The sequence below is a fragment of the Haliotis cracherodii genome, unplaced genomic scaffold (assembly GCF_022045235.1).
Source record: "Haliotis cracherodii isolate W230 unplaced genomic scaffold, xgHalCrac1.p SCAF_3, whole genome shotgun sequence".
Classification (NCBI taxonomy): Eukaryota; Metazoa; Mollusca; class Gastropoda; order Lepetellida; family Haliotidae; genus Haliotis; species Haliotis cracherodii.
This window is the reverse complement of record NW_027266286.1, coordinates 13,372,377-13,494,272: the sequence shown is the minus strand read 5'-3', so window position 1 is coordinate 13,494,272 and position 121,896 is coordinate 13,372,377. Positions and strand designations below refer to the sequence as shown.

At 39.2% G+C, this 121,896-nt stretch overlaps 4 protein-coding genes and 2 pseudogenes across 5 annotated transcripts; all 6 read left to right on the top strand.

Annotated features, from left to right (window-relative positions):
* Positions 1-14,785: 14,785 nt before the first annotated feature.
* On the top strand, positions 14,786-23,679 carry LOC139474250 (uncharacterized; annotated as a pseudogene).
* A 5,132-nt stretch (positions 23,680-28,811) lies between these two features.
* On the top strand, positions 28,812-30,302 carry LOC139474656 (IgGFc-binding protein-like; annotated as a pseudogene).
* Positions 30,303-30,998: 696 nt separating this feature from the next.
* LOC139474657 (CUB and zona pellucida-like domain-containing protein 1) lies at positions 30,999-42,553 on the top strand. Its single transcript, XM_071257753.1, has 3 exons — positions 30,999-31,148; positions 39,578-39,975; positions 41,689-42,553. The coding sequence occupies exons 1-3, from the start codon at positions 31,023-31,025 to the stop codon at positions 41,891-41,893; spliced, it is 729 nt and encodes a 242-aa protein (XP_071113854.1). The 5' UTR covers positions 30,999-31,022; the 3' UTR covers positions 41,894-42,553.
* A 2,482-nt stretch (positions 42,554-45,035) lies between these two features.
* Positions 45,036-54,371, top strand: LOC139475065 (cell adhesion molecule 2-like). Of its 2 annotated transcripts, none has more exons than XM_071258293.1 (4): positions 45,036-45,142; positions 52,188-52,291; positions 52,800-53,004; positions 54,223-54,371. In XM_071258293.1, exons 1-4 carry the CDS (start codon positions 45,061-45,063, stop codon positions 54,231-54,233), a joined length of 402 nt encoding a protein of 133 aa, XP_071114394.1. In that variant the 5' UTR covers positions 45,036-45,060; the 3' UTR covers positions 54,234-54,371. The 2 variants fall into 2 exon arrangements, with proteins under 2 accessions (XP_071114394.1, XP_071114395.1); XM_071258294.1 differs by lacking the exon at positions 45,036-45,142 and adding an exon at positions 50,470-50,533.
* A 30,634-nt stretch (positions 54,372-85,005) lies between these two features.
* Positions 85,006-89,296, top strand: LOC139475900 (complement C1q-like protein 2). The gene is made up of 3 exons (XM_071259117.1): positions 85,006-85,078; positions 88,131-88,295; positions 89,029-89,296. Exons 1-3 carry the CDS (start codon positions 85,006-85,008, stop codon positions 89,277-89,279), a joined length of 489 nt encoding a protein of 162 aa, XP_071115218.1. The 3' UTR covers positions 89,280-89,296.
* A 17,525-nt stretch (positions 89,297-106,821) lies between these two features.
* On the top strand, positions 106,822-111,990 carry LOC139474956 (complement C1q-like protein 2). Its single transcript, XM_071258159.1, has 3 exons — positions 106,822-106,917; positions 110,796-110,957; positions 111,711-111,990. Exons 1-3 carry the CDS (start codon positions 106,845-106,847, stop codon positions 111,959-111,961), a joined length of 486 nt encoding a protein of 161 aa, XP_071114260.1. The 5' UTR covers positions 106,822-106,844; the 3' UTR covers positions 111,962-111,990.
* Positions 111,991-121,896: the final 9,906 nt, after the last annotated feature.

Genomic DNA, 121,896 nt, shown 5'->3' with positions numbered 1-121,896 from the left:
TTAAGAAGTCGACACGTAACAAGTAACAAATGCGCGTTTTTATGAAGAAAGTAGTTTTATCTTAACCTGAAGTCTTTTTAAAGTCGATTGATTTCATGTTTCGGCACCAAAATTTGAGAGAACGGTTCTAAAAAAACATTGCCTCCATTAAAGAATTCAACCACATTAACAGTCGCTCGTTGAAAAGAGGATCGCTGGGCTTATGTAAACAGTTGCCGGATGAAAACATATTTTTTGTATGGTTTTTTTTTATTTTTCAGTAGAAAAAGCCTCCTGGGTAATCCTAGATAATGAAGAAATCAAGGGACCAACGGCACCATAGAAGCGTATTCAACTACAAACTTCCTGCTTGTATTAGCACAATGACAGACATATCCCTGATCTGAAAGTTCACATATTGTGTTTGTGGCAAGTCGTATGTATCAAGGTGTTGTGTTTGTGGCAAGTCGTATGTATCAAGGTGTTGTGTTTGTGGCAAGTCGTATGTATCAAGGTGTTGCGTTTGCGGCAAGTCGTATGTATCAAGGTGTTGCGTTTGTGGCAAGTCGTGTGTATCAAGGTGTTGCGTTTGTGGCAAGTCGTATGTATCAAGGTGTTGTGTTTGTGGCAAGTCGTGTGTATCAAGGTGTTGTGTTTGTGGCAAGTCGTATGTATCAAGGTGTTGTGTTTGTGGCAAGTCGTGTGTATCAAGGTGTTGTGTTTGTGGCAAGTCGTATGTATCAAGGTGTTGTGTTTGTGGCAAGTCGTGTGTATCAAGGTGTTGTGTTTGTGGCAAGTCGTATGTATCAAGGTGTTGTGTTTGTGGCAAGTCGTGTGTATCAAGGTGAACACATGAGATATGTCCTGTAAATAAAGACTCTTCGCCAAGCTATGTCTAAACGAGTGAATGAGCTTGGTGTTTAATACGGCTTTGAACAGTGGTTCAGTTATATCACAACAAGTCAGCTTTATGTGGTAGGAAAGTCCAAAGAGATGCTGATCTTAGATATTTACCACTGTAGGTAGAGTTCTGATAAACCTACAGAGACAATCAGCGCAACCCGGGATTCAAACCCACGATCATAGGTTACCAATGCGCCCCTGTCTTACTATTAGCACTGCCTTGAGTATCTTCGGGCCTTATATGGTAGGTAATAAAAGAAAGTTGCAAAAACATGCGTGGTTTTCGATTATCTCTTAAAGGGCAAGGAAAGTTATTATTGCAACATTATAGATTTTTATACGTTACAGGACATACTTAATCACAAATACTTGACCAAAATAATCTCCCATTCAAAACATTCAGCCACTGAGGGGATTCCCTTACTGGGGTTAAAACGAGTTCCCGGTGTTTTACGTGCTGCGCAATTTCAACGATCACGCCAATCGGGTCGACGCCCAGTCTGCCTGTTTCTGCCTCGGATTCTTTAATTAAGAATTGGCTTTCACTTTGTGTGAGTTCTTTGGAGTATGAACCTTCATAGAGTGATGGTCAAACTGTATGAACGCCGGAGCTTGCGACGCAATTTATACAATGTTTTGGAAACCATAGATAGAACTAAGGAGAAAAGGTCCCATATGCATTCTGGTCATTTTTCCGTTTTTCAGGATAACTAGATCAGCTTCATCTGAAAATGCTTCAACGACATTTTCCCACAATTCATTATGACTGTTGAAATCACCACACATGAAGTATGGGCCAGACATAATTCTCAACAATTTTCATATAATCATTCATACTTGATTGATTTTATGATTTTCCTTTTATCACTATAATATATTTCTACCGCATCAACTTGAAAGCTGTTTTTGGTAATGTGTATTCCTTGAAATATATACTGAACCGCAAAAGAAACGTCACCATGGTTAGATATATGAGAAAACTTATTTGTCCAATCACTGTAAACATACTCTGAGACATATTAAAAAGATGAAACTTGGCAAAACTGATCATCAAGGTTGAAATTAAAGTGTCAAATGTTGTTAAAGTGAAACACAACACTAGTCTCTGAGAAAATGGCACCACAAGTCAGTATCTCGTGTGTCCGCCATGTGCATTGATGACTGCCGTGCAACGTGGATACATGGAATGGATGAGGCGGTTGATGAGGCCATAGGCACTTCAGCCCACATTCTGAGGAACGCCTGACGCAATTCAACAGCAGTTGTCGGCCTTGGTCGGACGTCATTCAGCCGTCTTTGAATCTCGCCCCACAGGTCCTCAATGGGATTTAAATCGGGACAGAGGGCAGGCCACTGCATGGTTCTGATGCCATTCTGCTGGAGGAAGTATCTTGTTGCTCTCGCAGTGTGGGCACGGGCGTTATCATGCTGGAACTCGTGGTTGCGGCGACGTGCCAAATGAGGTATGGCGCGTGGTCTCAAGACTTGATCAATGTACCGAGCTGCTGTGACACCATTGCCTCTCCCTCGACCGATGTTCAGGAAGACCACAGGGCCGACCCTCTGTGCATGACCAATTCCACCCCACACCATGATGCTCGGATCACCACACGAGTCTCTCTCAACAACACATGCATCTGAATAACGTTCCCCACGGAGTCGCCATACTCTCTCTCTCTCTCTCTCTCTCTCTCTCTCTCTCTCTCTCTCGCTCTCTCTCTCTCTCTCTGCCATCCGCTGTTGAGATACAGTAACGGCTCTCGTCTGAGAGGAGGACTCTTTTCCACTGCTGGTGGCGCCGATGCTGGTGCTGTGTTGCCCACTGAAGACGGTCCGGGCGATGACGTGGTGTCAGAATGAGTCCTGTGTGGCCTGTGACAGTGGAGGTGTCTGCTCCTCAATCATCGACGCACGGTGTCCGCACTAATGTGTCGCTGGTGTGTCCCCATGGTCTGTCGAGCAGTTTCCAAACAAAGTGATCTTGAAGATGCTATCGCACAATCTGACGATCCTGACGTCGGGTAGTGACCCTTGGTCTTCCACTACGTGTTCGGTCATCTGTAGTGTTGGTGGTCTGGTACCGTTGCTGGAGCCTGTATATGGTCCTTACGTGGACCTCAAATGCATTGGCTGCTTGCAGGGCGGTTTGTCCAGCTTGCAATCGTCCAAGGGCTTGGTGTCGCTGATTTCTTGTCAATCTTTGCATGTGGTAGCAATTCAATAACGAATGAATGTTATCCGATCTGGGTGGATTTTTATAGGGCAAGAAATGGGGGAACGCGTGTGCATTTCAATTTGCACGGAACTCATCGGGTTACCATGGCCGTTGCCCTGATGCGTTTGAGAGATCGGTTTTATTGTCATCTGCTTTATTTTTTTATCATCAAATTTCATTTTTCCGGACAAGGCAATGTTATATTTTAGAGACAAAAATTACCCAGATATATAAATGACAACTTTCTATGCAATGCTACTTGGGGTGACGTTTCTTTTGCGGTTCAGAATACATCAGATTATATAAATATAGCGCAACCTCCTCCACGGGTATCTTTTACATTAGGATTACCAGTTATTCTTCTGTCCCGACGCAAACTTGGTATATTAATGTTGAAATTACTTTCAGGCCACAAAGACATTTCCTGGACGCAAATAATATCTGGCAGTTATGAAATACTTGATAAATAGTTTACGGTTATCTCCATGGGCAACAAGAAAAAATGAAGATATCTCATGACACACCAAGAAATACATGAGTTTTTGCAGCGGATGTCATTCGATCTATTTCAAGTGATACAAGTTCCCCAATAACTGATGAATAGATCTGCAATGAATCACCATGGCACATTTTCACTTATTTTACGTCTCTAATAGTTTTCTGAATGTTACGAGCCAAATGAAGTGGGTTCATGTTTTGAGCTCAAGTCTTGGGTCAACTGGTGAACTCCAGGTTTCACTGGCACATCTGAGTCAATCGTTCAGAGACACGTCTTGGTGTTTACGCTTTTTGAATACCACTGTAATTCAATTTTCCACAGATTCTGCATCGGCAGATGTTTACTCAAATGTGTTTCAGGTATCATTATCCCCATGTCCATCAATATCACTGTCCATATTGAAGACCAACGAAGAGATCGCCAATACAGAACCAGCGAACACCGAGATTTGTATACTCCCCAGGGAGCTGAGAATGAAAATCGAGTGCATTCTGATCCATTGACCGGGGTGATAATAGTGTAGCGCTATGAACATCCACTTGGTGAATGGAATCTGGTGCATTATAAATGCACTTCTTCTTCTTCTTCTTCTTCTTCTTATTATTATTATTATTAGTAGTAGTAGTAGTAGTAGTAGTAGTAGTAGTAGTAGTAGTAGTAGTAGATTTGTCACGTGGGGCGAGAAGTCGGCGCAAAAACACTTTACCAAACAGAGAAAACTATGGAAAAAAAGCCAATACTTTAAGCTGACCGTATTCTAAACTCACCTTGGTGATATTAAAAGTCTGTTTAATTCCTAAAGATGAAGATGTAACGATATTTTGCCCCACATGTGCCAAACAGCGAGTATTAAACACTTTCATCTAATGTAGTTTTTGTCTAAACCTTGTGAGGTACCGAAAACAATAAAACCATACAACTGATTCTAAATAGTTGAAAGAGTATGTTTAAATGCAGAGGCAAGTGAAATAATTGTTTAGGAAAACAAATATACAAACAAGATTTATCACATCTTCTCATATGTGATTTACAAGGATTCGCTTCAGTTATACTAAATAAATTAGTGACGATAAAATGTTTTGCATTACTAAAAATATGGTGGGATTGGGGGAGGCCGCACTCGGGCCACGAACAACAGAGTGAGTGAGTGAGTGAGTTGGGTTTAGCGCCGCTTTTTAACAGTATTTCAGTTATATCGCGGCGTGTCAGCTTAATGTGGGAGGAAAGCCCCCAAGTGATGCAGGTCCCAGACGTTTACCACTTCGGAGAAACCCACGAGCACGGGTATGGTGCTGACAAACCTAGAAACATAACCAGGATTCGAACCCACAATCATAGGTTTCTGGCGTGCCCAAGGGGCGCAACTCTACACAGCGAATCGCGCCAACTTAGACGACTAGGCCACCCGTGCCTCCAACGAACAGAATACGAAGAGACCAAACCAAACCTGAAAAGATATTTATTTTGAGTCTAGGTTCATTATTTAAAGCTCACAATCAGAAATGTTTCAGAAACCTACGTGTTTTACTATTTGTAATATGGACGATTATATGATACTATTGTGACCACAGTGAGATTTAGAAACACACCCTTGATTTCAGAATTTCCCAAACTGCATTGGATTACATTTCGTATACATGTACATCTAATTAGAAAATATATATATGAAAAAGAATATCTTACAGACACAGTGACATTTGCGCATGACTTGACACATGCAAGGGCGCGTAAATATTTGACAAGTACAAAATTTATAACAAACACTCAAGATGTTTCCAATTTATTATGAAGAATAGAATGTGGGTTATTTATTCGGAATGGAACATGGAAATATATAAATGATCATAAGAGGGATAAACACCATGGAGAATGATGTGGCGCATGTAACTATGTATTGAATCGACCAACAGTTAAAAAGGGCCAAATCACCTCCACTTCTTGTGTTTAAAAAAAAAAAAATCCGTTTTGCAAAGCACGCCAATGGCAGTGCTGCTGACTCGATGTCCACCATCGTAGATGAATATAGCAGCGTTTAAAAAGGGGTAATGTCTAACTAAAACAGAATACAATGATAGTAGGGATTGAGGCTGAACAATTCTCTTCGTACTGGTTAAACAATCCTAAACAAACAATCCATTCAAGTTATTGTTTTAATTATCGAAAATCCAATTTATGCATTCACAAACATGACAATGTATCTTTAACCATGATAAGGAATTATATATGTTTGTTTGTCGTCAAGTTTTTTTCAACGATAAAATGTATCATATTTTCTGTTTAATATATTTTTGCTTCACAGTCGATACCTGATGAAATTTTTTAAAATGATACTTTGTCATTATTGCTGCATGTTCTGAAGTCTCCGAGCATATAAACAAACATGGAAATGCAGACAGAACGGTAAACGTCACCGTTATAGAGATAATCCGGCAGCCAATGCAGATGGCGGTCTAAGGGAGATAACCGCGTCACAGAGATCCGTGCATTCATGCAATGTTGTTTCAAATAAACGCCTGAATTAATTTGCACGTTTGAACATTCTTCCTCCTCTATATGATTCTTTTTTCTTCTTAAAATGGATTAAGCCTAGACATGGATTTGCTGATGACCTCGTAGAACAACTATGGTCAAAGGGAGGTAATCGTGTTTGTACAGGAGTTAGCTGCCTTGCCTTAAACTCAACCACGCTCCTTCCAAGCGCGTGTCACCAAGCTCCTTCGCAGCGCGTGATACCTTCGTTACACTCTCGGTAACATCGCTGCCACCAGTGTCGGCGTGGCCATTACAAGAATCTTGAAATTTGCCCTCTAACCCCAAATGTAGTAACGTTTATACTTTTGTTTATGTCTTTGGGAATGAATGCCAGCACTTTACATTTAGAAAAGGTTTACGACTGACCATGTTTTCCAGATGAATGTACTTTGTTATTTTGATAATCAGATTGGTTCGAGATTTGGTTGCAAGTTCAACTCCAAGCATGGTTGGGGACAGTTGGGAGTTTTGACTGGTGGCAGGGATAGAATAGACAGCTGCGCGAACTGGCTATCGCTGTGAGGAGATTTAAACTCAACCCAAGCTCCTCACAGCGATATCCCGTTTGCGGAGCTCTACAAGCGTCACACTCCGACACTGGCTAATTTGCATATCACGTAACCGGACTTTTCTCTTGTTTATAAACAAACGCGCTTTTTCAAAAATCAGAATAGAACAGACTAATGCAAGTATTTATGGGCGCTTAACATATTGTTTTGCATAATTATATAGATATGATACTACAACTGCGACAGTGAATTTCATGACATAATATATTTATACCTTTTGTACATCAAAGTGACCGTATCGCTAGCTCACCGTTGGACTTCGATGACAGCACGTGCAACCAATGTAAACAAAGGATAACTACGCAAAAACAGGTAGATTTAGGATACTTTCGAATGAACCGTAACCATTCTTTGACATTTGTTTATGAATTTTATGTGTAGACTTGTCAAACATGAAACGGATGAAAAGCATATTCAACACGGTGTCTTGTTTAAAACTTCACACACGGCGTGTGCCCTCCGTCAAAAGGAGCTTACCCCGTACAACAAATCAAGAGTTACGTCCCATATCCCAAAGGGGGGTTAGTCCATTTTGCAAATGTTAAACAGTGCTGGCAGTTACTTCCCTTTGAAGTAACACTAGCCCACGGCGCAGCGGTGACTTAGCATAACACCACTGTCAAAGGCTAATTTGCATATCACGTGACCGGACTTTTTTCTTATTTGTAAACAAGTATAAGTATATGGTGGCGCTTTTGCATAATTATAAAAAAAATATGCTACAACATCTGCGAGTCTGCGACAGTGAGTTGCATCACAAAACATATTTACACATCAAAGTGACCGTATCGCTAGCTCTCGGTAGGGCTTCGATGACGGCTTGTGGAGCCGAACAACCAATGTAAACATAGGATAACTACGCAAATGGACAAAGTAGACACAATTTATGGATAACAACTTCTTTAATACTGTAAAGGCGACGTTTCTGTACAGATCCTTATACCGTTGTCTTGCTTGACAATTTCTAAGTAATGCCCATCAAACAATTCACATGCAAATGGAAATTGTTTTTCACGATTTAGGATATTTTCTCAATGAAAGTTTACCATTCTATGACACATGTTCACTAGATAAGTAGACTTGTCAAAAATGAAACAGATGACAAACATTAACAATTTCTTGAATGGACTGTGTAAGATGTGACGAATCATCACATGGCGCTGGCCTGTGGCAGAGGTACAGTGCTGGTCGCATGGAACTCTGGGTAAGGGAGTGCGCATGTCACTCAGCATATATTCTGCTAACAAATCTACCAAACACTGAGATGAGTGCACGTAACAGTTGGTTGTGTTTTCTTCCTTTTGGATCTATGAAGATAAGTGTACTTTCCTCTTCCCTGAAAATGGATTTGATAAAGAGAAAAAATAAGATCGCAAAGGACCATGCGTTATGGTCAAAGGGAGGTAATCGTGTTTGTACATGAGTTAACTCCTTTACCTGGACTCTGCACAGTTGGTTGGTTTGTTGTTTAACGCCGCACTCAGCAATATTCCAGCTATATGACGGCGGTCTGTAAATAATCGAGTCTGGACCAGACACTCCAGTGATTAATATCATGAGCATCGATCCACGCAATTGGGATCGATGACATGCTTCAACCAAGTCAGCGAGTCTGACTACCCCATCCCGTTAGTCGCCTTTTAAGACAAGCATAGTCGCCTTTTACGGCAAGCATGGGTTGCTGAAGACCTATTCTACCCCGGATCTTCACGGGTCGACTCCGCACAGTGTCTCTCTTGATACTTCACACACGGCACATGGCCTAAATCTACCGGCGCTACGGGGCAGCGGTGGGTGACAAATGTTTTCATTGGCTGATATGTGGACTTGGTTGCCCATGCTATCTACTATTTAATCTTTTTGTGATGTCCTGCAGCTAAACAGATACCGCAGGAAGCGGTCAATCAAGAGAAATCTAAATGTGTTACTATTTCTGTTCATCAACAAAATAATGTGTGATATTTGTTCGTTATATAGTGTACATGTAGTGCAAACACATCATCCAGCGTAGATACAAGATAGAAAAGTTTCTTCTTTGACACCACAGTACAGAGAAAGATTCCATTCTCAACAAGAGGTCATAACTCTGAAAGCTGTCCTTCCGTAAACATCGAAACAGACTTGCACAGTTACAATCAATCAATCAATGCACTAGAGAAATTGTATGCATCAAAACAAAAGTATCTTCATCGTATATTCATTGACATGCCTTTGCATGTGTTTGTGACGAGTGTTATCGTGGGACAGGATACGCTCCCCTCTTTGCGAAAATCGTTTATGTCTCAAATACAAATGAACACTACATGTATTTTAAATAAAGTATATATATATATATATATATATATATATATATATATATATATATATATATATATATATATATATATATATATATATTAATAATAATAATTAAATAGTAATAATTAAATAAGTGGAGTAAGATTGAACACAGTTTTAATAGGCTAGCGCTTTCAACTCGTACCACGTACGAGTCTTGCCTTTAAATTTAATGCATGACAAATACCGTTTTCTATCAAAGTAAGTACTCTAGTAAAAACACGTAATTTTACATTCTATTCTGTTTGAAAATGGTCTGAAGGGACTGATGGCAACGATGTTAGTTTGGTACGAGTGAATGAATGACTTTATTTCGTAAGGGGGCCACCGGCCCATTATACATTGATCATTAATCGGTATCCATTGTAACGATGGAGCGCCAGATGAAAACAGAGTATATAAAACTAACAATGGTAAAAAAATAGAGCAGATCATACTAAAAAGATCATTTCTTGTCCACAGAGGTTTGTCCCAACCGATTACTTTATATGAAATTGTTTACAGTGCATAAATAAACAATGAAGCTTTGGAAAATATCAGTACTTATTTACAAAAGAGTTTATCACAGTAGATAAGTTCATAAATTCTGTTTACAGTGTATTATATGAGCAATAAAGTTTGAAGATTTGACAACCACTTTTGTTGATCAATATCGATACATCTTTGTTTAAATGAAGCCAAACACTGATGTACATTTCCAATATTCTGAGCCAATATTCCAAAACCATAGTTGTATAGCAGCATTTTCACATCTAGGGCCCATGATTTGATATTTTTATTTGCCAAAGATAATTGGTAATTATACACATGTTTTAGAATACCGTTTTCTTCTTGGTACAACAACCGTATCCAAAACTTAATGATTTTAACAAAACGGTTTACTTGAAGAGAGTATCGACCAAGCTCTCCACGATCAACAATGTTAGGTGTAAATCTGCTAAGATTCAAAATAGTTTTACAAAATACGTCATGAAATCTTTCAACATCGGGTGAAGTGTGGAATCCCCACACTTCACTTCCGTAGTTTAGAACTGGGGAAATTTTAACATCGAAGATGTGTACTAGTAATACTTTCAATGGCAATTTAGTGAAGTCCGCAATTTTAGATTTTAAACACTGGAGGGTTTTATTAGCTTGCAAAGCTAAAGTTTGTTTGTGTTGTGCCAAGATCCTGAACTTGACAAATGAAGACCCAAGTACTTATAGGTAGGGACAATCTCCAAAGCGTCATCCTTTAGAAAAAACTTTTCAAAAGACTTCAATCTACCCCGTTTCCTGAAGACTACGATTCTACTTTTGCTGTATATTAACTTTAAGCTGTCACTTATCACAATATTGAGCAAGTTTATCAAGTCTTTTCTGAAGAACTTTTACAGTACCATCTAGTATGGCAATATCATCCGCGAAAAGCAAGATGAATAATTGAATCATACCTAAATTAATAGCATATTGGTTCCCTTGATCAAGAAATTCCACCAAATCGTTTATAAAAAATGAAAACAAAAAGGGAGACAACTGGCATCCTTGTCTTACGCCAAAGCTGCAGTCAAAAAAATATGTAACCCGTTTTGCAGTAGTACACACGATTTTACACATTCATACATATTTTTAATAACATTGAAGAAACGACCTTTAATATTGCCTATCCAGAGTTTATATAACAAGGCAGGATGTGAGACCGAGTCAAAAGCAGATTTTAAATCTATGAACGCACCATATAGTCTCCCTTTGTGTAAAGACAAATATTTACTGATGACTGCATTTAGAATAAAAATATTATCCACAGTTTGAAAACCCTTTCTGAACCAAGCTGTTCCAGGACTAAGGTATTACATTCACTTGTCCATTCAGTTAGCCGACTACAGATAATTTTTGCGAATATTTTCCCAGCAACTTCTAACAAGGTAACTGGACGATAATTGCCAGGGTCGTTAGAGTTACCTTTTTTATAAATAGGGACAATAACGCCAAATGTTCATTGTTGTGGATAAATCTCCTAATCTACAATATTTGATTAAAAAAAAGCTGGAGCATATCGATACATTCGGTAGGTGCATACTTAAAGAACTCTAACGGTATACCACTAAAACCAGGGGATTTGCCAGTGTTCATTTCATCAATAGCTTTGTGGATTTCGACTTGTGTGATGACGGAGTTTAAGCCCTCATTATCAACAGTTAACTCTACTCGGTCTGGGGAGATAGACTTTACAAAACGTTTTACAAAGTCATAAAACTCTTCCTCTTCTATGGAATAATTTGTTCCTTGAAAATATTTATTGAAATGGTCCAACCAAGTTCTTGGCGAAATATTGTTTTGGAACAATTGACGAGGTTTTAGATAGGACCAAAATACTTCGCTGTTTCTGTACAAAAGTGCATTGCTAATCTTCTCAACAAATATGTTGAAACTATGTGATGATTTAAATTTACATAGGTTCTTGTAATATGTCCACGCTTCAATGTATCCGATTCTGTCTGCTTCCTTTTTAGAGTCGTGAAATGAGCGAAGGCAAGATCTAGCAAATGGACGTGCATCTCTACATTCTGTGTCATACCAATTATCTCCCTTTGGAGAACAATTGTCAAAATGTCTAGTTAGCTTTTTGTAATTATCGGCACACCATTTCACAAGTTCATAGAGATGAGTACAGGCATTAAATACTTGTCCCTGACCAACTGCTGAGTAGAAGTTCTGTTTTAGTGAAGCTGGTGGATTCTCCCATCTTTGCTGAGAGTCGCCGGCCGACTCGCTACCCCAGACATATCTCGGCTGGCGCGGCTGATCACGGCTTGGCAGGTCAACATGACCCCTTGTTAATTTCAGGGAGTAGGACACTGGCAAATGGGAACTTTCAACCTGGTCCTCAATTACACAGAAATCAGTGATTAAGTCAAATGTTCTTTCAAAACATAGTAAGTAGTCATCAACACTATTCCCATTGTTAGCAAAACAAGTGAAACGGCCAATATTAGCATCTTTACCTAATCGGCCATTGCATATTCTTAGAGCAGTTTTTTTACAGAATTCTAGAAGCATATGCCCACGTTTATTAACCAATTTATCCTGTGATTTGCGGGGGAGGGGGATATCTTCTAGTAGTTGATGCCTTCGTCGAGACGTAGGAAGTGGCTATCGTCGTTCTCAATGTAGTCGCACTGATTTCCATCTCCCGTTCGAGCATTGACATCTCCTTGAATAATGACGTCGCATCTCGGATATCTGGTTGTATATTCTTCAATGTCTGCTATCAAAATGTCGATCAGAGGTTCGGAAGAGTAATCACTGGAACCCTCCGGTGAGAAATAAACAACACAGTACAGCAGCACTGATCAGCCTGGAGGACAGAACCTCAGCCACAACACATTGCACGAAGTACTTGACAGTTCAGAAACATCGGCTGCTATACTGTCTTTAACCAGCATTAATATTCCACCGGAGTTCCTGATGGCTGTCTTTCTTAATTCGTGTTCGAGAATATTGAACATAATTCGGTAAAGCTGGGACGTTTTCACTACACCAGGTTTCTAGAAATGCAACACACTCACATTTGTTAATGAAATTTAAAAAGTCTGATTTATCAAGTTTTCTTCTTAGTCCTTCTATGTTCCAAAAAAGGCTCTTCCAAAAACATTCATATATTTGAAGGTCACGGCCTTGACCATACCCCTACAGTCCCGACCTTGTCTCCCCTGCCGGAAATAATTTAATCAGAGTTAGATCGTTATTGACCTCATTTAACTTATACAGTTTATTGTCAATGAGAAGTTTATCATACCTTAAGGCTGAAAAACTACCGTTCTGTCGTGCTTGGTCCATGAAAACCTTCAGTTTTCTTCTGATTTCTCTAGTTTTTTCCGTGAAATCCTGAGAAACACTGATGTTCAAGCCTTTCAGCATTCTAGTTGATTTTAGGACCGCTAGTTTTGATTTCCAGTTCTTGAAAGTTACGAGAATGGGCCTTGTCCCCCGGGATTTTGTCGATAGGCGCTTGACACTTTCAATGTCGGATGCGTACCTTTAATTTCGGGCCATTTTGACGATTTTGAGCGGAGCCTTTCACACACACGTCCTTTCTCGTCGCCGCTAGGTAGTTTGGTACGAGTGACGACAACTCACTTTGGAGGAGCTTGCGCATTTGTGCGTTCCTTTTGGGGAAAGCAAGATAGAATTTCTTGGCCTTGGTAAAACATCCGGAAAATGAAAAGAAAAAAACGGACGTAGCTTTTGTAAAGGACGCGGGCATGGACCAGAACCACGCTAACTTTGATTGACCTAAACGTATATTGTTACAGAAATTGCAGATACGTAAGATTAATAAATGTTTTCTGAGTTGTTATGTTAGAGTGTAGATATTGATCAACCATGGTTCCATTGCAGTTGTCCCTCTGCTTACTGCATGACACCAATGACAAGATGAATACCAACATCTGACAAATGTTAAATATATAATGAATATAATTAAAAACGCGCGTAATATAAATTCCGCTTGTCTTTTAATCAGATAATAATCCGATCTTTATGCCAGATTGTATTCAAAGTCAGATCCCCAACAACTGCCTTCGCTCCAGCATCTCCGCACATCATATTGTTACTTAATGTACACACACCTATTAAAATACAAGGATTCAAAGGACCTGGTATACACAGCAATATTTAACTATTAAATCCAAACATGTATTCTGTTTGTAAGTACAAGATTGAGACCAATTTCAAATTCAACACATCAAATCACATTTCACCTAATACTGATGCAAATACCACGGAAAAACACTGACATATTTACAACCAAAGGCAATGTTTAATTTAATTTAGTTTGTATTCATAAGATTTAGAGCAAGTTCACATTCAACTATCAAATTCATTCAATTGATATTAAAGAGCAAAAGTGAAAATTTACTTGCTTCCTTACGTGAACGCGTCGCATCGCCGCATTTACATAAATTGCTGCTCATTTGGAAACGTTTTACAAAACGTAACAACGCGACATAACCGAACAGGACTTGGTTGAAGCATGTCATCGATTCCAATTGCGTGGATCAATGTTCATGATGTCAATCACTGGATTGTCTGGACCTGACTCGATTATTTACAGACCGCCTTCGGGGCGGTCGGGTAGCCTAGAGGTTAAAGCGTTCGCTCGTCACGCCGAAGACCCGGGTTCGATTCCCGACATGGGTACAATGTGTGAATCCCATTTCTGGTGTTCCCCGCCGTGATATTGCTGGAATATTGCTAAAAGAAGCGTAAAACCAAACTCACTCACTCACTACAGACCGCCTTCATATAGCTGGAATATTGCTGAGTGCGGCGTTTAACGACAAAACAAACAAACAAACTTTTCCTGGATTCTGAACTGCATCCGGCCACGCTGAGTTTTAACAACACGCGTTTGCTTATTTCACGAGTGGAAAGAACGACTCTTGATAAATATGTGTCCGATTTGTTGGTATAATTTACCTTTGATAACCGAGGCTAATATAAGGGCTGTCAGTTGGATTTGTGAGTATAAATTGATCAGATTACATTAGTTTTTAGATGCTTTGTAATGTTATAGATTAGAAACATTTAACCACTGACAATTCGTTGTAATCATGGCTGACACTGTGTGGAAATGCGGCGACCTATAACAAAGAAATAGGTAAGGGTGTGCACATGAGCTCATTTTGGTTATATACAGCCGAGATAAAAGTGGATTGTTATCTTTATTTAAAGCATATGCCCTTTCACAGTGTATGACGAGGTCCACACCTTACATTCAGTTATGGCATTGTTGCACGTGGCAAGTCTGTTGCTCTGCTATGGCGGTCTCCAATATGCAAACGCAGGTAGGAAGCATAACATTTCCCTGTTTCTAAAGTTTATCACTGTTTTAGCAGGATAAGTAATATGGACGAACAACTTCTTATTTTAGGAGCAATAAGTATAGATAAGATAAATAGATAGACGCTTCTTATTGTTAATTTGTATCTTATCTTTACTTTGAAGTCCAACTCCTAAATGCCTCTCAAAGAAACCCTAAAATGATGCTGTGAAAACTTGGACGTATTTAAGAAAACAGGATGAAGCAATTATCTTGGATACATTCATGAAATAGTGGTAAAAGCAGTGTAAGTAGCCTGAGTCCTACAATAGTACAGGATTTGACTGGAGATTAACACATTAGTGCATGCACATGTTTCTATCATATTTTTCAGTTGGAGATACACATATTGCAGGCACCAGTGGAAAAGAGTTTTTCTTTGCATTTTTTGCAAACTTTTACAAACTCTGGAAAACGACATCTACATATCTTCTACATCAGACTCTCTCTGTACCATAGAGTATGACGACGGAATGAGGAATCTAATGTCTATCAACATAACTGCCTACTCTGTGACGAGAAAACGACTTAGTGGTACAACCCACCTCCGTGCAAAGAGCGGCATTGAAAATAAAGGAATACGTTTACAGTGTACCAATCCTGTATCCATATATGGACATAACACATGTGGATATTCTGATACAAGTGATGCCTTTACCGCACTCCCTCTTGCAGCTCTATCGAAAGAATATATCATCCCTGGGGTCAACAACAATCCCTACATTGGAGTCGTGGCCACACAAAACAACACCTTAGTCAAGATAGATCTCATCTCATCCTGTTCAATATCGTTTAATGGAAGCCTGTACAAAACTGGCGACATACTTGCAGTTTCCTTAAACATAAATGACGCTTTGCAGATAATACATAAAGAATCATATGCAACATCACTGGATTGTGATTTTGGTGGTACATACATTAAGTCAACTGCACCAGTGGCTGTATTCTCAGGATCTGTTTTCTATAATCCAAACAATGCATTAAACACATATCTCGCACTCCAAGTTCCCCCTATCAGTGCCTACAGTACAACCGTCATAGTTCCAAGGGTTCCGTCACCAGCTAATCACACGGTAGTTCGTCTAGTGGGCAGTCAGAATGATACGTCTGTGTCCATAACGTCTGTCAGTCATACTGATGTCAAGGTGATCCAGCACTCACTAAACCGTAGGGAGTTTAAGGACATTGATTTCAGCCCTGACGCTGATTTGCTTATCACGAGTGATAAACTGATCATGGTCGTACAAAATACGTACTTTGTTCCCTATGGTGGATTTTCAATTTTTGTTCCGGGTCAAAGGTCGTACGAAAAGGAGTTTGTCGTTGAAAGCATGGACGCTGCTCAAGGTACAGATCCAGTTTGTACAATTGTTTGTAAGACATCATCTATTCAAAAAGTATCTGTTGTGGGAGCAGCATCCATGGATGTAAATGTACGCTGGGATAATATCACATCAACACTCTACTCAGTTGGAAGTCTAGTTCTTCAGAAGAACACCTCATATCACATCAATAGTGGATACCCTATTTATGTTAGAGTACACGAGTACGCAAGATTTTCAACCTACAGTTACAACGCAGGATTTCAATTTCCAACTGAAGATCAATGTGAGTCAGAAATGGAGTTATTATTCAATCTGATGAAGTATCCCCTGAATATATCATGTTAATTTTTACCTACCCATTTACATATTTGTTGACTATACATTTTATATGAGTTATTATCCAGTATTTTACCCCCATGATTATCCCTTATTTTATGTTTACCAACACACTTCCGTCTTTAAAACCTTTGCTCTCTTTAATTTTTGTTTGTCTTGAATGGAATATTTTACATATTTTATTAGACCATTTATGTGTGTTTCAAAATCAGTGTCTATAATTGTCACAAGTTGAACTAAATCCATGTCAAGTTTCTGCTGATGTCTTTGACCTTGTCTTGGGACAAATATACCAAAATGATCACCCGTAATGTCTCGTTTGTTTCACAGTGAAAAATGCTGTACGTGTTCAATGTCTACCAAGTAACTGGTTGGTGACTTTGGACCTGAGTAAACTGCGCCGTCTACCCAGTGACGTCTCCCACATCTACATGGCCACACACGCATGTTCAGGGACGCTGCAAGGGCATCTGCTTGTATTCAACGTTTCTTACAACCTCTGTCACACTAAAATACAGGTGAGTTCCAATCTTAGTAGGATAAATATGTATTACGCTACTGTTTTTTGTTTTGGCCTAAAATGAGTCGACGACAGAGCATTTTTGGTTTGACATTAACGATTTTTTCAATGCTGAAGCAAAAACTTAGTCTCTGGTATTAAAATGCCTTTTTGGCACCTGCCGAAGTTCATCCGAGCATTGTCTGAAACAGCCCTAAAGGCTAAATACTCCCTCCCCTCCCCCACTCCCCCCCAAAAAACAAAAAACAACCAGCACACACACACACACACACACACACACACGCACGCACGCACGCACGCACGCACGCACGCACACGTACGTGGGATGAATCAAGCGTCTTGAGTCGAATCAGAATTTAGGGGATCATGGACAACAGCTTTTAAACAAAAACTAACCCAGCATTGCAAAGATTTGATTTGCACGACACTATTATGACTGACAGCCGCCTAGTACAGTGTGATTGGTACCAGTTATATTTTAGAGACCTTCGCGAACGAGTTATCACTGTAAGGGGCTTGCGCGGGTCAGGTTTGTCAGACCACTGCCAGCAGTGCCAATTTACCCTTCAAAACGAACAGTTCTTCATGCGCCACAGAAGACATAGATTTATTAATAAAACATTTAGTTGGCATCCATGTCATATGTATAGTGACATGTAATGTATATTGTATGTTGTTTCTACTACCGACAACATGCAGAATGTTGTAGAAATAAAGACGAAAATAGTGCACGTAGCTCTAACCAAACATCAAACTGGATGCCGAGCTCACCTTGTGGAAAGAGCGTGGTGAGATAATTTCTTTTGCGTGGGATTAGGACATCCCTGAACTTTAATGAAATTTCCTCTCTTGCGTAAAATTTGAGATTTAATTTTAAGACAGTCAGTCGGTTAAGGGTAAATAAAGAGAAAAAAAATGCTTGTAATTTTGTTCCGAATGTGAATTTTTCCAGAGACATTGAGTAAATTCCCTAGAGAAAAAAATCCTACCATTCGTAGAAAGTATTTAAATGTCCAAGTGAAAGTGATAAAATCACATGCTCCGTAATTTGAGTGCCCAACAAATCTATTTGGGGGCATGGTCTAAATATACTGGTGCACCTGAGCAGCGGTGCTTGACAAATGATTGCATTGGCTGATATGTAGACTTGGTTGCCGCTGCTATCTATTATATACTCTTTTTGTGATGTTTCGCAGCTGAACAGACACCGGTCAGGAAGCGGTCAGTCAAGAGAAATCTAAAAGTGTTGATATTTCTGTTCATCCTACATACACATACATTGTTATGTGTGTGAAACGACCTCTGATTTTGACATTGTGAACTGTCAGTAACTACCTTTTTAGGACCAAACACCTGTTTGGGTACCTTAAAAACCCCTGCTGCTGTCCGCGGTATTATTCCACTCAAGGAATGCCTGTCAGAGGTTAATCCACTGAGTAGACAACTGAAGGCGTCTTCAATGTTACTAATAAAGCATATAAAATGACGCAAGCTGCAAAAACGGTAATCAAACGAATGCGCGGACAGAAAATGCCTCCTAAAGCGATTCTAACAGGCAGAGTGGGCACCGCCCAGTCGTTGCAATTGTGCAGCGCGTGAGCCGTTTTAACCCCAGTAACGGAAAATCCGTTTGGGGAACGATTTTCAAATCCATTTTTGTCAAATCTAATTTTGGTCAAGCATTTGTGATAAAGCATGCCCTAAAGTATTAACATCTCAAGTTGCTATGTTGAGTTAATTTTCCCTTTAAACTTTGGAACCAAATGTGTTTTTTGTTTATTTAACGCCCTAATAAGTTATCCTTGTAATCATACCGTGATATATTTATTTGATAATTTTTTTGTTTGAATACATTGAGCGAACACACTTCAAAAAAGAAACGCACAGGTAGATTTTTGTTAAATTTATTGTTCCTCATAAACTCAATATATTAAGTTAAATACAGAAATACGTTTTCTGACGTTGACGTACACGTCGATGAGTTCATACTAGATGTGTTGGATTGGGTTGAGATCTGGAGATCTCGACGGCTAGAGCAAGACGTTGATGTTGGTATTATGGACGTAGTGCACCATGACACGAGCTGTGTGCGGTCAATGATTGGAAGAACGTGTGGTTGAAGAATTTGATTCATGTAGCGATTTGCTGTTAAATTTCCCTGAACCACAACCAAGTCAGATCTTGTAGTGTAGGAGGTGGACCCCTATGACACTACCGCCACCGAATTTGTCGAATTCACGTGGACAATGTGGGGTAAAACGATAAACACGTTGTCTCCCATCTCGCTTGTGAAGAAGAAATCGTGATTCATCGCTAAACCACACTCGTCTCTGGTTTCTCAAATTCCAAGGCTGTAAGGTATGACACCAACGCAAGCGTCGCTGTCGATGGATCTTTTGCAAAACAGGGATGATAATTGGTCTTCTGCAGGGTCGGATTCCAGCTTTGCGAAGATGGTCCTTGACAGTCTGGTCCGATATGCTCCTCAAACCAGAGATGCGTCCTGCAGTCTGCGTAGCTGTGGCATTGGTGGAACAGTCGAATGTAGCGATCCTGTGCAGGGGTGGTAACTCTTGGTCGGCCGGTTCTCGGACTGTCTGCAGTGGAATTGAACTGTGTGTATTGGTCCCAAAGGCGGCAGATGGTACTGTGGTGGACGTTGAAGTGGCGTGCAACAGCAGACTGCGATTACCCTCTTTGGATACGTCCTATGGCGAAGTTCCGATCGGCAGCGCTGAGTTTCGGCATTTTCGAACTTGAAAAATGTTCAGGATTGAATGACAGATTATTGGCTTATGCTTGCTTTATTATACCCACTACGACGAGTTACGAATGCCATAACTTGCACGTGCATTTTGCTTTACTGTTTTTCTCCATTTTTGAACAAGTGTGAAAACAATGCTGTTTAAGACATTGCAAATCGACAACGCTGCATTTTGACGCACCATTTGTCGAATATCAGGCCACTAACATTTTCCAATAACATACATGCAATTTATATACCGGATTTTTTGTGTAGTCAGGTTCAGTGAACTACATACTACCTATGCGTTTCTTTTTTTGAAGAGTGTAATGTGTGATATTTGTTCGTTATATAGTGTACATGTAGTGCAAACATATCACCCAGCGTAGATACTAGATTGAAAAGTTTATCCAAAAATTGCCTTTCTCAACAAAAGAGGTCATAGCTCTAAAAATACATATTTTTTCGACATTGTGACTCTTATGTAGAGCTGAGCATTAGATGTTGATGGTAGTATTATGCTTTTTAGGAACTTCATTCACACGTCACACAAGCTGTCCTTACGCAATCATCGAAAAAAGACTTGCACAGTTACATTTTATGCTGTAAACTATCTATAAGGTGGGCATTTTCGGTTGTGGATGGATCATTGAGGGATATTTGAGTCCCGACATTGAGAATGTGGAATACCATTTTGCAGCTAAAAACATAACCGAACAGGCGCCTATTTTCTAAACCGCCACGCCTCATGAGTTCCTAAAACGATACATTTCACATCTTTTGACTTTGAAATTGTCTTCCCAACATCTCACCCAAGCCCCTCATCCATGCATCTGTCAATGCAGTAGAGAACTGTATGCATCAAAACAATAAAATCGTAATGGTATATTCATTGACATGCCTTTGCATGTGTTTGTGACGAGTGTCATCGTGGGCAGGATACGCTTCCCTTTTCGCAAAAACTGCATATATATTAAATAATTTATAAATATAAGTTAATGCATGACAAATCACGTTTTTGTATCAACGCAAATTCTCTGCAAAGAGAACTACGGAATGTTATATTCTGTTCTGTTTGTAAATGGTCGTAAAATCTTTTGTCCTATATTTTTTTCTATATTTGCAATATATGTGCTTATGTTGGTGGACGCTGCAGGCTCCTATATACTCCCGTTTGTGTTTCTTGTTTGACGGATAAAACGACCAATATCCTAAAGTTATTGCTATTTAGATCCCGTGACGTCAACTACAACTTCAACTTATTGGAATGTATTTCCGGGAATGACAGCCAGGGGTGTTAGTTTGGCACGTGTAACGACAGCTCGATTTGGAAGAGCTTGCGTGTTGATGCTTTGCTTTTGGGGAAAGCGAGTTAGAATTTCCTGCCCTTGGTAAAACATCCGGAAAATGAGAAAAAAATAACCTGACGCAGCTTTTGAAAAAGACGCGGGCATGGACCAGAACCATACTAATTTTGTAACAGAAATGCACTGACGTAGAATTAATGAGTGTTTTTTGGTATGTTATGTCAGAGTGTAGATTGCTCCATTGCAATTGTCCTTCTGCCTCCTGCCTGACACCAATGACAAGGTTAATACCAACAGCTGACATTAATACATAATACATTATAGACAAAATATAAAAATATAAAATGAATATAATTTAAAACGCGCGTATTATCTATTTCATTATAAATTCCACTAAGTACTTACCGCTTGGTTTGTAATAAAAAAATGATCCAATTTGGAGCCAGTTTTTATTCAAAGCCAGATCCCTAACAACTGAGTTCGCAACTGTACCGAGGAATTGTATTCGTGTTAGGCATCATGCGAATCAAGTCAGGACATTTGCACTTGGAAAACTACTACAGTTTTGTACAACTATTTCGATATTTTCACAGTTGTACTTTTAACTATCACAGAACTATTAGAATATCCACGAAAACGATAATAACCATTGTGAACTATTGTCTTAATTGCAGGTGGCACAAGACAAAGTCATATTCAGTAACGACATCTTGTACACATTGCCATCCCCTGACAATGTTACTAGGGATGTCGTGTGGAGAGTCGATGTGGAGTGTTCTCACCTGCTGCATGAAATCGACTCAGTTCACATCTACCCCCAACACAACTCAACCAATCACATAACAGTATCAGGGCAGGTCCAGGGATCTTCAGTACACATCAGTCTCTTCAAGGATCCAGCCTACCAGGTTCCCTTTGTGGAAACTGTACACAAGGCACAGCTCGGACAGCCGATATTTGTCCAAGTGTCAAGTCCACAGTCTGAAAACACAATCATGATTATCAACATGTCATGCCCACCTGACGAATGATTCAAGAAGCCCCGTCTCTCACATCTTGATAGAAAATGGGTAAAATATTTGTTCTCTGTTTTAGAGAATTTGTTTCTGAAATTTCTGCTTGTATAGCAATTTATTTAATATACGTGGTGCATTATTATAACATTATAACACATTGTACCTAGAAAGTTATTTTTTCACATCAATATGCGTTACTCGAATATTTTGAGAGTAAAGCAGGTAAGCCTTGTGAGGGTCAGTTGTACACTGCGCGTCACTATTTTGACGTCACACTGCTCGTTGTGACGCAGAAAATATGACGTCACAGTCGGCTATAGAAAGGCCATTTTTAAAGCTCTCTGTTACTGTAAATACTTGAAAAGCACTCTCTCAGTCGATTACTATCGTGTTTGCTGCACAAAATGTATTGTCACACACTCTGAATGTTGACGTTACCCCAAACCTGCATTTTCTCTGTCACTATTATCATCCGCGGTTATGTGGTCGTCAAATAAGCTGTTTCTGCCACAGCTGGTAATTGTGTTTGAATACTCCTGATTGACCAATCCACTTTATGTATCAGTACAACTAATCAAAGTATTACAGATTAATAAAATAACGGTACTGAAAATGAATTGATTTATTTCCAGCTGTCCAGTGGACAAGAGAACAAAGATGTTGATGTCAAGGGACCATTTGAAACGATTCACCTTTGACATGTTTGATCTGCCAAATGGGGATGAGGAAAAGGGTCTCTACGTCACATGTGACGTCACGTTCTGTGATCAGATGGACTTTTCATCCAACTGCCAACAAGGATGTCAAACCCACCCTGATGTTGGTATTATTGGCTAGCGATACACTAAATCAACCGAATGATTGCACACAGCAAACTTACTTCCAACACTTAACTTGTCGTGCAGGATTGATTGCCCTACCTGCCAGAATCATTTGGTGGTTGGTTTGGGTTCCAGATCGGGACGCCATATGATGATCCTTGTGCTTGATTTATCCATACATGTTCTCACTTTATCAAAGTGATAATGGCTCATGACTTTGGGCTTTCGTCTCACGCTACACTGCAATGCCTTTATAAAACTAGAGTGTTATTCAATGGTGTGCGAAAATTCAAATTCAAATGCTCACTGCGATATATTTTTCAATTTGATTTTAATTACCCACTTTGAGCGGGACGGCTACAATATATGATGGGAGTCGAATGCTAATGTAGTCTAATGCAATATTTCACTAATATGTCTTCTCTTGTCTTATATAATTACTTAAAAAATGATTGATGCTGAGAAAGCTTTGTGTATGAATAATAGCGTTATTCCTAGGGTTTTGGATAATTGATGTAAAGATATCTTGTCAATAATACGATTACTCCAAGTTACCGAACATGACTACGCATCTCATAACAAGATACAGTGAAGGGGAACTATTTTAATAAAGGAGGCAACCAAATTCCGTTTATCCTGTGGAACATTGAAGAGTTTACAAACGCATTTATACCTATATTGTGTGTCAACTACAGTAAATCTATTTAAATAGAATGTCAACATTGTTCGCTTTTCTTTGGAAGACATCCATTTTAGCGGAGTCATTTCCTTCAATGATTTCAATTGAATAGTCGAAACAGATTGATTGGAAGTGAGGGGGGAATATTACATTTTGTCAGTTGTTGCTGAAATAAGCACTGGTTGTGATCCAAAGTGAAATTGAAATTTAGGGAAAGGTGAAATTGAAATTTAGGGAAAGGTGAAATTGAAATTTACGGAAAGGTGAAATTGAAATTTAGGGAAAGGTGAAATTGAAATTTAGGGAAAGGTGAAATTGAAATTTACGGAAAGGTGAAATTGAAATTTAGGGAAAGGTTGATACAACCGAAAAGAAGCCATGTGTCTTAAGTGTCACCGAAGATCATTGATGACTTTAACTAACCACGTGAACTGTGTCTCTCGTGTCGCACAGATCAAACATGGCGGTATTTTCAGTGTGGTTCCGTTGTTAATATTTGTGCGAGTAGGCACTTTTCCATCAGGAAAGTATCAGGTTAATAATGAACATAATTGCAGTTCGCGCTTGGCCTCTGGGTTTAGGCAATGTGTAAATAGCACTATCATCTTGAATATCTAGGTTGAATAACTATTTTGGCAGTCATGGACAGTGAAAAGTAAATACAAAAGAGTTCAGCCAGGTTCGGATGTGGAGATATATTCATTCTGAATACGTTATACTTTTGGGGAGTACAAGTTTGAAAATAATTATAATGATATTATATATTAAAGTTTGTTGAGAAATAAATTTGATCCGTATCCTTTGTCACTACTTCTACAACCTGACACCCACACAATGGACGTTTTCATGTTAATTTACAAGAAATGACTTAGTGTGAGTCTAATATATGCAACAGGTTGGGAAAAATTAAATATATATCAATGGAGGATTATTTCCAAGTTAAAACAAGAGGTATCTAATCTACTACCTCAAATGTTAAAACAGCAGGTTTATCTCTGAATGGTATCACTGAGGATACATGAATCAAACCCCGGCTCATATAATGTCTATCAACTTATGTTGGAGATTATTCGTGTAGATTTCACCCACCCATTGAAGATTATAGTATATGGTAATGTCAAGCCTGTAAGCAGTCGAATTTGAATATTAATTATGTTGTGGATTCAAGGAGGATAATAATGAATAAAAGCGACAAAACCCTTTCCAGAATCATAAGAAATTTCTGCTAAAAACAGAATTAATTTACAATTACGACTGTATCATAAGTATGTGTTTATGCATTATTAAGAAATAGTCACGATACAAGAGTTTCGCGAAATGGCGAGCGAATCCTGCAATGCAAAGATTTCCGATAGATAGAGGTTATCACGCGAGTGTGTTTGAGGATGGTGAATATCCTGCATTAGGAATAAACATTGTATGAAGCGAGCCTTGGCGAGCTAAATACATAGTGTTTATTTCTAATACAGAATATTTGCTATCCCCAAACACACAAGCGTGATAACCTCTTTATCATATTATGTCATTGTTTAATTCTTTAATTTACAAACATTACTGAGTTTCCCTGGAATTCGCGCATTAATATTTATTACGTCACAGGGTAAGTGATGTGACAGCTGGACAGTGACAGTAGCCGATATAGCTCCAACTAAAATCTGTTTTTTTATACAGTGGCGAAACAACATGTACGCAAAAACAACAATTGTTTTTACTTGCCTTTCGCTGCAATCCATCGGTCTGTCGAATAGAGTAACTGTCCTTTGTCAAAAGGGAAGCTACTCTAACCCTAGTCTATGAGACGTCACGGCCACGTTCAGACGTTGCTGACAGTCGGTCTGTCCAGTCATAACGTTAAGTGCAGTCAGATGTACACACAGTGACAAAACGAAACAAGGTAACAATTCAAACATATTTCGGCCAAATCCAACTATTTTAATTTTTGGAAAAGGTTGCAAGCCACAGAGGTCGACAAGCACACATATATGGCTACTGATCCCGCTTGGCTAGGCATAGTGCCCTTGCAAAATTGTGTCGAAATTTATAACTCCAAAGTTGCCAAATGTTATAAAATGCCTCAGCTACATCACAGTTAGACACTGATGTTCAGTATATTAGACTGCTCTTTTGATAATGATATCAATTATCTCTTTAGTTTATCCAGATTCCCGATGGTTGATTCTGACTCGATCGCCGAGTGACAAGGGCGACGCCATGTTTGTTTGTAAACACTGAAAGTAGTCCCTACATGACCTTTGCTATTTGCATCTCTATCCGCATATGACCCAAACGGATATCGTTTTTATCCGTTGGCTTTATCATGCCGAGAAACCTACCCATAGTATGTTCATACTAATTTAGTGATACATTAAAATTGATAAGTATGACAATATGAACTATATGGCCTAGACCTTGATCAATTTTCGAAATGTGTACACAACAAACCACTGTCAAGACAAACCATTCTTGATGTCGTTTTCCGGTCAAACAGAGCAGTTGTTCGCCTCATTGTTACAAAAAAACATAATCTTAAATTTCCCTTTTAGCTGTAATGCCCATAAAACAGTTCTGTAATTTTTGTCAACAATTTTCCTGCATGGAAAAGCAAGTACATCGTTACTTATTTCTGACTGTAACTCTAACATGTTGACATGCGTAGCCATTATATATCGAATAGTTAAAAATGACACTGACTTTGAATCACGGCGACCTGAATATCACCGAGAGTGGATGAGGCTGGCTTGTGACTGATGTCATGAACTACGTCTAATGTCTTCGGGGTGCAATGCCACACACAACCAAGCCACTGAACCTGACCCGTTATATATAGTCTTCCCAAGGTGTCTAGGAAGTGACTTACTCTAGGAGATTAATTACACGTATGTTTTACTCAAGGCCCCCAGTGACACAGGTAGCCAAATGGTGATCTATCTTTTGTGAACCCAAAACACTTCAATTCCAGTGCGTCGCAACATTATGTTATACCGAATAATGTTATACCTTATTGCAGATTAAGACACATTGTAGCTCCAAAAAGCCACAAGAAATCTCTACTACTAGCAGAGTTGACTGTGTCATGAGCTCATGTTTATGAATCACCAGAAAATAGTGATGATATCAGGTGTTCGCGAAAAGGTGAATGTATCCTGCCCCACCGATGGCATCCGACACAAACACATGCAAAAGTAAGTTATTTCTAATTGAAGAAGGTAAATCAATTGAATAGAATTTGCTATTGGATGTTATTGAATGATATCGGATACCTGATATGATGCCTGAAGTTAAAGTTCAACTTCCTGGCTAAATCATCTTGTTTTGACTTTGCTAGTCCGGACATATAACCGGTACATGAAGCGTGGCACCATCTCTCAGCTTCAGTATGGGTACCAACAGCATGACATTAGTAAATACAAACTGTTAACTCCAGAGGATAATCAGTCTCGATCATCTGCCGAAAAAGATGCGCCGGCAGAGTAATGATGTGGGCTGTTGTCTGCCACACTCGTAAAAAACACCTCGAGCAAGAGCAAGGCACTGTAACAGGCCAACACTATTAAAATTACATGTTACAGCCTCACGTTCTTCCCATTGGCAAACGTCGTAAAGCCATCTTTCACCACGTCAGTGATACACCACATGCATCATATACGTATATAACAACAGCATTCCTACGGAACCACAATGTACATGTTCTCCGATGGACGTCATCCTTAAACACAAACACTGCAACCGTTTGCACATGCAGTAAAGGCGAACGTGTGATCAATACTAAATTCAGTCAATGGGCAGGCGATGCCATGCAATAGTGGTGGAAACACGAGATAAAGAGTTGTCATTTCCCGTGTATTGTCTTCACATCAGACACATGAGCAGTGATGTCCTGTTTGCACTATGTCATCACTTTTTCTCGTTTTGCGTTTCGTTTTGAAGGAGTATATATCAGTCTGATTTGTTTAGAAAATGACCTTCTCCTTGCTACATTTAACATTAGTCTTGACGTTTGACACACAGTACTTGTATAGATATCAGTGTTTGTGGGGCCCGTCTCACAACATTTTTTATGTTAGAAGTGTCGGGTGACAAATAACAGTTACTAAAGCTTGACAAGAGACCAATATGAATTTGAGACTGCGCCAAGGAGCATGTGCAGTATGTTGTGTGAAAGTAAAAATGCCACTTGAGGCAGTAACATAATAACTAAACTAGCCCCTGATGTCCCAATACGAGAATATTCATAGCATCTCCGCTCTTCATATTAACACTAAATATACATACAAACACTTACAGAGGTCATATTAAAATACAAGTATTCAAATGATCTGATGAACACAGCGATATTACATTATTAAATCCAAACATGTATTCAGTTGTAAGTACACGATTGAGAGCAATTTCAAAATCAACACATCAAATCACAATTGACCTGATACTTATGCAAATACCACGGAAAAGCACTGACATGTTTACATACAAACAAAGGCCAAGTTTAATTTAATTCAGTTTGTATTCATAAGATTCAACTATCAAATAGATTAACACTCAACTAATCAAAAAAATTCGTTCATTTGATATTTGAAATTAAACTTGCTTCATTTTGTGAAAGCGTCGCATTGTCGCATTTATTTAAATTACTGCTCATTTGGGAACGTTTTACAAATTGAAACAACGCGATATTTCCTCACCATGCTTCAGTTAATTATGAGACTTTTCGCTTGTTTTTATAGGCGACGATTCCCCTTCCTGGGTTCTGAACTGCTTCCGGCCACACTGATTTTTAACAACTTGCGTTTGCTTATTTCACTCGTAGAAAGAACAACTCTAACTAAATATATTTTCGCTTTGTTGGCAATAAGACCATGACCCGTGGTCATTAAGAGGCTGCCAGTCAGATCTGAGAAAATAATATGATCAGATTTCATTTGTGTTATGAACATTTGTTAAAAACATTTAACCACTGACAATTCGTTGTTATCATGGCTTGAGAAGCTCCATGGGTCGTATCAGGTGACACTGTGTGGAAATGCGGCAACCTATAACAAACAAATAGGTTAGGATGTGCACATAAACTCATTTTAGTTTTATACAGCCGAGATAAAAGTGGATTGTTATCTTTATCAAAAGCATATGTCCTTTCACAGTGCATGACGAGGCCCACACCTTACATTCAGTTATGGCATTGTTGCACGTGGCAAGTCTGTTGCTCTGCTATGGCGGTCTCCAATATGCAAACGCAGGTAGGAAGTATAACATTTCCAAAGTCCTGTTCTTCAGGTAGGTTTGAGTCTATAACAACACTAAAATGAAGAAAGGATAAGGAATATGGACGAACAACTTATTTTAGGAGCAATAAGTATAGATAAAATAAATAGATAGACGCTCCTTATTGTTAAATTGTTCATCCATATAAATGTATCTTATCTTTACTTTGAAGTCCAACTCCTAAATGCCTCTCGAAGAAACCCTAAAATGATGCTGTGAAAACTTGGACGTATTTAAGAAAACAGGACGAAGCAATTATCTTGGATACATTCATGAAATAGTGGTAAAAGCAGTGTAAGTAGCCTGAGTCCTACATTAGTACAGGATTTGACTGGAGATTAACTCATTAGTGCATGCACATGTTTCTATAATATATTTCAGTTGGAGATACACATATTGCAGGCACCAGTGGAAAAGAGTTTTTCATTGCATTTTTTGCAAACATTTACGCTGACCCACATTCATATCTGGAAAACGACATCTACATATCTTCTACATCAGACTCACTCTGTACCATAGATTATGACGACGGAATGAGGAATCTAATATCTATCAACATAACTGCCTACTCTGTGACGAGGAAAACACTTAGTGGTACAACCCATCTCCGTGCAAAGAGCGGCATTGAAAATAAAGGAATACGTATACAGTGTACCAATCCTGTATCCATATATGGATATAACAGATTTGGAGATTATGTTTCAAGCCTTTACTGCACTCGCTCTTGCAGCTCTATCGAAAGAATATATCATCCCTGGGGTCAACAACAATCCCTACATTGGAGTCGTGGGCACACAAAACAACACCTTAGTCAAGATAGATCTCATCTCATCCTGTTCAATATCGTATAATGGAAGCCTGTACAAAACTGGCGACATACTTGCAGTTTTCTTAAACATAAATGACGCTTTGCAGATAATACATAAAGAATCATTAGAATCATCACTGGATTGTGATTTTGGTGGTACATACATTAAGTCAACTGCACCAGTGGCTGTATTCTCAGGATCTGTTTACTATTATCCAAACTTTGCGATTCGCACATATCTTGCACTCCAAGTTCCCCCTATCAGTGCCTACAGTACAACCGTCATAGTTCCCAGGGTTCCATCACCAGCTAATCACACGGTAGTTCGTCTAGTGGGGAGTCAGAATGAGACGTCTGTGTCCATAACGTCTGTCAATCATACTGATGTCAAGGTGATCCAGCACTCACTAAACTCGAGGGAGTTTAAGGACATTGATTTCAGCCCTGACGCTGATTTGCTTATCACGTGTGATAAACCGATAATGGTCGTACAAAATACGTACTTTCTTCACTTTGGTGGATTTTCAATTTTTGTTCCGGGTCAAAGGTCGTACGAAAAGGAGTTTGTCATTGAAAACATGGACAGTGCTCTAGCTACAGATCCAGTTTGTACAATTGTGTGTGAGACATCATCTATTTCAATGGTATCTGTTGTGGGAGCAGCATCCGTAGATGTAAATGTACGCTGGGATAATATCACATCAACATTCTACTCAGTTGGAAGTCTAGTTCTTCAGAAGAACACCTCATATCACATCAATAGTGTATTCCCTATTTATGTTAGAGTACACGAGTACGCAGGATTTGCAACCTACAGTTACAACGCAGGATTTCAACTTTCATCTGAAGAACAATGTGAGTCAGAAATGGAGTTATTATTCAATCTGATGAAATTTCCCCTGAAGATATCATGTTATTTTTTACCTACCCATTTACATATTTGTTGACTATACTTTTTATATGAGTTATTATCCAGTCTTTTACCCCCATGATTATCACTTCTTTTATGATTACCTACACACTTCCGTCTTTACAATCTTTGCTCTCTTTAATTTGTGTTTGATCACATGTAAACAATCTTGAATGGAATATTTTACATATTTTATCAGACCTTTTATGTGTGTTTCAAAATCAGTGTCTATAATTGTCACTGTTAAACTAAATCCATGTCAAGTTTCTGTAGATGTGGTTAAATTTGTCTTTGGACAAAGATACCAAAATGATCACCAGTAATTTCTCGTTTGTTTCACAGTGAAGGATGTTGTACGTATTCAATGTCTTCCGAGTAACTGGTTGGTGATTTTGGACCTGAGTATGCTGCGCCGTCCACCCAGTGACGTCTCCCACATCTACATGGCCACTCACGCATGTACAGGGACGCTGCAAGGGCATCTGCTTGTATTCAACGTTTCTTACAACCTCTGTCACACTAAAATACAGGTGAGTTCCAATCTTAGTAGGACAAATATGTATTACGCTACTGGTTTTTATTGGGCCTAAAATGACTCGACGACAGAGCATTTTTGGTATGACATTAACGATTTTTTCAATGCTGAAGCAAAAATTAAGTCTCTGGTATTGAAATGCCTTTTGGCAACTGTTCATCCAAGCATTGTCACAGACTCCCCTCCCCCACTTCCCCCCCAAACAACAACCAAAACACACACACACACACCTGAAGCAAAGGTTTCGTTTTGCACGTCACTATTATGACTGATTGGTACCAGTGATAGTTTAGAGAACTTCGCGAACGAGTTATCACTGTAAGGGGCTTGCGCGGGTCAGGTTTGTCAGACCACTGCCACCAGTACCAATTTACCCTTCAAAACGAACAGTTCTTCATGCGCCACAGAAGACATAGATTTATTGATAAAAATAACTGCATGAACATTTTATTTGGCATACATGTCATATGTATAGTGACATGTAATGTATATTGTATGTTGTTTCTACTACCGACAACATGCAGAATGTTGAAGAAATAAAGATGAAAATAGTGCACGTAGCTCTAACCAAACATCAAACTGGATGCCGAGCTCATCTTGTGGAAAGAGCGTGGTGAGATAATTTCTTTTGCGTGGGATAAGAACATCCCTGAACTTTTATGAAATTTCCTCTCTTGCTTAAAATTTGAGATTTAATTTTAAGACAGTCAGTCATTTAAGGGTAAATAAAGAGAAAAAAAATGCTTGTTATTTTGTTGCGAATGAGAATTTTTCCAGAGACATTGAGTAAATTCCCGAGAGAAAAAAATCCTACCATTCGTAGAAAGTATTTAAATGTCCAAGTGAAAGTGTTAAAATCACACTCTCCGTAATCTGATTCCCCAACAAATCTATTTGGGGGCATGGTCTAAATCTACTGGTGCACCTGAGCAGCGGTGCCTGAAAATGATTTCATTGGCTGATATGTAGACTTGGTTGCCGCTGCTTATATTATATACTCTTTTTGTGATGTTTCGCAACTGAACAGACACCGGTCAGGAAGTGGTCAATCAAGAGAAATCTAAAAGTGTTGATATTTCTGTTCATCCTACATATACATTCATTGTTATGTGTGTGAAACGACCTCTGATTTTGACATTGTGAATTGTCAGTAACTACCTTTTTAGGACCAAACACCTGTTTGGGTACCTTAAAAACCCCTGCTGCTGTCCGCGGTATTATTCCACTCAAGGAATGCCTGTCAGAGGTTAATCCACTGTGTAGACAACTGAAGGCGTCTTCAATGTTACTAATAAAGCATATAAGATGACGTAAGCTGCAGAAACGGTAATCAAACAAATGTGCAGACAGAAAAGGCCTCCTAAAGCGATTCTAACAGGCAGAGTGGGCGCCGCCCAGTCGCTGCAATTGTGCATCGCGTCAAACACCGCGAGCCGTTTTAACCCCAGTAACGGAAAATCCGTTTGGGGAACGATTTTCAAATCCATTTTTCAAATCTAATTTTGGTCAAGCATTTGTGATAAAGCATGCCCTAAAGTAATAAAATCTCAAGTTGCTATGTTGAGTTAATTTTCCCTTTAAACTTTGGTATCAAATGTGTTTTTTGTTAATTTAACGCCCTAATAAGTTATCCTTATACCGTGCTATATTTATTTGATAATAATTTGGTTTGAATACATTGAGCAAACACTCTTCAAAAAAAGAAACGCACAGGTAGATTTTTGTTAAATTTATTGTTCCTAAAAAACTCTAAAACTCTATTAAATTTAATATCATAGATACAAAGCTGAAATGTTGGAGCTCGATATTGACATGTTGTTGTACAAAGGCATTGAAAACATTTCATTGTCATGTCACATAAGGCCAAAAGGCTGCGCTGAACTCAGTATCTCGTTTGAACGCTCCGGGCAGGAATCACGGCTCTGCATCACCTCGGCACTGATAAGTGTACGAATTCTGTCCTGCGGAATTCTGCGCCATTCTGCTTGTTACGCGTTGGCATGTTGTGGGAGTGTCTGCGGCGTTTTCAGACGTTGACGTACACGTCGATGAGTTCATACCAGATGTGTTCGATTGGGTTGAGATCTGGAGATCTCGACGGCCAGAGCAAGGCGTTGATGTTGGTATTGAGAACGTGCTGTCTCACGGTAATTTTCACTTAAAATAGAATGAAAGAATTGAGAATAAATGATGACATCAGAGCTGCTAGCGTTCCAATATTTATTCAGGTGCAGTGTGCAGGAATGACATCTTGAAGGGGAAGTTTTAGCAGTGTTGCTAAGATATTTGAGCAGGGAAGGTTTGGGATCGGAGAACTTGTTCTTGATCGGAGAGGTTCTTGTTCTTTCTTCAATCTTTTTACAGGCCGTTTTTTCGTTCTTGGTGATTGGCCTTCAGGAAGGTAGTATATCTCTTCAATAAGAGACTGTCACTTCCTACAGTATTGTGAACCATATACCTTGCTGCAAAGAGGTACAGGAAAGGACAGACTAAGAAGTCTGTCATCCCCGATAGCTCCACCAAATTAACAACGGGTGTGGGTCCGGCGTTGATTAATGAACAATTTGCATACTCGTATATCCAAGGGACCGACGTATGGTTCTCTGTAGGAAGTGACAACTTGGAGACGATGGCTTGCGGTATATACAGTTTTACTTTATACATGAAGATAAAAACATACAGAAGACACTATGTGCCAGGTCAGCACATGGTGGTAGTGGTTGGTGTCTAGGTGCCCCGGAGCACCCAGCCTAACCCTAGCTAGGCTAAGGGTAAGACCTTTCTTTTTTCTCCTTGTCAATCTCTCTGGACCAAGGCTTATATAGCCAAGGTCACCTGACATTTAGTAAGTAATAAATATAAATGTAAACAGTAAATCATCAGTGACATACTTGCACATCCTGTTCAGGATGGCAGACGGTCGATGTAAACAAAAATGGGGATTAACAAATAGGATTAGCATCTTATAAATAAAAGCAATTAAATGTTTCAAGGCATATAGATGTCATGGCTCCAGGGTAATGAGCCTTTGCAATCAAATGTTCTTCAGACAAGGGGTGTCGTAAATCAGTCACCATGACAGTATTATGGAGGTAGTGTACCATGACACGAGCTGTGTGCGGTCAATGATTGGAAGAAGGTGTGTTTGAAGAATTTGATTGATGTAGTGAACCAAAACCAAGTCAGATCTCGTGGTGTAAGACATGGACCCCCATGACATTACCATCGCCGAATTTGTCGAATTCACGTAGACAATGTGGAACAAAAATCTCATTTCGACGACGATAAACACATTGTCTTCCATCTCGCTGGTGAAGAAGAAATCGTGATTCATCGCTAAACCATACTCGTCTCCAGTTTTTCAAATTCCAAGGCTGTAAAGTATGGCACCAACGCAAGCGTCGCTGTCGATGGATCTTTTGCAAAACAGGGACTATAATTGGTCTTCTGGGTCGGATTCCAGCCTCGCTAAGATGGTTCCTGACAGTCTGGTCCGATATGCTCCTCAAACCAGGGATGCATCCTGCAGTCTCCTCAGCTGTGGCATTGCGATGACGTTGTTGGAATAGTCGAATGTAGCGATCCTGTGCAGGGGTGGTAACTCTTGGTCGACCGGTTCTCCGACGGTCTGCAGTGGAATTGACCTGTGTGTATCGGTACCAAAGGCGGCAAATGGTACTGTGGTGGACGTTGAAGTGAGACTGCGATTCCCCTCTTTGGATACGTCCTATGGCGGTGTTCCGATCGGCAGCGATGAGTTTAGGCATTTTCAAACTTGAAAAATATTGACAATTGAATGACAAATTATTGTCTTATGCTTGCCTTTTTATACCCACTACCACGGGCTACGAATGCCATACTTTGCATTTGCATTTTGTTTTACTGTTTTTCTCCATGACATTTTTGAACAAGTGTGAAAACAATGCTGTTTTAAGACATTGCAAATCGACAACGCCACCAATTTGAAGCACCTTTTGTCGAATATCAGGCCACTAACATTTTCCAATAACATAGATCCAATTTATATACCGGATTTTTTGTGTAGTCAGATTCAGTGAACTACATACTACCTATGCGTTTCTTTTTTTGAAGAGTGTAATGTGTGATATTTGTTCGTTATATAGCGTACATGTAGTGCAAACACATTTATGTCACCTGAAATGTACACGTGCTCTCAATATGAAAAAGAAGTACTTCAGGAGAGCCTTCTTAATAGGGACAACAAACTATTCTGGTCAATTCTAAAGGGAAAACGACAATTCACTAACCCAGTTATTACACCTGCTGAGTGGATAAGACATTTTGAAAGCCACTTTAATAGTATAAGCACTTCATCCGATGAACAATCCTTTATTGAAAGCATAATGGACTTTATTGACTCAATCACCGATGATTTGATAGATACAACTGTAAATACGAATGATTTAGATAGAGACATTAGTTATGATGAAATTACTGCTGCTATTTCAGGTATGAAAAAGGGCAAAGCTCCAGGATATAGTAGTATACCAATCGACTTTTTCAAAAATGCTCCATTTGCTTGCGTTAACCTATTACTGACTTTATACAATGCAGTATTGAGAACTGTCATCTATCCAAAACAGTGGTCACTTGGTGCAATACTTCCAATTCATAAAAAAGGAAATGTTAACAATCCTAAAAATTATCGCCCCATAACTTTATTGGAAGTTTCTGGTAAAATATTTGCTAAAATTATATATGAAAGACTGACCAAATTTGTTGAAACTAATGATATTCTTATCCCTGAACAAGCTGGTTTTAGACATGGATTTCAAACACTGAACAACATCTTTGTTTTAGATACATTGATCGCTAAATACTCTGCTTTGTATAAAAGTCGATTTTATTGTTGTTTTATTGACCTTAAAGCTGCATTTGATTCAATTAATAGAAAAAGTATGTTATATAAGATTTGGTTGTACAACATAAAAGGAAGTGTTTTTCGCCTTATTATGTATTCCAATGTTCAGTCATGTATTTCACTGCAGGGTGGTTTTACTGATTTTTTCAACTGCTTAAACGGTGTGAAACAGGGATGCCAACTATCTCCATTACTTTTTTCATTGTATATTAATGATATTATAGATTTTTTGAATGTAGATGAGGACAGATGTATAGAACTGGGTATTTGTAATATTTTTATGTTAGTGTTTGCAGATGACATGGCACTCTTCGATAGTACAGTAAAGGGTCTACAAAAAAGACTTGACAAACTATCTGTTTATTGAAAAAAATGGAGCCTCTGTGTTAATGTTGAGAAAACAAAAGTAGTTGTTTTTAGAATAGGTGGTAGACTTAGGAAATATGAAAAGTTCTATCTTGACAATAGAACATTAGAAATAGTTCCTTCCAATAAATATTTAGGCGTTCAGTTCTCTAGCAGTGGTTCCTGGTATAAAACACAGAAAACTCTGTCTTTTCAAATGTCCAAGGTTTTGAATACAATGCGCTCCCAATGTAATAATTTTAGAAATTTATTATTGCCAGTATTGCTGTATATTTTTGATGTTAAATTGTTTCCAGTGTTGACATATGGATCTGAAATTTGGGGTTTTCATCCATCGCCAGACGCAACCCGTGTTTATGATACTTACTTTAAGCAATTACTGTGTCTTGGTAGAAACACACCAAATGTTGTTGCTAGAGGTGAAGTTGGATATTGTTCATTAAAAGCTAAGATGTACATCAAAATAATTCAGTATTGGCTGAGATTAATTTATCAACAAGATAATGTGATTTTACAGCAGGCATATTCTTTTCAATATAGGTTAGCTGAATTAGATAAGAGTTGTTGGGCATGTTAAAATGCTTTTTTTTAAGTACGGTTTTGGATTTGTTTGGAAAAACCAAAATGTTAATTGTATCACTTCCTTTTTGTCAGAGTTTGAAGAGCGTTGTAAAGAGGTTGATTACCAAATGTGGTTTGAGGATTTGTCAAAATATTCTAAATTGAAAATGTACCAGTCTGTTAAGACTGTCTTTAAATTCGAAGAATACCTATCACTTGTCATTGTACATCCTTATAGAAATGCTCTGATTGAATTTAGATGTTCAAACCATACACTTATGATTGAATACGGACGTACACTTGGTATAAGTGCGAATGAAAGATTCTGTCCATTGTGTATCGTACCTTGTGTCGAAACTGAATACCATTTTTGTATGATATGCCCATTCTATAATGATATAAGAAGTCTATTACCGAAATACTATGTACAAAACCCAACTCTTCTTAAATTCCAACAACTACTGTCATCACCAAATGCCTACACTGTAAATGTCTTAGCGAAATATATTTTCCTGTCAATGAAAAAAAGATGTAAACAACTCAATATTAATTAATTGTCACTTTCATTGACCAATGTATAATATTGTATGGCGCTCAACTGAATTGAAAAAAAATCAATGAAATACGTATTGTATAATGGGCCGGTGGCCCCTTTAATGCAATAAACTCTCTCTCTCTCTGTAGTGCAAACATATCACCCAGCGTAAATACTAGATAGAAAAGTTTATTCAAAAAGTTATCTTTGACATCACAGTACCGAGAAAGCTTCCATTCTCAACAAAAGAGGTCATAACTCTAAAAATACATATTTTTTCGACATTGTGACTCTTATGTAGAGCTGACCATTAGAGGTGAGGTGAAATGGGGTTTAACGTCGCGTCCAAGATTATTGCACTTATATAGCGACGTGTATGCACGTGTGTGTGTGTGTGGCTGCTTGTACTAGTCAGGACTAAAACCGATTTATAGCTCACTGAGATACCATGCCGCAGTTTAACATGAGTACCCCACTCAGACACAGTATACTGACTCCGAGCCGACAAGTCCTTGTTTTAGCCCCTTAATGCCGAGCGCCAGACAGGGTCACAACAAGTACCATCTTTTAACGTCTTTTGGTATGACGCGATCGAAACCCCGGACCTTCGGCTCTCCGGGCGGACGCTCTACCACTAGACCACGGAGGCGGTCCTGCTGAGCATTAGATGTTGATGGTAGTATTATGCCTTTAGGAACTTACTTACACAGTTACATTTTATGCTGTAAAACTATCTATAAGGTGGGCATTTTCGGTTGTGGATGGATCATTGAGGGATATTTGAGTCCCGACATTGAGAATGTGGAATACCATTTTGCAGCTAAAAACATAACCGAACAGGCGCCTATTTTCTAAACCGCCACGCCTCATGAGTTCCTAAAACGATACATTTCACGTCTTTTGACTTTGAAATTGCTTGCCAACATCTCACCCAAGCCCCTCATCCATGCATCTGTCAATGCAGTAGAGAACTGTATGCATCAAAACAATAAAATCGTCATTGTATATTCATTGACATGCCTTTGCATGTGTTTGTGACGAGTGTCATCGTGGGCAAGATACGCGTCCCTTTTCACAAAAAAACTGCATATATATTAAATAATTTATAAATATAAGTTAATGCATGACAAATAATCTGCAAAGAGAACTACGGAATGTTACATTCTGTTCTGTTTGTAAATGGTCGTAAAATATTTTGTCCTATATATTTTTTCCATATTTGCAATATATGTGCTTATGTTGGTGGAAGCTACAGGCACCTATTTACTCCAGTTTGTGTTTCTTGTTTGACGGATAAAACGACCAATATCCCAAAGTTATTGCTATTTAGATCCCGTGGCGTCAGCTACAACTTCAACTTATTTGAATGTATTTCCGGGGACTGGCGGCAGGGGTGTTAGTTTGGCACGTGTAACGTCAGCTCGATTTGGAAGAGCTTGCGTGTTGATGCTTTGCTTTTGGGGAAAGTGAGTTAGAATTTCCCGCCCTTGGTAAAACATTCGGAAAATGAGAACCAAATAACCTGTCGCAGCTTTTGAAAAAGACGCGGGCATAGACCAGAACCATACTAATTTTGTAACAGAAATGCACTGACGTAGAATTTATGAGTGTTTTTGGGTATGTTATGTCAGAGTGTAGATTGCTCCATTGCAATTGTCCTTCTGCCTCCTGCCTGACACCAATGACAAGGTTAATACCAACAGCTGACATTAATACATAATACATTATAGACAAAATATAAAAATATAGAATGAATATAATTAAAAACGCGCGTATTATCTATTTCATTATAAATTCCACTAAGTACTTACCGCTTGGTTTGTAATAAAAAAATGATCCAATTTGGAGCCAGGTTTTATTCAAAGCCAGATCCCTAACAACTGAGTTCGCAACTGTACCGAGGAATTGTATTCGTGTTAGGCATCATGCGAATCAAGTCAGGACATTTGTACTTGGAAAACAACTACAGTTTTGTACAACTATTTCGATATTTTCACAGTTGTACTTTTAACCATCACAGAACTATTAGAATATCCACGAAAACGATAATAACCATTGTGAACTATTGTCTTAATTGCAGGTGGCACAAGACAAAGTCATATTCAGTAACGACATCTTGTACACATTGCCATCCCCTGACAATGTTACAAGGGATGTCGTGTGGAGAGTCGATGTGGAGTGTTCTCACCTGCTGCATGAAATCGACACAGTTCACATCTACCCCCAACACAACTCAACCAATCACATAACAGTATCCGGGCAGATCCAGGGATCTTCAGTACACATCAGTCTCTTCAAGGATCCAGCCTACCAGGTTCCCTTTGTGGAAACTCTGCACAAGGCACAGCTCGGACAGCCGATATTTGTCCAAGTGTCAAGTCCACAGTCTGAAAACACAATCATGATTATCAACACATGTCATGCCCACCTGACGAATGATTCAAGAAGCCCCGTCTCTCACATCTTGATAGAAAATGGGTAAACATTTTGCTGATTATCTTTTTTAAAATTTGAATTGCTTTTATGCAGTTGGTGCCGATTAATTAATATAATTCCTGCAAAAACACTACCTCTATTAAATCACTGCCCTTAATACTGTATTTTGGCTGTCATCACAGTATAAAATCTTCAGATTTTAAACAGAAGTCATCTTTACTGTCATCTATCCATTACGGGAAACCTCACTATTTTCCTCTGTGTGCTGGAGTCAACATCTGAAAATTTAGTTATTGTCGGGCACACTTTGGTAGTCACATTGTAGTCAAAATAAATCTTCAGTTTACGTCACTAAATACTCAGGGTATAGATATCCAGCACATGGATTGGTGTTAAAGGAAATTCCAGTGTCATGCTACAATCATATATATTTAGTAAGCTCCACTCCTACTTCAGTAACATCATATTTCCATTTTTATTTCAAGTAGGGGACGGTAGGGTAGCTGAGTGTTGAAAGCGTTCACTCGGCACAAAGGACCGGGTTCGATTCCCCACTTGGGTACAATGTGTGAAGCCCATTTCTGATGTCCCCCGCCGTGATTGCCCTGGACTATTGCCAAAAAGCGTCATAAACCATACTTACTAACTCATTTCAATTACAACATCACAGATTAGTACAGAGAAATAAGTAATGAAAAAACGTACAGAAACATTATGAATATTTCTTGTAGCATAGAAGCTTAGCCTAGGATATTACTTCCTCAGGGACGAACTGGCCGAGGCCAAACCTTCTATAAAATATAAATTTAAATACCTAGGCCAAACAGACTGTTCCTCAGATCCTGGAATGTGCTGGATGTTACGGCCCATCGTCTTCGGCTAAGACGCCAAACTCTCCCATGGCCAAGTTATGTGAAGCAAGTGATAATTCAGATCACAGGTTAACCCATGGAAATTAGAATTGCCCATCGTAAGAGGCTGGCTGTCTTGGTTGATACATGTCATCAAATCTCAAAATCGTAGACCGATGCTCATAATGTCAATCACCGGATGTGGGATCAGAATTCAAATATAGTTCATTTGAAGTTTATCATGTTTATCAAGTAATTCAGGATTATCCGCAATTATCTGCATCTAGGGTGCTGTTTTGTTGAAGTTTCACGCCATGCGCCATGAGCATCCACCAATGTTGCATGTGCAACTGTTAATGGATATTTGACCGTGAAGAGGACTTCTGTATAAAATAGAAAGATTTTATTGTATGATGACAGCGAAAGGTGAGGTGAGGTGAGTTGAATTTGGGCTTAACGTCGCGTCCAAGATTATTGCACTTATATAGCGACGTGCATGCACGTGTGTGTGTGGCTGCCTGTACTAGTCCGGACTGATGCCGATTTATAGAGCTAGCTCACTGAGATACTATGCTGCAGTTTACCATGAATACCTCATTCAGACACAGTATACTGACTCCGAGCCGACCAGTCCTTGTTTTAGCCCCTTAATGCCGAGCGCCAGACAGGGTAACAACAAGTACCATCTTTTAACGTCTTTTGGTATGACGCGGCCGGGGATCGAACCCCGGACCTTCCGCTCTCCGGCACTCTCCCACAAGACCACGGAAGCGGTCGAGTATTCTGAGAATTATTGACAGTGTATAATCATTGTTTGATTTCTTATAACTTGTCTCTGTAATAATGGTTACCTCGCAGGTTGCGGAATTATATGGTTATTACTAAGGGATCCATGTATTTCCAGTTGTCCAGTGGACGAGAGAACAAAGATGTTGGTATCAAGGTACCAGATGATAAGATTCACCTTTGACATGTTTGACCTGCCGAATGAGGACGAGGACAAGGGTCTCTACGTCACATGTAACGTCACGTTCTGCGATCAGATGGACTTTTCACCCAACTGCCAACAAGTATGTCAAACTCACCCTCATGTTGGTTTTATTGGCTAGGGATAAACCGAATGACTGCACACAACAAACTTACTTCTAACCCATAACTTGATGTGAAGCTTCGATCTCCATACCCGCTAGAAACATTTAGTCCTTGGTTCGAATCCCCAAATCGTTACAAGAATGAGCCTTGGTTTGTCGTAATTGTTATATCTTTTCCTTTGTTCACATTATCAAAGTGATAGTCGTTTACAGGCCACGTCACTTTGAGTTTTCCTCTCATGCTGAGCTGCACAGCCTTTACATAAATAACCCAAGTACTATTTATCGTTGTGTGAAACTTCCATTGCATTACTAACTCCGATACAAAAGTATCCTTAACTTTGAATGACTCACTCTTGGTTGAACATATAATTGATGAAAAAGGAAATATTAATGCAATTAGTCATTTCTTTCTAGATAACGTAATTGATTTATATGCTGATTGGTGCGGGGAACGCATTATGTGTGAGTAACGTTTAACATATGGTGTAGGATAATTGTATTTGGCTCAACGGATGTGGTGCTTTTAACAATGTTAAACATGGTGAGCAGATCATTTGCCCTTCATTCTAATTGTTGTTTTGAAATGTGCAACACTTATAATTAACTCAACATTTCTACAACGTCTTTGTTAATGTAGTAATTATACAATGAATTTATTTTATTATTGAATGTGTTTAATGAGCACAATAATCGTAAGAATAGATTCATGTGAATTAAAAACTCAAGATTGATTGTACGCTTTTTCATTATAACACATAGTTGTGTTAGACCGTCAACAGGTCACTGCCTAAATGGTTTGAAGATGTTGCGATGGCGTTTGTCTTCAGTGGGATGTAGAACGTATTACCTGTTAACTGTTAATTGTGCTCGGTATGCAACCGAAGCATTACTGACTGAACGAACCCGACTTACTTGATTGACGTACACCGGAGAGAGAGAGAGAGAGAGAGAGAGAGAGAGAGAGAGAGAGAGAGAGAGAGAGAGAGAGAGAGAGAGAGAGAGAGAGAGAGAGAGAGAGAGAGAGAGAGAGAGAGAGAGAGAGAGAGGGGATAAATGCTGCTTAACGCCGAAGTCATTGAACGTGTTTCATGGCTCCAACATTTTTCAAGAGTCAACTCTCCCTTCATGTCGAGCAATATTCCAGCAGGTGCAGCCTTCAGTGTTTACGTTTCACAACATTTGAGATACAATCGAGCATGCTCTTTCTACCACGATTTCAAAGACAGTCATACAACTCTTGCTCAGAAGTTGTTTGATCAAGGTTACACGGACTCAGTAAAGCTTTCAAAACTTATGGTCGACATGTAAAGTACATTTCCAAATATGACGCATAAGTGACAAAAAATTCTTTACTTTGACTTGTACCATATGCCCCCGTTTTTTTTCAGGTGAACATTTGACTTGCCTTTGCATGCGTTTGTGACGGGTTCCACCGGTGGGGCAGGATACGCTCACCTTTTCGCGAACACCTGATATAATGATATAGTCGGAATCGTACAAATGACTTTATGTTGAGGTTTCTAATGGATGTGGAATCAGTTTTGTCGCTTTATATATCTCTTGTGTGATGAGTGATGTGTCATTCAAGAATATATATAGAACGTATATTCAGTCGTTTACGATATAGTATACATGTATTTATAATTTACGTTTACGAATATATATACACACACACACACACACACACACATATATATATATATATATATATATATATATATATATATATATATATATATATATATATATATATTCAAGTACAGTCTTGTCTGTAAAAATCACAACGCGTTTCATCAAGTTTGTCTGGACGAAAATGTCATTTCCAGAAAACCTATAACTGCAAGAAAAACTGTCTCTGTACAGATAAGGATCAAGGACATGCTACACCTAGTACATGAGTAATCCCTCTTTCCCGAGGGCCTCTTCAAAAATCAACAGAGATCAAGGCTATTTCATCCCATCCGCCTACTATGAACTCATCAACCAATAATATCAATCAACAGAGATCAAGGCTATTTCATCCCATCCGCCTACTATGAACTCATCAACCAATAATATCAATCAACAGAGATCAAGGCTATTTCATCCCATCCGCCTACTATGAACTCATCAACCAATAATCACCTGTTTATTGGCTTCATGCCCCCTATTGGCTTCTAGCTATGTGTTTTCTGTCCATCGTGTTGTGATAGCATAATCCCTTTGTTGTCACACCTACCTATGTTATCCCACTCATGTATGCCCTTGTTGTTACTATTAATCCTCTATTGTTATCATCCACTTGCTATATATATTCTGCACTAGGTCCCTCATTCAGTCTTGCTTGACAACGGTATAAGGATCTATACCGAAACGTCGCCTGTTACAGTATTAAAGAAGTTGTTATCCATAAAAAGTTGTGTCTATCTTCAAAAGTCTTGTCTTGATTCAGAGTAGCGTAGCTTGGTAGCCCCCGTAGTCTAGAGGATAGAGCAGCTGTGGTCGGTGGTCGGTGGTCCCTGGTCGGTGATGGTTGGTCGGTGGTTCCACTCAAAGCCTTGTCATCCCAAAAGCCGTGTAAAGATACTTGTTGTTACCCTGCACGGCACTCGGCATTAGACGGACGAAACAAGGACATGCCGGTTCGGAGTCAATGTGACTGAGTGGGGTCATGGATACTGCGACTGCAGGATGGTATATCAGTGCTTTAGCACTATAAACCGGACAAGCACAAGCTGTCGACCAACCCCCCACCAACTCCCCCTCCCACCCCCAGAAACATAATTACCTCTGCGCCGACCGCCTCAAAAATTGTTTTAGAACCCTAGTTATTTGTTTGAGAGTTCTGATTTTTAAGCTGGATTAAACATTTGAGCCGAGAAAGTGAGATCTGCACGCGATCAAGTCGTGCCAGCATCCGAAGATCCCAAGGTCGCCCCAGATTTTGATTGTTACCGGTGCCCGTGCACATGGGTTTCATCAAAGTTGGTCAGCATCCTTTTTGGACTTCCCCCCACATGCTGTATTATTACGTTAAATATCTTCAAAGCAGGCCTAAACCTAACCAACTCACATTCCGCTATCGTGGACGAAATTGGATAAATACGCCAGTGACATTTGGGAAGAGCGATTATACTTATTTCCATGTCCTGACCCACAACTCGACTGCATGCCGCATGACGACATACTAACTCCCTCTGTATATGTACTCATCCCTCTGTAGATGCGGGAGGATGGCGGCATTCTGTGTATTCGTGTTCTCGATTTGGTTGACCTTTTGTTGTGGTAAGTGTTTTTTCAAAATATATTGAAATATGTATATCCTAATGCTGTCTTGATATATTAAAAGTAAATCTCTAATCATCGTCCCTTTCCACAAATGGCTTCAAAATTTATTTTAAAGTATTCAGCAAATATATGTTTGTGTCTCTGTGACTATTTAATCACTATTTGAGATTCCTTTAGGCCATAAAATAATTTGAGATATTTTAGAACAATACACGCATTTCTCGAGCACTATTTGCAAATACCACATATTCATTTTGTTGGTTGTTCAGTAACGTTATATTACACATAACACAAAATATGAAGTTAAAGCAGCCCTTGAGAAATTAATTTCTCCTCTTATATTGTTATCTTAAACTAAAGATGAAGAGAACCCATTCCAAAGTTCTAATGACATATGCATGTGTATTCAGAAACCGGAAGTGACCTAATCCAAACAAGAAGCACTTTTTGTTATAAACTGAGATCGATCCATGTAACTTAAAGGTTTATAATTCATAAGACAGCGTTTTCCAAAACGACATTTTAAACGTGGAAGTAGTATTGAGTGTGTTCTAAACGGAGTCAGACCTATGGGACTTCGTGGTTGAAGCATTCTTATAAGGTAAACATTTGTTTTTAAACCGGGTGTGTTTATTTTGTTAAAAACAAACTGATTTATAGTTCCTGGTTCGAAGTTCACTGGCAGAAGGTATCCGTTGAAATATTTGTAATATGTGTAAGTGATCTAAAACGATGAAGACCATTGGTTCATTCTTGTTGTATTCTTATTAACTTAAGGTGCCACAATGGGAAGGAACATTTGTGTGTAATAAACTGATCATGATAAGGTAGTTAGGAGTGTCCCAGTAGTCATGCATTACTGCTATATATCAATTTGGCTTTATTTGAGTCAAATAGATATTATCTTGGTCAAATATTATTGTTTACTGAGGTTGTTCAAGACCGAAACGGTGCACATTCAAGGACTGGAGATTTCGTAACATATTATTCCCATGCTTACGGCATGTTTATTAAAGTTTTAACGCTATTAGGAATATGAATACATATTTTGAGTAGAACTACATACAGCCAGTTGCTCGACCGAAAATGCAAATCCAGTGGGATTTAAATCTGTTGACACGCTACAATCTGGACATGGGTGCAGTGCTGCTTATGAGACGTTCAGTTGAATACATTCACTCATTTCACAATCACATTTGGAAAAACTAACGCGGTCCAATGTTCGACTCTCAAATGGTAACAGTTTTGACTACTACTACTACTCTACTACTACTACTACTACTACTACTACTACTGCTTAATGTGCATAGGACCTGTGATGATCCAACCCATGCCTGCCGTAAAAGGCGACTATGCTTGTCGTTAGAGGCGGCTAACGGGATCGGTTGGTCAGGCTCGCTAACTTGGTTGATGCATGTCATCGTACCCAAATAGCGTGGATCGATGCTCATTATGTCAATCACTGGATTTGTTGGTCCAGACTCGATTATTTACAGACCGCCGTCATATAGCTGGAATATTGCTGAGTGCGGCGTTAGACAATATGAAACAAACACAAAATGTATATAGCGCCGGCATGGAGAGAATGACATTGAATAGGCGCTTCAGGTAATGGCAGATAATGTCGTCCTATTGGGCAAGAAAGAGAATATTGAATTCAATCTGTTGTTTAAGAGGTAGTCAGTGAAGGGTTTTGAGGAGTTGTGAAATGAAATCTGAGCTGCTTGCTGCTGCCTTGTGAATTCGTTACAGTTTTAATAGTAAGCGTGATGAATTTGCAGTATTCTAGATACTCTTAATCATTACAGAAGAAGCTTGGTTAAACAACGAACAGGATAGCTAAAACATCCTCAGCATAATTACTTGACAGGCTATGTGTCATCGCGCCACATCGATTGCTCTGCTTGACCAAGGTTCGACGTTTTCACTTAGAGACTACTGTCATATGATTGATTATTCATCGCTTATTACGGCTAGAAGTACATGCACTCGCTCGGTCCTTCACATTTAAAATTAAAAAAAGTCACAACTCATTCAGTAGTGAAGCTTCTATGTCTGTAAGAATAATTCACCTTTTCTTGCAGCATTTCGACGGCCCGAGATCTTGTCATCCACTTTGACCGTCAGTGCAGGGGGGCGACACTGCCATACTACCTTGTACTATCAGGGATAAGGGAAATTACCAGCTAAACCAAAATAACAAAACAGTGAACATGAACGGATTCTGATGCCGAACATCACAACAATCAACATCATTGGGAAAATCAGCAATGGGGTAATGGGACCGACCAGTTTAGGGTTTTGGATGATTATTAGAGACCGGAGACCAAACATTTAACTGCAGTCAAAGTGAGTGGGTGAGTGAGTCAGTTTGGTGTGGTCGTAAAGCCCGAAGTGATGCGAGCACTTCATCAGAATATCGAATGAAAGATTCATTGTAAATTTAGTTGTATAGTTGTTTCAAGTGACGAATAATTTCAAACGGCAAATAAAATGAGTGAGTGAGGATGTTTAACGCTGGTTTTACAATAGGTGCAGACAAAATCTGATGAATTTACCACACAAAACGCACTCAAAAAGGTCTTCTGCCAAAAGTGTGTGCGTGGGTGTGTGCGTGCGTGTGTGCGTGTGTGCGTGTGTGCGTGTGTGTTTCACTGTCACATATTTGAATGAAAGCCCCTCCTCTTATGAACACTCACAATATTAATTTCACAAGACCAAGTTGGATGGAGGTCCAGGCACACATTAAACAAGCATCTGACTGCTGAGCAGTGTGCTTCAAATTGTTTTGAGTAAAAAAAAACTATCTAAAAAAAAACAAGAATTTAGTTCCTGGCCTGTATGCTGACCTTTTCGCCTTGCAAGATTGAGCGAGGCGGTCAGGTAGCCTAGTGGTTAAAGCGTTCGCTCGTCAAGCCGAAGATCCGAGTTCGATTCCCATTTCCGGTGTCCCCCGACGTGATATTGCTGGAATATTGCTAAAAGCGGCGTAAAACAATACTCACTCACTCACTCCAAGATTGAGCCTTCTTAAAACACAGAAAAAAGACCACAAAAAGTTTGATCAAGTTTGTCTCCCGGAAAATGTCCTTTCACCATAGCCTAAAATTGCAAGAATAGTGTCACTCTTGTTCTATTACATCAAAATGCCTAATCATGTCAGTCTGAAAGACAAGCGCACTCTCACCAAACAAATTACGAAGATGAAAAGTGTTTTTGTGGTTTCAGGATGTTCTGAGCTGTCTATGTTCACCATGGAAGGGTTTTATGTCACCAGCATGCTTGTGAACTGTCCGAAAGTTTATATCTAACATTTTGGAATTGAAGACAGTGATAAAGTCTTATATCAATATGTGGACTCATAAATATTGGTTTTATGTTTTAACGGAGATATGATATTTTCTTATGAAATATCGCGTAATAGTGTAATTTGCATGCTTTACCATTCATTGTACCATTCTAAACCATGTGAATATTGTATGTCAGTCAATCGGGTGAGAAAACAGCCCAATCCTCGTTCTATAAAGGACTGTGTCAATCAGTTTGCAAGTTGAAATGACCCCTGATACTTTATGAATACTTTATGACAGTTTATGGAGTAAAAGCAATGCTGATTAGTCAAACCGCTATGTTGGGCTTACCACGCGGTTCAAGATAATCGAGCACTGTTCGACTTGTTTTTAGCCGAGCGGTCCTAACAGCGCCAATCGAAATACTACACCATAAATGAACTGTTTCGATTTGCAGTTGGAAATACTACACCATAAATGAACTGTTTCGATTTGCGCGGTTTCACCAACTGCTAGTCCCTAGCGGTTTGCAATTGGTGAAACCGCGCCAAACCGCGCACAATGGAAACTAAGTCGTCGAACTTTTAAGCATAGTTTTTGTATATAGCATTTCACCCGCCTGCCTAAACGTGCCCCAAACCGCGTGGCAAACCGCACACATGGAAACTAAGTCGCCTAACTTTTAAGCATAGTTTTTGTATGTAGCATTTCACCCGCCTTCCTAAACGTGCCCCAAACCGCGTGGCAAACCGCGCACATGGAAACTCAGCCTAAAGGGCGGCGGCTTTTACATAAGCCAGTAAAGCTTGTTTGTCAATCCCCATTCATATATTTAAAAATCTGTTGAAACAAAATACATTGAAAAGCCTGGTTTGTTTGCATTAAAATCAAAACAACGGAATCTGTAATTAAAATGTGTAAGGTGTAAAAAGCTTTTACATAAAAGAGCAAAATACATGGGGGAGAGTAAATACATAATTCTGTATAATTTTCTTGAATGGAGCACATTTGTATAGCCTGTATTAAGGAATATATTTTAGATCTTAAATCAGAGTATAACGGGCAGCCTGAGCAGGAGGCGTGCATGGATATGTTGACAGTTTTTAAGTAGTTAGTGTTAAAACCGAAATTGCGAGGATTAATAAGATTTCTGAATTCAGTTACAACAGTAACCGTACATGTATTTGTTACATTAAGTCATTTCATTCAAATTTGTTTGGTATGATATATATCTTATAACTATTTTAGGATGGAAGGTACAGTTACAAAATAAAATATACTGAAATATCAATTCATTATGACCATATTTCATAATCTTTTTTTTTAAAGCAACCCTCCTTACATTAAATATATCTATTTAAAGAATATAGTACTTAAAGACATTGCAACAAACCGAATAATCAGGGGGGAGATTTTATACTGAGGGGGGCGCGAAATATATCCGCCCGGGGGAGATTTTATTTCAGAACAGATTCTCCGGGGGAGAATCTGTACCGGTATAAACTCTCCGGGGGGAGAATTTGTACGGGGGAGAGTTTATACCGGGACACCGGATCCGATAATCCAAGTCTCGCCCTTGGTAAATATTCTTGGTAGCTGTGCTATACAAAGCTACGGGCTGTTCTGTTGTATTTCCCAATTTTTAACACACCGCACTTACAACCCTATGGAAAAGCCCGTAGGACTGTACAGCTGTAAGTCAATATCAAAATCGTTTGTAGTGAGCAGCACTGAGAGACGGCTACCGAAGTTGGCAGTACCCGTGCATTTGGCATTGACCTGAGCTGTAAGCATCAATTATGGACTTTCCTCCCACATTAAGATGACAAGCTCTGTTAACTGAAATATTTTCCCAAACAGTATTAAACCCAACCCATGCACATTTGGATAATTTGGCGAAATTGGATAAATACATAGGTGACATTTCAGCGGAGCAGAGCAGGTTAATACTTATTTCCATTGCCTGACCCACATCTTGATTCTCAGCTACCATATCGAACAACGACATACTAACTCCCTCTGTATGCATAGGCGTCCCTCTGTAGGATGGCGGCATTCTGTGCATTAGTGTTTTTGATTGGGATGGCATTGTGTCATGGTAAGTGTTATTTAAAATATGTTGAAATATGCATATACTTATGTAAATGTCGAACTAATCATAGTCCACTTCCTCTTATGGGTTCAAGATTGATCGCAAAATATCCAGCAAATATCTGCTTATGGCACCATTACTTTTGAAGTTGTATTTGAGAGATTCCTTCAGGCCATGAAATGGTATTTTAGATAATTTTTTAACTCCTCGGTGATTTCCCGAGCGCCTTATGTCCAAAACCACGTATTGATATTGATGGTTTTTTATCAACGTTATATTGCATATAACACAATAGATGTAGTTAAAACAGTCCTTGAAAACTAGTTTCTCCTATATAGTTATATAAAACTAAACATTATGTGAACCCACTCGTAACTTCATTCAGTTGAGGTTGGACACAAAAGGAGATATGAATACATGTCATGTATTAAAATTCAACAGGCACCATTACACATGTAACTACTTGGTTATCTATACTAGAATCCGGTGGATTTGGTGTTGAATTGACCGCCAGTAACCAATGCCTATCATAGGAGTCATCAAATGTGAATCGGGTGGTCAAGCTCTGTGAGTTGGCTGATTGCGTTTTTCATCGTTCCCCGATGGCGTGGTACATGCTTGAAGTCTGGTTTGTCTGGTACAGGCTTAATTATTTACTCTTGTCCCCTGCTGTTTAACTTGGTGCATACTGTGTGAAATGGGGACAAGTTTTCACAAAAACTGCTGAAGTTACTTGAATGAAAGTTTGCATGCTTATCTAAGACTGAGTTCGAAAATTGGTCCTGTAAATTAATTTTTACGGCCCTTGATCCACGTTATTGTGATTAGTGCATAGTGTCTGCAATAGGGACAGGATTTTCTCAGATATTACTGAAGTTAGCTTATCTTAGAGATACTTATCAAGACTGAGTTATTTATTCAAGAAAATGTGCCTTTTGTCCGTATTAAATTCATTTTTATGATTTTACTGATGACAAAAAGCCTGTCTCTGCTGAAGGCTGCACAGGGCTCTTTTGCAAAGTTATTATTCACTACTTCTACTTTATGTACATATAAAATTCTAATGTGCCCTATGGTGGGAGAGAGTGATGACGCTGTCTTTCTGTTTTATGCTAATCAGTAAGAAGACAGAATTGGGCAAGTAATCTTCAGCTGAGATCTTGGCCATACTTGATTTTGGATGAAAATTCGTCTTTATAACCTCTATCACGCCAGACAGAAAGATATGTAGAGCCAAAAATCGACTAATGCATTATCATACAGTACTAAATATAAATGCTATACACTTTGTATGCCAGGCCTAGAAGCAGAAACATATTTAATAGATTCGACCTTGTGTACATTTGCTTTTGATTTTGCTCCTGCTGGAACAAGGTTTAGTATTGATACCTTCAGACACAAAATTCCAAAATGTGAAAGATTATGTAAATATTGTAGCCTAAAGAATATTGCAGATCTTTATGTGTCCATTCTTAAATGACATTCGAAAGCAATGCACGCCAAATAAATGTGTAATAGATGAATTGTGCGCACTATTTGACTTTTGTACAGTCACAATTCTTCACATTAAAATAAGCCATTACTTATTCATTAATTCGCTGCATGTAAACTGCTTGAGGGAAGCCTCTATGTGTGTGAGAACAATTCATCCTTCTTGCAGCCACTCGACAGCCCGAGTTCTTGTCATCCACTAAGACCGTGACTGCGAGGAAGGGCGACACTGTCACACTACCTTGTTCTATCAACTCTTTGGGACGTCACCAGGTAAGCCAAAATAGCAAAACATTGACCATGAAAAGATCAAACTGACGAACATTATGACAACCAGCATCGTTGGGAAAAACACAAGCATGGTGTTTATCACGGACACTGTTTCAAGACAAACATTATTTTCTCCGCTTTATTTACAAAGACTTTTTTCAGGAGAACCAGATATTTGGGTACTGATATTCATGTCCAGTATGCATATTTCCTGGAAATAATTATTTTTTTCTGAAAAACATTTCATCTCTTACATATCCAATGATCGCCCCCAAGTAGTAAGCATACGTGATCAAGGTTATTGCCAGTACTATAGTAAACAATGGATTGTTAGGAGTAGAAGTGAAACAATATGCATGCCACAATCCTTGCCCTCACACAAACACACACGTGTGTCACACACGCACATAATACACGCCCACACGTACGTATGTATGCACACTGCACCAATGCATAAATGTTCATAGTGATTTAATTTATTCTCTATATCTTTTCATGTGGTTCCTTTCAGGTTATTTGGACCGATGGACAATCTGTTTTGTTGACGTATCAGGATAGACGCATATATCATGACGAGCGACTAAGCCTGATTAGACCTTCAGTTGGCGAATGGAATCTCAAAATAAGGGCCTTGACCATGTCTGACCAGGGCCAATACCACTGTATCATTAACACCATACCATTAAGACAGATATCCGTCAACCTGATTGTAACAGGTAAGTTGAAGCGAAAAATTGTACAATAAAGACTATATATAGGGCATGTGTTTATGAAATATTTTCAAATAAATAAGCCAGCTATATACGATAAGATAATCCTTCAAATTAAAACTAAGCCGTAAGTCATCCGAAACGAACTGTGTAAACTGTTTGCAGGAAGCATGTCTGTTTGTAAGAACAATTCTTCTTTTCTTTCAGCCAATCGATAGCCCGAGTTCTTGGGGGGCCAAACAGCCTTTCTTGTTTGTACTATCTCTATATGATTTCAAAGAAAAATATACCAAGTTGAATCTAACTAATGTTATATTTGGGATAACACTTTCTTAGTAAAGTACAGATTCTAGTACTTTTTTGGGTCGAGTCCCGTCCGGGATTCGAACCCACACCTGCCAGGGTGAGGCACCTAATCGCCAGCACACAAAATCAGTGATCTAACCCACTCAGCCACCGAGGCTTCCACAAAAATGAAAGTCCGACAACTGGTAGTCTAGATCACGTACTTTGAGTACCCCCCTGACAAGTGTAAATTGGCACGGCTCCCATGGCCGAAAGCTATGAATACACAATGCCATTTATCTAGTCGTTGAAAATGCAAAATTAACCACTGGGTATGTTCGATTATATTTTTATTTCAATACATTGGTAGACTGTTACATATTTGTGCATGTGAATGGACATTCTTGACAAAGCAAACTTAACATAGAACAGAAACAGAACATGAATACTCTGAAGAAGTGTTTGACACATTTACACTCCGGGTGTGCGTTAACCAAACCTTTGTAAAGGCTAATCTTAACTAATACTGTCACCCCCTTTTGTTGCTTTGCTTTTTCACTGTCAACGAAAATGTTTGACGGCGTCAAAATATATAATCTAGTAATTAAACCATCCACGGGGTCAGGGTACGATGACACGCATTCAACCAGGTCACCAAGCCTGACCATCCAAGCATTTATTTCGCCTATGGTTGCTAGGGACCAGTTCAAACCCGGAACTCCTATAAGGCTTTTAGCTTTTGAGATAATTGTGTGACTTTTCACCTTTCATCTGCTTTGCATCTCGATGCTAGATTAGAGCCAATGGTACTCTCCAAGTTTACCTTTTTCATTCGCCACATTCATGTGAATGTTTCCAACATGTTAGCCATCTATACCAGGAAGGTGACACTGGAGTATAAATAACACTATATAAATACTGATAATTTATCTTTTGTAGAACGAAACTGACTGGGGATGGTCTTGCCCAAAGGATTTGCTTCACTGAGTTGATGTGAGGAAGCAAGCGGGGAGAGGAAGAGGAGACATATCGGCCCTTGCCCTTGCCGAACTGTTGCATGTATTTTGTGTCCTGTGAGGAATAAAGAGACTCTGAAAGGACAATTTGCTCTTTCTTTCATATAACACGTTTAACTGATCAGACAATATCAATATTCCATGAGTGGCGCAGCCGTGAGTCAGGATGTCAAGTTTTTCAGTTCACATGATTAGATTATTATGTATTTTCTCACTGATCCTACAAGTCAGAAAAGCGCAATTCGAGGCACGCAGGCTGAACGTAGTTACGGCATTACATGTTACATGTATTTCATGTTACTGGCCTGATCTATCGATTACTATTTTCATATTAATAAGATAAGCTACGGGCTATTTGGAATTACGGAGTATCTCTTCATGGTGAATTGGGTTTTTAAGTTGCAAGTCTTGGTTATTGTTGAAACAACATGACATAATAGTTTGTGACGTCATAAAGAATGCACAACCTCATTTTGAATTATTTGTGACAATGACCTCATGTTACTGTGGACCTCTGGTACAAAGTAGTCTTTCAGCATTAATTACTTTCACATATATCCGTGCCTCTGTTGGTAATATAAATATAGTTTTTCATCACTCAAAACTTGTTTATATCCTTATGGTTCGAAATACGCCAGTTAATGCAATACTCAGTGAGCACACGTTTTAAAAAGGTTAAATATGTATGTCGAGTCCATAATCTCAATTGTCAATTGTATGATTTCGACTACATCACAAAGATGTGTTTATGAATCAGTATCAAATAGTGACGATACCAGGTGTTCGCGAAGTGAGCATGTTCTGCCAAGCCGGTGACGTCGGTTGCAAACACTCGAAAAGGCAAGTCAATTGTTCACCTGAAAGAAACGAGGTAATATATTGTACCAATCGAAATAGGCAACTGTTTGGGGCATAGCTTTTGTTACTTGGAAATGTCCTCTACATATCTATCAATAAGCTTTTTTGAAAGTTTTATTTCGGCCTTGACGGAAGGCAAATTGTATGATGCATTATGATAAACATAAGCATATGTATAACTCTATAAGTATTATAACTCTCACTTATTTTGCTATTCCAGAAGCATATTGTTCAACAAAGCGAAAGAAAACTCCATTTGGTACACTTAGCATGTGATTAGTGACTGAGTGCGTGAGGTTGGAACACTGTCATTTATCTCACGAAATGACACGACGACGGTGTATTTTGTAGGACCTACGAGTGTGGCTATGTATCGACAGCACAAACATGTATAATGAGAACGGTTCTGGTATTCGAACCGACGACCAGCGGCACGCTTGTGTGGCAAACGTATTCGAGGCCAGTCAGAAGGAACATTCGGGTGCACTTGGCTTTTGTCTCTACAAAATACCTGCAATGAAGAATAGGTAATTCGATCTTTCATATAGTTGGTTGAAAATAACATTAATAGTGGATTCCTATTATTGTCGAGTGGATCAGCACTTAAACCACTGTTACAACGCACAATTTCAAATTTCATCTCAATATCAATATGAGTCTGATATGGAGTAATTCAGTCTTATAAAATTACCCCTCAGAATATCATATTTATGTTTTAAATCACATACACATTTCCGTTTCTAGGCTAAAGGTAACATTTGATTTGACTTAACATTTGATTTGCTCCTATATCTACATACTTGTATATTTTATAAAATAAAAGTCTTTAATGCAGAATGGGAAAAAGGAATATATTACATATTCATCAAAACATACGTTTCATTTTTATACATGTAAATAGTTTTCTTGTCTTGTGACAAAGATACCAATACAAGTGGATACCCGTAGCGTTCTTTTAGAAAATGGTCTTGTAAAAGTGCAGAAAAAGGTTTAACACCAACCGTCATCTATGAAGATTGAGTACATTATCAATATTAAACGTCAGTGCCAATGGATAACTAGCCTCGGTTACCGGAGGTACAAAAGGCAAAGTAGCGGTGAAAATGAATAGATATGAATATATTTAGAATAAACGAATTATGCCATTAATGCACGTTCCTCCATTTTTTCCATTTTCATAAAAGTCACAGGGCCCTGTTTATCTTACTGACTTGTCACAGCGAAGCAGTTTTATCAAATGAATACAGATTTTGTGAATATATCTCTATGACGTCATGTAATGTCCACAACAATGTCATCAGAACACAATTGCTCTCATCCTAGTTGCAAATCCTATTTTATACCTGAATTACTATTCAATGCTGTGTGAAAACTCCATTGAATTACTCACCCCGATCAAAAACTATCCTTCATTTGGTATGAAAAACAACTGATAAGAAAGGAATACACCGTGGTGCATTTCTTTCTACTTTACACAACTGATTTGTTAACTGATTGGTAAGGGAAAAGCTTTGTGTATTCGTAATTTAATAATGTATACCATATGATGTTGGAACAGTAGATTTGGCTCAATGGATGATGTGCTCATATCACTGTTATAAAAAAAGAAAGCAGATAATTAAAAATGTGTACATTTATCTATTTGGTGTGCAAAATAGTTATAGCGATATGCGGGACAAAATATAGTTCATGATTGATTTTTCGTTATAACACACAGATGTTGACTTTTGTGATTCCAACGGCCAGTCATTAACTCACCGAGTAAGTGGGTTTTGAATATGTTGTTTTACCTGTTCACGGTATGCATCTGAGGCTTTAATGCCTGAACGGGGATTGACATGATTGACGTACAGTTGAATGATGGCAAGACAAAATAAACAAGTCTTCCTCACACCACCCTTCCTAGCGTTCCGAGCAAATGGGTGATTGTTTTATAACGCCACAGTCAGTAATATCCGAGGTGTATCTAAGGTGGCTGCTCTAAACCTCACCACGTTAAAGCCCCATCTTAAGTATCATATCTACGAATTTCATCCTACTACATTGAACAGTGGTCAGTGCATGACCCCGAGAGTGAATTTAACGTGCATTATCAGTTGCAATTCAACATTTAAACCAGATGTCCCCAGATTGAATTCAACGTGGCAACGAAAATATATAACCTACCTATATTTGACCTACCAGTGTATCATAACAATGTCATCACTTGTGATCACTCGTGATACACAAGTATACATATATACTCTTCAGAAAAAGAAACGCAATACCGATATTTTTGGCCATAAAAGCAAAATTAGCGGACCAAGTGGTGCGAAATGAAGAGGTTTAATGTGTTATAGTGTCCGGAAAAAAATCTCGGATTAAAATGATCACAACAAGGACATGCAAACCATTTGTTGGACCACGATTCGGAAAAACGCACCCAGTGCATTAGCAAAAGGGCTTTGGAGCTGCACGTAATGTTGATTGCCTGGCATCTGCGTCAATCGAAAAGGGTCAGTTCAATAACGTGCCAAGATTAACAGAAGTACAAAGAAACAACGTCACAGGCCGCTTGCAGGCAGGGGAATCCCAATCAGCTGTATCCAGGGTTTGCAATGAGCGCCCAGCACCATCACAAGGCTATGGGATCGGTTTCAACAGCAGGGGACAACACGTGATCGACCAAGAGTACCCCCCCCCCCCCCCCCAAGATCTTTATAACTGACTGCGCCACCTTCGTGAAAATACCCAGACTGCGCAGAATCTCCGACCAGACCTACGAAACCGTTTAAGAGCAGCAGGTTTACACTATTCGAGATTCCTTCAGGCCATATCGAATACTTTACTTCGATATGGTGATTTCTCGAGCGCTATTGGCAAATACCGCATATTCATTGGTTGGTTCTCCAGCAAAGTTATATTCCATAAAATACAAACGATGTAGTTCAGGCAGACCTTGACAAATTAGTTTCTCCTCTTTTAATACCATACAGTAGTGTAGGTGGGACGTCAAGCACTGCGGATATTGGCTGATTGTGTGGCATCGTGTCACCATCTCACCAGGCTCATCATAAGCTCAGGGCCCCTGCCCCCTCTACACGCAGCCCAGACAGCGAATGGACTTCTACCAGGAAGTGCTTTGGGAAACTTGTCTTTGCAAGTGTCTTTGCAAGTGTTTGTGATGGGAAGAACCGGTGGGGCAGGATATGCCTATCTTTTCGCGAACACATGGTATCATCACTATTTGATAGTGACTCATAGGCACATGCTCATGTTAAAGTCGGAATCGAAGATGCTTTAAGCAAATATTTCTTATGAAAATGGAAAGCGTTTTTTCGCGTTTATTCCAAGTTCATTTTAAGTCCTTTAAGGGTACGTTTCTTCCAAGAGCTTACCTTTGAAACTATCCAGTGAAACGCATCCAAACTTACCATATTTTCTATATTTGAGCGTCAGACTAGGTCTGACAGAGCACTAATATTTTCGAACATAGAAGAAATAGCAATGGCCTCTACAGAACTCTTTCTTCTGCTTGACAACTTAACGGGTACATGCCCCCGCTGCTTCTGTGGGGTCGTTCACTGATCCGTTCTAGTGTCAAAACGAGTTGTATGTCTCTAATAGACGGTTTAAGGGAGGAATCACATTATTTGTTTGTAAACCTGGTCAAGGGAAGGTAATTACTCCGGAGGCGTTTTAGTGTAGCCTACAATGAGGGTAGATCTGACTGGACTAGCATTTCTATTTTGGGTATGCTCCAAGGGGCACTGTCATTTATATATGTGTCGTAGGTGGCATCATGTTCATAACCACCATGTTTGCAGTTTGAAAGGCCACTGAATGAGCTTGAATTAGTTTTATTGTAAATAGGTTTTCTAATGGCTGAGAAACATTCTTGATATTGTTCATATCAGCCTTGTCGCCAGCAACAGTGAAAATTCTGGAAAATAAGGGAATTGTCACACAAAAAGCTACTTGGGACATTGTCAGAAACTGACGTGCTTGAAGTTATCCATAGGACAATGAAATGTCCTTATTCAAACTGTAAAGTCGTTCAAATTGGACATAGGTGAACCTGAAAAGTCACAAAAGTCTATCCAAGGTTTGACTATCAAGGACTTGGCAAAGACGGTGAACTGATGAGCCTTGTTGGCTGATGTGCATATAAACCGATTACTTAGAAGAGCTTGAAACCATGTTGGCAAATAGGGAAAATGAAAAGAAGGGAAAACGCAGCTCTGCACTGTAAATCGAGGCTTAGATAACTGAGCCACTTGTAATTATTATCAGTATTATCAGATAAATAAAAGTGACAGCACCCTTTCCATACTCAAAAGAAAGCTGTACTTATAGCAGAGTCCGATTACGACTACACCATAAACAAGAACAGTTTAGACAAAATATTTTGTTTCACAGTGTTCCAGAACTCCTTGATAAGTCAATAGGCTATGCATTTACATGTATTGGCACAAGTATTGAATATATTGCAGAGGTTGTTTGTCGGCCTGCATCCGATATGAAATGAAAATTTGGCAAAATGAGAAAAGATGTAACAAACTGTGTTTGACGATGAATGTGAAAGGTTAAAATAGGAATGATGCGGGTCTTTAAATAAATTTCGAAACTGTCAAGCTAAAAATTCATTAGAACAATGCAAAATCATTAGAAACAAATATAATGCCACTTGTAACCCAAAACGCATTGACTGTTTTAAACAAAAAACAAAAACACTATAAAGAATAGCACTAATGACTCCAAAACGTTCGGATATGAGCTTAGACGCTTAAACACAATATATGTGGCACGAAATAATATTCAAATTAACGTGTGGTCCAACCATTATAAGAACTTATTCTCATTTGACGATACCATTAGCGATTTAAATTCTACAAAAATATATATAATAACTCAATATATGTCAACCCAATTCGGGAACTCTCGGACAAGATTCTGGATTCACCAATTACCAGGGAGGAAATCTTAGACAGCATTCAGAACCTTACACATAATAATTCTCCCGGAATAGATAATACCATACCTGCATTTTTCAAACGTCTATGCATTTTTTGTAGACTATGCAAAAGCGTTTGACTCTGTACAAAGAAATAAGTTATGGACTATTTAAACACCAACGGAATAAGCTATAAAATGGTAATATATTAAGTTACATCTATATATAGATACTATATCTATATATACTTTGACATACAACTCGGAGTAAGACGGGGCTGTATACTGAGTCCCTTTTTGTTATATTTCCTTATAAATGAATTAGCAACTCAAATTGGAAATAATTGCACAAATGGTGTACCATTACACCCGGATATAGTTAATTTCTTTCTTTTATGATTTGCAGATGATATTGTGTTAATTTCAAGTAGTATTTGACTACAGAAACAAATTAAGAAACAGGAAGATTTTTGTGAACAGTGAATATGGGTGAGTGTGAGTGAGTTGGGTTTAACGCCGCTTTTAACAGTATTCCAGTTATATCACGACGTGTAAGCTTAATGCGGGAGGAAAGCCCGAAGTGGTGCAGGTCTAGACCGTTACCACTTCGGTGAAACCCACGAGCAGTGGTATAGTGCTGACAAACCTTGAAACATAATCGGGGCGAACCGGGATTCGAACCCACAATCATAGGTTTCTGGCGTGCCCAAGGGACGCAACTCTGCACAGCGAATCGCGACGCCTTAGACGACTAGACCACCCGTGCCCCCACACAAACCTGAAGTGAATATTAAGGAATTTAGCAAAAGCTTAGCACATTTTCGATGACTTATTAACTGAAAAAGGAAGATATACGATAAATATTAAAAGAGAACTGAGACTTTGGCAACTGTTAATTCAGATGCAGTTGAAGATGAGTACCACTTCCTCCTTGTATGTCTAGCTTTAAGAATGTTAGGCAATAGATACATCAAATAAAGTAACTAGTCTTGTGTTCATCCAAACAAATACATTTTCATTTTCGCTGAGCAGTACAAACCATGATACACTTCAGAATCTGTCCGTGTTTATTTAGTATACAATGTTACAAATTATTATACTTTAGTAATGTTTGTAATGTATTGTAGGCCTGTGGTCTCATGAGTACCGAAATAAATGAAGATGAAATATCAATATGAAGAATGAGTTTATGAATCACAATTAAATATTGAGGATATTGGGTGTTCGCGAAAAGGTGAGCTATGATCCTGCCCCACTGGTGTCACCCGTCGACTGCAAAGACAAGTCACCTGTTCAAGTGGAAAAAAACCAACAGGGAACATATGGAACCATACCAGTAAAATTAGGGAAAGGTATCGGACATTATTCTTGTTACTGATGCGTCAAATTTGGAAATATGCTCCTTATTTCTACCATAAAACCTTGTCAAGGACTGATCACAAAAGTATTCACATTTTCCTACAAAACCACATATCAAAAGAAGACATCAGCAAGTACCTTGCTTAACATGTTTTAACATTTTTCGTCAGAAAATCCCAAATGACTCTCCTTGTTACCAGCTACAATTTCAGCTTAACATGGTTCACGTTTAGTCAAAAGTTTGTTCCCTTCGAAATGCGTGTGACACCGTGTTACACGCGTGGCGGACTGGTTCCACACGAGTGACCAGCCCGGTGCACACAGTTTGCGCCACGCGTTTAAGCACGTGTTTAAGGGGAATGATCTTGGCAGTAGTGTGTGTTGTAACCTTGATCAACAACTTTTGAGCAAGAGTCATATCCTCATAGTAAGAGCTTGTACCTCAAAAGTTGAGAAATGCAGACACCAAAGGCTGGAACTGCTCTGAGCCATGAATTTACTTTACCTTTCCTAAGTTAACTTTACTTTTCCATTTCAATATGGAAAAGAAGTATTGCTGAACATCTTTGTATTGTGTAATAATCAATGATCTTCGCCAACGCACTCGCACACAAGCTCTGTAATATTTCAGGGCATATATAAGTTCAGCATCACGTTATAATATTTTGACTTGATTAGGATGTGTTTAATGAATGCTTTATATTTTTATATATGGGCCGATTGGGCAATATTTTGCTAAAAGCAATTGCTCCACATGCTGAAGACATTGGTTCGTGTTTCCATCGGTACAATGCCTAAATGCCATTCGTGGTGTCTCCCACCTGATATTGACCATGGCCATGTTAAACCACACTAACTCACTGACAACTCACTCACAAATGCACATTCGGATATCGTTTCAGCTCCTTTGGTGTACTTTAAGGCAACTCTGACAAAGAGTTCGAACACTGTGGCAGCTTTTCACTTTGGGGTTAACAGAACAACCCCATTTAGCAGCGTTGAGGCAAACATTGGTCATGGGTATAACCCTACATCTGGGGTATTCGTTGACCCTGAATCAGGTAAGAATGGGATGTTTTATACCCAGAATTGTTGCTCATAATTTTCCCGTGAGATATCGTGTATATATTGATATGATGAGGCAAAGTGGTCGGATACATTTCTTTCATCAAATATCCATGTTGATGTCATTATAAAAGTATATTTGTCGGTGTTGTGGTAACACTGAGAACACTGTTTTGGCTTTGGACCCTACAACATCACATCAACCCAACTTTACCTCACATCTCAATACATTGTGTCGCTTAAACTGCTGAAAGAAAACTCCATTATGCGTGTTCAAATTATAACAGGGTATATTGAAATTTAGATACAGGGAACAATATGATATTCTTTATATTTTCAGGTTACTATCAGTTCAGGACAATTTTACAAGCAGCTCGTGAAGGAAACTCCGATTTCGCTCTGGTTGCACAGGGTTCTCGGAAAGCAGTTGTAACCATTCCCAACCACTGGTCCAGCACCAGCATGAGCGCTATCTTTCATGTCAACAGAGGTGACCACGTTTTCGTCAAGAAGATCTACGACAACCGTAACGCCCCATTAAGACAAGGACTGTGGTCGCAGTTTTCTGGATACCTGCTTAGAATAGACTGATTCGGCATCTGTCTACAAATAAAGTACCATAAATTGGCTTCTGTTTTTGTCTCCTTCGAACTGTGAACTGTATCAATCATGTACACATGTGACATGTTGCAAATGGCTTCAGCATTATAAATAGTACATTACCTGTATTGATTTACCGTTATGTCTGGTATACTGCCCGAAATTAGTCATCTAAAGACATACTATAGTAAATCCCCGGTTGTATGTTTGAAAATGACTTCGTCTATCTTAGATCACTGGACTCGAACAAAATATACACGTAACTAAACTAAATTAGCACACTACACTCTAATTGAATCAGATCAAATTATTGATCGAGAATAGTCTTGACATTCTTATATAGGCAAATAACCATCTGTTCTGTAAATGTATGTGCATACACCATTTTGCCAAATGAAACCAAGTTAGAGTGTGTAGCCTGGTAAGGACTTATTTTTAATGAAGAGCCTGAACAATGAGTGTGAAGTGTTTTCCATTACATTTTACATTGAATGGAACGAAACATGCCATCTGTACATTCGAAACTTCAACGTGGTGAAAGAGTAAAATATCAGAGGTGTCTTTATGGATGAAATGTATATGCCGCATTTGAAGTCTCTGTCAAGTGACTGATGTCGTTTGAATAACATATTAGAATCGGTAAAATTTATAAGAGGCTCTGATAAATTGACAGAACAGAACTTTAGTACGCCCAAGGCTACAAAAAGTAGCATGTTGAGGTTTAACAGGAGATGTGGCGTATAATAGTGATGGCAGCTTTAATAGTTATTTAAATGTAGCCATTACTATTTTACAGTATTTTGATAATTTTTTCAAGAAGATATTATTTTGACCTGTATTGACCAAATAGAAGATTAGCTCTATTATCACAATTTTGGGCGGGGGTAACATATATGTTAAGTGGAATGCAGAATTTATACAACGTATGACACCATGTATACTCAAAGTGTTTTAACATCAGTATATCCAACTTCTATGTGTGACAGGCATTGTTCGTGTGTAGTACAGCTACTTTTAGATAAACACGAATAGGTTATCGCTGAGGAAAATGAAGCAAGACTTGTAACGTTGTGTTGGCGTTAATTCCTGTTGTCTCAAATACGTTTGGTGAATACGAAGACATTCCTTGATTGATTTGGTGCTACAGCAACATATCTCTTTGTACGGATTTGTATGATAAAGTACTGTAGGAAATGCTAGAAAACTGCTTTTCTGGCTTCATTTAATAAATACGAGTCATAGGACTATAAAAAGAGCATATATCAAAATACTCATATTTACCTAATCTAGCCTGTCCTAACTGACATTGTGATTACCCTTAAAATGTACTTTTACAAGTAAAATGATGATACACTTTACTGGTTTCTTATTCAGCCGAATTTACTCCATGGGTTGAACTTTTGTTTCATATTGTCTGAAGTCGACAATGTCATATATTCCTGTATGGCCGCCTTCAGACTACTCATGGTTTGGGAAACAGTATCTGATTCCCGGACGTTATATAAACTGGCGTTATCCATGACAATGACACTGACGTTGTTTAAAATGGGCAATAGCTGAAGTTCCAACCAGCCTATAATTTCCTAACGAAATTTCTTTTTCGCCTGGAAAACTAGCACACATCCATCAATAAGCCCCATATCATGGGTTGCAGCGTGCAAAACAATGACACGATTACCTTTACCTGATGGTCTATGGGTGTTTTTTGTCCATCTGCCGATAGCCACATATAGTCAGTGGAATGATTCATCAAGGTAAATTATCTGGACGCCCTGACTGTGATAGTTATGAATGGTTCGGAGATAATGTGACCTCATAGACAGGATGGAATATTCCCCCCTGATAAGTGCACGGTCATCGCCACGCGCAGTGTATCGAAATCCCATCTTTCGGACAGCATAAGTTAGTGCAGTCCGGGAAACATTAATTGTATCTTTCATTACTCCCAAATTGCACTACAAGTCAGGGTTACCTTCTGCTCATAACGCTCGTACACTATACGCCTGAGAACCCTGTATCAAAGCTGTCTAATATCCTTTTACGTCCCAGTTTTGGTTTTTAGACCACCCTTATACCTGTTTTGTTTTCTTATCATACTCTCATAGCGACTGATTTGGGACAACCATTGTCAGAAGAACATTTGATTTGTCTCCATAACTTAATTGCCATTATTTATAAGACGCTAATCCCCGTTGTTAATCCTCCCCAACATTTCATTGTATATGGACTGTCAGCCAACCTTGGCTACCATATCACTTTCCGTTAATTACTGTTATTTATAGTATGACATGTATTGCCTTAATTGATCATCCCCTGAGCCGTGTTGCTCATCACGCCCATATGTCCCTTGTCCAGAGCCACGTCATTGTCTGTCTATTGTTTTTCATTACTATATATGTTTTATCACTAGTAAACGTTAGTCACCTATAAAAACCTATAAAAACAAACAAACTCCTTTTAGTCCCCCCTCGGTAATTCACCCTATCTAAATTAATAAATGGTTTCCCTCTATCTAAAGTGTAAAGAACTTGTATACATTTCCAAGTACAGAGTCCATATCGTGTACCATGGTTATGGCTATGCAAGTGTAATCTAACATGCATCATGGGAGCATTATTAACAAATCAAACACAGCGTCATTTTGTCATTTTAGAAGATGCACATCTAAAATTTTCTCAAAATGATTTTTGTGTGTGGATTAGATGGTTTATGAAGACAACATTATTATCATTATAACGGAGTCACGTGCGCATATTTCTATAGTTCGTTTCAGACTGCCATCATTGGACTTAATAAATGTGTACTTCCTGCTTTCGTTCGAATTTGTCTTGATATTTCAATAACAACAGTCTGCGAAAACAATATCCTTTTTTAACAGGCAAAAATCAGTTTTCTAGCATTTCCGACAGTACTTTAGTTTGAAATCCATTACAAATGGGAAACTGGCTACAGCTTTTAGACTCAATCCAAAGGTTGATGGTACTGATGCGTAGTTTGGCAGATTTCTTCCTCAGTTAACATACTTGTCATTTATTCCAGTTTCTTTGATCAAACGATTTTTGCCGTGATGCTTACAAAGATTATTCTACTGAGGCCTTGTCAGTAGGAACAACTAAAACTTTACAGCCAGACTGTGGAAAACAAACGCATGACCACGCTGTTCCACTGGTTATGGAAATTCTCTGAAGATTCGGTGATTACTTCAAATGCGCCTAATTCCTTGTGCAGAGCCTTGACCCTGACAGGATGTGATCGTGGATTCGAATCCCAGAATCTCACTAATACTTTCTTTTTTGGGGACACAGGTCCGACTCTGTGTAATAAAGAGATCCTTTTCGTCTGACATTTCAACATTAACTAGCAGCCCGGAAAAGGCAGAATTCAGCGCGAAAAGCAAAATAATATATATCCACGGGTATGGACGATACGATTACAGCCAGAGGAAAGTAAAGAGCACATCAACACCTTCAAAACTATATTTCTTAAAATTAAACATTCTCCCAATATATTCAGCAATAATAAACAAAACACTTTGTCACACTAATATCATTAGTCAACGAGTCTTCATGTAATCATTGTAATAATCTGTCCACTACTCACCTGATTGTATCACCTTATGATAATAGTTTATCCCAAGTAATGGAGAGTTGTTGTTTAAGTGCAAGTGTTACATGTTGTGTACATGTTAAGCGGGTACGGTTGTTGTGAGTCACTTAACGAGGGACCGCTGGTAACCGATTGTTATTTTAAAATGTATACGTTTTCGCAATAGTTTTGAAGTAATGTCATCACATTCGGGCATTAGGGTGTAGGAAATGTATCAAGACGCGTTATACCAAATCACATAAAATATAATTTAAGTAGGGGAATTCCCCTCTACGTTTGGGGATTATATTACTTTTAAGGATTTGTTGGTTTTGTTGGGTTGAGGTCCAGTACTTTATTGTTAGATGTTCAGAAGTCCAGAGGTATTCGCCTGTTAGTGCCTGTAGCGATATGCGCGGCGCGCCATGCCGAGTGCGTGTAATTATCTTTAGTGCTTGGTATTGAATTGAGTTTAGTTTATCGCTTAATGAGGAGTTGAAGGTGTTGTATATTTCGCATCCATAGTCTATTTCTGATCTAATTATTGATATGTAAAGTGATAGAAGGGTCTCCTTGGAGGCCCCACCCCATACCCCAACTCTCACCCCCAGATGGAACCTGTCAGGCAGCGTAGTGTGTTTAGGTCTTTAGTGCATCTATTTGTTAGGTTTTTAATGTGAGCTCCCCAGGTGTGGTGTTCATCCAAAATTAGTCCAAGAAATTTGGTTTCTTTTTGGAATTGTAATGTTTTTTTGTTTAGTTGTAGTTTGGGGTATTTGCACGTATATTTCTGTGTTTTTACGTATCACTGTGGTTATTTTTGGCATTGAGTGTGAAATCCAATTTATTGCCCATATTTGAATTTTATTTAATGCATTCTGCAGTAATTTTGTAGCCATATTTATGCTTCTGGTGCGGATCGAGAGGGGTACATGATCCGCATATTTGGAAATTTGAATTTTATTGGGTATTTGTGTCGACTACGGATGTAAATGTTTATATGCGTGATAGCTGTCGGAGTTCGTGGACAGTGGGATCGGATATTATGGATATTCCCGATCATCCTTCCTACAGGTTTTTAAAAAATCGTTTAGAGACCTACTACACACTTCCTATTCAAATTAAACAGACTCCTCTCGAGCTGGCCAGGTGCGGGTTATTCTACACTGGAATGAACGATTGCGTTCAGTGCTATATGTGCGGTATTAAACTGTACAAATGGAAATATAAAGACAAAATCTTACGAGAACATAGCATACATTCCCCCAACTGCGTCTACCCGAAGACCGTATCTGGCTCACCATCCACGACGATCTAAGACGTCGTCAACATCCACGTGTACAGCGTTCGCACAGGTTCCTTATTGATTCACCAAAACTCACAAAAGAAAACTTTAAACATTTTGCTGAGACGCTTTCAATAAAGATATCCTTTCTATATTTCTATTTCAGCTGGAGAATTTCACTTTGTAATTTTAGAACTTCTTTTTATTGTTATTATTGTATGCACTAAGTCTAGAATAGCATTCACTAGGTTTAATTGTTTTGCGGGCAGAAATCAGCCAATCACAGGACAGGGTAAAATATACGTCATCTTTACTCCGAGGATGGGGGAGTGGGACCCTGCGGCAGAAATCAGCCAATGAGAGGACAGCAATTCAAAAACGGGCAAAAGTGCACTATATACCACTAACGTATGGTTAATCATCGTTTAGTTTGGTACTTGGAAACCAACAATCTCATTACTAACATTCAATGTGGTTTCCGCAAAAATCGTAGTACCATCGATCATTTAGTACGTTTAGAATCTTTTATAAAAATGTCCATGATTAATAAACAACATGCTGGATCTATCTTTTTCGATCTCGTAAAGGCATATGATACCACATGGAAGTATGGCATTTTAGAATATCTTCATGATTTTGGTTTCAGGGGCCGTTTGCCTCTTAGATTTTAAAAGATAGACAATTTCAAATTCGTTTGGGTTCAACCCTGTCTGACCATTATAATCAGGATCAGGGTGTTCCACAAGGCAGTATCTTGTCTATCACATTGTTCAGCATCAAGATTAACAGTTTGTCAAAGGTTTTAAACGATTCACTCAATGGATCTTTGTTTGTAGCTGATTTTAATATTTCTTGTCGTGGTAAAAACATGCATGCACATGCAACTGCAACTGTATTTGGAAATATAAGCCGTATAAGGACCCTGATTTAGTTTTGGATGGTGCTCCTATCAAAGTTGTCAAAGAGACCAGGTTTCTTGGTATTATTTTTAACCATCACTTGACCTTTTTGTCACACAATTATTTAAAAACTAAATGCCTGAAGGCTCTTGATTTATTAAACGTAGTTTCAAACGGAAAGTGGGGAGGGGGTCAGAAAACCCTCCTCCAATCCCTCCTCATCCGCTCTAAACTTGATTACGGCTCCATCGTCTATGGTGGAGCATGTAAAACCAATATAAAGAAAACTGGATTCTATATATCATCAGGGCCTGAGGCTTTGCCTTGGAGCCTTTAGAACTTATCCAAGTCATAGTCTGTACGTGGAGGCTGATGAGCCTTCACTTTAACAACGTCGCGTTAAATTATCTTTGCAATATATTTTTTAATTACGTTCTTTGAAATCCAATCTAGCCTATGACTGTGTTTTTAACCCTCTTTACCCTCTTTACCAAGACACCTTTGGCCTAAGAATACAATCTTCTATTTCGGCTGCTAAAATACATCTAGAAAATATAGCCCTACCCAACTTTTGACTTCCCCGCCATGGCAGTTGTAAAACCAGAGGTAGATCTAACCTTAACTAAATTTACAAAAATCCGAAACAAATCAACTCATTTTTTCAACAAGTATATAATCAATTGCGAAACAAATATGATACTTACAAATCTATATTTACAGATGGATCCAAGGATGGTGACGCAGTTGCTAGTGCCACCATCATTGGATCCAGGACTATACCATCTAGAATACCAGATAACTGTTCCATTTTTACAGCTGAGTCAAAGGCCATATTAACATTACTAGAATACATTCGTAAACAATCAAAGCATAAAAAAATATCATATTTTCCGACTCTCTTTCCTGTCTTCAGGCTATTACAAATCAATCTACCAAACATCCACTTTTAATCGAAATTCTTGAATTACATAATGAACTTACTGGCCAATACGACATCGTTTTTTCCTGGTTACCAAGCCATGTTGGCATCATAGGTAACACAATGGCCATTGCTGCTGCTAAAGCAGCACTCAACAAATCTGTGACACCACTTTTTGTCCCATATACTGATTACAGGCCTGTGATTGGATCATATATACGAGATGCAAAAGAAGTGGGACATCCAAGTAGGTATCAATAAATTACATGACATTAAACCAAATATCGGTTACACCTACTTGGGTTGTCAGTCCAGATTTGAATAGGTCATTTTACGACGATGTCGTATTGGCCATTCGCGTTACACCAATGCATATGTATTGAAAGGTGAGATCATCCGTTCTGCATCCCTTGTGATGAAAACATCACGGTCAAGCATGTCCTGCTTGACGGTGTTGATTTTCCCATCACAAGGGATAAATATTTCAAGGTTAAATCTATGCAGGATCTTTTTAACACTATTAGTTCTCATTTAATTATTGACTTTTTAAAAGAAATAGAGTTTAATTGTTTAATAAATTTTGTTAATTTGCTTTGTATAAAATAAATGGCTATTTATTATCAGTGGAATAATCAACATTGGTGATTGATCGTGGCTGTATCATCAAAGGTGATTAAAGTAGTGTAAAATTAGTGTCCCCCTCAGAGGGCATCGTGAGTCCATATCATTCAAAGTATGTTATTCTAACTACAGTTTTAATCGTAGAATATATGTTCTTTTAATTTGGCTAAATTTGTCAATAATCGCCAACAGCTGAGGGGATGATGTACCATGCAGGTAGCTAAAGTACTGGACCCTAGCATGGTGATCTACCTTCAGATGCTGGCGATCTATAGCCCTTTTTTTATATTGTACTATTTCATTTGGTGATATATTTTTATGGTAGTATTCTACTTTTAAACATTAATCTGTGATATTCTATTAATTTTACTGTCACGTTTTATTTAGTTTAAATATACATATATTACATTTGGAACACGACGTCAAAACAGGACTCGCCCAAAAACAATACACTGTGGCCATTTTGATAGATTTCAGTAAAGCATTCGATATGGTTTGGCATAACTGCCTGATCCAACAAATAAAGAACATGCTATAGATGGCAGAATTCTAAATTTCATTCACTCCTTCTTAACCGACAGAAATGTCACAGCAAAAACAAACAATACCCTATCAGACCCACACTATTTAGAAAATGGCACCCCACAGTGAAGTATCATAACACCAACCCTTTTTAACTTCATGATTGACGGCATTTTTCCGCCCAGAATGAAAACTATAACTACTGCCAAATTTGCCGATGACATTTCTTTTTGGACCTTACTAAAAGAAATCCAAAAAAGAATCCAACGCCTACTTAGTGACCTAGAATACTGGGCAGCCCAGTGGGGATTCATTATTATACCCCCAAAACCATCGGCCTACTTTTCAAAAACAGACACATGCCAAATTATCCACCCAAACTCACCTTAAACAACCAAAATATCATATTCAAAAAGGAAGCAAAATTTCTGGGAATCACCTTTGACCAACAACTAACATGGGCCCCCCATATTCATAATTTGGTCACATCATGTCAAAAAGATCTCAATCTAATGAGAGCCATCAGCGGCTCTGATTGGGGCGCTGACAAACAAACACTACTTAACATATATAAATCACTTATCCAACCTAAATTAGACTATGCCGCTCCGGTCCTCCACTCCATCACAGAAAAACTAGAGAAAAAACTCCATTCAGTATAAAGCCCTTAAAACAGCCCTGGGTACCAGAACCGGTAACTCATTAAACACACTACAGCTAATATCCGGCACCACCTCCATACAGATAAGACGCAACCAAACCATTTTAAATTACTGGGCTGGGGCCCAACCCAACCCAATATTCAAGCAGATTACAGACAAATACAAAAACCTTAGACCCGCTACCCTGAAAAATGTTAAAAACAATCAAAATCTAGCCCCATATCTGACACATCTACACAAACTCATCAAAACTCACACACTCGAGAACATCAAACACACACCCCCATCAAACATATACATTAATGACAAACCAACCCCCGAAACAGACTTCACCTTACATAAAACATTCACACTCCACCCAGATACAAAAAACTCAGACAAAACATCAATAACCAATAACTACATTCATCAAAATTGGCCAAATCACACCCACATCTATACCGATGCATCCCAAACAATCAACAATATAACAAGACTAGGCATACAGATTACACTATCCTCATCAATCACCACTAACTTTCACTATACAACTACACACATACCGATACAGCTGAACTACTCGCCATCCAATGTGCCTATCACTACATAAACCTATCAAACGATACAAACTTCCTAATAATTTCAGACTCATTTGGCTCATTAACCCAGATCCAGAACAAAAAATCCAAATCGCCCCAGGACATCATTAACAATATTATATATATTCACACTAACATCACAGAAACAAACAAAACCACAACACTCCTATGGGCCCCTGCACACACTGGCATACAAGGAAACCAACTAGCAGACACAACAGCCAAATTAGCCACCACACACCATCATGCAGTAAAGCCGAAACCAAATCACTAATCAGAAAAAAACATCCTATCTCAAAATTTCAAAATTAATATTCAAAATTGTAAATCACATGGACAAAATCCTTTTTCAGTAAACTAGTCACCAAATGCCGCAACATCGCAAAGTCCATTTTAACAGATACAATTATAAACTGAATGTTAAGCGGCCAACTAAACCTAAACGAAACACTAAACAAACAAAACAGACACCCACACCCAAACTGCACCCACTGTAACACACCAGAAAACCTAGAACATATATTCAACCACTGCCCACAATATAAACAACAACAAACACAACTATACAACTCCCCCATCCTCCTCCCCCCCCCCCCCCCCCCCCCAGTTCAAAAACAACATCATCTTACTACTAAGCCTATCAAATCACCCCTCCAAATTCACCCATATAGCTAAATTCCTTAAAACTACAAACCTTATAAACAAACTTTAGAACAATCCAATCAAACCACAGCTTAACTTCTATCTACAAAATCCACACTTTTTTAATTTAGGATCGGGATCCAAATTCCTAGCGCGGATTATCTTCTCCGACGTCCGCGCGAATAATTCGCTCCTATCCAGCCACTAAAAACCATGCCCGTTTAACCAGCCGCTCACCCAAGCCCAGCTCACAAGCACACGACGACCACTTACCCCTCACACGCGCCTCCCCCACCCCCACCAAATAAGCCCAATGTTTACTAGAGTAGGTTTCTTACCATCCCACTTTTTTCTTCTCTTTATTAGATATAATATTACATTAATATATCAGCCTAACTGATCATATACTAGTTATAACTCTATTCCATTATTGTTCCCACTGACCTAGGTTTCTATACAGCTCCACAAAACTTCCACTAAGCTCTCTTATCCCATTCTTTCCCCTTTACTATATTTCTTTCTATCTTTATCCCCCCCCCCCCCCCCCCCCCCACACACACACCTAATTTACAGTTTTTTGGGTCTGCCGATTACTTTCCTTATTCCCCATTATTATATTTTTTTATCTTTAATCCGTCTGGCCCCAACTGCAAAATACCCGACGGCTGATGCGGTCGTAAAATCACTAAAACTCTCTCTCTTCCCTCATTCAGTCTTGCTTGACAACGGTATAAGGATCTATACCGAAACGTCGCTTTTAAAACAATCAAACAATTTAAGGAATTCAACATACTTTAATCAATAATGCTGGTATATTTAGACTGGTAACAAATAAGTTTAAAACCATTGAACGTGGCTGATATTGAATAGTTCTGCTTTCAAATAAAGTGAGAGCATGATGCCAGCTAAAGAATTACCTTTCACTTTGTGTGAGTGCATTGGAGCCAGGGCAAATATTATGAGGTGAAGTGAGGTGAGGTGAAATTGGGTTTAACGTCGCGTCCAAGATTATTGCACTTATATAGCGACGTGCATGCACGTGTGTGTGTGTGTTTGTTGCTGCTTGTACTAGTGCGGACTGATGCCGATTTATAGTGCTAGCTCACTGAGATACCATGCTGCAGTTTAACATGAATACCCCACTCAGACACAGTATACTGACTCCGAGCCGACCAGTCCTTGTTTTAGTCCCTTAATGCCGAGCGCCAGACAGGGTAACAACAAGTACCATCTTTTAACGTCTTTTGGTATGACGCGGCCGGGGATCGAACCCCGGACCTTCCGCTCTACCACAAGAACACGGAGCCAGGGCAAACATTATGAGCGAAGGGACTTCCGCCATTAGCAAACTCACACACTTGGTACGCGTGACCTCATATCTACGCAGGTGGCACCTAAGGGTTGCCCTGTCGTCTGAGGCGACAAAGTTGGTGTGCAAAAAAGCGTCCCTTGGGCACACCAAAAACCTATAATTGTGGGTTCGAATCCCGGACCGCCCCGATTATGTTTCTAGGTCTGGGTTTCATCAAAGGTATAGCGTCTTGACACCTGCGTGGCTTTCCTCCCACATTCCTGACACGCCATGATATAACTGAAATACTGTTAAAAGCTGCGTTAAACACCACTCACTCACCAACTCTTACTTCTTTTTAACATCCTTTGTAGTTTGTTAACAACCAGTTTTGAACGTCAGAAGAGATGTAATTGTTATGCCTCAGTAATTCACACTGACAGTGCATCTTTACACGCTGGTTTGAAGAAAGTACGCAACGTCAAAATGGTTGACTGACAAAAAGTGGTATCACTAAGGGAACACCCCTTTGATTTGTATAAGGGGGTAGGGGTGGGGGTAGGGGCGTAAAAGAATAGTTTGGTTAGTAATATGCCAAAAATGAATAATTGTTGTGGGTGGTGAAAAAATTAGTTTGTGTTGTAGGTGAAAAGGAATAGATTTGTTTGATGATGCTCAGTTAATTAATTGTTGTTGGTTGCGGCTTGATAAATGTTCTTGAATTGGCAAAGTAATGAAATGCCATTGTTTGCTAGACACCTGGGAAACTTTCAAGAAGTTCTGTATATAAGCAGTAGGATTCGAACTAACTGTGAAAGTGTATATATTGGAATAGTTGCGCATTGGTTGTTCATTTCTGAATGAATAAGAGCATGTTTGAGTTGAATAACTAGGACCAATTTCAGAACGTTATGTTTCTGTCAGCTGTCCCAGCCTCCATCACTGCTGTTGTAACATGGGGTGAATCCATACTTAACGAAAGCAACTGTTGATTATTTTCTGAGTGAGGGCTTATTCCTGATGCGATTGTGAGCTTGGGTGTATATTCGTCCCCAGGCAACATGTTCACTTCTTGGAAGACTAAAGTCAATAGGATTGACAACTTTGTAAGCAGTCTTGCCGTATAGCGTAGAAACATGTGAACGAGAGGCGCCTTAAACTTAATGTTTTCACTTAAAATTGGAAAGAGTTCTTTTAGGAAAAATTCCGTTCCTGGTGGTGTGAAGAGCAGAACTATCGACTGACAGTAAATGTTGTCAACGATCATTTAGTGATGATAAATATATATGATAAAATCATTTTGAAGACAAATCAAGCGCACAAACCTTACACAAGCAGTCATAAAATCTGATTAATGCAACAAATACACACTTTCACAGACCCACTGTCCTGAGTGACACTCCGATACCATGTTGGAATAAACTGTTTCCAACACAAGATACCCACGTTGTCCCACCAGCTTCATCGAGCGTCTTAAGCAATGATAGATATCCCACGATTGTCTAGATGTACTTCTACACCAGCTTTTAATTGATTTTAGTGAGGTAAGGTGAGATGAGGTGAACTCATATATATTTGTGTATGTCATAGTGGTGTGTTTTGACAGAATAGGCTTATGAACGTCAGTTTCGCGGTCACCTTGTCCAATGGAAAACATGTATATCCAGTAAATGTCACATGACTAAAGTACAAATAAACAGACCGTAAATGAAAAGAACCTTGGGATTCCGTGTTAAAATACGTTCTCACTTTATGCTTTGAGTAATAGGTGACTAAAATCAATAGGGCGATCAGTTTCGGAGACCAGTTTGATTGCTGTCAATGTTCTCGAACAGTGTCAGGCGTTGCTCATGATATCAATCACGAGTTTACTTTGTACAGACGCTTTATAGGCCACCGTGATACAGCTGGGATCTCGGTGACGGTAATACTTTATATTTCTTCACTCATATAACTTTGTTACATTTACTGAAGTTATTTTTGGAGAATTAAACTGGAATCCATTTTTATAAAACGTTCCAAAATAACCAAATATACAAAGCTTCGGTGGTTTCAGTTCAGATAATTGATAGGATACAACAAACTCTTTTCGATTTTATGACAAGAATGTGGACAGTGATCAACGTACTTTTTGCAGTGAAGATAAAGAGACAATCGTCCATCTCTTGTGGGAGTGTGATATTGTACATAATTTCTGGAAACAGTTTATGAGCTAGATAAATGACAAATGTGGACACATTCATAATCTAAATCTTTCAGCAGAATTTATTATTTTTGTCTTTAAGGAAAATCTTATAACTGATAAAGTGTTTGATTTTATCCATCCTGTTCACAAAATATTTTATCTACAGATGAAGAGTTCAAAATATACCACTGAATATACAGTTTTTAAAGAATGAACTCAAACTTCGATACACGATAGAGAAAAAAATGTTCTTTGTCCACAAACAGAGGTTTGGAATTCAACAAAGACTGGATGATGTACCACAAGCTTTTAGAGTTTTAGAACATGTATATGTATACATTTATATATATGTTTGTGTACATGCGTATATCATGTTATGCCCATGTGTCACTGTCTACATTTCCATATTATTCCACTGAAACCACTGATTTGAGGTTTGAGACATCTCTTTGAGAAAATATTGTATGTGTGTGTATGAGAGTACTTGTGGCGTCCCTGTATGAGAGTGTGTAAATGGCAGTTTGTATGAGAAGCGTGAGTGGCTGTTGTGCTTTTATGATAAAAAAGAAATTCCATCATGTGATACATATACCTTATGCAGTAAATAATTTATCATTGGTAATATCAATCATCACATTACAAATGATGTGCGAACAGTTAATGTATTAATATGTATTATATCGTGTACAATGTATTTTAAATCCTGCATAAAAAGATTATTACAAAAAACAACAATCAATAGGGCGATCAGTTTCGGAGACCAGTTTGATTTGCGTGTCAATGTTCTCCAACAGTGTCAGGCGTTGCTCATGATATCAATCACGAGTTTACTTTGTACAGACCCTTTATAGGCCACCGTGATACAGCTGGGATCTTGGTGACGGTAATACTTTATATTTCTTCACTCATATAACTTTGTCACATTTACTGAAGCATTGATATCCAATGCCTTCCTTTGAAGGGAGATAAATCTGAATGGATTATTAGTGAAATCGATTTACAATCCTATCCATAATTTCAAAACGACACACGCGTACATTACTAAATTCTATTGTCGCTTAGGTCATGAATGAAACTATTGACATTCTCCAAATACTAACATGGGTTCACTAGTCTTGAAAAACAGAATCTAGAAGTGACAGTTTGTATGATATCGTCACTTTTGGCAACTCTAAGTATATACCGTATGATGTTATACAAATCTCAGGCACTGTTGGATTAGACGTTTGAAGAGGATGACAATTTTATAAGCTTCCCAAGTGATATATAACAAATATATGTTAAGATTTAACGCCAGAGATAAATCAGTCTTGATTATCCACAGAAACAGATTCTATTTGACATAAAAAGCAGGTGTTCGTTAAAAGGGAAAGCATGTTCTGTGCCACCTGTAGCACCTGTCACACAATTTACACAAAAACACAGAGCTTTCATTGCCCGACGCCGGACAGCAGAACACGTGCCATGTGGCAGCGCCCTGAAAACAAACCAGAAAATCCAGTGACACTATATAGCTTTTATTGATTTTGGCGAAATTTAAACGCTATGTTAATTTTGAATAAGTCCTGTTGTTTACATGCGCAAATATTCTTCCGGTTATAACAACATCCTTTATTCACCCTCTAGGGGACCATGCGCGGTGGTACATGAACCATACAATTCATTAACAATTATAAATTTATATAACATATGACACAGTAAGATGGCAAGTTCATAAACACAATGTACCTATCTTCAACTAATATGAGGATTCAGGAATACGATAAACTTTGACTTTTCTCTTGATAACAGATGAACAATTGCACGTTTGGTGTTTAATATATTAGCAAACATAAAGATGTTTGGCCAATCATAATGTTATTTATTAATATATATCAAGGTAGCTCGTTTATTTGGAATGAATAATTTAGGAGAACAGAAAAATGGCTTTTGTTTTGAGCCGGTTTAGCAATATTCTAGCAATATCACGACGGGGGACATCAGAAATGGGCTTCACACATTGTACACACATGGGAATCGAAACCAGGTCTTCGGTAAAACGCTTTAACCATGTCGCTACCCCACCGGCCCTATTCTCACAAGGCTTGGCTTAGGTGACTGCGGTCTCAATAGACACCAAATTATTTAAGATAGTTATGTCTTTCCTCTCTGCACTCCTAATATACTGAACAACAAAAGTTCCTGTGATATTGAATAAGATTTAATGCAAAGTTATGTTTTTTTTACCAAATTTGTAACAATTAAAAGATAAAAAGACTCCTGGAAGTGTTCAAATGGTTTAATTTGCCATACTGACTTCAGAAAATGCGTGATTTCATAAAAAAACCCATGAACATGCCAAAATGTCATATTACAAATCAATAGCGTGTGTGTCCACCTCTGGTTGCGATGCAAGCAACACATCTTCGTCTCATGGAATGGACCAGGCGTCGCACAAAGTCCTGTGGGATATCTGTCCATATCTGCTGGAGCATGTTTCGAAGTACCTGGATTGTCTGTGGAACACGTGGTTGACGTCGAAGGCGCCGATGCTTCTCATCCCACTTGTGCTCGATTGGTGAGAGATTAGGGGAGCGAGCCGGCCAGGGGATGACATTCACGCTGTTTTGTTGAAGAAAATCCTGAACAAGTCGAGCAATATGAGGTCGGGCGTTGTCATGTTGAAAGGTATTGCCTGGGCCATGACGACGCAAAAACGGTAGAAAAACAGGGCCGTCGTGGTGGCGCTGTCCATTGATATTTCCCTCTACCACTATCAAACGGGTCCTCCTGTCTTGCTGTAATCCCACCACATACCATAACACTGTCGCCCCCGAACCGATCTTCTTCCATGACACAATGATTGACGTAACGTTCACCTTGACGTCGGTACACTCGAATCCGTCCATCGCTGAGGCTGAGGTGAAAACGAGACTCGTCAGTGAATAGAACTTGTCCCCACTGCATGGCCGTCCCGCGTAGACGCTGTCTACACCACTGAGGACTTGCTTGACGGTGGTTTCCTGTGAAAATGGGACGTCTGGCGGGTCTTCTGGCGAAAATCCCTGCACATCTGAGGCGGCGACGTACGGTTTGTGAAGATATTCGTCGAAGGACTGGGATGCTTCTTGCAGTCACTGTTGCTGGCTGGAATCGATTTCGTAGGTGTGTTGTTCGAATCCAGTTGTCTTGTCAATTATTGGTTACGCGTGGCCTGCCACTCCGAGGATGGTCTCTGACTGCATTCGTCTGTGGCCAACGTTGCCATAAACACCAAATGGTGTTTCTGTGGATGTGGACGTTTAATTGTCTCTCAACATCCCGTTGACACGATCCTGCTTCAAGCATACCAATGGCTCACAGACGCTCTTTTTCGGACAGGCGGGGCATTTGGTAATGTTGAATAATTGTGTAATTTTGTTGTTTTTCTGAGTGGTTGTTGTCAGCACGATGCTCAACAATGCATATGGAATCCCGTTAACGCACATGTTTTTATACCCATTCTCGGGTAGTGAAACGCATGGGGCTTGCATAAAAGTCGACCTTTGCATTGAATGCATGCTTTTCTGTAGCAGTTGCGTTTTTGTGACTTGATTCCAGACATGTACTACAATATTGAAAACCAAACATTTTATTTGTTTGAAAAAATACACTAAAATATTCGTGTCACAGGAACTTTTGTTGTTGAGTATTCATAACTACAACGTTCGACACAACTTCAGAAGGGGAATCTGCATTTAACTATATAAATCCTACCGATTTGCTGGGGGCCAAATAGACCTGATCACGATCCAAGTCACACACCAAGAAAAGGTATCCACTTTTCGACAATATAAAGGACGATAACATTACTTCTGTTCCATCTTTTTGATAACTTTATTTCGGTCTATCACTGAATTGTCTGGCGTGTCACTGCAGGTGTACCTTTCAGGCAACAAACATACTTTGAGGCATTTTTTGTGAATGACTGGTGCTACCGGTAGGGCAGGATATGCTTACCCTTTTCGCGAACACCTTGTGCCATCACTTATTGTCAGTGATCTATTCATATGAGTTACACCGCTGTATGGCCTTTTACGTTCAATGGAATCTATTTCTGATAATTGATACTAGTTATTCTCTGGCATTGACATTTTATAGTTATTTCAGTAGAAAATAAACTTCTTAATTATTCCCTACGCAAACGATGTGCTTGGGGATATATAAACGTCACCCGTCCGATCGTCACGTGGAGCAAATTGGTAAACCATTAAATTTGTCAAAATTTGAATGCACAGATGAGAAATTTTTGTGCGATTCAAGATTTTGTTTCTTCTTTTCTTCAGTCTTTTACAGCAAGCGTGGGTTGCTGAAGACCTATTCTACCCCGGATCTTCACGGGTCTAATTTGAAATAAAGGGTATTGAATATTGCAACCCCCAAATAGGACGACCATTGCAGTAACACGACAAGATTAGTGAAACATAATTACCGTTCATGTGCCGTTTAAATAAATATAACACGTCAACGTCAGAGAAGTGTCTCGATTTTACGCCCAAACATATTCCATTGGCAAAAAAGTGATGACAATTATTTAAATGGATAACTGAAAATCAGTAATGACACCATGTCTTCATAACAACGGCTGTACCGGTAGCTCCAGAGACTCAATTTATATGAAAGAAATTAAGTGTTTGTTTGCGTTCGGCGCACCCAGCATTAGCATAACATTGCACGGGAATACGGGATTATAAGTATAAGAATTTGACCAAAACGGGTTTCTCTTTATTTCACCTTCTAGTTACCTTGGAATCATATACATAAACAGTTAATATATACATATATTAGTGTTTGGGTACAGAGAAATTGTGTTATTTACAATTACGTAATTAGGGTAGTTACATTTATGGTCTTCGTGATATATTATTTCGTCATAGTAACTTATTTGGATAAACAGAGAAAAGTGCTGCACCTCCAGTGTCTGACAGAGGGCTGGTTTGCATCAGTTGACCTGAATGAACTGTCAGCCACCCTCAGTGACGTCTCACACATCTACATGGCCATAGACGAAGGGAAATGTCCTTGTTTCAATATCTCTTTAAAGAGGTTGTCAAACTAAAACACTCGTAAGTAATCATCACCATACTTGAATCGCTACATGCTTGTAAATATGTTTCATAATTCGCTACAAAACAGAAACAAAACATTATATTCTAATACAGTTTCTGCATCAAGTAGAACAAAAACATGGTTATGACTTCTATTCCGATTGTAGGACTATTCTTGCACTATTTGGGTTGTGGACGCCACGATTTGGCTTCACCCTTGATCAAACGCAGCTCTAAAGCATGGCACCCGAACGCTTTAACTACTACACCACAAAACCATCATTGCATTCATGATGTACTTTAGACAGCCTCCGTGATGCAGTGGATATATAATAGTGTAATAGTCTTAAACGCCATTTTACCTCACCTTACCTCGCCTCAGATCACCTGACATGAGTACTACAACTCATGGGTTACTAACGTAAGGTGCAATATTAAGGTTTGAAAGACGAATTGAGGGCGTCACTATTTAATGTATAACAAAAAATAGATTCATACAAATTCTGTTCTGTATTTATTATATACTTCTTTTCCTGGTTAAGAATGACGGTATCAGCTTCAGAAACTGCATCTTGCAACTCCGGGTGTAAGCAAACCAGGCTTTTCGAAAGGAAGAAAGAAACAAAGAAAGAAACAAATCACATATAACCTGAACAAAATACAACTAGCCATAAAAAAGGTGTCCTCAGATTTCCTCAAGGATCCCGTTCCTCGAGACTCAGCAATAGACACAACTTGGGCAGCCTATATTTGTCCATGTGTCTGATGATGTGTCTACGGAAAAAACAGTACCACTTGGTTAGTTCCTACAAATGAGTACCACCGTAAATAGAAACTGTTGGAAGTTTTACTGAGTACTTCTAATCCGGCAAATTCGTTTTGTGGAGCCTTGGATAAAACAGGATATGATGCTCGTGGATTCGATCACCAGATTCCAATGATAAGCGAAACATGAAAATAGACACTGAGGGTCGTAAATAAATTCGAATTGTCAGTTAATTGAAATGACCGCGCACCCTATCCGACGAACTTGTGCTAATAGGTGAACATTATTAAGGGGAAAAATCTTATTTGAATTAGAATTATATTATAAAACAATATCAATGTGATGGCAACTTCTCTGTTACGAAAATATGAAAAGGACTGTTAAATGTATTGGAAATCTGGTACAGCTTACGGCGATACCACCAAGCGAGTGATCAATACATGGGCGATGCGCTTCACATGGGTATCTGGTTAAATGTTTTACCATATGTACTAACATAAAGTATGTGTGTAAAATATTGGGAATAGGCAGTATTTAATGTATTTTTTCTTCAAAATTAGATAAAGATGCTCTAAAAATCCCATAACATATATTTAGATGAAGCTTAAACTCCATAATCACCAGTAACCTATGCTGTCGCCAGAGGTGACGTGTGGATCGTATCATTCATTGCGTGTCGGGGCACCCCTGAGTTTTATAAGAAACCACCACATATTTGTGCCAGCGATACAGAATATACATAAGTATGGAACAAATCACAAATTGGTATCATCACTAATTCACTAACACATGCTCACGATATCGACGAAATCGTAAACCGCTGTCGACTGCAGCGAGTGGAGCTTCCTGGATTGTACTGTGCTACACTTGTTGGAGTAATATGCACCTTCATGTTTACATGGCCACAGCAAACTTGATCGTTCGATAAATTTCGGAATGGGACAATTTCTATAAGGATCACTGTATAAAGGCGACGAGTGGACGATTGGAGGTCTTTTCAACCTGTTGATCTATTTACCAATTGAAAAGCCTCTTTCAAAACAATCAAAAGTGACGATATTCTGAACATCATCGAGCGCGGTTGTATTTACAGTTACAGATCTTGTATGTTCATTTACTGATGTTTTCTAGTTAGGTCTGCGCGAACGGATTTCTAAATTAAAGTCTTCGTTTAAGTTTGAAAATCACCCTGTAACAACTGTATATGCGTTTGATATTCATTTTCACGAATGTCTCACACCTTTTTATGATCGTGATTTAGATGTTTATTATCTATAGAGCCAAGCGTTGCCAGTTAATGGTTTTAACACCTTGCATTTGCGTCGCACCCAGAGGCGATTTTATCAAATGTCCATGGGTGCACACTCACCATCCACTTCATATCATGTGTTATCTATTATCAGTGTAACGTGAACTCACACGTTGAAGATTCATATTGATTAACGAACATCCTTCTCCCCCCGCGGGGTTCCCAGGGGGCGGAATAGGCAGGGTGTCAAAAGCGCCAGGCTAGCAAACGTCAGGTGCTGACACCGTATCCCGCAAGTGACACGATGCTCATGATAACAATCACTGGATTGTCTGGTCCAGACTCGATTATTTACAGACCACCATCATATGGTTGGAATATTGCTGAGTGTGGCGTTGAACAACAAACCATCCAACCAGCCAAGTGGTCAGGTTGTTACTCAGCCTAAGGACCACCAGTATTTACAGGTCTTTACAGTGTGGTCACTACCGCTAGTATACATAACATTCACCCTATGTACTCCAAAGAATCCACCCATCCTATGGTAGATGACAGATGGTAGCAACACGAATACATACACCCGAAACAAAAGTACCAAAACGTGTGGCGTCACCCTGGGCAAGCACATTTGTTCCAATGTGCCTCTGTTCACCAGCAGGGAATGGGTAGCCGATACATCTATCTGGGGATGTATACTCTCCTAGCTCGTGACATGTCATTTGAAACTGCCGCCTTCTCCCTTGCATATTTATTCTGGTTACTAGTAACAGTCATACTGGGTTGTTCTTGCCTCTTGTCTTGATTGACAGGTCCTATGAACTTTGTTTGATACTGCTCTCCGTTGATTAGATACTGACTTTCTGGGCGTGTCAAGATATGTGCATAAAGAAAACAATCACATGAGTGATATCACGCCACAGTACGTCATCCTACTCCTGGAATGTTATCAATTTGAGTGATTGAGTGAGTGAGTGAGTGAGTTGGTTTAACGCCGCTTTTAACAGTATTCCAGTTATATCACGGCGTGTCAGCTTAATGTGAAAGGGAAGCCCGAAGTGATGCAGGTATCAGACGTTTACCACTTCGGTGAAACACACGAGCACGGCTATGGTGCTGACAAACCTAGAAACATAAATTTGATTTGACATATACATATGTTTTTTTTTATAAAACTTAAGGAGATAACACATTTCGTTGTCGAATTTAATTACAAGGATTGACTTTATTGTTCGGTTCATAGAGGTACGAATCATAACCGATGGTCAAACTTTTGTAAGAATCCGCTATGCACAACGGTTTTTCATACCTTAATGAACCACAAAAGGTACACACTCAATCCTTAACCATACAATGTTTTCAATTTGAAGTCAAATATTCATTTTCGTGGAATACATTGAACACGATAGTAGAAGTGTCAGACTGCACGTAGTTCAAAATCGTATGACGTACTGACAGCTCATGAAACCCACCTGGAACATCTGTCACGTGTGAGCAGGGATTTAACGTGGGTGGGGTTTTCATACTTTATGAAAGCTTATGACAGCTTGAAACTGTTATATTGTAAACTGTAAACTGTAAACGCTTCATTCGATGTAATTCACTATCCCTGACAGCAACCAGACATGGAGCTCCACCTGATGTTATTTCTCTGCGTGGCAGTCTGTTCATTTACGGGAAAGGCGGTTGCCGGAAAAGGTAAGCAAAAAAGCTTAATGTAAACAAATGGCAGCGTTCATGACTAAAGGATCACTTTGCGTTTTAGGTGAATCTGAAAACAATCTGTAAAACAAGTAATCTTATTCTGCCGAAATTATAATTCAAAGTTGTAAGGGACTTTCAAACCAACAGTACATTATCAGCAGAATCTCTCAATTTGTACCCAGCAAAGGTAATTCAAAATTAACATGTTTTCATTTGTTTCAACAAAATCAGTAAACGCTACACTATTTCTGGTTCAGGGATCACTTGATTGCCTGGTTTGTTTTCAAGCCACCGTCGCATGGCAGGCAATACATACTTACTTTTTATATGCAAATTGTGTGAGGGGCGGGTGTTACCGGCAGGGTAGAACATGCTTACCCTTATTGCGAACATCTGGTGTCATCACTGATTTTCAGTGGTCTATTCATATCATTTCACAGCTAATTTTATCCTTTACGACATATAGAATCTGTTTCGGCGGATAATCTAGACTGGTTATTCTCTTGCATTGACAATATATATTTACTAATTTATATAATATTCCTGTTGTAAAGATACATATCAAAACAATATTCTTTTGTCTTGTGATCAACTAAATGTCATTATCTCTTGGGGACACGGGTTGCCCTGGAGTCTTATGGGGCCGCATTTCGCTGTTTCGACTTACTTGCCATAATTGATCCGCTGATTGTGGGTTCGATTTCCTGATTATGATCCTTGGTTTGGCAGTACCTTTCACAAAAAGTGATGTTATACCTGACTGATCAATGTCACTCACTTCATTTATGTTGTGTGATATAGCCGCGTCTCGCCACGATGGGTTAGCTTGACAAAATGGCTTAGAGAGTGATAAAATCCCAGAGTTTGTATTCCGAGCCCTGATATGACTGAAATAATAGTTAAAGCGATTTAAACTGCAAACACACTCTGTCGCACACCCACACACGCACGCAACAGTATATTACCAGAAGTGTAAAAACATATTACCAGAAGTGTATATCTTTAGATAAAGCATTTGATTTTATACAGATGAAGCTCGTTTTAACATTCTACTGTTTTTGGCGTGTGTACATGTACGTCACTACCTACCTTTTCAACGACGCCTCGTATCATCACTATTTGATACTGATGTATAAACAATCGTTTATTTCCGTCAGTGATAAGCTGACCCCGAGATGCTCAGTTTCCTCTTTCATCATAACGGACATTTTGTGGCGCTGCTTACGAAAGCCTCAGCCATAAACAGTATATATATCCATAGTCTTTAGATGATTGGTGTGACAAGTCGGGGACAGATGATGAGGTGGTAAGGCGAGGTTTGGACAATGGAAGCAAACGTGAGAGTCTTTCATGGGGAAAGTCCCCATACCAAAACCAGTCCAGGATCATTTGGATCCCTCAAATTACCAAAGAGAGGCAGTAACAAATCTGTCTCAATAAAATTCACAGGTGGTCCCTTGAAAACGTTTTTAAATATTCTAAATTAATACCTAACGGACCCTGAACTATATTTAAATGGTACCGCTATCAAAGTTGTAAACGAGGCCAAGTTCTTGGGATTTACCTTTGATGGCCATTTAACTTCCTTACCACATATCAAATATATCAAAGCCAAATGACTGAAGCCACTCGATTTGTTGAAAGTCCCTAATTCAGTGCGCTCAAAACTTGATTACGGCTAGATCGTCTATGGTGGAGAATGTACATGTTATTTACACACAGGGTGTTAACATGAACCCTAGCGCGACAATGCAACAACGTGACCATTTGTAAAAATATGTCGTTGTCGCCGCATCTAAATTGTGTGAAAACGCGTTAAAATGGGCGAAAACGCGACATATTGATAACACCACATTGCCGCCCTTTTCATTTAATGTGTACATGTGTCATTTATGAATTAATCTACGCAGGCGTAGAAATGGTACACTCTTTTCAAACTCCAGTGTTTTTTTTTCCAGCTCCAATGATTCAAAGGCAATATTGGTTCTTTTCTCAAAAAGATAGCAACTATTTTATCGCTTCTTCAGAAGTTGTTTCATATATCAAAGAATGTTTTACATTTAACTATATCTGTGAATACCAGACCATTTAAATTTAAGTGTTTGCGTATGTACATATAACATTAATATGATGAATGTAGTGTACCGTTATGACTGAGCCACCTGCTGTTACTACTGGCTATGAAAAAAAGAAAATAAACCTTTCTATAATCATAAGAAACCCGATTCCGATTCTGACTATATGATAATCATGTGCTTATGAAACATTATTAAATAGGGATGATATCAGATGTTCGGGAACATGAATGTACCTGGCATGAAGGAAACAATGACTATTGGAAAATCATCTCTCTTGTCATACACTCTTTTGGATAGTTTCTTTTGTCACTCTGGGCCAAGTTTACAGAATAATGCTGAGTTAAGTTTAACTTTCAGACCCATGAAGATTCGGGTTAGAATAGGTCTTCATCAACCCACCCTTGTCTCAAGAGGCGATTAACGGCTCGGATGGTCAGGCTCGCTGACTTTGTTGATAAATGTAATCTTATCCCAACTGCGCGGATCAATTCTCATGATATAAATCACTGGATTGTCTGGTCCTGGTTTTATTAATTACCCTCCGCCGACGTATAGCTGGAATATCGCTAAGTGCGGCGTTAAACAACACACAAACAAACAAAATCTATCCATTTCATCATAGAAATAGCTATTGTAGAATCACTTTGTATCGTGTAATAATGCATTGTTTTCTTCATTCAGACTTCTGTAAAACTTCAGGGCACTAATGAAAGTTCAGCATCACGTTTATTACATTTGGACCTAATTAGGGCTGAATAGTTTTTAAAAAGGACCGATTGGACAACCTAGTGCTAAAAGCACTCTCTCCCCATGCTGACGATTCGGCTTTGATTTACATCGAAACAATGTCAAAAGCCCATTTTGGGTGTCCCCACCGTGAAATTGATGTAATATTGACAATGGCATTGTTAAACCGTACTCATTTACTGACAGCTCACTCGCAAACGCATATACTGATATCGTTTCAGGTCCTTTGGTGTACTTTAAGGCATTACTGCCAAAGAATTCGAATCCCGCTTCCTTGAAATCTTACCACTTTGGTGTTGGCAGCATCATTCCATTTAGCAGCGTTGAGGCAAACATTGGTCGTGGGTATAACCCTTCATCTGGGGTGTTCACTGTACCTGTATCAGGTAAGAATGTGATTTTTCATATCCACAATGGTCACTCATCATTTTCTGATTAGATGACATTTATCTAAGTCCAGTTTTACTCAGGGCTATGTGACATTTCATTATATTTAGTCACGTCATTCCTTGTTCAATAATTTAAGGAATTCAACAAATCCTCCATAATTCGATGTACATATACTTTTCATCTGTCTTTTATAATGGTAAGCCAATAGTGGCAAATGTTTCAAAACATACATATATATATAAGTATTTGTCTGAAATTATGAGTGGGAGACAGTAACACTTCCACGTTTACGAAAGCAGAAGGTAGCCATATTGTCTTACTGGAATGTTTTTGTTGTGATTAGATTAATGCAACGTGGTTGGATACTTTAGAAACATTAGTTCTTTCATCAAATATTCATGTTGATGTCATTACAATAAATATAATCACCCTGGGAAACCAAGTACCAAAAGGTGATAACCGGTATTTTGTCAGGCCTTGTTCGGTCCAACCGTGACATGTATCCAACGCGTGACTTTCTACAAGCTACATGTAAGTACATCCTTTGCATGTCAGGTAATCGGGTGACTGTGTTGTGGTAACGACGTTTCTGGGTACATCGTTTAACCCAAGTTTCCCTCATATCTCAGGAGATTTCAGCACATAAACTGCTAAAGGAAAATTCAGTTGTGCGTTAGCAAGTGTGTATTGAAATTTAGATACAGGGGAAAATACAATTTACATTTTCAGGTTACTATCAGTTCAGGGCACTTTTCCAAACAACTGGTGCAGGTCATTCCGATTTCGAGCTGGTTGCACAGGGTTCTCGGAAAGCACTTGTAACCATTCCAAGCGCCATTGACAGCACCACCATGAGCGCTACCTTTCATGTCAACAAAGGTGACCACGTTTTCGTCAAGAAGTTCTTCGACTACGGTAACGCCCCATTAAGACAGGGGCTGTGGTCGCAGTTTTCTGGCTACCTGCTTAGAAAAGACTGATTCAGCATCTGTCTAAAATAAAGAACCATAATTTGGATTTCCTTTGTTGTCTCTTTCAAGCTGTATACTGTATCAATCATTAGTATAAACAGTATCCACCAACATGTTGCAAATGGCTACAAATTATCAAGAGAACACACCTTTGTTGATTTATCACTATTTGTCGTGTAACATACATTTCAAATATACCGAAATGAGCCACCTAAAGACAGTCGTGCATTTTCGAAAATTAATCATTGAATGAGTGAGTGACTAAGTACAGCCAGCTGCCACAAATGGCTGAACTTGTTTTGATTCATTTAGCGTGACACTAATGAATTAAACCAAGTAAACACGTTAGGCACTGACAGGAAGCGTATTCTAAATCAATCTGATTAAACTATAGATCGAGAACAGTACTTACATGATATAGACTTACCGTCGTTGCAGTTAGTGTCAGGTGTCAGGCAGTGTGCCCCGATGGCTGGGATGTTGCTGTCTGTGGTGTTACTACACTCTCAGTCACTGGCAGATAAGAAATTGTGGTTCATTACATTGGCCACACACGTGCCAACGCGCATGTTGACGGGGAATTACCTCTTGGAGGAATCATGGACAAAATCGACAATACTGTCCCAGAACGTTTTATGCACAACATAGAAACAATAAACAACAAATACACAATGCTCTGACAACACAAACACAGCAATGAGCGGACCAACCAGCTCAGGTATACATGAGGTGAGCAGAGCTCCACCTCAACCTCAGGACGTATCCTACGAGCGGCACATCCTGCTCGAGGTCGTCCCTACACCAGTACTCTGAATACCAAGCTGACTAACAGTGTATTGATAACACATATATAGTAATGAACAACAATGGACAGACAATGACGTTGCTCTGGACATGGGACTTCTGGGGGTGATGAACCGACACGGCTCAGAGGATGAACAATTAACGCAATACATATCATACTATGAATAACAGTAATTAACGGAAAGTGATGTAGTAGCCCCGGTTGGCTGACAGTCAATATACAATGAAATGTTGGTGAGGATTAACAACGGGGATTACCGCCTAATACATGATGACAATTAAGTGATGGATACATGCACATGTAATGGCTACAGGGTAATTAGCCTTTGGAATCAAATGTTCTTCAGACAATGGTCAGTCGCCATGACACACGTCATGATACGCACCCTAAGAGCCTAAAGGTGTAGTTTACAAAATTGACTGCAACTGTTGACAATCTTACGTAGGTGAAACATCCCGCCCAATCAACACCAGAATGAAAGAGCATAAAACCTCCACCATTAAGTCCGACAGCAACCAGCCATCTCGGACCATATTAGTAACTCTCCCAATCACATCATCAACTGGGACAACGTCCAAATCCGCCGACAACCTCCATGATTTCACTAAAAGAACACTAACAGAAGCAGTCCACATTCGCCGCCACAAGCCATCAATCAACAGGGATCAACACTATTTCATCTCATCCACCTACTATGAACTCATCAAACAATAATCACTTATCCCGTTTATTGGCTTCATGTCCCTATTGGCTTCCACCTATGTGTTCTCTGTCCAGCGTGTTGTGACAGCATCATGCCTTTGTTGTCATCACCTACCAATGTTATCACACCCATGTATGCAATTGTTGTTACTGTTAATCCTGTATTGTTAATCCTCCACCTACTATATATATTCTGTACTGTACCTCAGGTGGAGCTGTTGGATCCCCTCTCACATAGATATTCATGGAAATGTAAAAGCAGACTCACTGGCGAAGCTAGCTCTAGACAAAGCGGATATACAGCCACTTCCCTTTAGTAAACTAGAGATAAAAAGCAAAATCAAAGCCTCCATAGCAAAGAGATGGCAAGCCCAATGGGACGCAAGTAAGATCGGCAGATGGCTATACAAAATTCAACCCAAGGTCCAACAATGCAAAAACAGAAATTATGTGAACACCGAACTCACAATAGATATGTGAACCCTTCTCACACACAGGAGTCCCAAAGAGGGACAGGTCAGCCGAAACTGCCTAGGCAGAAGGCGACCTCACACTCGCCAACTCACACACTTGGTACGTGTGACCTCATGTCTACGCAGGTGGCACGTACGGGTTGCCCTGTCGTCTGAGGCGACCAAGTTCGCTGTGCAGAAAAGCGTCCCTTGGGCACACCAAAAACCTATAATTGTGGGTTCGAATCCCGGACCGCCCCGATTATGTTTCTAGGTCTGGGTTTCATCAAAGGTATAACGTCTTGACACCTGCGTGGCTTTCCTCCCACATTAAGGTGACACGCCATGATATAACTGACATACTGTTAAAAGCGGCGTTAAACACCACTCACTCACCAACTAATACTACTAGTAATAGAAATAGACCTACATTAACATCCTTTGTAGTTTGTTAACAACTAGTTTTGAATGTCAGAAGAGAGATGTCATTGCTATGCCTCAGTAATTCACATTGACAGTGCATCTTTACACGCTGGTTTGAAGTAAGTACGCAACGTCAAAATGGTCGACTGACAAAAAGTGGTATCACTAAGGGAACATCCCTTTGATTTGTATAAGGGGGTAGGGGTGGGGGTAGGATCGTAAAAGAATAGTTTGGTTAGTAATATGCCCAAAATGAATAAATTGTTTGATGGTGCTCAGTTAAGTAATAATTGTTAGTTGCATCTTGATAAATGTTCTTGAATTGGCAAAGTGATGAAATGCCATTGTTAGCTAGACCCCTGGGAAAACTTTCAAGAAGTACTGTATATAAGCAGTAGGATTCAAACTAACTGCGAAAGTGTATATATTGGAATACTTGCGCATTGGTTGTTCATTCCTGAATGAATAAGAGCATGTTTGAGTTGAATAACAGGGACAAATTTCAGAACGTTATGTTTCTGTCAGCTGTTCCAGCCTACATCACTGCTGTTGTGACATGGGATGAATCCATACTTAACGAAAGCAACTGTTGATTTTTTTTCTTATTCCCAATGCGATTGTGAGCTTAGGTGTATATTCGCCCCCAGGCAAAGTGTTCACTTATTGGAAGACTAAAGTCAATAGGATTGACAACTTTGTAAGCAGTCTTGCCATAGCATATAGCGTAGAAACATATGAACGAGAATGAACTTAATGCTTTTCACATAGAATTGGAAAGAGTTCTTGTAGGAAAAATTCCGTTCCTGGTGGTCTGAACAGCAGAACTACCGACTGACCGTAAATGTTGTCACCGATCATTTAGTAATGATAAATATATATAATAAAATCATTTTGAAGACAAATCAACCGCACAAACCTGACTCAAGCAGTCATAAAATCTCTGATTAATGCAACAAATACACACTTTCACAGACCCACTTTCCTGAGTGACACTCCGATACCATGTTGGAATAAACTGTTTCCAACACAATATACCCACAATGTCCTCCCAGCTTCATCGAGCGTCTTAAGCAATGATAGAAATCCCACTATTGTCTAGATGTACTTCTACACCAGTTTTTAATTGGTTTTGGTGAGGTAAGGTGAGGTGAACTCATAAATATTGTTGCATGTCATAGTGGTGTATTTTGACAGAATAGGCTTATAAACGTCAGTTTTGCGGTCACCTTGTCCAATGGAAAACATGTATATCCAGTAAATTTCACATGACAAAAGTACTAATAAACAGCCCGTAAATGAAAAGAACCTGGGGATTCCGCGTTAAAATACGTTCTCACTTTATGCTTTGAGTAATAAGTGACTAAAATCAATAGGGCGATCAGTTTCGGAGACCTGTTTCATTTGCGAGTCAATGTTCTCCAACAGTGTCAGGCGTTGCTCATGATATCAATCACGAGTTTACTTTGTACAGACCCTTTATAGTCCACCGTGATACAGCTGGGATCTTGGTGACGGTGATACTTTATATTTCTTCACTCATATAACTTTGTCACATTTACTGAAGCATTGATATCCAATGCCTTCCTTTGAAGGGAGATAAATCTGAATGGACTATTACTGAAATCGATTTACAATCCTCTCCATAATTTCAAAACCACACACGCGTACATTACTAAATTCTGTTGTCGCTAAAGTCATGAATGAAACTATTGACATTCTCCAAATACTAACATGGTTTCACTAGTCTTGAAAAACTAAATCTAGAAGTGACAGTTTGTATGATATGGTCACTTTTCGCAACTCTAAGTATATACCGTATGATGTTATATAGTTCCCAGGCAATGTTGGGTTAGACGTTTGAAGATAATGACAATTTTTAGCTTCCCAAGTCAGGTTCAACAAATATATGTAAATATTTATCGTCCACGCCAGAGAAAACTCAGTCTTGATTAACCACAGAAACAGATTCTATTTGGCATAAAAAGCTGGTGTTCGTTAGAAAGGAAAGCATGTCCTGCCCTACCTGTCACACAATTTACACAAAAACACAAAGCTTCGTTGCCGGACAGCAGTACACGTGTCATGTGACAGCGGCCTGTAAAAATCCAGAAAATCCTGTGACGCTGCATAGCTTTTATTCATATTGGTGAAATTTAAACGATATGTTAATTTTAAATTAGTCCTGTCGTGTACAAGTGCAGATATTCTCCCGGTTGTAACAACATCCTTTATTCACTCTCTAGGGGACCACGCGCGGTGGTACATGAACCATACAATTCATTAACAATTATATATTTATATAACATATGACACAGCAAGATGGCAAGTTCATAAACACAATGTACCTATCTTCAACTAATATGAAGATTCAGGAATACGATAAACTTTGATTTTTCTCTTGATAACAGATGAACAATTGCACGTTTGGTGTTTAATAAATTAGCAAACATAAAGATGTTCGGCCAATCATAATGTTATTTATTAATCAAGGTAGCTCGTTTATTTTGAATAAATAATTCAGGAGAACAGAAAAATGGCTTTTGTTTTGCGCCGCTTTTAGCAATATTCCAGCAATATCACGACTGGGGACATCAGAAATGGGCTTCACACATTGTACACATATGAGAATCGAAACCAGGTCTTCGGTGAAACGTTTAACCATGTGGCTACCCCACCGCCCCCATTCTCACAAGGCTTGGCTTAGGTGACTGCGGTCTCAATACCCACCAAATTATTTAAGGTAGTTATGTCTTTCCTCTCTGCAGTCCTAATATACTAAACAACAAAAGTTCCTGTGATATTGAATAAGATTGAATGCAAAGTCATGTTTTTTTTTACCAAATCTGAAACAATTCCGGTTTGCAACAGATAAAAGACTCCTGAAAGTGTTCAAATGGTTTAATTTGCCACACTGACTTCAGAAAATGCGTGATTTCATAAAAAACATAAACATGCCAAAATGTCAATTTACAAATCAATAGTGTGTGTGTCCACCTCTGGTTGCGATGCAAGCAACACATCTTCGTCTCATGGAAAAGACGCCGATTCATCTCATGTGCTCGATTGGTGAGAGATCAGGGGAGCGAGCCCGCCAGGGGATGACATTCACGTTGTTTTGTTGCAGGAAATCCTGAACAAGTCGAGCAATATGAGGTCGGGCGTTGTCATGTTGAAATGTAATGCCTGGGCCATGACGACGCAAAAACGGTAGAACAGCAGGGCCGATGATCTCGTCGCGGTAGCGCTATCCATTGAGATTTCCCTCTACCACTATCAAACAGGTCATCTGTCTTGCTGTTATCCCACCCCATACCATAACGCTGTCGCCCCCGAACCGATCTTCTTCCATGACACAATGATTGACGTAACGTTCACCTCGACGTCGGTACACTCGAATCCGTCCATCGCTGAGGCTGAGGTGAAAACGAGAATCGCCAGTGAATAGAACTTGTCATGGTCGTCCAGCGTAGACGCTGTCTGCACCACTGAGGACTTGCTTGACTGTGGTTTTCTGTCAAAATGGGACGTCCGGCGGGTCTTGTGGCGACATTCCCTGCACCTCTGATGCGGCGACGTAGGGTTTGTGAAGATATTCGTCGAAGAACTGGGATGCTTCTTGCAATCACTGTTGCTGACTGGAATCGATTTTGTAGGTGTGTTGTTCGAATCCAGTTGTCTTGTCGATTATTGGTTACGCGTTGCCTGCCACTCCGAGGATAGTCTCTAACTACATTCGTCTGTGGCCAACGTTGCCATAAACACCAAATGGTGTTTCTGTGGACGTTAAATTGTCTTTCAACATCCCGTTGACACGATCCTGCTTCAAGCATACAAATGGCTCACAGACGCTCTTTTTCGGACAGGCTTGGCATTTCGTAATGTTGAATAATTGTGTAATTTTGTTGTATTTCTGAGTGGTTGTTGTTAGCCCGATGCTCAACAATGCATTTGGAATCCCGTTAACGCACATGTTTTTATACCCATTCTTGGTTAGTTAAATGCATGGGGCTTGCATAAAAGTCGACTTTTGCATGGAATGCATGCTTTTCTGTAGCAGTTGCGAAAAAATACACTAACATATTGGTGTCACAGGAACTTTTGTTGTTGAGTATTCATAACTACAACGTTCGACACAACTTCAGAAGGGGAATCTGCATGAAACTATATAAATCCTACCGATTTGCTGGGGGACAAATAGACCTGATCACGATCCAAGTCACACACCAAGAAAAGGTATCAACTTTTCGACAATATAAAGGACGATAACATTACTTCCATACTTACGATAACGTTCCATCTTCTTGATAACATTATTTCTGGTTAATCACTGAATTGTCTGGCGTGTCACTGCAGGTGTACCTTTCGGGCAACAAACATACTTTGAGTGCAACTTTTGTGTAACTGGTGCTACCGGTAGGGCAGGATATGGTTACCCTTTTCGCGAACACCTTGTGTCATCACTTATTGTCAGTGATCTATTCATATGAGTTTCACTGCTATTTTGCCTTTTACGTTCAATGGAATCTGTTTCTGATAATTGATACTGGTTATTCTCTGGCATTGACATTTTATAGTTATTTCAGTTGAAAATAAACTTCTTAATTATTCCCTACGCAAACGATGTGGTTAGGGATATATAAACGTCACCCGTCCGTTCGTCACGTGGAGCAAATTTGTAAACCATTCAATTTGAATGCACAGATGAGAAATTGTTGTGCGATTCAAGATTTTGTCTTCATTTCTTCAGTCTTTTACAACAAGCGTGGGTTGCTGAAGACCTATTCTACCCCGGATCTTCACGGGTCTAATTTGAAATAAAGAGTATTGAATGTTGAAACCCCCAAATAATACTACCATTGCAGTAACACGACAAGATTAGAGAACCATAATTACCGTAAGGTTCAATATTAAGGTTTGAAAGTCGGAATGAGTGCGTCACTATTTAATGTATAACAAAAGAAAGATTAAGACAAAATTGTTATGGATGAGCAACTTCTCTATTACAATTGGGCGACGTTTCGGTGTAGATTCTAACACCGTTATCAAGCAAATGATAAGTGAGTGAGTGAGTGGGTGACTTGGATTTAACGCTGCTTTTAACAGTATTCCAGTTATATCGCGGAGTGTCAGTTTAATGTGGGAGGAAAGCCCAAAGTGATGCAGGTCTCAGACGTTTACCACTTCGGTGAAACCCACGAGCATTGGTATAGTGCTGACAAATCTAGAAACATAATCGGGGCAAACCGGGATTCGAAACCACAATCATAGGTTTCTGGCGCGTCCAAGGGACAGCGAATGACAGCGCCTTAGACGACTGGGCCACCGATGTGGTTATGTTCTTATTCACTATGATCAAACGAACATAAAACATTTACTATGACAACATACTCCACTCATGGGTAATGCCTACCGCTGTTGACAGGCGAGCGGGTTTTACCTGCTATTCGACAACACTGCAATAACAGGCGGTCCAACACAGACAAGCATAACACTAAATGTCTGATTACCTTTACATGTATATTTTTAAAAAACAAAGAAGACACAGACAACTCGCCTGTGTGACGCGAGGGCCTCGAGTGGTGTTTCATACACATTGCCCTCTCCTTTGCACCTTAAGCACGTGACGCCACCGCTTTCACGTGCACAGCCGTCTTCAAATTACATTCGTTACCGTATTTTCCCAAATAGTAAATTCATTTATGTTCTAATTCACTATGTTCAACCAAACACAAAACATTTACTATGAAAACATTCTAAACTCATGGGTAATGCCTACCGCTGCTCGAATTAAAAGAACAGGTCCATGCAGCAGATTTATTTGAACTATTTACAATCCCAACATTGATGACACTCTCAACAGTTCAGAAACATTGTCTTTGATATAACCGTCTTTCGCCTTATCTGACGCCAAGCGTCCGTGTCTCTTGAACAGTCGGTCTGTATATTCGGCGTTAGCTGCAACAGTCGCTCCACCTGACCGAAAACTGAAGACCCACTTTTGACATCTTCACCAGTTAGTTTGAATTTCTCAATAAAGATTTCCCTCGCTCTGGTATATGATAAAGGTTTCTGACCTTTAAGTACATACTTTTGTACAGATTTACAGAAGGAAAGTTGACGAAAAATATATTCATTGGCACGGGCTGTGGTCGCAGTTTTCTGGATATCTTCTCAGAATAGACTGATTCAACATCTGTCTACAAATAAAGTATCATAAATTGGTTTCTGTGTATTGTCTCCTTCGAACTGTGACAAATTACAAATGGTTTCAAAATTAAGTGAATAAACTGTAATAAATAACAACTAAACAAATATGTGATCTTAAGAAAATATATTGTTTAAATAAAAACTCATATCAAGCAGTGTTACCTGCATATAACGAGTCTCTGATTCACATCAGTTTGTGGCTATGGCATGCACTACGTATACTGCTTCTCAACCCCGATTTCAATCTGGAGCACCTGTTTGTCAAGCGGTTGCGTCTACATTGGCATCTGCGGTAACCTTGTCCACCACAAACAATCTGTGCTCTGACGATTTCAATTATAGATAATGTTGTTTCAGGGAAAAACGCGGTTTCAGTCCAGAATATCTTACAAACTAAAATTGATTTCTTGCTAGTCGCCTACTTATTGTTTCCTTATGAGTTCCTATTCTGTGCATTGCATTGTCTATGTCCATGACTACGCCAGTTACATTTGGCGGGTCACCCTTGCTCCTGTCAAACTGCATTATTTTAACCTTTTGAAAATAATGTACCATCAGAATGTAAAAGTAAGAGAAAGCATAACTACTTGTCACAAAGCCTTCACTAATGATCAAAGGGAAACAGTGCATTGAGACGAAAGGTGGACTTTATTATGTGGTCAAAACACCTCTAAAAATAAAAAAACCCCACAAAACTAATTGTTACTTAATTTAATACAATGAACACATTTTAAAAGGACAACCTGTTTCATTCATTAAGTTAAATTGATATCAAAACAATATGCTGTATGTCAATTATACATAACCCGACCCATGCTTGTTAGCAGGAAATACAATTTTGTGAGTAGACACAGTTAAGCGAAGATCATCGTTCAGTAATTAAAAAAAAATAATGGTTGGTCGCAACGTATTACTTTCGAGCCGTATTATATTTATGTTTTGTATGTCTTGTTATTTGTCCGTTTGAGTTCAGTGAATAAGATTTTAAAACTCACACACGTCACTGTCTTTAGGATTTGCTTATTTTAGGTACTGTAGGAAAGACAGTCAACTCGAGTTGCATGTTAAACAATTTAGTTACACTCTGTGAAGAAATAAGAACGTTGTAACATTTTTGATACAATGTTTTTGTATTTGAAACCGCGTCGTCATTGCAGTGCGGCACTGAGCGGTGTGCAAAGCCAGCATACCGCTAGGCACCATGATAGCACTCTACATTGAAAACACATTATGTTTATCTCCTAATTCGATTTGCAAGTAAATTTAAATGAAAGTACAACCTATCAGAACTGGTGCTAATAGTTCACAATTATTAAGGAAAAATATTGGATTCGTTTCAACTGTTTCAAAAATAAATCATCAAACAATATCAATGTGATGGCTACTCCAGTTTTTAATATAAATATGACGTGGGCATATAAACGTATTGGATATCTCGTAATCCGATAGCGCTGCCAGCAAGCGAGTGATCAATACATGTGTCAGGCGCTCAGCATGGTCTATTACTGAAGCGTTTATCAAACCTCACACCTTTGCTGGTCCCGAAATGGAAACATGAAATACCATGTCGTAGGTACTGGTCCACAACCGAAAGTAAATGTAGATGATATGACAATTGTAACATTTGGATACGATCTGATAAGAATGCATGGTTGCAGCTCATGATCGAACTCCGTTTTATTGCAATTGATACACAATGTACGTTGTTGGAAGGCTAAACGTCTCACACCTTTAGACGATTGTACATGGGATGGATATTATCTCCCGTCATCTGTTGCCAGCTCACGGATTGAACACCATGCATCTATCAAATGTTGTCCACAGGTTTCATCCACTGTGTAAACATCATATGTTATCTATCCTCTGGTGTTATATGAACTCGCCCGTTGGTGATCCATATTGATTATCCCATGGTATAGCTAAAATGAATAGACTTAACATTAAACCGCCCGCATTTAATCTGAAATGAGCGGGACACTATAACTTGATAATGCCATCATATTGCTTGAAGACGGGCCATTATCACGCCGGTTGCAGGTGAGAGAGGCAAATTCCCAGACAACAGCCCTAGCGGTTTAACTAGGGCTACCAATAGTTGCACACCAATTATTCGAACATTCGCAACAACAACTCGTGTACCATTAAAACTGTTTACATCCCCATAACCACAGGCATGTACTCATGATCTAACACAATATGAATATATAACGTAGCTGCCGGAATCAGCTATTCCCTGTTTACATCCCCACATCAGTTATTCCCTGACGGAAAAAGACGACAAAACTCTTTCCTTTATCACTTATGTTTATCTGCAACCGGAAACACAGGTGCGTGTTAGAAACGAAGAATACCGACTCACTTGCGATGCTGTCAAGACATTTTCGAACCCGGCATGGTGGATCACTTTCCTTTAGAAGAGTTGAACGTCTGGAAAGCATCCCAGCCACAGAGAGTTTTGATCAGTGCAGTATAACCGTGCAGTCACGGTTGAAATAGCACTAGGTCCAAATACTCTATTACTAGTCAAAAGGCCATGGAATTAGATCGGGTTGTAGGGATCGGTGACTTGGCGGATTGTGTGTGTAATCGGTACAAAACTGCGCGGGACATTACTCTTAAAGTCCACAGCTGGTTTTATCTGGACTTGATTTGATAATTTACAGACCGTGGCCATAGAGCAGAACGTAAGCAAACACAAACAAGGCAGTGTATAATTGTTAGGGGCACTACTGGTGCAACAAGGCGAGGTTGGTTGGTTGGTTTGTTGTTTAACGCCGCACTCAGCAATCTTCCAGCTATATGACGGCGGTGTGTGAATAATCGAGTCTGGACCAGACAATCCAGTGATTAATATCATGACCATCGATCCACGCAATTGGGATCGATGACATGCATCAACCAAGTCAGCAAGCCTGACCACCCGATCCCGTTAGTCGCCTTTTACGACAATCATGGGTTGCTAAGGACCTATTCTCACAAGGTGAGGACAGATGTGGAGGTAGTAGGACGAGGTTCGGACAATGGAAGCACATGTGAGAGTCCTTCATGGGGATATTACGACCCCTTTGCATTGGTGACTCAAACGCAAGTTGGCCTGAAGCAACAGCACATGTTCGTTTTTGCATTTGGAACAACCCGCGACCCCTGGAAGAGTGTGCTGGCAATGGATTGGTCTCGGACACAACGAAATCAGCTTGAGTCTTGGATGGTGGCTCAAATGCAAATTGAAGCAAGCAGGTGCTTGGGATTTTGTTGCGAGCAAGTGTAAATGTTCGAGTTGTAAAAGTACAGTTAATGGTTAGCCTTGACAAATCTGACACGAGGAAGAGATCAGTTGATGAACAAAACGGGTTTCTCTTTATTTCACCTACAAGTTACCTTGGAATTATACACATAAACAATTAATATAGTAACTAGTAACTTATTTGCATAAAGTGCTAAGTGCTGCACCTCCAGAGGGCTGGTTTGCATCAGTTGACCTGAATGAACTGTCAGCCACCCCCAGTGACGTCTCGCACATCTACATATATTTACATCTATATACATTTCAATATCTCTTTAAAGAGGTTGTCAAACTAAAACAGTCGTAAGTAATGATCACCACACTTGAATCGCTACATGCTTGTAAATATGTTTCATAATTCGCTACAAAACAGAAACAAAACATTATATTCCAATACAGTATCTGCATCAAGTAGAACAAAAACATGGTTATGACTTCTATTCCGATTGTAGGACTATTCCTGCAATATTTGGGTTGTGGACGCCACGATTTGGCTTCACCCTTGATCAAACGCAGCTCTAAAGCATGGCACCCGAACGCTGTAACTACTACACCACAAAACCATCATTGCATTCATGAGGTACACATGGGTACTTTAGACAGCCTCCGTGGTGTAGTCGATATATAATAGTGTAATAGTCTTAAACGCCATTTTACCTCACCTTACCTCGCCTCAGATCACCTGACATGAGTTCTACAACTCATGGGTTACTAACGTAAGGTGCAACATTAAGGTGTGAAAGACGGATTGAGGGCGTCACTATTTAATGTATAACAAAAGAAAGATTCATACAAATTCTGTTATAAATGAAATTTATTTTATACTTCTTTTCTCAGATTAAGAATGACGGTATCAGCTTTAGAAACTACATTTTGCAACGCCTTCAAATGACAACTCCGAGTGTAAGCAAACCAGGCTTTTCGTAAGAGCCGACTAACAGGATCAGGTGTTCCGATGCATGTCATTGTATCTCAATTTCGTAGGTCACCGTTCATGGTTTTCAATCACTGGATTGTTTATATGGCCCAGACTCGATTATTGAAAGACTGCCATCAATGATGCCACTCAAAAGAAGTTAAGGACCATCCGATTCTTTCATATGAAACGCTGGTGGTCTTACCTTCTTTTGAGTACCAAAGCTTGAATATAGCTGAGTGTGACGTTAAAGAAATAAACAAAGAAAGTAACAAATCACATATAACCTGAACAAAATACAACTAGCCATAAAAAAATTGGTCCTCAGATTTCCTCAAGGATCCCATTCCTCAAGACTCAGCAATAGACACAACTTGGGCAGCCTATATTTGATCCGCTATCTGAGCACACGATCATGGTTTTAAACCACTGCAAAGCCTGTCTAACTACGGCCCCCAAAGATTCCATCTCCCACCTTCTGTCAGACAACCACACTGCTACCAAGGCTGTCAATAATTTACGAAACAGTTAATAGTCAGATAATAATATATAGCATAAATGCCTATTCGTTGTATACAAGAATAATCATGATATTTAAAAGAATCAAGCATATATCATTATGCATTGATTGCGATCTACTAGCCTGGAAAGTATCCAGATCAATAATGGAATGCTTAAATATTGTGATTACCTCAGCGATGGTTATTTTTAAGACAAGACCAATGGATTGTCCGAGATTATAGTTGATTTATTAATGAGTTTCATTGACTATTTTGGTTATTTTATTTTTAAAACAAGACCAATGGATTCAAAACTGTCCGAGATAATAGTTGATTTATGAGCTTCACTGACTATTTTGGTAAGGGTAAAGTAATGCCGTGAGCTAGATGTATTTGGTATGGAGGTTTTCATAACAAAGTATAGACGCATAGTTTTTTTATTCATTTCTGCAGGCACATATGTTGCAATGTGCCTCCTGTAATTTATTGTGTTTTATGAACTAGTTCATCGCAGATGTTGAAGTTATCTAGAGCCCTGCCCCACCGGGGGCATCCGTCACAAACACATACAAAAGCAAATCAATTGTTGACCGATAATACCCGTGTCTTGATTTTGTTAATCCGAGCAGAAAGTCTGACTCATATGCTTAAAGGGATTCAAAAATCAAAAAGACTTCAAGACTTCACAAGGTATTAATTCCACTTGTCTCAAATACGTTTTGTGAATATAAAGAAACCCCCTCCTTGATTGAAGTAAGGATCATGGCTACTCTTCCAGACACGGTTTCCGTTTTACAATTTGCTGGATCCAGTAATGTATCTCTTTGGAATCCAGTTCAAAACAGAAATGGACAAGTCTTCAGCTTTCAGTTTATATTACTAATTCGTGGTTATGTTATACATGTGGCATTATTTGATATAAAGTTGTTTAACCAAAACAATTGTGTAGTGATGCTTACATATGATTACAATGGTTAGGGTATGTGAAACCTTGTTGGAGGGAACATCTACAAACTCTTGGGTCATCCGAACTACGGAAAAAAACAGTACCACTTGGTTAGTTCCCACAAATGAGTACCACCGTAAATGGAAACTCTCGGAAGATTTGCTGAGCACTTCTAATCCGCCAAATTCATTTTGTGGAGCCTTGGATAAAACAGGATATGATGCTCGTGGATTCGATCACCAGATTCCAAATGATAAGTGAAACATGAAAATAGACACTGAGGGTCGTAAATAAATTCGGATTGCCAGTTAATTGAAATGATCGCGCATCCTATCCGACGGACATGTGCTAATAGGTGAACATAATAAGTACTATTTGAATTAGAATTATATTATAAAACAATGTCAACTTCTCTGTTATAGAAATATGAAAAGGACTGTTAAATGTATTGGAAATCTGGTACAGCTTACGGCGCTACCACCAAGCAAGTGATCAATACATGGGCGATGCGCTTCACATTGGTATCTGGTTAAATGTTTTACTTTATCTACTAACTTAAAGTATGTGTGTAAAATATTGGGAATAGGCACTAATAAATGTATTTTTTTTTCAAAATTAAATAAAGATGCTCTAAAAATCCCATAACAGATATTTAGATGAAGTTTAAACTCCATAATCACCAGTAACCTATGCTGTCGCCAGATGTGACGTGTGGATCGTATGATTCATTGCGTGTCGGGGCACCCCTGAGTTTTATAAGAAACCACCACACATTTGTGCCAGCGATACAGAATATACATAAGTATGGAACAAATCAGAAATTGGTATCATCACTAATTCATTAACACATGCTCACGATATCGACAAAATCGTAAACCGCTGTCGACTGCAGCGAGTGGAGCTTTCTGGAATGGTTTTGTGCTACACTTGTTGGAGTAATATGCACCTTCATGTTTACACGGCCACAGCAAACTTGATTGTTCGATAAATTTCGGGATGGGACCACTTCTATAAGGATCGCTGTATAAAGGCGACGAGGGGACGATTGGAGGTCTTTTCAACCTGTTAATCTATTTACCAATTGAAACGCCTCTTTCAAAACAATCAAAAGTGACGATATTCTGAGCATCAGCGAGCGCAGTTACAGATCTTGTGTGTTCATTTACTGATGTTTTCTAGTTAGGTCTGGGCGAACGGATTTCTAAATTAAAGTCTTCATTTAAGTTTGGAAATCACCCCGTAACAACTGTATATGCGTTGGATATTCATTTTCACGAATGTATCACACTTTTGGATGTTCGTGATTTAGATGTTTATTATCTATAGAGCCAAGTGTTGCCAGTTAATGGATTTAACACCTTGCATTTGCGTCGCACCCAGTGGCGATTTTATCAAATGTCCATTGGTGCACACTCACCATCCACTTCATACCATGTGTTATCTATTATCGGTGTAACGTGAACTCACACGTTGAAGATTCATATTGATTAACGAACATCCTTCTCCCCCCGCGGGGTTCCCAGGGGGCGGAATGGGCAGGGTGTCAAAAGCGCCAGGCTAGCAAACGTCAGGTGCATTCGTCACCACTCGTCCCTTTCCGTAACCTGAAAGAAGACTCGTCCCCCTATCGATGAATGTTATGTGCGAACATACGACAAGCCAATCAGAATGCGCGTATGATTTCAAGTTCTTTGTCAAAGAATCCCTCAGAAATAATTTTTGATTTTACATATGTCTTGCATCTAAAAATATACCAAAGACACAGTTAAATGTGTTCAATCATACTGTATAATTCCGCATGTCCCGATGTGCTTTGAATAGCATCTGAAATATATAAAATATATGGGGAAATATGTGTGAACCATTACGCAACGAATTGACGATTATTTTAGGTATGCCCGTTTGCGCTAAGACGGAACCCGGTCGCAAAAATGGCCAAGAGAGGGGCACGAGTCGCTATTCGGCTTGTCCCGGAATTACACGAGTTGGTCACGAATGCGTCAGGTGCTGACACCGTATCCCGCAAGTGACACGATGCTCATGATAACAATCACTGGATTGTCTGGTCCAGACTCGATTATTTACAGACCACCATCATATGGTTGGAATATTGCTGAGTGTGGCGTTGAACAACAAACCAACCAACCAGCCAAGTGGCCAGGTTGTAACTCAGCCTAAGGACCACCAGTATTTACAGGTCTTTACAGTGTGGTCACTACCGATAGTATACATTACATTCACCCTATGCACTCCAAAGAATCCACCCATCTTATGGTAGATGACAGATGGTAGCAACACGAATACATACACCCGACACAAAAGTGTCAAAACGTGTGGCGTCACGCTGGGCAAGTACATTTGTTCCAATGTGCCTCTGTTCACCAGCAGGGAATGGGTAGCCGATACATCTATCTGGGGATGTATACTCTCCTAGCTCGTGACATGTCATTTGAAACTGCCACCTTCTCCCTTGCATATTTATTCTGGTTACTAGTAACAGTCATACTGGGCTGTTCTTGCCTCTTGTCTTGATTGACAGGTCCTATGAACTTTGTTTGATGTTGCTCTCCGTTGATTAGATACTGACTTTCTGGGCGTGTCAAGATATGTGCATAAAGAAAACAATCACATGAGTGATATCACGCCACAGTACGTCATCCTACGCCTGGAATGTTGTCTGATTTGAGTGATTGAGTGAGTGAGTGAGTTGGGTTAAACGCCGCTTTTAACAGTATTCCAGTTATATCGCGGCGTGTCAGCTAAATGTGAGAGGGAAGCCCAAAGTGATGCCGGACTAAGACGTTTACCACTTCGGTGAAACACACGAGCACGGCTATGGTGCTGACAAACCTAGAAACATAAATCTGATTTGACATAACATATTTTTTTATATAAAACTTAAGGAGATAACACATTTCTTTGTCGAATCTTATTTTAAGGATTGACTTTATTTTTCGGTTCATAGAGGTATGAATCATAACCGATGGTCAAACTTTTGTAAGAATCCGCTATGCCTAATGGTTTTTCATATCTTAATCAACCGCAAAAAGGGTACACACTCAATCCTTAACAATACACATTTTCAATTTGAAGTCAAATATACATTTTCGTGGAATACATTGAACACGATAGTAGAAGTGTCAGACTGCACGTAGTTCAAAACCGTATGACGTACTGACAGCTCAGGAAACCCACCTGGAACATCTGTCACGTGTGAGCAGAGATTTAATGTGGGTGGGGTTTGCATACTTTTTATGACAGCTTGAAACTGTTATATTGTAAGCTGTAAACTGTAAACGCTTCATTCGATGCAATTCACTATCCCTGACAGCAGCCAGACATGGAGCTCCACCTGATGTTATTTCTCTGCGTGGCAGTCTGTTCATTTACGGGAAAGGCGGTTGCCGGAAAAGGTAAGCAAAAAAGCTTAATATAAACAAATGGCAGCGTTCAAGACTAAAGGATCACTCCAACAAGAATTGTATACCACTTTGCGTTTTAGGTGAATCTGAAAAAAATCTGTAAAACAAGTAAACAAATTCTGACGAAATTATAATTCAAAGTTGTAAGGGACTTTCAAACCGACAGTACATAACCGGATGAAGTGATGATGTGAAGCAGATAAACGTGTTCCACTGTTTTTGAAAACGAATATCTTTCTTAAACGTTTTTCTTTACTTATAATCAGCAGAATCTCTCAATTTGTACCCAGCAAAGGTAATTCAAAATTAACATGTTTCATTTGTTTCAACAAAATCAGTAAACGCTACAATATTTCTGGTTCTGAGATCACTTGATTGTCTGGTTTGTTTTCAAGCCACCGTCGCATGGCAGGCAATAAATACTTATTTTTTATATGCAAATTGTGTGAATGGCGGGTGTTACCGGCAGGGTAGAACATGTTTAACCTTATCGCGAACATCTGGTGTCATCACTGATTTTCAGTGGTCTATTCATATCATATCACAGCTAATTTTGTCCTTTAAGAAAAATATAATCTGTTTCGGCGGATAATCTAGACTGGTTATTCTCTTGCACTGGCAATATATACTTACTAGTTTATATAATATTCCTGTTGTAATGATGCATATCAATACAATATTCTTTTGTCTTATGATCAACTAAATGTCATTGTCTCTTGGGGACACGGGCGGTCGGGTAGCCTAGTGGTTAAAGCGTTCGCTCGTCACGCCAAGACCCGGGTTCGATTCCCGACATGGGTACAACATGTGAAGCCCATTTCTGGTGTCCCCCGCCGTGATATTGCTGGAATATTGCTAAAAGCGGCGTAAAAACATACTCACTCACTCACTCTTGGGGACACGGGTTGCCCTGGAGTCTTATGGGGCCGCATTTCGCTGTTTCGACTTACTTGCCATAATTGATCCGCTGATTATGGGTTCGAGAACATGATAATGATTCTTGGTTTGGCAGTACCTTTCACAAAAAGTGATGTTATACCTAACTGATCAATGCTAGCCGCGTCTCGCCACGACGAGTTAGCTTCACAAAATGGGCTAGAGAGTGATAAAAACCCAGTGTGGGTATTCCGAGCCCTGATATGACTGAAATAATAGAAAAAGCGATTTAAACTGCAAACACACTCTGTCGCACACACACGCACGCAGAAATATATTACCAGAAGTGTAAAAACATATTACCAGAAAAGTATATCTTTAGATAGAAGCATTTGATTTTATACAGATGCAGCTGTTTTAACATTCCACTGTTTTTGGCGTGTGTACATGTACGTCACTACCTACCTGATCACCAACGCCTGGTATCATCACTTTTTGATACTGATGCATAAACAATGTAGCAATGGACGTTTTTTTCCGTCAGTGATTAGCTGACCCCGAGATGCCCAGTTTCCTCGTTTGCTTCGATATATCAACTGCCGTCATTGCGTAGTTTTCTTCTTTAGTCGTTTTCTTCAACTGTAAAGCACATGGGAAAACGCGTGTTATACATTGCTTGAAAGCAAACACAATACTTCCTAATTATGTAAACGTGAGTATGTTAACATGTCGACATTATTTCTCGAAGCTGTCACATTTCTTCGTTAGCTCAATAGAAAGCCCTTGCCATGCCGTTATAGTACATATACAATGTGACACGCCACCAAGAGGAGTTACATCATAACGGACATTTTGTGACGCTGCTTACGAAAGCCTAAGCCATAAACAGTATATATATCCATAGTCTTTAGATGATTGGTGTGACAATCGAGGACAGATGTTGAGGTGGTAAGGCGAGGTTTGGACAATGGAAGCAAACGTGAGAGTCTTTCATGGGTATAGTCCCCATACCCAAACCTGGCCAGGATCATTCAGAAAACTCAAATTACAAAAAAAGAGAGGCAGCAACAAATCTGTCTCAATAAAATTCACAGGTCTTCCCTTGAAACGTGTTTAAATGTTCTAAATTAATACCTAATAATATACAATTCTGCTGAAAATATAAGCTGCATAAGGACCCCGAACTATATTTAAATGGTACAGTTATCAAAGTTGTAAACGAGGCCAAGTTCTTGGGACTTACCTTTGATGGCCATTTAACTTCCTTACCTCATATCAAATATCTCAAAGCCAAATGACTGAAGCCACTCGATTTGTTGAAACTCGTTCCTAATTCAGTGCACTCAAAACTTGATTACATGACCATTTGTCGCCTTGTCCCGCTTTGAATAATAGTTTTGAACTAACACAAAGGCGACAATTTCAAGGTTAAAATATGTCGTTGTCGCCGCATTCAAATTTGTGTGAAAACGCGTTAAAAATGGGCAACAACGCGACATATTGATAACATCACATTGCCGCCCGTTTCTTTTAATGTGTACATGTGTCATTTGCGAATTAATCTACGCATGCGTAGAAATGGTACGCTCTTTTCAAACTCCAGTGTGTTTTTTCAGCTCCAATGATTCAATGGCAATATTGGTTGTTTTCTCAAAAAGACAGCAAATAATTTATCGCTTCTTCAGAAGTTGTTTCATATATCAAAGAATGTTTGATATTGAACTATATCTGTGTATACCAGACCATTTGAATTTAAGTGTGTGCGTATGTACATATAATATTAATATGATGAATGTAGTGTACCGTTATGACTGAGCCACCTGCTGTTACTACTGGGTATGAAAAAAGAAAATAAACCTTTCTATAATCATAAGAAATCCGATTCCGATTCTGACTATATCATAATCATATGCTTATGAAACATTTTTAAAAAGGGATGATATCAGATATTCGGGAACAGGTAAGCGTAGCCTGTCCTACCGGTGGAACCTGTCACAAACACACGCAAAGCCAAGACAATTGTTACTCTGAACGAAAACAGGGGAACATGGAGTACACTGTTAAATAACAAGTACGATAGAAATTGCCTCGGACATAATTTAGAAATGCCCTCTACATATCTCTCATGAAACTGCCGGCCTTGGCCGTTAATGTCGTAACATTGTGACGTTCTTTGAAATCTCCGAAGAAAGACCATGCTCGATTGTACCTCAAACGTTGTGAAATGCAGACACCAAGGGCTGGAGCGGCTTGAATGTACCTGGCATGAAGGAAGCAGTGACTATTGGAAAATCATCTCTCTTGTCATAAATCTTGTGGATAGTTTCTTTTGTCACCCTGAGCCAAGATTACAGAATAATGCTGAGTTAAGTTTACCTTTCAGACCCATGGAGATTCGGTTGAGAATGGGACTTTAGCAATCCACCCTTGTCTCAAGGGGCGACTAATGGGATCGCATGGTCAGACTCGCTGACTTTGTTGATAAATGTAATCTTATCCAAAATTGCGTGGATCAATTCTCATGATATAAATCACTGGATTGTCTGGTCCTGGTTTTACCATTTACAGACCGCCGACGTATAGCTGGAACATCGCTAAGTGCGGCGTTAAACAACATAAAAATAGACAAAACCTTTCCATTTCATCATAGAAATAGGTATTGTAGAATCACTTTGAATCGTGTAATAATGCATTGTTTTCTTCATTCACACTTCTGTAAAACAGGGTACAAATGAAAGTTCAGCATCACGTTTATTACATTTGGACCTATTTCGGGCTGAATAGTTTTTAAAAAGGACCGATTGGACAACCTAGTGCTAAAAGCACTCTCTCCCCATGCTGACGATTCGGCTTTGATTTACATCGAAACAATGTCAAAAGCCCATTTTGGGTGTCCCCACCGTGAAATTGATGTAATATTGACAATGGCGTTGTTAAACCGTACTCATTTACTGACAACTCACTCGCAAACGCATATACTGATATCGTTTCAGGTTTGGTGTACTTTAAAGCATCACTGCCAAAGGATTCGAATCCCGCATCCTCGAAATCTTACCACTTTGGTGTTGGCAACATCATTCCATTTAGCAGCGTTGAGGCGAACATTGGTCGTGGGTATAACCCTTCATCTGGGGTATTCACTGTACCTGTATCAGGTAAGAATGTGATTTTTCATATACACAATGGTCACTCATCATTTTCTGATTAGATGCCTTTTATCTAAGTCCAGTTTTACGCAGGGCTATGTGACATTTCATTATATTTAGTCACGTCATTCCTTGTTCAATAATTTAAGGAATTCAACAAATCCTCCATAATTCCATGTACATATACTTTTCATCTGTCTTTCATAACGGTAAGCCAATAGTGGCAAATGTTTCAAACATATATATATATATATGTATTTGTCTGAAATTATGAGTGGGAGACAGTAATACTTCCACGTTTACGAAAGCAGAAGGTAGCCATATTGTCTTACTGGAATGTTTTTGTTGTGATTAGATTAATGCAACGTGGTTGGATACTTTAGAAACATTAGTTCTTTCAACAAGTAACCATGTTGATGTCATTACAATGAATATAGTCACCCTGGGAAACCAAGTACCAAAAGGTGATAACCGGTATTTTGTCAGACCTTGTTCGGTGACTGTGACATGTATCCAACGTGTGACTTTCTACGAGCTACGTTCATCCTTTGCATGTCAGGTAATCGGTTGACTGTGTTGTGGTAACGACGTTTCTGGGAACATCGTTTAAGCTTTGGACCCTACAACATCACATCAACCCAACTTTCCCTCATATCTCAGCAGATTGTGACACATAAACTGCTAAAGGAAAAATCAGTTATGCGTTAGCAACAGTGTGTATTGAAATTTAGATACAGGGGAAAATACAATTTACATTTTCAGGTTACTATCAGTTCAGGGTACTTTTACAAACAACTGGTGCAGGTCATTCCGATTTCGAGCTGGTTGCACAGGGTTCTCGGAAAGCATTTGTAACCGTTCCAAGCATCAATGACAGCACCACCATGAGCGCTACCTTTCATGTCAACAAAGGTGACCACGTTTTCGTCAAGAAGTTCTACGACTACGGTAACGCCCCATTAAGACATGGGCTGTGGTCGCAGTTTTCTGGCTTCCTCCTTAGAAAAGACTGATTCAGCATCTGTCTAAAATAAAGAACCATAAAATGGATTTCCTTTGCTGTCTCTTTCAAGCTGTATACTGTATCAATCATTAGTATAAACAGTATCCACCAACATGTTGCAAATGCCTACAAATTATCAAGAGAACACACCTTTGTGGATTTATTGCTATTTGTCGTGTAACATACATTTCAAGTGTACCGAAATGAGCCATCTAAAGACAACAGGGCATTTTCGAAAATGATTTATTGAATGAGTGAGTGACTTAGACCAGCCACCTGCCACAAAGGGCTGAACGTGTTTTGATTTGATTGGCGTACACACTGACAGGAAGTGTATTCTAAATCAATCTGATTCAACTATAGATCGAGAACAGTACTTACATGATATAGACTTACTGTCGTTGCAATTAGTTTTAGGTGTCAGGCAGTGTGCCCCGATGGCTAGGGTGTTACTACACTCGTATCACGTATCCTACGAGCGGCACATCCTGCTCGAGGTCGTCCTTACACCAGCACTCGGAATACCAAGCTGACTAACAATGTAATGATAACACATACAATGTATATAGTAATGAACATCAATGGACAGACAATGTATACGTTTTCGATTCCGCGACGTCATTTCAGTGCGGCACCTTGCGGTGTGCAAAGCCAGCAGACGGCCAGGCACCAAATCTACAGGTAACCTCGCTCTACATCGAACACACGGTATGTTTATCTCTTAATTCGAGCTGATTTAAATGAAAGCGCAACCTATCCGAACTGGTGCTATTGTTTCCGTATAACCTATTTAACAATTTAATTATCAAACAATATCAATCTGGTGGCTACTTCTCTTTGTAATAAAAATCTGAATTGGGCAATTAAACGTATGGGGCATCTGGTACATCGGACAGGGCTTCAAGCAAGCGAATGGTCAATACAGGGTTGAGGCGCTTCGCAGAAGTGTTATCAAATATCTCACCTTTGCTATCTCTCGAAATGGAAACATGAGTGAGTGAGTGAGTATGGTTTTACGCCGCTTTTAGCAATATTCCAGCAATATCATGGCGGGGGACACCAGAAATGTGCTTCACACATTGTACCCATGTCGGGAATCGAACCCGGGTCTTCGGCGTGACGAGCGAACGCCTTAACCACTAGGCTACCTGACGGCCCCAAATGGAAACATGAAAGACCTGTGCTAGTCAACATAGTACATGTAGATGACATGATATGTTAATTATGGTAAGATTTCGATACCACCTGATAAGAATGTATGGTTGCAGCTTATGATCGAACCCGTTTTATTGCCAGTGATACACAATATAAAAAGGCAAAACGTTTGATTTAAACATATTTTATTGCGGAAAATCATACAATATGCAATGCGTTGCAGTGTCGTCAATAGCAACATAATTTCTAACCAATGCACAGTGTTACATGGATGGAATCAACATCCAGGCGTATATTTCTAGTCAGACCCTTGTTGTCTATGTACAGAATGTAAATGATATCTCATCTAAGTTATATACCGATCATCATGGCGTCGTACGATGTCACCACACATGTAAATACATTTGGGTCATCGTGTGTTCAAGCATGTATATCTATTGGTGGATTCTTGGATGACCGAGAGAAACTGCTGGGAGAAAAACTCTTGAAAATTATCATTAGATGAGAAGTTTTCCTCTTTGAAAACTTTAGAATTGCGATGTCTAATGGTTGAATAAAGTTTTCTATTCTATACATCACTTGGTTTTGTCTGTGTGAGTTGAATCAGTGTATCTATTGGTATCTATGGTTGATTTGTTAATACAGTGTTTCAGGATGTGAGGGAGTTGGTAGGGATGTATGTGTGATTAATACTCTATCTGTGAACGTGTTGTGTTGATTCCACCTTTGAAAGTATTTTGGTTTCTACAATCAGCTTAACATGGAAAGTCATATCACCTGTAGTGAAAGCAGTGACTCAGGTATGGTGCTGACGTCGTGGATTATAATGAGGGTCAATCAAGAATACAACCCCTGACCTCTTGATCCTGACTACTAAAGGTCTAAGGTTGACACAAGTGGCCAAGTGGTCTCACTTAGATGAACTATCTGTATCAATGACACACGATCAACACTGCCTGTATCAGTGACACACAGTCAACACTGCCTGTATCAGTGACACACGATCAACACTGCCTGTATCAGTGACACTCACTCAACACTGTCTGCATCAGTGACACAAAATCAACACTGCCTGTATCAGTAACACACGATCAACACTGCCTGTATCAGTAACACACGATCAACATTGTATCAGAGACACACACTCAACACTGTTTGTTTCAGTGACACACGATCAACACTGCCTGTATCAGTGACACACGATCAACACTGCCTGTATCAGTGACACTCACTCAACACTGTCTGCATCAGTGACACAAAATCAACACTGCCTGTATCAGTAACACACGATCAACACTGCCTGTATCAGTAACACACGATCAACATTGTATCAGAGACACACACTCAACACTGTTTGTTTCAGTGACACACGATCAACACTGCCTGTATCAATGACACACAATAAACACTGTCTGTATCAGTGACACACAATCAACACTGTCCGTATCAGCAACACACAATCAGCACTGCCTGTATCAGTAACACACGATCAACATTGTATCAGAGACACACACTCAACACTGTCTGTATCAATGACACACAATCAACACTGTCTGTATCAAAGACACACAATCAACACTCTCTATCAGTGACACACAATCAACACTGACTGTATAAATGACACACAATCAACACTGTCTGTATCAGTGACACACACTCAACACTGTCTGTTTCAGTGACACACGATCAACACTGCCTGTATCAGTGACACACGATCAACACTGCCTGTATCAGTGACACACACTCAACACTGTCTGCTTCAGTGACACAAAATCAACACTGCCTGTATCAGTAACACACGATCAACACTGCCTGTATCAGTAACACACGATCAACATTGTATCAGAGACACACACTTAACACTGTTTGTTTCAGTGACACACGATCAACACTGCCTGTATCAATGGCACACAATAAACACTGTCTGTATCAGTGACACACAATCAACACTGTCCGTATCAGCGACACACAATCAGCACTGCCTGTATCAGTAACACACGATCAACATTGTATCAGAGACACACACTCAACACTGTCTGTATCAATGACACACAATCAACACTGTCTGTATCAAAGACACACAATCAACACTCTCTGTCAGTGACACACAATCAACACTGACTGTAGAAATGACACACAATCAACACTGTCTGTATCAGTGACACACACTTAACACTGTCTGTTTCAGTGACACACGATCAACACTGTCTGTATCAGTGACACACACTCAACACTGTCTGTATCAGTGACACACGATCAACACTGTCTGTATCAGCGACACACAATCAACACAGCCTGTATCAGTGACACACAATCAACGATGTCTGTATCAGCGACACACAATCAACACTGCCTGTATCAGTGACACACAATTAACACTGTCTGTATCAATGACACACAATCAACACTGACTGTATCAGTGACACACACTCAACACTGTCTGTTTCAGTGACACACGATCAACACTGCCTGTATCAGCGACACACAATCAACACTACCCGTATCAGTGACACAAAACCAACACTGCCTGTATTAGTGACACACGATCAACACTGCCTGTATCAGTGACTCATACTGAACTCTGTATCAGTGACACACACTCAACACTGTCTGTTTCAGTGACACACGATCAACACTGCCTGTATCAGCGACACACAATCAACACTGCCTGTATCAATGACACACAATCAACACTGTCTGTATTAGTGACACACATTCAACACTGCCAGTATCAGTGACACACACTGAACTCTGTATCAGTGATACACAATCAACACTGCCTGTATCAGCAACACACGATCAACATTGTATCTGAGACACTCACTCAACACTGTCTGTATCAAAGACACACAATCAATACTGTCTGTATCAGTAACACACGATCAACATTGTATCAGAGACACACACTTAACACTGTTTGTTTCAGTGACACACGATCAACACTGCCTGTATCAATGGCACACAATAAACACTGTCTGTATCAGTGACACACAATCAACACTGTCCGTATCAGCGACACACAATCAGCACTGCCTGTATCAGTAACACACGATCAACATTGTATCAGAGACACACACTCAACACTGTCTGTATCAATGACACACAATCAACACTGTCTGTATCAAAGACACACAATCAACACTCTCTGTCAGTGACACACAATCAACACTGACTGTAGAAATGACACACAATCAACACTGTCTGTATCAGTGACACACACTTAACACTGTCTGTTTCAGTGACACACGATCAACACTGTCTGTATCAGTGACACACACTCAACACTGTCTGTATCAGTGACACACAATCAACGATGTCTGTATCAGCGACACACAATCAACACTGCCTGTATCAGTGACACACAATTAACACTGTCTGTATCAATGACACACAATCAACACTGACTGTATCAGTGACACACAATCAACACTGTCTGTATCAGTGACACACACTCAACACTGTCTGTTTCAGTGACACACGATCAACACTGCCTGTATCAGCGACACACAATCAACACTGTCCGTATCAGTGACACAAAACCAACACTGCCTGTATTAGTGACACACGATCAACACTGCCTGTATCAGTGACTCATACTGAACTCTGTATCAGTGACACACGATCAACACTGCCTGTATCAGCGACACACAATCAACACTGCCTGTATCAATGACACACAATCAACACTGTCTGTATTAGTGACACACATTCAACACTGCCAGTATCAGTGACACACACTGAACTCTGTATCAGTGATACACAATCAACACTGCCTGTATCAGCAACACACGATCAACATTGTATCTGAGACACACACTCAACACTGTCTGTATCAAAGACACACAATCAACACTGTCTGTATCAGTGACACACGATCAACACTGCCTGTATCAATGACACACACTCAACACTGTCTGTATCAAAGACACACAATCAACACTGTCTGTATCAGTGACACAAAATCAACACTGTCTGTATCAGTGACACACAATCAACACTGCCTGTACCAGTGACACACAATGAACTCTGTATCAGTGACACACAATCAACACTGTCTGTATCAATGACATACAATCAACGCTGTCTGTTTCAGAGACACACAATCAACACTGCCTGTATCAGTGACACACAATCAACACTGCCTGTATTAGAGACACACACTCAACGCTGTCTGTATCAGTGACACACAATCCGCACTGCCTGTATCAATGACACACACTCAATGTTGTCCGTTTCAGTGACACACAATTAATACTGTCTGTATCAGTGACACACAATCAACACTGCCTGTATTAGAGACACACAATCAACACTGCCTGTATAAGAGACACACACTCTACGCTGTCTGTATCAGTGACACACAATCAACACTGTCTGTATCAGTGACACACAATCAACACTGCCTGTATTAGAGACACACACTCAACACTGCCTGTATCAGCGACACACACTGAACTCTGTATCAGCGACACACAATCAACACTGCCTGTATCAGCGACACACAATCAACACTGCCTGTATTAGAGACACACAATCAACACTGCCTTTTTATGAGACACACAATCAACACTGCCTGTATCAATGAAACACAATCAACACCGTCTATATCAGTGACACACAATTACCACTGTCTGTAAGTTTCTAAAACCTGATGTGAAAAATATATAAATAAATGAAAAATATATATTGCCAAATAAGTTAAATAGTTCCCATGAAGCATGAAAGTTGAATATGAATTACGAATTGACCTACCAATAGGTGATACAAATGTTAACACTTTGGGGTATTTATCCTAATTAATATTTTTATGTTCTATATTAATATGCCAGGATATGTATATATGTTCTAACATTTACAAAGATAGTAACGTTGGGAAAATGAATAGAATGCAATGTCTCAGATAAATAGATAATTCCTTAATATACACACATAAATAAGCGGCTATGTCATCATCAATACCTCTTAAATAACAACAAACACAATCCCACGGCCACTGTTTGGTGCTCGAAAACTGAACTCGCGATGTTGCCGACAACAGTGAAAAGCTCCGTGCATCGATCAGTAGGAGTCTGCATACTATTATGTATATTTATCATGTACACAGTTCAGGGAATCGGGGTTTTAGAAAGCCTCGTTCTGAATTGTTCAGATTGGTTGATATTTTTCACCGTAAAATTGCCACAAGCGAAAACGATGTTGACCTTTTCACTTGAGTTTGATTTTCATTTTCAACCATACACGAGAATAGAAACAATCAGTATTCATTTACAAATACCACAGTTATATATTTTATATGTTTAGGTAGTCATGTAGTCTAGTATTCGAGGAAAACAGTTCTCCGATGACCGAGCTTGCGCTTGTATCGCGTCGTCTGCTCGAAGTGAGGAGCAAGAACACAGCGCCCTCTATGAGAAGCTTTCAATAAAGAGTAGAGCCCCTTGAAAATTGCCAACGTCTGAATGCTATCTTGGAAGGTTTGTACATAGGGTTTCCTATGTAATAAGATCAATATTTTTCACAGTAACGTAAAACGCCGTTATGGAGAGGGGCATTTGCGTTCAGGTAGTTTTATTATATGCAAGGGATGAAAATCCTAATGCCGAATATACAGAATAGTAATGATTTGTTTTTCTGATAAAATCAAGTTGATTTTGATGAAAGATTCCTATTCCTTTGACTATCGCGAACCAAAATGTATGACGATAACAACGTTCCAGAAACGTAGTTACTAAAACGTTGTGTGATATCACATACACAACGTTTTCACAACGTAAATATGCAACGTTCGTATTACGTTGTGAAATAACGTTACACAGAGACGTAACAATAACGTTGTGACAACGTTATATCACAACTTTAGCCGTCTACAACCTTCCCACAACGTTGTGAAGACGTAATGTGTTAGCTGGGTATTTTGTTACTTGTGGGCGCCGTGCAGGTTGAGGATCTCCCTGCGCTATCGTGTCTCGATATCACTGGTTTGTTGTGCGGCGTCAGGCATCAAACACTTAATTTTTATGCAATGGGTGGCGCTCCCGATGAGGCATGCCTTGTCGCGAACACTCTCACTGCTTTTAAGTGATCCATTTATTTAATTTCCTCCTCTATTTTGCCTTTTACCCCAGATAAATGGAGACTGGTTATTCTTTGGCGCTGAAGATTTATATATTTCTGACAACAACCATTATGTTAAATATGTTAAGTGTTGAATTATCACACCTGTGCCTTAACACGCATAGCGCATATGAACGTGTAGAGTACTAGCATGGATTGTATGGAAGTCAGTTGTCGAAATAATTCTTTTCATGTTCTCTTACGCAAGTTGTCTTTTTGAGTTTCAATAATTGACGATTAAAGAAATATTTATCTTTATCATATAATGGGTAGGTTTCTCGGCAGGATAAAGCCAACGGATAAAAACGATATTCGTTGGGGTCATATGCGGATAGAGATGCAAATATCAAAGGTCAAGCAGGGACTACTTTCACTGTTTATTAACAAACATGGCGTCGCCATCGTCATTCGGCGATCAAGTCAGAATTAACCATCGGGAATCTGGATAAACTAGAGAGATAATTGCTTTCATTATCAAAAGAACAGTCTAATATACTGAAAATCAGTGTCTAAGGCATTTTATAAGTTTTGGCAACTTTGGAGATATAAATTTCGACACAATTTTGCGAGGGCACGATACATCATAACATTATCCTTAATGGTGCCTTGGTATGTTGATAATGTTATGATGTATCGTGCCTTCGCAAAATTGTGTCAAATATATTGTCAAAGAGATGAAACCCCGTCAATCTGGATTGTTATGTGTCTAGTGAAATCGACCGGATTAATGGCTCATTAAGGTATAATCAGTCCTTTAATTCACTTTAGTATATTTACATATATTACCTATAATTCAGAAGGTTAAATATGTTTCATATTACATAGCAGTTTTTGCTTGTGGGGTTTCCAGTTAAGAATATAAGTCCCAAATACCTTGTTGTAAGAGACGAAAAGCTTGATTTATGTCATACAGTGTGCTGGATGCAACGCCAAATACATTGAACAGACAGGGAACACCCTAAGAGCGAGAGTGAGAGTCAACCAACAACAAATAAGAGACCCCTCTTCACGGTGTATCCCACTCAGTCAACATATTGATCAATGTGCAAGGAATAAAGCACCAAAGATTATTCCCGTTTTAGAAATGCACTGAGAAAGATGAAAGAAAGTTATTTTATGAATACGTTCAAACCAAGACTAAATGGCCTCAATTATTTCATACAATTATTGCACATTTTACTGCCACTACAATACTTATGTCTGTATTTCTGTATGTGTCGTACACCTGTCCCACACATTGTTATGCATCTTATTGTGACGTCATAATGTTCAATTTCGGTATAACTGTACCACATTCGTGAAACCGGTTGAGTAAATTATACAGCTCAATATATTTAAACCCATCTGGATGCCGAGTTTTTTTCTGACGCACATTTTCCTAAGATCGGAAAAGTGAAGGTTGTCCTATTTGATGGTGTAAATTTAACTGCAAATATTAAAACGGTTTAAAAAAAACACTTCTAAGTGTTGTCCGAGAATTTATTCTGCATTGAAAACAGTAAATTTCTCCGCTTTTTATCGTTCACTGATAAAAGTACTGTGCGACGATTTTTTTTATATTTAGAAGCTTTACGGAAACTGTGCGAACAAAATACTGCCTAATATCTGAACGACATAACTACATATCAAATGGAGTTATATGCGTATGTATAACGCAAACATTCAATGCCGAAAATAGCATGCCGTAAATGATGAAAACTGATTTTTCTCTATGACGTCAAACGGCGACAGAGAGGTTACACGCGTACAAAGAAAAAGGGGTATAACTCCGCTATGCTTAGCACAAGTTTATTGTAACTCAGGTCACTTGGTGAGAATTGGCTGTGGGTAAGGACAATATATTTTCGTGGTGTTGTGCTCACGAGGAACCAAACTAATCCAACACAAATATCGATATTGAAACAGTGTATGTTTAGTTATAAAAAAAACCATAAGAAATTATGAAATGGTACTTCATAGAAAAGAGGTAATAGAGAAATGGATGGCCCTATCTTATCTATAACTAAGTCCTTAGATTCCAACATTCTCCTGATTGTGTACGTGTAATTTGACCAATGTTGCACCATTATTAATGGAGCACTAGTCTTATCATCAAATGTAATGAAATACCCAAAATATATCACCATTCTTTTTGACGTCATGGCTGGTTTTATGTCTTTGGAGAACGAAGACACTGGTATTTTGATTAATATATATCTCCCCTAATTTTCTTTCATGGTATGGAAAATCTCAATGTGTAAAACGGAATTTGACGCTTTTTCGTCATAAAATTATCAGGATAATCGTATAAGGTTGAACCAACGGGGTACCTGGCATGGGTTTTATTTTTTATACTTTTTACAATTCCTGAGGAAATAAAGTAAACAGTTTAATATCCTGTGATCACAATATTGAAAAAAGAATGAACCCATTGATTTTATAATGCAACACGAGAGGAATAATTCGTTAATTGTTTATAATCAAATTTTCGTTGTGTTCATGGAAATTCCTGCATTCTGATTAGGTGAAGTGGTCACGTGTTATTGCATTCATTTCCCAATGAATGTAAAAATTAAGCCACGCCCACCGCGGCGCACTACTTTTATTACTGCGGAATGTCGGGGAATCCCAATATGACAGTCGAGGGAATTCCCTTTCTGCTCACGTGTATCGTCATGCACAGGACATTTAGAGACT

Excerpts from the sequence above, each read along its gene's own strand:
- LOC139474657 (XM_071257753.1), top strand. The coding sequence starts at position 31,023 with ATGCTGCGCCGTCCACCCAGTGACGTCTCCCACATCTACATGGCCACT. Across the intron at positions 31,149-39,577 it reads TCTGTCACACTAAAATACAG|GTGGCACAAGACAAAGTCAT; the intron begins GTGAGTTCCAAT and ends TCTTAATTGCAG. Across the intron at positions 39,976-41,688 it reads CACATCTTGATAGAAAATGG|TTGTCCAGTGGACGAGAGAA; the intron begins GTAAACATTTTG and ends ATGTATTTCCAG.
- LOC139474956 (XM_071258159.1), top strand. The coding sequence starts at position 106,845 with ATGGAGCTCCACCTGATGTTATTTCTCTGCGTGGCAGTCTGTTCATTT. Across the intron at positions 106,918-110,795 it reads AAAGGCGGTTGCCGGAAAAG|GTTTGGTGTACTTTAAAGCA; the intron begins GTAAGCAAAAAA and ends ATATCGTTTCAG. Across the intron at positions 110,958-111,710 it reads ATTCACTGTACCTGTATCAG|GTTACTATCAGTTCAGGGTA; the intron begins GTAAGAATGTGA and ends TTACATTTTCAG.
- LOC139475065 (XM_071258293.1), top strand. The coding sequence starts at position 45,061 with ATGTACTCATCCCTCTGTAGATGCGGGAGGATGGCGGCATTCTGTGTA. Across the intron at positions 45,143-52,187 it reads TTGGTTGACCTTTTGTTGTG|CCACTCGACAGCCCGAGTTC; the intron begins GTAAGTGTTTTT and ends TCCTTCTTGCAG. Across the intron at positions 52,292-52,799 it reads ACTCTTTGGGACGTCACCAG|GTTATTTGGACCGATGGACA; the intron begins GTAAGCCAAAAT and ends GGTTCCTTTCAG.
- LOC139475900 (XM_071259117.1), top strand. The coding sequence starts at position 85,006 with ATGGAGCTCCACCTGATGTTATTTCTCTGCGTGGCAGTCTGTTCATTT. Across the intron at positions 85,079-88,130 it reads AAAGGCGGTTGCCGGAAAAG|GTCCTTTGGTGTACTTTAAG; the intron begins GTAAGCAAAAAA and ends ATATCGTTTCAG. Across the intron at positions 88,296-89,028 it reads GTTCACTGTACCTGTATCAG|GTTACTATCAGTTCAGGGCA; the intron begins GTAAGAATGTGA and ends TTACATTTTCAG.